Raw genomic sequence first — 120,529 nt, forward strand, 5'->3', positions numbered from 1 at the left:
GACCCCCAGCCATCAGCTGAGAGCTTGCCCAGATTACCTGACCCAAAGACTCGAGGGACAGGGCTGCAAGAGGGATTTACAAATCTTCCAAATAAGCAGGCAAGAGAATCTTACAACAAACACAAAATGACTTGCGGGTAGTAGGAAGTAGTTGCGCCAACTGATGGAGGAGGTTGTCAAACACAAGGAGAGGAAAATCACCATAGATTTCTGTGTTTCTATAGCAAGTGGATAGAACAATCCAGACACACTGATTTCTACCCAGCTAGCCAGACCTCTCATTTTTTAGCTCCTTTTGTCTTATTTTTCTCTTCCTTCTAAGAAGATAGAAAATGAGTAAGGTGTGGAAGGTTTCTTACCCAACCATGATTCAGGAGGAAGCTCAGCCACAGAACAGGCAAGTGTGGCATTGCCTAGAGAAAAAGGACTTGTAGAGACAGGTCCCAGATAGATCCACCCCAGATTTCTGAAAGAAGGCACCTCCTTCATTGTATGTTCTAAGACCTTCCAAGTTCAGAAAGAAACCATCTGCATCAGCATCGACAGCCTGGTATAATGCACCCAGCAGGCCCAGTGTGAGTAAACCAGAGGCTCCTCTACAACATGACCCACAGGGACAATGCAGGTCTTGTTTGCAGCCTGAAGTTTGTGACTCTCCTGATTGCTCTAAGTCCGGAACTCCTACTCCTGGGAGCTGGAGTGCAGCTTCAAAACAATGGGTATGATGGATTACTTGTTGCGATTAATCCTCAGGTACCAGAGAATCAGAACCTCATCTCAAACATTAAGGTAAGTGGCAAATATGAAAGTAATACCATTATCTCATTAGATCAGACCTCTAGCTTTCTTTAAAAAGCTAATAACTCTGCCTGGTTTGTATTTGAGCCATAGAGAGAGCAGCATTTCTTAAAGATAGCATCAAAATTTATGATAATGGCTAACTCCATTTATTTATCTAATTCTGTATAATCTCAGCTTACAGAATGCTGGTCAAGCTCTCTCTTTTGTTGTTGTTTGTTACTACTAATTTTAGCTTTTTGTTTTCCTACATGATCGTTTTGGGGTAGCAACTTAGGAAAATAAGAACCCATTGTGGCAACAAAGACTGGATATTTGACTGTGAATAAGCATGATAGGGCTTGTTAAAATCATGTTATTGGATTCCATCCAGGACTTTCAGACAGAAAGGGTGAGAGTCTATGTGGAGTGCTAAAAAGTAAAATTATTTCTTCTCAGTTGAATATGCTGTAAAGTAATCGACTATTTTCACTTTAATATGACAAATAAAAATCTTAGCTCTATTACTTAAGAGCCTCCTTTTGGTAATGCTGTAGTGAAATGAGTATTGTCATAAGGTGTGGCCTTGAACATGCCCACAGGCACACTAGGGAAAGGATTTGTTCAGTAAAAGCTTAAAAGCCTTTCACAACATTGGGAAAATTATGAAGGCAAGTACAGACACATCATTAATGTTCTAAAATCTCTTCCATATGATCATTTGAAGTTTTTTTTTTTAAAAAACTTTGCTCCTAAGTTTTCCCAAAGTCTGTCTAATATTTTCTCTAAAAAGAAATGGGCTCCTTCAAAATATTTTAAATATTTTTTTATTACTACATAAGTATAACCAGAAAACCAAAACATACAGGATTTACAAGTGATAAAATAAGTTTTTCTTTTGTTTGGCTATAGGAAATGATAACTGACGCTTCATACTATCTATTCAATGCTACCAAGAGAAGAGTGTTTTTCAGAAATATAAAGATTTTAATACCTGCCACATGGAAAGCTAATAATTACAGCAAAGTAAAACAAGAATCATATGAAAAGGTAAGGATTCAGAATTTCACTAAATGATCTTAAGGGGAAAAAGAAAACATCAAAATATACTATGTTTAAACTGTAAAAGTGAGAACTTAAGCAAAATCAAACCATTAATTTTAATATACAAACAATATTACTGGGCAGAATTTTAATCACAAAATATATGTAAATAAAATTAATGAGTGCAAATTATGGAGTAAAAAATAAGTAAAATGCTATTTCCCAAGTAGTGTCTCAGCAGATCTCTTTATTTTATAATTTACAGAGTCCTTTCTGAAATTTTTGGTTGAGGACCAAGAACTAGTTTTATCCTATTGAGAATAAGTTGTGACAGGAACAATTCCAATTATGATGATCTCCATTTAGCATCCTGTTGGGCAGTTAACATGCATGTCCAGACAAAAACAAGCCACCCACATGTGTAAAAATATGACCATCTTCTCATGCCATTTTAAAAATTAGCAGAATTTCACATTAGCCCAAGTCCAGGCTGCTATTTTTCAGGAATAAGGAGAAAATAGGAAGGCAGAAAAGGTGTGGGTGGATAGGGGAGTGGCTACCTTTTCTTTTCCAAGCAAAGATGAACTTAACTTTAAAAGACTTTCATAAGCTGCAAATCATGGTTAAGCACCCATGATGGTGTCTGGTACTTACTGCTATGCACACTGTAAATGAATGTTAAATAGTTTGGCAGATTACTGTTTGAAGTCACTGTGAAAGCCTATCATAGCTACCAGAAGGGCCAGGAGTAGAGGCCTTGAGAACTCAGCTCAGGGCTTCAGTATGGCATAGGTTTGAGAGGGTCACTATAGCTCTAACAGAATGACTCAAATGTGTGGTACAGCTTCCCCTTTTCCTCATCTCTGTCATTCAGTATGAAAGTCCCTAAGTTTTTAAAGTCCCTATCTTTCCTTTCAAGTTACTCTCTCAGAAACTGAGTGGCAGAGCAATCTAGATATGTACTTTAATGTCCTGAAGAAGTTGAAGAGGCTTCTAAAATCATTTGACTTATGACAAGATGAAAGCATCTTACAATGCTTGGGCATGGAGCTAGGTGGGTAGGGGAACCAGAGCAAACTGGGAAGAAAGCCAATGTTTAAGCTTCAACTAAGTACAAGGCATTTTATATATATTATTAATTCTTGCATAGCCTAAAATTAGTTGCTGTTATCACAAATTAGGAAACTGAAGCTCAAATAAGGTATGGACTTTGTTCCAAGTCAAGCAGCTAGTAAATTACACAGGCACAATTTGAATATCTATTTGACTCCAAAACCCATGCTCTTTCACTAAGCTATGTTGTCTCTAGCTATCTATAGTGATTGCATTCATCAATTTGGCCTTCAGTGGGACTAAGAAGTATTGGAAACAACGAACACCAAAACCACATTGCCAAAGGTGGTATTCCTGACCCTAGTGGAGAAGATAGAAATAAATAAGTAAAGCAAAAGTGAGAATATGACTGAATAGAAGGATCAAAGGAAATAATAGGCATTGAATACTGTTCATTTATCTGTTGCATACTAATTCCTTTAACTCCATAATGTCAAGTAGGCACACACTTAATGAGTGATCATTATGTACAGAGGCCATGCTAGGCACTTCAGAGGACACAAGGTAGTTCTTGTCCTTGTGAATCTGTAACATATTGTAGGTAGGGAAAAGGGAAGGATTAGGAAAAGTAGATAAGAGCTGAATTACTATAGTCTTTAAGGTATAATGTAACCCCAAATAGCCTCTGATTATTTCATCCCACACAGAATACTCTTTCCTTATTGCTACAGTACAAATTTCAAGACACAGGAGTGAGATTTTGTCCAAGTGACGACTATCCAAAGGCTTGACCTCTTTAGCCTTTTTTATAGGTATTGCCTTGCAACGCCCTTGGCTCAAATTCTTATCTTTCTGAAAATAAATGTTAATTATTATGGAAGTCATTCAGACTCATTGCAGAAAGTTAAACAATGTATAAATATGGAAAATAAAAATGAAAGTATTATCATCCTCTTCTTAGTGGCATACCCACCCACAACATGTACATGTATAGTACACATAGTGATAATTATATATATTGGTTCATATTAGATCTATTGTTCCCAAATAGGCTTTTGTTTTTCTTTTTCACTTAACAACATAACTTTTTTTTTTTTTTTTGAGACAGAGTCTTACTCTGTTGCCCAGGTCAGAGTGCCATGGCATCAGCCTAGCTCACAGCAACCTCAAACTCCTGGGCTCAAGGAATCTTCTGCCTCAGCCTCCCAAGTAGCTGGGACTACAGGCATGCACCACCATGCCCAGCTAATTTTTTTCTATATATTTTTAGTTGGCCAATTAATTTCTTTTTATTTTTAGTAGAGATGGGGTCTTGCTCTTGCTCAGACTCCTTTCGAACTCCTGACCTTGAGCGATCTCCTGCCCCAGCCTCCCAGAGTACTAGGATTACAGACATGAGCCACCAGGCCAGGCCAACAACATAACTTTTAAGGTCAGGGCCAGGACAACATGTTATCTTTCTTCTTAAAAATAACAGAAACAATGTTGTATATAAAATCATATGGTCTTGATGGTTACTTGAATAAATACTTACATTAGTTTTGGATTTAAAACATTGCATTTTAGCAATAGTAACTGAAAAGAATATGGCATAAGATGAAATATAACTACATTAGAATGATTGTTTGCTGATATAATTGGTTATGGGAATGAAAGGATAAATATTTAAAGAAATATATCCAATTGTCTTTCACTGATGAAATAACCCACAGAAAATTGTTTACAAAAGGCTGTAACATCTTACATTATGGTTCTGAATGTGTAAATGCTCTTATTTTCTTCAATTTCTTTCTTTATATGCTCTAAATTTTTCAAATATTTTACTTATATTTTATAGAGTTTTATAGTATCAGACTTTTACAGTGTTGACTTTTGAGAATATTTTAATCTGGAAAATGAAAGGTCTAATGGAAGTAAAGAAGCCCTATTGAAAATTTGAAGTTAGAAATTTGCTAAGCTTTTAAAATACAGATATTGTAGAAAGTGCCAACTAATTTTGTTGATATTTGGCTGCAGATACATTTTAAACTCCATCTACAAGGCATTTTTTTAATTCTGTTTTTTAATTGGGATATAATTACATACAGTAAAATGTACAGATCTTAAATGTACAGTTCAAAATGCTTTAACAAATATATACATTTATATCACCATCATCACAGTTGAGATAGAGAGTATTACAAGGCATTTCCTTTAATTTAGGCAAATGTCATAGTGACTGACTGGTATGGGGCACATGGAGACGACCCATATACCCTACAATACAAAGGGTGTGGAAAAGAGGGAAAATACATTCATTTCACATCTAATTTTCTACTGAGTGATAACTTAACAGCTGGCTACGGATCACGAGGTAAGTGGGACCAATAAAACAATAACCACTGGACAGTACTATTCATAATACTCCGTCTTTGGTGCTAAAAGGGACTCAGAAAACCTGAAAGCTGTCAAGAACTTGAATAGGATAGGCCACTTGTCCATGCAAAGATGTGGGACAAAGTGAGCCATAAAGAGTTAAAACACAAGATTAGTGGTCCACACAAGAGTGCTAGAAGACTCCAATGAAAGATCATTTTGAGCCAATGGTGGTCAGAAAGGAGCTCACAGAGAAGATCTTCAAGGCTGAACATTGTTTTGGTAAATGGAAAGAAAGGAGAGATTAGTGGGAAGAGTGTGAATAAAACTGTGGCAGCAGAAGAATCCAAGCCATCTTTGAGAGATGGAGAGCAGTAGACCTCACTGATGGTGCAGAGAGAATGTGGGCAAAGGAAGAAAATGCTCAAATGCACATGGGGGTTAGGTGATGGACAGCCTAAAATGCCCAGATTATCAAGTCACCACTGAAAGTTGATTAGCACAGGAGTGACACTACTGAAGCAGTGATTTAAGAAGATCAAGCTGGATGTATGGATAACCTAGCTCCCTCAGATCAATGAGGGAGAAACTGGATATTAGGAGAATAAGGGGGAGACATCCAGGTATGAGACCACAAGACTTGAAAAAGATTGGGCACAGTGAGATGGGAAAGAGAGTAATAAGGACAATGAGGACTTCCTATGTGCCAGATGCTCTTCCTATGTGCCAGATCACTCTGCTACAGAGTGAAAGACAAGAGATGCGTGTAGATGGCATTAAGGAACAAAGAACACACCTAGTTTTTGTCAGAAATAGAAGGCAGCAGTGTAAAGGAATAATCCAGGAGTTTGATTCAGGCCAGTTGATGGTGAGGCACAGTGGACTCTCTTGGGAAATAGGTTCAGCCTGTGGGTGGATATCGGCAGCAGCTGGAGTTTGGGAGAGAAGTCAGGGTCGTAGGCCTGGACACTGGTATTTAGTGGATATGATCTGAAGGAGAAACTAGTGAGAACAGATCAGGTGATCAGGGGCTAACTAGACCAATCTTAAATTTTTATTTTTGAGTTAACTTACAGTAGTGCATTTCAAATTATATTTTAATTTTTTTTACCCTACTTAAACCTAAACAGGTTTTGTTATCCCCTGTCTAGTTAGTAGGAAATGGAACAACACACTCTATAAAATATACTTTACAAAATACTTTATGAAAACATTGTTTTTTTGTTATTGTTGTTCATGGTAACCATGAAATGCTGATAATCTCTGCACAAATGTATGATTTCATCAGCACTTCTAAATTTCATGAGTAGGCACAAGTTTTCAACACTTTCAGCTTGGACTGTTACCCTTCCTTCCTTCATCTCAAGGTCCAAAAATTGCACAATGTGCCATAGTCTCAGTCAACTCAGCAAATACTTTCTGGCTTCCCAGATCTTAAAATAATTCAGAAAAGAAAAATGTGTGCTTTAAGAGGGGAGTTCATCTGGAAAACTTCTATGGGGGAGAAGAAAGTTTTGATCTGAACTTTGAAGGAAATATAAGACATATTACAATATTAGAAATATAGAGATAAAAGTTATAAAGGATTTGCTGCTAAGGATGAGGGTTTCCATGAACTAAGAGTTGGAAATAAACATAAACATGGAGAATAAAGGATAAAATAAAAGAGAAAGAACCATCTAAGCTGGAGAGAAGATTCTATGATTTCCTTTTTTTTTTGCTCCTTCCTCCCTCTCAGGCCCCTAGGTTTCAATCATTGCTCTAGATAGAAATAGAATACCTGCAAAAAAAAAAAAAAAAAAAAGAAAAGAAAAAGAGAGCATTCTTGGATAGCACAGACTGAAGATTAGGAAAGCTTTATTTGCTTGCCTGGATGTGCTTCTTTCCCTTTTCCCAAACGCTGAACTTATAGGCCTCTATGAAGCTAAATAGAAACCTGTTAGGCAGCTTCACTGGGGAAATGAGAGGATGTGGGACTACTCACTGCCTTCAAATATGTGCAACAGGTAAATCACTGGTTTGCATTTATGGGGCCAAACATATTTTCATACTGCCTTTTTTATTATGGTTGGGGGTGAAGTAGGAGGGGATTGGAATGGGATGGGGGAGAGGAAAGTTGGAGAGGGAATTGGATTTCAACTCTTTGGAATGAGCACGTATAGTCGAGTAATGTCACATCTGCACTGATCAGTGAGGACTATTGCTGACATGTTAGAAGCTCAAAAGCAAAAGCTCTCTCTTCCACAGGTAGAGTGTTTGTCCATGAATGGGCCCATCTCCATTGGGGTGTGTTTGATGAATATAACAATGACAAACCTTTCTACATAAATGGTCAAAATCAAATTAAAGTAACAAGGTCAGTACTTTTTCTCATGTTTAAAATTCATTATTTATTTGACTCTAAAATTGTTTATAATTTAAGCAATTAAATTATTGCATAGTTAATTAAGCAATTTCTTAATGTAATTGCAGCTAAAACTTGACAAAAAAGAGATCCTTTCATTTTTCATTTCTTAAATTTTATTGTATTTTCAAAAAAATTAGAAAATATTTATATGATTCAAATATCAAAACAATATAAAAAGTCATAATTTTGGGTGTCTTGTTCCCACCACTGTCTTTATTCTATTCCCTCCCCTCTCATCTCATCTAGGTAACCATTTTGATTGTTTCTTGTTTATTTTTTCAGTATTTCTTCAGGCAAATTCAAATAAATATGAATGTATATTTTGTACTCTTTTTGTTAATAATTGCATAGTTTTCCATTGTGTGGATGTACCATAATTTATTCAAGCAGTCCCCTCTTATTGGTCACATGAGTTGTTCCCTATCTTTTGTTGTCACATGAGTTATTCCTTATCTTTTGTAATTACCAATAATACAGTAGGTCATGATGCTGCGTGTATGTCATTTTTCATGTGTAGGCAGATCTACACATCTGTTGAATTCTTCCAAGAATTACCAGGTCAAAGGGTACCCTCAACTGTAACTTAGGTAGATATTGATCAATTCCTGAGAGTGGCTCTGCTTTTCACTCCCACTGACAACATTTGACATTGCTGATTTGGGAAGAAATCCTTTTTTGTTTGTTTGTTTTTCTGAGACGTGGTCTTGCTTTGTTGTCCCAGCTAGAGTGCAGTGGCATCATCATAGCTCGGTGCAACCTCACACTCCTGGGCTCAAGCAATCCTTCCACCTCAGCTTCTTGAGTAGCTGAGACTACCGGCTTACACCACCATGCTTGGCTAATTTTTCTATTTCTTGTAGAGGCAGGGTCTCCCTGTGTTGCTCAGGCTGGTCTCCAACTCTTGGCCTCAAGCAGTACTCCACCTTTGGCCTCTCAAAGAGCTAGGATTACAGGTGCAATCCACCATACCTGGCTAGAAGGAATCCTTTAAATATCATCATCACATGTTCATTGTCTTCATTCCCTGATGTTCAGTGGAAATGAGCTCAAAGGAGAACTGACTCCAGATATTGCCACTCACGTCTTTCGTTGGGCATCCCAAAGTCCATCTGGATTTCCTGGTATCTTTTGCTTTGACCCTGTTTAGTTGTTAAAGCCCTTGGCAATACAGAACCCCTTCATCAAGACCCAATCCTTTAAAATAAATTGGAGTGCATCTATAAATCAATGAACTTTCTTAATAGAGCAGTTTTTGAAATATTTTGTGGGTATCTAGCAAGCTATAATCCTTGACACAAATGATTATATAAGCTAGTCAAGAATAAACACAAGTATTTCTAAAATAAACTCAATTCTCAGTTTCTCTTTCCATTTTTAGGTGTTCATCTGACATCACTGGCATTTTCGTGTGTGAAAAAGGTCCTTGTCCTCAAGAAAACTGTATTATTAGTAAGCTTTTCAAAGAAGGATGTATGTTTCTCTATAATAACACACAAAATGCAACTGCATCAATAATGTTCATGCAAAGTTTATCTTCTGTAAGTATGGCCTTGAGATGACAAACTCCTGCAAGATTCCTTCTCTTCATGCGATAGATGATATAAGTATTTGAATTATAAAACAATTAAGATTCACTGTACTTTATAGTTTTCATCTAGTTTTTATTCTACAGATTGAAAAAACTAAGGCTCCCAAGATGATCACCAAAAATAGATTCCTTTAGGAAAGTGACAATTTGCTTTCTAAAGAAGGTGATTTAACTAGGGGACTCTGGAGACCACAAAATATATTGCTCATATGGTGGTGTTCCTGTATTCTTTCATCAGAAAATGTATGGGGTTAATGAGTGATATAACAAATGATTGTATTTCTCTCACTTAAGGTAGAAAACCACTCTTTATTTTAATTGCATACCCTAATTTTCTTTCCCTTGTGTGACATAGTCTAGAACTTAAGAGAAATAAGATAGCACCAGGGAAGTCAACTAACCCTCAGCTTTACATGTTTAGAAACCTGACCTTGTCAGTATTCCATGCTAGCTGACAAGAGACAAATCCAAAACACAGTTTTTAAATGATCATAATAAAAGAGTATTCTAACTGTCGTGGGCATCTCATACTTGCAGCTTCTGGCCAGTTCATCTTCTCTCTGAACAAAGCAACATGAAACAGCCAAGGTCTCACCAGAAGCCTGCTCTAAGACTATGGAATCAGAAAGGAGGGAGTTAGGTGATTCAGAGGCTTAGTGGAATCAATATTTGTGACCCGATCTGTCTATCCAAGTTCACAAAAACCTGAAAGTCACGTGTGTGGGTCATCTTTCCACAGGGCTGGGAGCACTGCAGGCTCATGCCTCTGTGGAACTTTCTTTTCATTTCCACGATTGACCAAGGCCCCTTGGTTTGACACAGTCTTTTTTTTTTTTTTAGATAACCTTTTTTTTTTCAGTCTGGCTTTAGTCTAATTTTAGTCAAGGCTAGGGGTCATTGTGTACCCTTAAGGTAATTTTTCATATTTCTTGTCCTAGCTGTCATGTTTTTATTTATTTATTTTTTTTATTTTATTTTTTTTTTTTGAGACAGAGTCTCACTTTGTTGTCCAGGCTAGAGTGAGTGCCGTGGCGTCAGCCTAGCTCACAGCAACCTCAAACTCCTGGGCTCAAGCGATCCTCCTGCCTCAGCCTCCCGAGTAGCTGGGACTACAGGCATGCGCCACCATGCCCGGCTAATTTTTTATATATATATCAGTTGGCCAATTAATTTCTTTCTATTTATAGTAGAGACGGGGTCTCGCTCTTGCTCAGGCTGGTTTTGAACTCCTGACCTTGAGCAATCCGCCCGCCTCGGCCTCCCAAGAGCTAGGATTACAGGCGTGAGCCACAGCGCCCGGCCTGTCATGTTTTTTTTTTTTTTTTTTTTTTTTTTTTTTTTTTTTTTTTTGAGACAGAGTCTCGCTTTCTTGCCTAGGCTAGAGTGAGTGCCGTGGCGTCAGCCTAGCTCACAGCAACCTCAAACTCCTGGGCTCAAGCGATCCTCCTGCCTCAGCCTCCCGAGTAGCTGGGACTACAGGCACAAGCCACCATGCCCGGCTGATTTTTTTATATATATATATATATATTAGTTGGCCAATTAATTTCTTTCTATTTTTATGGTAGAGACGGGGTCTCGCTCAGGCTGGTTTTGAACTCCTGACCTTGAGCAATCCGCCCGCCTCGGCCTCCCAGAGTGCTAGGATTACAGGCGTGAGCCACCGCGCCCGGCCCATGTTTTTAATTTATAGCTTTAATATCTGAAGCCAACCTGATCCCACGTATTTGATCCACATTGTTTGTGACTAGGTACTATCTTCATGATCTTTTGAAAGACCTATTTATAAATATTCAGTCAGAGATGTGTCACAATCCCCTAACCATAATTATGAAATGTAAGAAAAAGAGTTAAACAAAACAAGACAAAGTTAAGTTCTGATCCTGTCTCCCCACACTACTAAGAAACTCATGTCTTTAAGTAGTTCTTATCCTTTCAAAGCTTCATCTTTCTCTTCTATGAATTTAGAGATGAGATTAGAGAGTCTATAAGGCTTCTTCTAGCTCTAAGCTCCCATGGCTCTGTTAGCAGGAAGTATCAACTCTTTGTGCTAATAGGAATAGATGGTGAGGCATTATTTTGCAACACAAATCATATTCTTAAGTGGGGTGCTGACATAGGGTCAGTATCATTAAGTTAATATAAGTTAATATAATCATTAAGTTAATATAATCTATATTTCCAAATTGTGGGAGGGAGTTCAGGAAGTAAGTAGAGTTCAGAAGTTGTTTTCTTTCTTATCTTATTCTTACAGAGATCAATATTTGAGCTAGATTAATATATGTTGACTGATCAACAAATATAGGTGCAGTTGTCATTAAAGCTGATTCCAAGGAATAAGCTGATAAGATAATATCTCTTGGGGTGTTTTCTTAACACCATATCATGTTAAGGAAGGAGGAAAATTGTTTTGTTTTCTCAAGACTGAGGTACGTATAGATATATATGCACATGCACAGTCTGCTCTCTGTTATCCAAGTGCAAGTAAACTTTAATAGCAATAGCTCTCAGTACAACAAAGGTGCAATGTTTCAAGCAAGGATGCCAAGGTTTATTTGTAAATTTTGATGTCATTCTTGAAGGAAAGTACATTACTGTAGCACTTCTGATTTCTTTCGGCTCATCTTTCCTTTTACCTGTAGGTAAATGAGAATGAGAAGTATGTCTGGCATGGGAGGAGTGCTTTTGTTCCTTGATCGACTGTTCTTTTCCAGGTGGTTGAATTCTGTAATGCAAGTACTCACAACCAAGAAGCTCCAAACTTACAGAACCAAATGTGCAGCCTCAGAAGTGCGTGGGACATAATCACAGAATCTGATGACTTTAATCACAGCTTTCCTATGAATGGGACTGAGCTTCCACCTCCTCCCACATTCTCCCTTATACAGGCTGGTGACAAAGTGGTCTGTTTAGTGCTGGATGTGTCTAGCAAGATGGCAGAGGTAACATTTTGAATTTAAATGATTATAAACCATTTATAATTTTTCCCATGAGTTTTTAATTGTTTTTATTTTCAGGGGGTAAAGGGGAATGAGGAAAGGAGGCAAAAGGTTTGTGGTAGTCAAGGACATCTTATCTTCCTGGAGACAGGAGGAACAAATTCAGAATGTGGCCCAAAAATGGAGATAATGCAGATAAATGAAATCCATAGATAATTCCTAACCCTCATTTTTGCTACTAATTGCAACTTTTCCCAACCAAGACCATTTTCCAAAACTCTGACATGTAACAAAAAGCTTCTGCCTGGCCATATTCCACTCACTGGTAAATATTCCTGGTCGAGGTAGTAGACTTGTGAGTTTGAAGTGAACATGCATGTCCTTTATATGTATATTTTCCATGTCACTATGTACAGGAGATGATATCTCAGTATTCTGGTGATTTATCAGCCTCCTGGAAAACCACTCTTAAAAACTCTGGTTCTCAGAGAGTGATTAAAGGCTGAGTCTCTGGAATCAGGCAGATGTGCGTTAATACCTGGCTCCTTCACTTACTGTCTATGTAATAAAGAGCAAGATGACCTCTCTGAAAAACAGTTTTCTCATAGGTAAAATAGTGATAATAACACCTACTTTCATAACAGTCAACTGTTACATTTTTAGGAAATTTGCAAGCCAGTTATTAAACATAGCCATTAATAAAGATTAAGTAAATTTACAATTAGATAAAATATATTAAAACACATGTACTAAATGCTCAAAACTCATCACTTCTAAATTTTTCACTAGTATCTATGCCAAAGTTGCCAAACTATGATCCACTACCTGTTCTTAGGAAGGGAAGAGTATGTGCAGTGGCCAAGAGGCAAAATTAGGACTTGTTCAAGGGAAGGGCATTGATTGGTATGGCTATAACTAACACACAGGAGAGCTGAGAAGTGGCAAATGGGAAAGAGGCATGGTATGGATTTGAGAGAAATTCAAGATGTTGAATTGAAAGGACTGATTTAATGTTATGGGAGCTGGTAACAGAGGAGTGGTAAAAGAGAGTCCCAGGTTTCTGGGACTAGTGGGAGTAGAGACCATGATTGGCAATGATGATTTGATGACCATGATAGTGGCAATAGCTATTATATTCTGTGTGCTTACTCAGTTTCCATTTTGCAGATAAGCAAACTGAAGCTAAAAAAATGGAAGTAATTTTTCCATGGTCACATAATTAGCAAAGGTTGAAGACAGGGTTCAAAGTCCTTATTCTATCCCCTCTGCAAACTTACTTCCCAATATTGTAAGAGAAACTATATTCAAGAAGACTGGTAATGAATTCAAAGTATGTAGAATTTGAGGTACCTGTGGGACGTTAAATTGGTGATGTGTCTTAAGAAGTGTGAAATGCAGGTCCAGATATTAAGGGAGATGTCTGCGTTGGAGATGGAGATCATAGTCATTACTGAACAGGTGATCACTGAAGCTCAGCTGGCTGTTCCTTTCTCTTTTCCCACAACCTTCAAAATAAGTGACTCCAGAGCATTAATCAGTAGCATTCCTTGCCTAAACCTGGTCACTATATTACTTTATATTTGGTTAGTACTTCATGGTATAACTATACCATCATATACATATCTTAGTTAATCCTCATAGCAACTCCCATTTAATAAACAAGAAAGATATTATCCCCACTTCACAGATGCAGTGAACAGGATAGTGCAAGACAGATACTCACTCTTCCCTACCACAAGATCTCCTTGCAATGTTTCCTTTTACCCAGACTGAATTTTAAAAGAAGCAGTTACAAACCTAGTTTCAATTGGTTTCATGGATCTCTGAATTCTAGGTTGGAGAGAAATAGTGGGGGATATGTGTTCTTAGAAGAGAGTAGTAAATTATGAGCAGCTTGTTGGGGGCAGTGTTCCAAACTACTCCCCCTTCCCTGAAAAGCATTGCATTTTGGAGCCTGCAATTAATCACCTAATATTCTAATATTGTGTAAGCCTTTACAACTCAAAAAATTATAATCCAACATCTCTAAAGAAGTAGCAGAGAAGTTTGCTAATAAGTTACTTGATCATACTTTTGTCTACCAACTAAATGTTGTCACCTTCCTTTTTCCTTTTTGGGACATAGGCTGACAGACTCCTTCGACTGCAACAAGCAGCAGAATTTTATTTGATGCAGATTGTTGAAATTCATACCTTTGTGGGTATTGCAAGTTTCAGTAGCAAAGGAGAGATCAGAGCCCAGCTACACCAAATTAACAGTAATGATGACCGAAAGCTGCTGGTTTCATATCTGCCCACCACTGTGTCAGCTGGAGCAGAAGCCAGCATCTGTTCAGGGCTTAAGAAGGGATTTGAGGTATGGTAGAGCTTCCTAATTCTTGGATAACATCACTTTCCTTTCCTTCATTCTACATACAAGGTTTCTTCTGATGAGGGGCAATATGTGACAGTAGGTCATAACAGCCTCAACAATAGAAGAATAGTGATAGATTATATTTAAAGTCAGGAACCATGTCTTGTTCACCGTTGTATTCCCTGTGCCTAGCAAAGCATCTGATTTATAATAATTGCTTGATAAATGCTTGCTGAAGGAATGAATAAATAAATGAATATAATGGCTAAGATCAGAGCACTTAAACATCATCTGGGCACTTTCTAAACTGTCTCTATCCATTCTAGGACTATTCTAGTTGTGGCCATTTTTATCCTTGGGTTTTCAACATGTCTAGGTTTTCAACATGTCAAAATCAACATGTCCAGCTTCTGCCTGTAGTAATACTAGACCCCACATATATGAGAATGAAGTAAGGCCAGAGATATGTTTCAAGGAATGACAGAGTTCATCTAAATCAGCACAAGTTTGGATTCAGCATCTGGGATGCAGCCACACATCAAGCATCTGATAGCAAAACAAGATACTTCAGCTTCTGTTGTTGCTACCTACAGCCAAGTATTTCTCAATCTTGGCTGCCCATTGAAATAGGCTGGGGATTAAAAAAATACTGATGCCTGGGTCTTACCCAAGAGATTCTGACTTAATTGATCTGAGGTGTGCTTAGCCACTAAAAATTTTTAAAGCTCCCCATCTGATTCCAATGTGCAGTGAAGGTTGAGAACCACTGCTCTAGGCCCTCTCATTGGTCACTTACTGGATCTCGGGATCAAGGCTCTCACCCAGTAATGGAACCCACATCTTCTATGATGGACACTATTCTAAACTACCGGCATATCATGAGGATTCAAGCAGGAACGGTCCCTGCCCACAAGCAAACTGGGAATAGCCTTTGGGTGACACGTGCTGTGAGGGATGAGGTGAAGACTGAGATGGGATGGGCATGGAGTCTAGGGAGCTACAGGGAGCATCAATGGGGTGTGTGCCTCATTGGTGGGAATTTGGAATGAGAGGTGAATTCTTCTGCTCAGTAAAACAATATGAACTAGAACTTCTCCCAAATGACTGATACTCTATGTTCAGGTGGTTGAAAAACTGAATGGAAAAGCCTATGGCTCTGTGATGATATTAGTGACCAGTGGAGATGATAAGCATATCAGCAACTGCTTACTCACTGTACTCAGCAGTGGTTCGACCATTCATTCCATTGCCCTAGGTTCATCTGTGGTCCAAAACCTAGAGGAATTATCACAACATACAGGTAATAAATTTCTAAAAACATATCTTTTAAAGCATTTCCTTTTAACTGGAATATTCAAAGCACAACCATGAAACTCAGATTATATGGCTTAATTGAAAAAGTTAAAAGTTTTCTTAAAAACACACAAAATTTATTGCTATTATCTGTCAAAATTTTGTTGATTGTTTTTACCTTTTCTCTAGAAATTCCCAATTAAATACATCCAATGAAAATAACGTTTTTATAATTTATTTGTTAAACCAGCCTGACCATGTATAATCATGCAGCTAAAAAATATATTGAATATTAAGTGCACTAACTTCTATGATAAGGACACACATGGTATTGTAAGATATATATCGTTTTTTGTTCTAAATGAAGCATAAAAAAATTTTATCATATATTCCTTATATTCAGTAAAAAAAAATAGGTTGCTGATTTGACAATGGAAATTTAGGTTTTATTGAATTATTTTTTAACATAATGTTTTCAGAATATAAAGGTAAATAGGGATGTAAATAGATAGCAATTAAACCAAATTATCTAGGAATTACCTTAATTACAAGACTGGTTAATAAATATTGAATTCTTATGTGCTGGGCAGAGTCCTAGACCCTCACAATACAGCTGTGAGTAGAACAGCTGAAACCACATGCTTGGGACCATGTACCAAGTGGTTGTATAGGCTATCATGCAAGGCAAGTCAAGCACAGCTCCTCCTTCCCCAAAACTAACAATCTAATGCAAAGAAGTTTGTTGGAAAAGGCCTAACATTTTATTTTTTGTCTTATTTTATCTATTTAAGAGTTAACATCCCAATCATGTATTTCAGGAGGCTTAAAGTTCTTTGTTCCAGATAAATCAGACTCCAATAGCATGATTGATGCTTTCAGTAGAATTTCCTCTGGAACTGGAGACATTTTTCAGCAACGTGTTCAGGTCAGAATTTTCTCGATGTTATATTTACAGATGGGGGGTGGGGGAGGAGAAGGAAGCAAGGGAAATAGATGAATTGTGCTGACTGTTTCATTAACCTAATTTGAATATGTAATGGCCTGTGTGTAGAAGGCTTCTTGGCATCACCAGAGCCTGGCTTCCTTTTCACCCGGCATCTGTCCTTCTCAGCCCTAGGAGCCATGGTCTGTTATTGCTACCTGAGCTTTTCAAGGTCTGTGAGCAGAGCTTGCTCCTTCCTGTGGCTCAAAATGCAGGTGTGGGCAGGGTGGACGCAAGACCCAGAAGAAAAATAAGAAACTGAGTATTTAGTTTTAGTGCCATAATAATTTTCCATAAATCAGAATCCACCTTACTTTTTTGCTTAACATCTTTGAAACTCCTCCCTTGTATAAGGAGTACCAACTAGTTCATTAAATTCTAAAAATTTTTAAATGTCTCTTCAACTACAACAATTTACTTGATTTTTGTTCACAAAAGCTTCCTCTAGTCAAGTAGTTTTAAAGGGCCAATATTTTTTTCTTTTTAAGTACTTTAAAGATATTTTGGACATATTTGAATAATGTTTTGAAGAAAATCCCATCTGTAATTTCCTCACAGATGGTAAGTGAACCTGCCAAGTTTATGACTTAATGTGAACAATGCAGTTAGTAAATTATTGTTAGGACATGTTTAACATGAATATTATATGTACACAGTAAAGGTAATGACCACAATTCCACAATTGGAAGTAAAAAATGTGAGTTATAAATGACAATATATTATTATAAATTAGACCATAATCAGTTCTTCTGCTGATAATATTCAACAATCTTTATAACCCATGGTATCCTCTTTAGTAATATGGAATAAAGAAAAATGTTTTAAAATGTAAAAACCAGATATAATATAAAATATTATTCATGTGGGTTCAAATTAGCCCTAGCTGTTCCATGCCATTAGTGCTGCCATCAGGAACTATGATCAGGAACTATGTCTATGTCCCCTTTGGCAGCCCTGGACCCAGCACAGAACATGGCATAGTAGTCAACAGTCCACAGCCATTTTAAATTGAACGACTAGTCCAAAATGTCTTTGCTGTCATCCACCAATATAATTTTATATGGTTTCCAGGTTTGAGCAATTTTTACCAAGTGCTAATAATGTATTTACTTAATAAATATAAATTTTGAAAGTTATTTATAGACTTGTCTCCATTGTGACTACATAGTAATTAAATGCAAGGATTCTGATGTCAGCCTGCCTGGGTTTTATCCCAATTCTACCTCCTTGCTATGGGACATTGGGTAAATTACTTCTCTAAGCCTAAAGCTTCTTGTCTGTAAAATGTAGATAACAATAGCACTTTTATCTGAGGGTTTTCATAAGGAGCAAGTGAGATAACATAGGAGAAGCATTTAGCACAGTGCCAGGCATATGTATGTATTCACTCTGTACATGTTACACATGGGTGTACACACATGCGAGCACTGTCTTATTGTGAATGGCTGAATGACTTTTTAAATGTTCCCAAACCCTCCCCAAGCCCATTTTTTTCTTATTAAGATATGGAAAATTATTTGGACAGATTACATACAAATTAATAAAATGTAAGCACATTTGCAAGTAAAAATGTTTAAAACTTTGTTATTATAATTGCTGATCTGAAACCAATGTTGATTTGGATGAGAGGCAATGTGAGAACAATTAAAATCTTTTGGCAAAGCATAATGAAATGACACTTGCTTTAACTATAACAAAACATTTTATACCTACTGAATACTAAACAACATTTTGCTTTGGCAAATTTTATATGAAAAATGATTTATATAACAACAGTACATGTCAGAATTAAATTATTTTTACTTTCACCAATTCATTTTTGTCATAAAAGTAAAGAAAAAGATGAAATGATTATTCATATGCCAGAAACTCTTATATATATTCTCTTTAACAGCTAGAAAGTATGGGTGAAAACGTTAAACCTCATCACCAATTGAAAAACACTGTGATTGTGGATAACAGTGTGGGCAATGACACTAACTTCCTGGTTACATGGCAGAGCAGTGGTCTCCCTGAGATTGTATTATTTGATCCTGATGGAAGAAAATACTACACAAATAATTTTATCACCAATCTAGCTCTTCGGACAGCTAGCCTCTGGATTCCAGGAACTGCTAAGGTAGGTGTTTTGAGCTTGTTCATAATGACATTTAACCAACTATATGACTTTCAATTGAATCATAGGATTAAATGCATTGTGTAAAGAAAAAATTGGTTTGATATATCAAAACTTTAAATTTGAGAGAGTTTTGTTAATATTTTGAGAGAGTTTTGTTAATATATAAAAATTTAAGAGGAAAAACTAAGGGTATGTTTAAAACTTTAAATGTCAGATACCAAATGCTTCTCACTTCAACAGTGTAAATTAGTATTTCCACTAGTAGTACAAAAATTTTTTTCCAGCCTACATCTTTCTTTACATAATCCTTATACACATAGTCATCTATATGCTTAGGAAAAATATTTACCTAGAATTTGTAATATGAATACATGTAATCCATTTGTTTTTCAGCACCTACTATGTGTTTGGTCTTGTTCTAGTTACTTTATAGTAAAATGTCATGATAGGAGTAAGCACAGGGTACTGTCAGAGCATACAGGAGGGTGGGAAAGAGAATTCTTCCTGGAAGTGAAGACATCAAAATGGAAATATAAGGAATAAAGGGGCCAGAAATTGCATATGACATTCTGGGCAGAAGAAACAGCATTTAGAAAGGCTCTGAGAAAAAGAACATGGCTGTTAATACAACTGTGAGTAGTTTAATGTGGACGAACATAGCACATAAGGTGGGGGTATAGGCAAAGGAAGGAGAGGGGAGTGATGAGGCTGGACAAACACAGGAGCGATGTCAGGAAGGGCTTTGCATGACAACGAAAGGAACAGAGGCTTGAGTCCTTAAGGTACAAGGAAACCATTAAAGTTCTAAGCAGGGTTGTAGATTGATCAGATCTGCTCTTGCACCACCTGAATTCAGTGCCTTGTCACAGACCACCCCTGCCCCCACTCCCATCACTGTTGACAGCCTGTTAACCGACCTTCTTGACTCTGAATTTCCATCTCTCTCTTCCTTTCTTCATCTCTATCAGAGTGATCCTTTTGAAGCACAAATCTGATCAACCTCCTGTTCCAGGATGAACTATAAGTGGTTACTTTACATACTAGGCCCTTCGTGTTCTGGCTTCTGCCCAAGCTTATGTCATACCCCTTCTCTCAAACACCCTATGCTCTGCTCCTACTGAACTTTTCTCCAAAGTCATCATGTTTTTTTCACAGCTGTGCACAAGGGCCAGGGGCACATTACCTACTTCTTGTTCCTTTTGCCTTAGTCTGGATTAGGTGCCCATACTGCAGCACTTATTACACCCAAAGAGAACTTTTTGATGTGGAGGGTCTGGCCTCATTCTGGATAGCATACTAATGCTATGAATTCAAGAAAGACTATAGAGAGCTAGATCTTGGTGCTTGAGTCATGACTTCACTGGACAATTCCAGTGAAGGCTGGGTAGGGTGTGGAGCATCTTAGCTCTCCACCTGAGTCACACCTTTCCCACTGCTTTTCTGTTCTTCCTCCTGCTCTGTGTGCTCCTCCTGTTATTTCCAGGGTTTAATAAGGAGTACTAGTTACAAAAAAGCAATATATGTAGAGCTTAGTCAAAAGGATAAGTTTTTGCTAGCCTTTTTCTTTCAGACTTTCTTTTGTAGGTTTCTCCCATTCAGTCTAGATAGGCAAGAGAATGGTGTTTAGCAGTATTTCCATAAATTACTCAACACAGACATTGTATAATCCTGATCTATTAAAAATAGTAGGTCTTTTTTTTAATCCCTATCAATATATGTGGTTTTTATTGCTTGAGATTTCTGGGAGTGGGAGTTTAGGGGAGTGGAGGGAAAGAAGGCTATTCTTGCCTTTTAGTCCAAGGTGTCCACATAAATCATAATGGTCCACTTAGTTTGATGTAATTTTCTCAGTTATGAAAATAAATAAAAACATTTAATCTCCTTTTGGGTAAAGGGGCTCAGATTAATATTTGAAAAGTACTTTGAAACTGCGCACTGTTATTATGCTCTAAAAATGTGAATCAAGATGTATTCTTCCCCACCCCAAATAAATCCGTAAAATTCCCTAAAGAATACCTAAGAATAAAATTGGTGTATGCCATGAAAGCCATGTAAATATGAATTCAGTCATCCCTTAACCAATATTACTTTTCCTGACATCCTTTTGTAATATTTTTAAAAAATGCAACATCAACAAAAGAAGAGCAAAAAAACCCAGGGGCTTAGATGTATGCTTTAAAATTAGGTTTGATTTTTTTTTTTCCTTCACACTTTTCAAAACAAAAAGCTTTTGTTTTACAGCCAGGGCGCTGGACTTACACACTGAACAATACTCACCATTCTCTGCAAGCCCTGAAAGTGACAGTGACCTCTCGTGCCTCCAGCTCAGCTGTACCCCCATTCACTGTGGAAGCCTTTGTGGAAAGAGACAGCACCCATTTTCCCCAGCCCTTCATGATTTATGCCAATGTGAGAAAGGGGTTTTATCCCATTCTTAATGCTACTGTAACTGCCACAGTTGAGCCAGAGACTGGAGATCCTGTCACTCTGAGACTTCTGGATAATGGAGCAGGTAAGAAGAAATGTCATTCTGATTTTCATGTTCTCAAGAGCTGTGGTGATATGATGCTGTAGTATCGATATTAAGCTTATCTGCAAAATTCCTACAATTCAATTATTTTTCTTATTCAATCTTATCAGATTCTCAAATTCTCAGAGACTCACTGACATACTGAGTAGCTGCAGGTTGACTAGAGAAAAGAGTCCCTGTGAGGCTCCACTCAGTGAGGTCCTTATGACATACCCATATTCCTCTAAGATTCATCAGTTTTGCTATCCAAAAGAACAAGATTGCACAGTTAAAATAGTAAATGAAAACTCAAGAAGGGAGATACAGTGACGGTTAACCCATTTTTTCCCCTTTGGACCCAGTTGTGAAGAAAAAATTGGAAATAGAACTTATGACCCATGAGTTGACCCTGGACTATTCTTTGGCTGAGTAGCTGGGTTGACAGGAGGGCACAGCCTATCTGTAGCACAGCCAGTGTCTTTTACATGTGTGATTTGGTCCCAAGAAGACCAGGCCCACAAGCCCGGAGGAAGCAGGATAGAGATTTCCTTACCCCTGGGAAAATAAAATAAAACAAAACAAAACCCTACCTCAAAGCTCTCATTTTGTACAGAGTTCAGAGCCTCATCATTATACATTACAGACAGCACAGCATCTGGCCAGGCAAACGGCAACACTTGGACTATTTCTCATTAATTTTTTTTTACTTTAAAAAACAAACTCCTTTGTTGTTCCATTTTTCCTGTTCTGTTCTTTTCCTAAACTAAATTCTCTGAATGATAATAGACCTTGAGGTCTATGTTGGCAGCCCTAAATGTTTGATCTACTAATAAAATTATATTCTTTCACCCTGTTGTTTCCAAGTTAATCTTTTTCCAAGAGTCTTGGGTTTGGCAGCCCATTAGTATCTTGCCATGGCAATAGCGTATGACATTTATGAAACAAAAGTTCATTCAAAGGATTTTGGTTCAAGTCCACCTCAGAGCGATACCAGAGAAGTCTTCTTGTTTTGCCTATTGGAGTGGATCCAAATGAACTTCTCGTGCTCTCATTGCTTATCCATGTCCTTACCTTTCATTTTTGTTTACAGTCCAAAACTGCACTTTGTAGAATGTTTCTCCCTTGCCCAGACTGTGGGCTGGCCTGGAGAACAGATCCTGCTTCTCTTAGGGAAAACTACCTGATTCAGCTCAATAGGCTTTTATATGTATTCCCTGGAACCATTTTATTTGTTTGATGTCTAAATTTATATGCTAATGAATGAAATAATGAGAAATACTGCTCAAGCCACAAAGTGTAAATTTAGTTTTCCTCCAACAATACTTAACATAATGTACAAAGTAGTCTAATACTTATTAATATTTTTACAATGGAAGCAATATTTATATGCTAAGTAAAATTAGTGAATAATAAAATGTATACCTATAAAATGCTTTATAATTTAAAATGTACTTTCTCATGCATAGTCTCAAGTAATCATCACAACTCTCAACCCTTTGAGATAACTTATCTCCATTTTATAGATTAGAAAACTGAGGCTCAGATACATGAAGCTTCACAGCTACTAAGTGGCAGATCCAGACCTTAAAACCAAGTCCACTGACTCCCAAGCCAATATTCTTTCTCCGTTTCTCTCTGCCTCAGTGATTAAAAGAGATAGCAGTGATGACAGTGATATGCAGAGATTTTCCTTTTGTTATTTCCCAACAAAGATATACCTTATTGATCATTAAACCACTAAATACCAACATTCGATGTCTTTCCAATAGACAAAAAGTTTTTGTAAGTCTACTTTGATAGTAAGATGTTTAACACTTCTATTTTATTTAAATATACTTTTACTTTTCTCATGTTAAATAGCCCTGCCTCTGCAGAGGGAAAAAGGGGGACACTAGGGCACTTTAGCAATGACACAATGCTGGGGTGCAGGGCTGAGTGTGTGGTGTGAGAACTGAATTCACCTCTAGGATGGGACAAGCTACTTGCCTAGTGTGGCCACCTGCATTTGAATGGTGAATGTGATCTGCATTTGGGCTAAGCTGGACCTCCCACTGCCACCCTGGTGTCTAGGCCTTCCTGCCATTCAGCAATGGACTTGGTTTGGAATTGAACTGCTCTCTGAGGATTAATGCCAAAGAAAGGAAATCTAGTACTGGCCAAGCTTTAGGAATACCCCTGCCCCCCCCCCCACGCCCCGAAGCAAGGTACAGTAGATGGAGCCAAATTCTGTCAAAGTCCAGATCATCAAGCCCCTTAGAATCTAGAGCAACAGTCCCATGAATCTTCTAATGAGGAAATTAAATAATTTCATACTATGTTAACAGCTACCAAAGTTTTTATCAGAGGTTCTTAGTGAAATGGCTTCAAAATGTTCATAAATCCTTGAAATTGTAGGAAAATATGTGTGTGCATATATAAATATATATGTAAATAAACATATTTATATGTTTATTTCCTGGGGAAAAAATAGCTTTCATCTCAAAATAGTCTGTGTTTCAGAATGTGCTTCGTTTCTATAAAAAAGCTAGTATTATTTTCAGTGATACAAATGAGAGCTTTAAAGGTGATTATTAAGTGTTTTATTAACATTGAAGCAGATACAACTCATTTGCCTTTAGAAAATAGTTTTTCAGAAGTTAAGAAATCATAGGGAGAAATTATGGAGCCATTGGGTTTTTAATCACCTGAGAATATCAAAAGGATAGGTATGACCATGATAATATATGCTAATGTGGGAAGAATAAGGGAAGTAAATCTTATTTTTAAAGACTTAAATATTAGTAATAAATTATGATAACAAGTATTGACATTGATTTTTTTTATATATACAGGTGCTGATGTTATAAAAAATGATGGAATTTACTCGAGGTATTTTTTCTCCTTTGCTGGAAATGGCAGATATAGCTTGAAAGTGCATGCCAGTCACTCTCCCAGCGTAAGGACCCTAGTCCACTCTATTCCAGGGAGTCATGCTATGTATGTACCAGGTTACATAGCAAATGGTAAGAATCATTGGCAAGGTTATTTGAGTAATATCTTTTCATGTATATATCTCTGATGGGTATATGTGTTTGTGTGTGTGTATGTGTGTGTGCATGTGTGTGTGTGTGTGTGTGTGTGTGTGTGTGTGTATCAGGCAGAAAGAAAGAAGAGAGAGAGAGAGAGGTAAGAAAGAAATGAAATTTTAAAACTCTTTATATTAAAGTCAATATATAGACTGGTCCAAAGGTAGTGAGTTGTCACTTGATTATTCACAGTCAGTTACAGATTAAACTCCTTGTTCTTCTACTCCCCCCGCCCCACTACTGCACTTGACTAGTCTTTCAAAAAAAAAAAAAAAGAATAAAGTCAATATATAATTTGTTGACTGTCTCTTCAATCCTTATTGATTCACGGTAGTGGATAACAGGAAGGCATTAGGTAATTCCCATAGATTATACCTACTTTCATTTCAGTCATTATTTTGACCTCTTTCTTATTTCCTAGGAAGTACTAACAGATAAAGAGATTTATTGAGTTTTCTCAGTTCCTGCTCCTGTGTTTCCTCTACAGAGGTTTAGGCAAGAGAAAGAGGCAAAAATTTGTTAGCAGTTGAAAGAAGGATGCAAATAGCCCAAATAATCCACACAGGGAATGAGTTCCTGAATAAATACGAGCTTGGGTATTATAGACAACTGAGTGATTCCTGAAGATGTCTGTTTCCTTTAAGATAATAGGGCCACATAAATAGAAGATGCATATTTTTAAACACCATTATAATAGTTCCTGATAGGAAGCAGTGGTTAAAATATAACAGACAAACAAAAATATATCATGCTATAGTTTTTAAAAACAGTCTCAGAAAAAATTTTCCAAGTATTTTTATTTCTAAATATGCATATTCTTTATGAATATTATTCATGTATTTTAGAAGTTATAATTAGTCATTTGGACTATTCCATAACATGATCCTATACTTTTTGTTCTATATGTACTTTTCACTAGAAATAATCAAAATGCTACAGAGGATTTTCATCTGCTGATCTTTTTTGTGTTGCCTAGAACACAATTTACTCTCACTTGTATTTAAAATAAGTTGGATTACTTGAACAGTAATGCAAATCAATTTGCATTGTAATATAATACAATTTGCATTGTAACAGTAATGCAAATCAATTTGCAATAACATGGTTTTATTACATAGATATGATTTTGTCTCTAGATGTAATAGTTTGTTTCCAAACAGATATTCTCTCTTTTATTCATATGTACCATTTTTGAAGGCCTAGCAGGTGACAGACTTAGTCCTAGAACTTGGGAAACCATGTAGAATAAGACCTGATTCTTATCAAAGAGCTTGCAGGCTACTGTCTCATCTGAGCATCTTTCTAAAATATATGAGTTTAGGCCAGGCACGGTGGCTCACGCCTGTAATCCTAACACTCTGGGAGGAGGGCGGATTGCTTGAGTTCAGGAGTTCAAAACCAGCCTGAGCAAGAGCGAGACCCCGTCTCTACTATAAATAGAAAGAAATTAATTGGCCAACTAATATATATAGAAAAAATTAGCTGGGCATGGTGACTCATGCCTGTAGTCCCAGCTACTCAGGAGGCTGAGGCAGCAGAATTGCTTGAGCCCAGGAGTTTGAGGTTGCTGTGAGCTAGGCTGACGCCATGGTACTCACTCTAGCCTGTGCAACAAAGCGAGATTCTGTCTCAAAAAAATAAATAAATAAATAAAATAAAATATATGAGTTTAAAGGATGCAGATGTTAGTATCTAGTATACAGTGAGATTGGAAAAGTAATGTTCAACTATGCTTTTATCTGTGTACTTCATATAGGCCCTAAGAACACAGAAAAGAGAAAGTCAGCTTTCCCTAGGCATGCCTACTACATGTAACATTGACTTTTTCAGCTCATTTTCAGGTGATGACCTGGAGCTGAATGCTGAGAGCTGCTCTATTTTCACACCACCAAATCCCCAAATATAGCAGCATCTGCAGCCTTCCTCCCATTTCAGTCCTCACCTTTCCTGACTTCAGCAGTATATGACATAGTCCACGGATCTCTCCTTTGCTATTTCTTGATTTCCGTGATGCCACACTCTCCTGATTTACCTTTTATTCTCAGGAATTTTTTGTCAGGCTCTTTTTCCAGCTCCCCCTTTTCTACCAGACCTCTAAATGTGGACAATTCTCAGAGCTCAGTCCTCACATTCTCACTCTACCTCTGGAGCCACATTGCCTGGGTCTGAAACCCACCTACTCCACTTATTAGCTGTGTGATCTGGGGCAAGTTACCTAGCTTTCGTGTCTCTCCCTTTCATCATCTATAAAAATGGGGTAATAAGTATACCTTTCTCATAGCCTTGCTGGGAAAATTAAATATTTGATACATGTAAGGCACTTAGAATCATGCCTGGCACATAGTAGGCATTCAATAAATACTACTTATCATTATAGTTGAAATTATTAAATGATCTCATTTAACCATATGGCTTTAATAACATCTATAATATATGCCCATAAGCTCCAAATTCATAATTTCAAAATTGTTAAATCTAGCTAAAACCTTTTTTTTTTTTTTTTTTTTTTTTGGAGACAGAGTCTCACTTTGTTGCCTAGGCTACAGTGAGTGCCGTGGCGTCAGCCTAGCTCACAGCAACCTCAAACTCCTGGGCTCAAGCAATCCTCCTGCCTCAGCCTCCCAAGTAGCTGGGACTACAGGCATGCGCCACCATGCCCGGCTAATTTTTTCTATATATATTAGTTGGCCAATTAATTTCTTTCTATTTATAGTAGAGACGGGGTCTCGCTCTTGCTCAGGCTGGTTTCGAACTCCTGACCTCGAGCAATCCTCCCGCCTCGGCCTCCCAGAGAGCTAGGATTACAGGCGTGAGCCACCGCGCCCAGCCCTTTTTTTTTTTTTTTTGAGCTTAAAATCCATATCTAAGGCTGGGCGTTGTGACTCACACCTGTAATCCTAGCCCTCCGGGAGGCCGAGGCGGGAGGATTGCTTGAGCTCAGGAGTTTGAGACCAGCCTGAGCAAGAGCAAGACCCCCGTCTCTACTATAAATAGAAGGAAATTAGCCAAACAACTAAAAGTAGAAAAAACAAAAATTAGCCGGGCACAGTGGCACATGCCTATAGTCCTAGCTACCCGGGAGGCTGAGGCAGAAGGATCGCTTGACCCCAGGAGCTTGAGGTTGCTGTGAGCTAGGCTGATGCCACTGTACTCTAACCCAGGCAAGAGAGCGAGACTCTGTCTCAAGAAAAAAAAAAAAAAAAAAACCTAAAAAAAATCCATGTCTAACTGGCTCATTAACATCTTTAATTAGATGTTTTATAGGAATCACATACCTTATATCTTAATTTTTGGTCCCTTTCTCCTTAGCCTGCTTCTTCTCCCAACTTGCTCATTTTAGAAACCTGGGGCCTTTTTTTTCTTTTTTCTTTTTACCAATTTTCTCTTCTTCATCATTTCATGTTCAAATAATTACCAGTTTTTGTCAATTTTGTCTCCAAAATACATCTTGAACTGCCTCTCTTGCCTCTTCTCCACTGCTATCACCACCCCATGCTGCCATCTTCTCTCACCTGGACTGGTGAATGGCTGCCTGCTCTCGCTGCTGGCTGTGCTTTAGTTCATTCTCCACTGAGCAGCCAGAGTGACCTGTTAGGAAGCAAATGTGAGCATGTTACTCCCCTGCTTCCCTGCAGCATGTAACATTAAAATCTAAAACCACTGCACTGGCCCACGAGGTCCTGCATGAACTTTTCTCTCCTGCCTCATCTCAAACTACTCTCCTTTCTCTAATTTCATTTTTCTAACTTGAAAGCTCTTCTGTACATCAGGCTTTTACACCAGCCTTTCCCTCCGCCTGAATTGTTCTTCCTTCCACTTTTTACCTGTCTGACTCCTTCCTACTCAACCTTTAGGAAACCTTTCAATGTTACTTCTTTGATACCACTCTAAATTATGGACCTGTTATTTTCCTCCATAGCATTCTGCCTTCTTTCCTTCTTAGACTTATCACAATTTGTAAATATGTTTATCAATATGATTAACATGACTATAAATTCCATAAGGGATACCATACTGTCCATGATTACTGGCACAGCATATGCCCTCAACAAATATTTATTGAATGAATGGATGATTGAATGAATTATTGAATAAATAAACCTAGTTACTATTCTAAAGATGTAGTAAAGAAAAAAAATGGTTTAAAATAGTCTCTTAATAATTTGTCAAGAACAAGCTATTCAGGAGATTTGTAATTTGTGCTATTTTTTTCTTTTGTGTCCCAGGTAACATTCAGATGAATGCCCCAAGGAAGTCAGTGGGCAGAAGTGAGGAGGAGCAAAATTGGGGCTTTGGCCGAATAAGCTCAGGGGGTTCCTTTTCAGTGCTGGGAGTGCCAACCAGCCTCCATACTGATGTGTTTCCACCTTGCAAAATTATTGACCTGGAAGCTATAAAAGTGGAAGAAGAGGTGACCCTATCTTGGACAGCACCCGGAGAAGACTTTGATCAGGGACAAGGTAAGTTTGCTCATTTCATTACCTATTTTTCCACAAGATAGCGTTTCTAATAACTATGTCAGGGGTTAGTTGGGTGAAATTAGATTTGGGGTTTAGAACTGAAAAATCTGCATTGGGTTGTTATGAAAAGCTCTGAGTTGCTGATAAAGCCTTAAATCTTAGAGTGCAAGGAGAATGAGTCAGCTGCCCCAGGATTGAAGAAGTCCTGGTTAACTCGCTGATACTAATCATTCAGAAACCTTGACAGGACCATAAATATCACATGTACAGTGGTCTTTTCAGCAGAAATGGGTTCTGTATTACAGAGCATGGGCTTCTCAATACTGGAGGCAATTAGTTTTCTGAAAATTGGATAGTGAATATTTGTTCATATATTTACAAGTCAGGTTCAGGGGAATATTTCCCATAACTCTTGCAAACCTTAGTGCATTTTTCTCTCCCACTTCTGGCCATCATTTTTATTAAGAAGGCTGGGATCAGTACCCTGATTCAGGGCTTTCTTATCCTTGCATGGGTAAACATTGATGGCATACCTTCTTCTACCTTCCTTTTTCTAAGGCTTATGCTAACTTGCAGCCTTCCTCCCACATTATCTTTATTCCAGATTTTTACTCAATTGTCACACATCATTTATTAAGAAATTTTTATTTCCCTCTACTTATTTGAATTCCACCTTAATCATACACTAAATTCCTGAATTTATTTTGGCCTACTTATATATATAAGTCTATTTATGCACCCATACCATAGTGTCTTAGTTATTGAGGCATTATAGTTTTTTTATATCTGGTAGTGTTGGTCCTTCCACATTGCTATTTTTTAGACTTTATATGCCCATTTTTTATTATTTACTTTCCATATGAAGTTTACAATAAGCTTGACTAGTTAAAGCATAAGCTAGAGGCATTTTTAATAGAATCACATAAAATTTACAAAATAACTTAGGGAAAAATAACATCTTTGTTGTATTGAATCTTGCTTTTAAAAAAAACATAAAATTCTCTTGTTCAGGTTTTAATATGAGTCCTTATGTAGTGTTCTAAAGTTTTGCTCATATTCATATTCTTATTATCTTTATTCCTAGATATTTTAACTTTTTGCTGTTATTCTCATTAATAATTTCTAATAAACTAGAAAAATTACTCAGGGGGACTTAACCTTCACATTTATATTTTTTAAATTTCAGCTACAAGCTATGAAATAAGAATGAGTAAAAGTCTGCAGAATATTCAAGATGACTTTAACAATGCTATTTCAGTGAATACGTCAAATCTAAATCCTCAGGAAGCTGGCACCAGAGAGATATTTACATTCTCTCCCAAACTTTTCACAAATGGACCTGAACATCAACCTGATGGAGAGACACAAGAAAGCCACAGAATTTATGTGGCAGTACGAGCAGTGGATAGGAACTCCTTAAAGTCGGCTGTATCTAACATTGCCCAGGCATCTCTGTTTATCCCCCCAAATTCTGCCCCTATACCTGCCAGAGATTATCTAATATTGAAAGGAGTTTTAACAGCAATGGGTTTGATAGGAATCATTTGCCTTATTATAGTTGGAATACACTATACTGTAAATAGGAAGAAGAGAGCAGACAAGAAAGACAATAGAACAAAATTACTATGAACAAATGTATAAAATACTTTCCTCCTTAGATATAAGACCTATGGCCTTTACACTTTGCAAATTAAACCAAGAAAGTCAAAGTAACATCAAACTGTACTAAAATGCATTGAGTATTTTACAATACAGATCAGATTTTGACATAGTAAATAAAAAATTCTTTTATGATACTCATTTTGGGGGGGTGCAGGGTGGGAATTAGAAAATTCCTAGCCTTTGGCTTTGGAAAAATAATAAATTATTCTGCAAAGTAATGTCTTTAAAGGCAAGGCAAGGGCAAAGTTGAATCAGAATCAAGAAAAGCTTATTTTATTGAAGTGGAAAAACAACCCCAAGTAAAGAAAAGAGGGTCAGGTCTGAATTATGCAGTATAACTGTCTGTATGAAGTAATTGAAGCAATCATTTAGTTACTTTGATTAATTTTCCATTTCTCCTTATCTGTACAGAACAGGTTGCTTGTTTATAGCTGAAGATCAAGCTGCACTTTATATATGAAGCCTCTGTTATAAAGTTCTTTACCTCTTGCCATTTGGTTAAATATACTACAGATCAAATCCACCACTAGTGCCCAAAGATCTTTTTCACTGCAAGAGGTAACCTTAAAATGTGGGTATTATCCTTGTCCTTTTAAATTGGTTTTGTAACAAAAGTCTATTGAATTTATTGTTTATAAGTTTCAACTCCCATCAAAACAGCTTTCCAAGTTATTGCCTTGGGTATTATTAGATGAAAATGGTTATAGCTCTCATAAGGGTTTAAGTAAGGAATGAATGACAGTGTTCTGAGCTTATTTTAATACATACATAGACCGAACAGTTTTATTCAATTTCAACCAATGCAGAAGTCAAACGGGAGAGACTGACCTTTGGAAATGATCAGCTGGTTCTGTTCTTTGGTTAATAAGAGTCTAGAATCCTTTCTCCATCAAGAACTATTTGCCAAGGGCAGGGGATGAGGAAAGCACAGATTATAAGGAAATAAAAAGCATCTTTCATCTAATTTTATTTCTTCTTTTTTTAAAAGATTATTGAACAATAGAATCACTTGCTTTTTAAATTAAAGAGCTTAAAATTTTATTGAATACATACAAATAATAATATGCAATAGATCTAAGTTTTACAACCAGAACAAATTGAGAATAAAAATTAGATTATTTTGGGGGGTGGTGGAGAGGTAATTGTGGGGAATTGCTACAGGAAGAAAGAGACAGCATGAAGTTCCAAGTGAGAGATTCAGCAGTGCTGGGCAGAAAAAAAACAATCAAATCTCTCTAACTAGGACATCTCCCTGTACTTTATGCCACAGCCCATGTCTGGTCTGTTACCTTCTAAGTCTCGCAGTGCCTAGATTTTTGCAGTTGGGAGCTTCAAGACCCTTGGAGCCCCGTTCCTGACGTGGCAGTCAGTCCCTCCGTGCTCTATTGCAATTATGTCGTTAGCCTGGAATTTGCTACTCTTTAGTTTCACTCTTGGCTAGTAAAATAGAGAGACAGGGTGTGGTGGGTTTCAAGCTCTCAAGTATTTTCCTCATTTTACAGACAGAAAAATGGAGGGTTCAGTGAGTAATTCAAAGTTCTATGCTGATTAATGGCAGAACTACATAGAAGTAGAGCCAGGTTCTCAGACCACTCCTGTCTATTTAAGAAGGTGCAGACAGATGCCAGGGATTCTACCTAGAAATATTTAACTCTTTCAAGATAGCAGACTTAGATAGCAACTCTTTCAATTAGCAGAAAAGCAGGTATATAGCTTTAAATGGTGGGGTTTCATTGTTGTTGTTTTCCATTTTGTAGATTAAGGAAGGGAATAAATGGACTTAAGTTCAGAAATTAGTAACGCATAGTAGGCAAAACTAAGGATTCTAAAAGCATTGAAGGGCCAGGCACAGTGGCTCACGCCTGTAATCCTAAGACTCTGGGAGGCCTAGGCAGGCGAATCGTTTGAGCTCAGGAGTTTGAGACCAGCCTGAGCAAGAGCAAGACCCCGTCTCTCCCAAAAATAGAAAAAATTAGCCAGGCATGGAAGCACATGCCTGTAGTTTCAGCTACGCAGGAGGCTGACGCAGTAGGATCACTTGAGCCCAGGAGTTTGAGGTTGCTGTGAGCTAGGCTGAAGCCACGGCATTCTAGCTGAGGCAACAGAGTGAGACTCTCTCTGTCTCAAAAAATAAAAAATAAAAAAATAAAGGCATTGAAGTAACAAAAAAGCATAACATGGTAGAAAGGATGATTTTGTGAAGTGGGTAGGGTAAACAATGTTCAGTAGCTGTAAGGAGTGAAAACATTAGACAACAAAAAAGATGTGATAAACGTAGAAAAATAATACATTTAGAGATACCAGCAATAGATAGAACAGAATCATTGTAAAGGCCTTGTTGATCCTGAATAAATGATAAAAAATTAGAAACGAAAGAATTGGGCCAAATAGGATGAGGAACTATGAAGCATTGGTCGCTTCTGGAATACCACATAAATAGTGTTATCATTGAAGTTTTAACCTGAGATTGCATGAGGAGGAAAATTGTGGGCCAGATGCATAGTTATCTGAGAGAGAGAAGAAAAGTCTATGGAATGAAGGCAATATAGGCAGATATTGTTATCTTCAAATGGCAGAACAGTAATTGTTATGCAGTGGATAGAAATTTGTTCTGGAAATTGAAGAGAATGTTACCTCTCTAATTTTTGCCCTATTCTTTTAGGGATAGTAGAGGAAGATTAAATCTTAATAAGAGGGAAAGTAAGGGATGGGGAATTTTTAAAGGCTATTGATAAAGCCTGTGCACTAAACAGGTTGCTGTTTATGTGAGCACTATTGAGTGCCCCCCAAAATATTTTTGTAGTTACATGTTAATACCAGAAAGCCTACAAAAATATTTTATTTTATATGCTTTATCTATTGTTACAGTGTAATTATTTTTAGAAAAATCCACCTCTAGATATATCATTCATTTACAACAATGACAAATCTGATTGTACTGGTGGTTGAGTTGCTCATATCAAACTAATCCTCTTGCTGATAATAATTATAATTCTGGAAATAAAGATAAACCACAATTCTTCGGACACTGACAGAAGCAGACAAACACTGGAGGAGCTATGACCCTTTCAAAGGGGGAAGAAATCTAGGTGATATCCATATTTAACCAGATTTTTCCCTGAAAGCTCTCCCCAGTTTGCTCAGAACATCTGCATAAACTCAAATGGAAAACAGCTGTCTTGGTTGACAATCCAGAAGTAAAAGATTGGCTGTCACGGTAGTTGAAAATTGAGGAAGGAAATCCAAGAAAAGATGCAACCACAAAGAGGAAAGTCCTCAAATGTGCAACCTCATAATCCTTGGGTGAATCCTAAAATGTAAAGGGATCTAGAGCTGAGAGGCTAACCAGAACTGAAGAGAGATTTTAACAACTGCCTACTGCCTTGTTCTGAGGAGAATGAGTTTAGGATTCAACCCCACCTATGTTAGAAGGGCTAGTAAGCAGCTTGGGCTTCCATTAAAACTCTAGAAGAGCCACAGTAGAAATAAGGACTATGTCCCAGACTAAGAGTTATGCTCTAGAACTAAGGGGAGAACCAACATTGACCTACTCTGACAAAGCCTAAAACCAAGTCTCCACAGAATCAAGATGATTCATCAATAATCTAACTACCACTAGAACATAACTCAGAGGAGAATCTCTACAACATATCATCCAATATATAATAAATTACTAGACATGCCAACAAGCAGGAAATCCTCCCCAAAATGGAAGATCCAAAAATAATCCAGATTTGGAATTAGAAAACATAGTTTATCATAATCATTATAAATATGATTAAGAAACTATAGGAAAAGATGGATATAAATTATGAATAGAGGAGGAATTTCTGGAAAGATGTGGAAACTCTTAAGCAGTAGGAATCCTAAAATTGAAAAATACAATATATGAATTTTTTTTGTAATGAGTTAATAATAGATTGGTACTACAGAAGAAAGGGTCAGATGATTTGAAGACAGGAAAATAGAAATCATCCAAACTGAAACAGTTTGTTTCAAATCATGAAAAAGCAAAAATGACCTGTGTGACAATATCAAGAATACTAACATATATGTAAATGGGTCCCAAAATTAAAGAAATGATAAAAGGGAGCATAATATATTAAAAGAAACATTGGCTGACAATATTCCAAATTTGATTTAAACTATCAATCCATAGATCTAAGTTGTTCAAGTAAACCTAAAATAGGATCTATACAAAGAAAACAACTAGGCACATCATTGATAATGGTGAGTGACTCACCAGAAGCAATTGAGGCCACAAGATGATGAAATGACTTCTTAAAGTGATAAAAGAAAAATCTATCAACATCAAACTCTATCAAGCAAAAGTATCTTTTAAAATGAAGACAGATAAGTAAAAACTAATTTTTGCCAGCAAGAAATACCAAAGGAATTTCTCTGGGCTAAAGGAAAATGATGTCTGATGGAAATACGAATCTACAGGATCAAAGAAAGATTACTAGAAATTACAAATAGGTAGGTAAATATGATATGCTGATGGTTTGCCTTACCCAATTCCTTTAAAAAACAATTAACTATAGCAAATATAATAATACATTGTGATATTAATAATATAAAAAAGTAAGATATATGCCAATAAAAGCAGAATGACCAGAAAGGTAACACATGGAATTAAACTGTTGAAAGGTACTTACATTACACATAAAGTGGTACAATATTAAATTAGGATATTTAAGGATAAATTAAGGATGCATGTTGTAACTTGTTTAGTACCCGTAAAAAATAGACAATGGTATGCTTAAAAAACTAATAAGTGTGATAAAATGGAACACTAAAACTACTCAGTTAATTTAAAAGAAGACAGGAGCAATAAAGAAACAAAGGACAGAGGGGAATAACAGAAAGCAAATGCCAAGATGTAAGACTTAAAACCAGCTAAATTGATAATTATATTAAATATAAATAGACTAAACATCACAACTAAAAAGCAGAGATTTTCAGACCTGATTAAAAAAAGCAAGACTGAACTATATGCAATTTACAATAAATGCATTTTAAATATAAAGACGCAGGAGTCGAAAGCAAAAAGATGAAAAATGATATAATATACAAACACTAAGTATAAGAAAACTGGTGTGGCTATAATACTATAAAACAAACTAGACCTTGAGAAAGGAGAAAGCGAGAGGGTCATTTCATAATGATAAAAAAAATCAATTCATAAAGAAGATATAATGACCATAAATGTATATGAACCTAATAACAGAGCTTCAAAATCCCAGAAACAAAAATTCCCAGAACTGAAGGGAGAAACTAACAAATCCACAATTAAACTTCGATATTTTAATGTTTCACTGTCAATAGTTGTAGAACAACTAGACATAAAAACTCAAGAATAGAGAATATTTGAACATCAATCAAACTTCAATAATTGTAGAACAACTAGACATAAAAACTCAAGAATGGAGAATATATGAACATCAATCAACCTGACCTATTGACATTTATAAAACACCACAACCAACTAGAACATTCTTTTTAAGTGCTCATGTAATAGGGCTCACTTTCACCAAATTAGAACACATGGTAGGCCACAAACATATCTCAGTAAATTGCAGTGGAATGAAACCCTACAGGCTATATTCTCTGACCACAATGGAATAGAGTTATAAATTTTAAAAAATCTAAAAAGCCTCCAAATATTTTCAAATTAAGCAACACATTTTTAAATAACCTATAGGTCAAAGAAGAAATCACAAGGGAAATTAGGAGGTATTCCCTACCAAATGGTAATTAAAACACAATGCCCCAAAATTTGTGGGATTCAGTAAAATCAATTAGAAGGAAACTTATTGTTTTAAATGTTTAAACATTTCTTAATTAAAATGTTTTAATTAAGAAAATCTGGCCAGGTGTGGTGGCTCACACCTGTAATCCTAGCACTCTGGGAGGCCAGCGGATTGCTTGAGCTCAGGAGTTCAAGACTGGCCTGAGCAAGAGCAAGACCCCATCTCTACTAAAAATTAGAAAGAAATTAGCTGGACAACTAAAAATATATATATAAAAAATTAGCTGGGCATAGTGGCACATGCCTGTAGTCCCAGCTACTTGGGAGGCTGGGGCGGTAGGATCACTTGAGCCCAGGAGTTTGAGATTGCTGTGAGCTAGACTGATGCCATGGCACTCTAGCCTGGGCAACAGAGTGAGACTCTGTCTCAAAAAAAAAAAATGTTTTAATTAAGAAAATAATAAATTCAAACTTTCACTTGAAGAAGCTAGAAAAATAAGAGCAAACCGAATCCAAATTAGTAGAAAAGAAATTAAAAAGACAAAAGCAGAAATAAATTAAATAGAAAAAAAACAACAAAGCTAAAAATTGGTACATGAAAAGATTAATAAATTGACAAACTTCATAAGACTGATAAGGAAAAAAGAGAGAAAACAAAAATAGCCAATATTAGAAATGAAGAAGAATATAGCACTTTCTATAGATACCGCAGAAAACGAAAGGGTAATAAGGGGATATTATGAACAACTTATACTATTTGACAACTCAAGCAAATGAACAAACTTGAAAAACACAACCTTGCCAAATGCTGCAAAAAGTAATCAATAATCTGAGTAGGCCTGACATCTATTCAAGAAATTGTGTAAATAAAACCTTCTTCATAAATCTCAGGCTACAGTTGGCATCACTCATGAATATTGTCAAATATTTAAAGAAAAATTAATAACCATGTTAAATTTTTGAAAATAGAGAACATTTTCCACCTAATTGTATGTGACTAGCATAATTTTGATTCCATAACTTGACAAGAAAATAATATTCAGAACAATATCCCTCACAAACATAGAAAGTATCAGAAGTTGTATATACAAATATATTAATGTTATTAATCTCACAATACATCATGTGGGATTCAACACAGAAATGCAAGATTAATACAATATTTTCAAAAGTCAACTAATGTAACTCATTACATTAACAGAAGAAAGAAGAAATATACTCTCTCCATCAATGCATAACATGCATTTCACAAAAATTCATTCTCATTAATAAGGAAAAAATATTCCTGTATAACAGATATGAAAAAGAACTCTCAATCTAATAAAGCATATATATAAAAACTATAGTTACCATATTTAATGATGAAATATTATATATATACTTTTCTTGAGATTCAGAACTTCACAAGAGTATTCACTCCCCTCCTAACTAGTATCATAAGGCAAGAAAAATAAATATAAGGTGAATATTGGAAAAGAAGTGGTAAAACTGATGTTATTTGCAGCTTACATGACTGTGCACATACTCCTAAGAAATGTGCATATATATTATATAAATATAATATATATAATATAAATGTAATATATATTTGAACTTATAAGTAAATATAGCAGGTCTTGGAATGCAAAGTCAATATACACAGACCATATTTTTTATACATTAGCAGTAAACATTTCAAAAATGAAATTAGAAAAGTATACTACTTAAAATAGCATCAAAACACAAGGAAAAAAACTACTTAGAGAAAAATTTGACTAAAAATGTACAATACCTCTATACTGAAAACTACAAAATACTACAAAATTAAATTAAAGAAGGCCTAAATAAATGGAGAGATATACCATACCCGTGGATTGGAAAACCCTGAATTCTTAAGATGGGGAGTCATCTCAGATTGATTTATAGAACCAGTGCAATCCCAATTAAAATACCAGCAGAATTTTGTAAAAATGTGCAAGTTTTTTCAAATATATAAAAATACAAAAGATCTAGGATAGACAAAACACTCTTGTAAAAGAAAAGAAAAGTTAGAGAACTTACAATCTGATTTAACAATTTACTATAAACCTATAGTGATTAAGGCAGTGTGTTATTGGTGCAAAGATAGACAAATAGATCAATGGAACAGAATATAGAATCCAGAAATAGATCCACATATATATGGTTAATAGATTTTCTATAAAGGTATGACAAATTGAGCGACGCTGTGAAAAGACACGAGTGAGGAGTCGGGATTTGGTCGAGATCCTCGACGTATTTGTGCAGAATGTCATCAGATAGGGAGAAATACTCACTTCCAGTTATGCAAAATGAGTCTGATCGAGGCAGTTCTCTCTCTTCAGATCTTCAGGAAGATTATGAAGAACTACTTCGTTACGCTATAGTGACTCCAAATATTGAATCCAGTGGTTCCCAGTCATCTCATTCTAAGGGAGAAGTGGCACCAGATGTTAGAATTCCTACTGCAATTGATGATATTCTTCATAGTCAAGGGGATAACCCTTTAAGAGAAACTCCAATGGAAGTTGGAAAAGGATGTGATTTCAATATTTCAAGTCATTCAAAGACAGATGGGTCATCACCAGTGTTATCACCAAAGAAGCCTTCTCACCCAGTCATGGATTTTTTCAGTTCACATCTTTTCCTTAACTCTTCCTCACCAGCAACTAACTCTAGTCATACAGATGGCCATGAAATAATTATGAGCTATTATCTTGTTTCTGATGAAAGCCTTCAGAAGATGGAAAATGTACTTGATCTTTGGAGCTGAGATCTTAAGACAAATATCATATCTAAACTAAGTAAATGGAAACTTAATTTTATTGACTGGCACCGAATGGAAATGAAAAAAGAGGAAGAAAAACATGCAGCACATTCAAAACAACTGTGAAAACAGATCAACAAATTCAAGGAGCTGCAGAAAGCCTTTGAAATCTCCATTGGGAGAAAAGATGAGGTGATTTCTAGCTTGTCTCATGCCATAGGCAAGCAGAAGGAAAAGACAGAGTTGATGAGAACATTCTTCCACTGGCGAATTGGCCATGTCGTATCCAGACAGGATGTTTATGAAGGTAAACTAGCTGACCAGTACTTCCAGAGAACTTTACTGAAGAAAGTCTGGAAAGGCTGGCACTCCATAGTACAAAAGCAGTGGAAAGATGTAGTGGAACCAGCTTGTCAAGCAAGAGCTGAAGAAGTTTGTGTCCAGATTTCCAACGATTATGAAACCAAAGTTGCTAAGTTAACTGGAGCTTTGGAAAATGCAAAAGCTGAAATTCAAAGAATGCAACATAAAAAAGAACACTTTGAAGATTACATGAAAAAAGCTTTCATAGGGGGTGTATGTGCATTAAATCTTGAAGCCATGACTATATTTCAAAACAGAAATGATACAGGAATAGACTCAATAAATAATAAAAAGGAAGAATATGGTCCCAGTGTACAAGGAAAAGAACATCCTGTTCCTTTGGATCCTTCGGCTCCCCAGATACCTGTACCAGTTGCATCTCCACTGCTGCCATCCCCACCTGCAGTGGCCAGTGCGAACACCATTCCCTCTGCTGCTTCCATGGCTTCTGCTGGGGCTGCTTCCGTGTCTTCTGTTCACATTCCCGGTTCTCTTCTTGGTGCAGGATCTGCAGCTAGTGCTGCACCAGAAGAAATGTACGTGCCAAGAGTTGTAACTTCTGCACAACAGAAAGCTGGAAGAACGATTACAGCGCGGATCACAGGGAGATGTGATTTTGCTCCAAAAAACAGAATTATTAGCAGTTTAGCTATTATGGGAGTTTCTCCTCCCATGAGCTCAGTCATTGTGGAAAAACATCATCCAGTCACAATGCAAACCATTCCTCAAGCAACTGTGGCAAAATATCCCCGGACCTTTCATCCTGAAAGTAGTACCTCAGCTTCCAGATCACTTGGAACCAGATCACCTCACAGTCTTTCACGAGTGGTTCATTCCATAAAAGTGGTTGACTAAAGTGAATGTGTTCATAGTGAGGTCTTCTAATTCCTCTGGTTTTACCAAGAGTTAGAAGTCTTTAGTTTTTAACTTTTCCATATTCTTAGAACATCATGTATACATCAAGTTAATCTATTCAAAATTACAAGAGACTTTTCCAAGCTCTACTATCTTTTGTAATTATATGTAGAAATTATTTTAATGTTATTTTTTATTTAAGCAATTAAATAAAACTTTTTTAAATTAAAAAAGGTATGGAAAATCAATGGGGAGAAGCAATTTAATGGGTAAAAAAATAATTATTTTTAATAAATGATGTTGAAACAATTAGACCTATGTGTAGGAAAATAATTTTATTGCTACCTTATAAAAATATGAACTCCTGGTGAATCATAAATATAAGAACTAAGATATATAATTCTAGAAAAAATATATCTTTACAACTATAGTATAGAATGATTTCTTAGAGAAAACACTAAGCATGAAAGTTATGATGGACTTCATCATAACTAAATATTTGAGCTCATCAAAAGACACTATTACTAACTGAAAGAGCAAGCCACAGAGTGGGAGAAAATATTCACAACATATATATCTGACAAAGAAATCATATCTCAAATATATAAAAACTTTGTAAGTTTTCATAAAAATTCTAAGAATCCAATAAAAATGAGCAAAAGACTTGAACAGACACTTGACAAAGATATATAAAATAGCTAAAAATCACATAAAAGGTAATCAACCCTATTGTTCATCAAGAAATTAAAAATTGTAAGCCTTTTATCCCCATGGTGCACAAGCTGATCACTTGCGGATCATATGTTGCCCTTTAAAATGATTGGTTCCCTGCTGTTGCCCTTTAAAATGATTGGTTCCCTGCTGTTGCCCTTTAAAATGATTGGTTCCCCACTGTTGCCCTTTAAAATGATTGGCAGGTTGGTTGCTCGCGGGCAGCAAGCCATTCCTTCCCCTGATTGGGCATTCAAGCCTTGCATTTTATTTCATCCCATGAAGCTCCACGCAGCAGTGTAGAAGCAGAAGTGTGCTGTTAGCTGATTGCCCCACCCTGAGCGCAGTTCCCTGCTATCTTCAACCTCCCGACCAGCAGGAAAGTTCCTCTGCCCCACAGTACTAGACATCCTAGCTCATGCAATAAGAGAGGGAAGCAAAATAAAAAATATAAGATTGAAAAGGAAGAAATAAATATGTTATTATTCAGAGATAAGATATATACATACAAGATACAAAATATTCTGTAAATACTACAAATAAGTAAATTTAGCAAGATCACTAAATTTAAGGTCAATACATAAAAATCTATTACATTTCTATATACCAGTAATAAACAATTAGAAAATGAAATTTTATGCAAATATTATTTATAATGGCACCAAAAAAAACCCTAAGAATAAATCTAATGAAAGATGCACAAGACATCTACCCTGAAAACTATAAATCACAGTTGAGACAAATTAATTAAAACTTAAAAGGAAGAGAGATACTGTCTCCATAGATTGAAAAAGACTCAATATTATAAAGATGTCAAGTCTCCCAAAACTGATTTATAAATTGAATTCATTCCTTTCAAACTCAGTGGATTATTTTTGTCAAATGGATAAGCTGATTCTAAATTTTATACTGAAATGCACCCAAAATAGCCAGAATAATCTTGAATAAAAACAAATCTGGAGTGCTTACACTACAAGATATCAAGAGCAGCAATACAGATATACAGAGCAGATATACAGAGCAGCAATAATAACACAGTAAGTTATTAAGAGGATAGTCACATAGACCATGGAATAGGGAAGAGAGCAGAGAGTTCGGAATCACATTTCCAGTCACCTCATCCACAAGAAAAGCACAACTGCAATTCAGTACACAAAGGGGCAGAAAAATGCTCTTTGCTGTTTGTTTTCTAGTGTCTAAAACCACAGGCGATGGCTCAACAGAATTGTCTGGACAAGGGTCACAAGATCATAGTTACTGGAGATAAGGTCGACTGAAACCACCAGTTACAGTTAAACAATAATAGCCTGAAGCCACAACCTGTGGTACTGGTCAGGTCACACCCAAACCCCACTTTTTAAGAAGCCCTGTATTTCTGCTTGAAGTCAGAAAGGCAGTCTTTGAGATGCTAGGCCACTGCCCTCCTAATTTGCCGGCAAATTGATAAAGCTCTCTTTCATTTTCCTCAAACCACTTGTCCTTGTTCTTCATTCTCACTGATATAGCCTCGGGGACAAGTACTGAACTTTTGGTGCCAAATGGTAGAAATTACGGTCTTTTCGATAAATGGTCTGGGCCTGTTGGCTATCCCATAGAGAAAAAATAAAACAAAACAAGAAACCTGAATCTTACCTCACACCATACACAAAAAATAATTTGAGATAGATTATATACCTAAATGTATATAATTAATTATATACCTAAATGAATGTATATAATTATATACCTAAATGAAATGCCATTTCGGTGACAAAAGTTATCAAGATCTGATAAGATTTTGAAATTGAAAGTCCCATTTTTAGGCCACTGTGATCCATTGTCTAATTTATACGTTGGCCAGGCGGTGTTACAATAGAAAATGAGTCGCTTGAGCTGAATATCAGACTTGAGGCCCAGGGCTGCAAGATTGGCTAAGAGACAGCCCAGAGGCGTGTTAGATTTGATTTTGGAGGGTTGACTGCCCATGGTGTCCTAGTCCAATGAGGGAAGAACAAGATTGGGGAGCCGGCATCCCAGGTCACTGATCAGGCCTAGGAGAGAAGGCTCTGAGCCTTGGAAAGGACCAACTGAGTGGATCAGGCATCCCTGAGGTACTCAGGCCTTAAGAATCCTTAGGGATGGAAGGACTGACTGAGGGGCTCAGGTCCCTGAGACACCTGAGTGTCTTATGGTAGAGGATCTCTGACTTGGGCTATGGACAGAGACCCTAGAATGGACTCATTGGGCTAGGAACACAAGGGCAGAGGGACTTGCCCAGGCCAATTGGTCCACTGGCATCCGGTGGAGGTCCCAGTCTGAGGTCAGGAAGACACCAGAGGGGATGACGCAACCATGGCCCTGTGGCAGACCAGCGCAGCCAAGACTCCCCTCCTGGTTTCCGCACCAAATGTAAGGTTTCTCAGTGGCGGCGAAAATAAAAGACAGAGAGAGAGAAAGGGAGCAAAGGGAGAGTAGGAAACAAAGCACGTGGCTTTATTATACACTCCTGGACAAGGTTCTGGGGCCCCAAGAGAACCTTGGGCGGGGCTAGGGACTCGTGGCTGGAAGAGCTGGGGATTTTCTATTGTGATCTTGGATAGTCATTGAGAAATAGGAGGGGCTGGCGGTATTTGTGGAATCCAGAAGCCCAAACGTTCTCATCCGGGTGGACATCTGGGTGTGGTTCCTCTAAGTGGGGCCTGGCAGTTTTGTCCTTGGTGGGTCTGATCTCATGAGCCTTTTCTTTTTTGATCTAGGGAAGGGAGGCGATTGCCACCAGCCTTACAACCACCACCTGAAGACCAAATGAAGTTAGGGCTGAGTGGATATTTTAAGTAATCTGAGTACAGGAAAGTGGTGGGCCAATTTGAGTTTTTGCCTGAGGTTTGGCAAGTTTAAAAGAATCTATGCAGCATCTGACAGTCCATAATTGATGTTCTGAATGACATTTAGTTTCTATAAACTAATTTAATGTTGTTACTTTGAATTTATTGACTGGTAGGAGCTGTGCAATAGAGAAAGCAGAGGTCTGATGAGGAAATTAGAAGGAGTTTATTTTTCAAAGTGAGATATACATTTTTTTTTCTTGTTTTTTTGAGACAGAGTCTCACTCTTGCCCTGGCTGGAGTGCCGTGTCATTAGCCTAGCTCACAGAAATCTCAAACTCCTGGGCTCAAGCAATCCTTCTGCCTCAGCCTCCCGAGTAGCTGGGACTACAGTCATGTGCCACCATGCCTGGATAATTTTTTCTAAATATTTTTAGTTGTCCAGCTAATTTCTTTCTATTTTTAGTAGAGACGGCATCTTGCTCTTGCTCAGGCTGGTCTCAAACTCCTAAACTCAAACGATCAACCTGCCTCGGCCTCCCAGAGTGCTGAGATTACAGGCGTGAGCCACCGCACCGGGCCAATATATAAATTTTATCTTTCTTCTCCATTATAAAATATTAAATAGTATCTCATTTTCTTGCTCATGCTTTTGGTGCAAGTGGATTGTCTAAGGGGGGAGCACAAAGAGATATGAGTTTATGTCAAGGTGATGAGGATAAAAATAAGGACCATCATGAGGATAACTGGATATTTGGCTTACACTTAAAGAGTGCTTATTGACTATGCAAAATAGTCAGGACTCTGCTGAGCAGCAGGGTGTTGGAGGGTGGCGTTGGGTGAGTCAGTGTCACTGGCTGGGCAAACATTTGTAAGAAGTAAACAAATGTGTTGATGGTCAAGCTGCTTATCACCTGTGAGTGCTTCCAGTGAACCGGATCTGGCTCCCCACCCTTACTCTAGCATCTGGCACAGCTGAAGGCAAGACAAACAAACACTCCTTTTAAATAGAAACATTTAAAAGTACACAATTTGAGACTAGGCTATAGTTATCTTCCTCATATTGAAGACAAAGGCAATAATGAAACAATTTTAGGTCAAGGGGTCAAAGACCTGGGATAAACCACATCTGATAAGTTGGGAATATGTGTGCCTATATTTTCATATATATAGTGGTATAGAAAGACATCTCCACAAGCAACACTTCCCAAAGAGACAACTCTAAGGGAGATGTGCAGCAATGGGCTCGTTTAAGAGTTCTGTTTTCATCTTGATTCTTCACCTTCTCAAAGGGGCCTTGAGCAATTCACTCATTCAGCTGAACAATAACGGCTATGAGGGCATTGTCATTGCAATTGACCCAAGTGTGCCAGAAGATGAAACACTTATTCAACAAATAAAGGTAAGTTCAAAATGGTAATCGTCCATGCTTTTTTTTAATTGAAAATATTGAGATAGAGAGAACACAATTCTCTCATTCCAGCTGCATGACACTGGTAAGTTATTTTTGTGTCCGAGTGTCAATTTCTTCATCTGTCAAATGGAAATAATAATACTTTAATCATTAGGATTCTTGTGAGGGATGAGATAATAAATGCGACATGAGGCCGGGCGCGGTGGCTCACGCCTGTAATCCTAGCTCTTGGGAGGCCGAGGCGGGCGGATTGCTCAAGGTCAGGAGTTCAAAACCAGCCTGAGCAAGAGCGAGACCCCGTCTCTACTATAAATAGAAAGAAATTAATTGGCCAACTGATATATATATAAAAAATTAGCCGGGCATGGTGGCGCATGCCTGTAGTCCCAGCTACTCGGGAGGCTGAGGCAGAAGGATTGTTTGAGCCCAGGAGTTTGAGGTTGCTGTGAGCTAGGCTGACGCCACGGCACTCACTCTAGCCTGGACAACAAAGCGAGACTCTGTCTCAAAAAAAATAAATAAATAAAATAAATAAATAAATAAATGCGACATGCATAACTCAGAGTTTGCTGCTGAGGATTATTTCACTGAAAATTATTCAGTTTTACAGTAAGCCTGAGTCAACTACATTTGGCAGATATTGTGAGATGCACAGATGTCAATTCCTTGCCTGATTTTACTATCGGCACATCTCAGACTCTCTTTTATTCTCCTAATTCTAAGCCCCTTCTTTCCTCATGATCCTTAATAGGAGCCCAGGATGCAAATCTCTGATTTAAGAACAACTCTGACCCTACTGATGGAAGCAAACCCTGCATTTTGTCAGCTCCAATTCAATCCTATTAGGGATCTCTTGTTACCTCTTCTGTGGGAGAAGGGAAGGCAAGAAGACTTCCTGTCCTGGCAGAGGCATCTAAAGTGTAGTCAGGTGGAAGGATTAGAGAAGGTCTTGTACAATAGCAGACAGCTAAAAATAAGAGGAGTGCCTTATAAAAGACGCCCCTGGAATCTGGCTGTAGCACATAGAGAGGCAGTATTGTGTAATGAGTAAGAGTACCAATTTGGAAAATGCGACTAATAAGTATCCCCTTCATAGGAGTTTGTGAAGATCAAATTTAAAAATGCATGAAGATAAGGGGAAGCTGGGTGAGAGTATATAAGATACAATTTTTTACATGTCTTCCCTTAGTCTAAAATGATCTCAAAACTTAAAAAAAATCCTTTAAAAATGCATGCATAATGCCTGGTAGACAGTGAGAGCTCAATAAATGGTGGATATAATCAACAGTCACCAGTCCTCTTTTGATCTCTCTGGATGGAAAGTTAATACTACAAGGGCCCAGAAGTCCTCCCCAAAGATTCTTTGCTTGAAGCAAAGGCAAACGCAGCAAAACCACACGATTAGGAGAAAAAAAACATCTCTCCCTGCCAGGAGTTTGTGGCTAGAGAATTCCAGCAGGAGAGGATGAGGAATGGAGGGGAGGGTGCCACCCACAATAAAGCTTACCTATTTAACTCGACTACCAGACTGTCTTTGGTAAAAGGGAAATTCAGACCTTTTAAAATCTCTCAATAATCAAAAACCTTGAGTGAGTTTTTGATTATCTCTAAATTTGGAAGTGGCATCAGCAAAAATGTGACCAGTGGGTTTCTGTCTCTGGCTAAACAGTGGGGTTCAGCAACATGCTGAAAGAGAACATAGATGCCTTGTGTCTAATGGCAATGGTAATTTCTATCTACAGTATATGATGCTTAGAGCTTTGCAAAGCGCTTTCACCTCATTTGTCTCTGGGAGTTTTCCTCCTGCGATATGTACTTCCCCCTCAATTATTACATCAGCTTTCTAGTATGAGTTGTAAATAAATTGGGTGTGAGATAAGTTGGCTTCCACCACTTTCTTCTCAGCAACGAGAACATTTAAAGAGTTGACTGTAATAGAATGCTCAAATTCCCTGAGTAGTTAATAAAAGTGAATTCCTCCCTATTTGCTGTTTCAGATCTGCAGAGTGGAAGGAATTCACTGTGGTCTTGGCCACCTTTCCTAGTTATCCCTCACTCTGCTCCAACAACCTTCTGTCTGAGAGGAGACTCTCCCACTGGTGCCCCTGTGGGGAAAGAAGCCCCTGAGTCAGCTTTTTAAATATTTATTCTACTTTAGCAGGACAGTTGCCAACATTTCCCCACCTATGAGACTGGTTGAATGGCAGTACAGCAGTTCCATCCACTGCACTCTTGCTGCTATTAGTCATGTAAGCAATGAGAGTACACTTAACAGGAGGAAGGGAGAGTTGGGGAGAAGTGTTCACTCTCTTTCTTCTCTCTCACACACACACACACACATACACACACATACACGCACGCACACAAACTCACGCACGCACATTCACGCACGCACAAGAAGATATACAATGAAAATATTTTAGAGTCTCCTCAATGCACCAATGCACAGGAGCCCAGGCACTGCCTGTCTTGGCACTGCTATACCAGTTTGCCACTTACCCAAATGACTTCATTCATTCATTCATTTGTTCATTCCTTTAACAAATACATACAGAGCACCTACATTATGTCAGGTAGTAGGAGTCCAGTGGTGAACAATATACTATCCCTGTCCTTAAGGAATTTCTAGCCCATCCTATAGGTGGTCAATCTTTCTCAGTCTGAGAGTTTAAATGTCTATTTGGATTTGGATATGAGGTTACCTTCTCAAAATCTGCAACAGATGCCAAAACAATGATATCTTAGTATTGTTTCTATTAGAACATGGAAGATGAGCATTTCATGCTGCTTATTCTTCCTTGGAAACATTGAAAATTCACATTTCACAAATCAAGTTGTAATATAATACTCCAGCATATGAAGTTTTAAACACACTTTTCAACTTTTTGGTGATCTTGACTCACCAAAATGACACAAAGTGTTAAACTCTTCTAGTGATTGTTAAAAATCTAGAGTTTTGGAAGAGAAAAATGCAAATTATTAAGAACATTTTTTTAAAAAAAGCTAGGCTATTTGAAAGGGGGAAATAGAGGCTCAGAGAGATAAAACAAATTCCCCAAGTTCATCCCATTTAGGAAGTGGCAGAGCAGGATTTACTCCTTCACCAGTGTCCAAGTACTTTCCTATAAAATGCTGAAGTTTCTTCTCCTAAGGCCAACCCCACTAGGCACTGGAGTTTAGTCACTCTGGTCTGTTCCACAAGGACTTTGCTTTTGCAATTATCCCTTTTTGCTTTTGCATTATCAGTTTTTTTTTTCCATGAGCATAGAAATATAACAGTTCCCATTAAAATAAACAAGCAAACAAAACTTTCTTGTCCTGAAGTCCTCTTCTAGCTGTTGCCTCATTTCTCCATCCTCCTTTAATTTATAGAGAAACTTCTTGACTTGTTCGTCTGCATTCACAGTTTGCACTTCCTTGCCTCCCACTCCCTTGAATCTACTCTTATGGAGCTATTGTCTCCATTCTGCTAAAATGGCTCACCCATGTTGCCAAATCCTTTGATTAGTTCTTAGCCGTCATATGTAGTGACTGTTCAGCAGTGTTTGACCCCAATGGCCATGCCGTCCTCCCTACAACACTCTCATCCCACCCATGGTTTTTGATTTCCTTCACAGGCACTGACTGTTCTTTCCGAGGCTTTTTCTTTTCCCACATCTAATTTCAGCTCCTCTCCCCCAGGGTCAGTCTTCAACCCTCTTCTTTCCTCTCACATGGGAGGCCAGTGGCTTTCAGTTCTAACAGACTCAATGCCCCTTTTCTAGTAACAATATCTTCTGACACTCTCTCTACTACCTTGTCCTAATGTATCTCAGGGGATCTGCAGAGCCATTTATAATTTATCACTGTAACTCTTTCATTTTAGTTCTGATTCTTAGTTTCTCCTCCCAGGTTTATTGATCCTCAAAGGATCAAATGAAATGAAACTAATAACCAATTATTTTTTTAGCTAACATTGAATAAGCACTTACATTGTTCCTAAGTAAACATTATTCCTAGTGCATCTCATGTTTGACCTTTTTTGTGCTTCACCACAACCCTATCAGTGAATCACTGTAATATTTTCCATTTTATAAATGAGGAAACTGAGGTTCGGAATCAGATTGCCTACTGTCCCACAACAAGTGGTAAAGCCAGGACTAGTGTCTACCTCTAGAGTTTGCATTATTAACCATTACTCTGTGGAGCTGAGTATGTAGTAAATGCTCAAAAAAGTTTAGCTATTATTATTACAAAGTATTTCCACATTGCCTCTTCCCATCTTGATAAATAACTAGTCTTTGAAATGTGAAACACAGATGTAAATTTGAATGGTAATTTAATCTATTTTCAGTCATAATTGTTATACATGTTTTTTCTTCCCAGGACATGGTGACTCAGGCATCTCCATACCTGTTTGAAGCTACAGGAAAACGATTTTATTTCAAAAATGTTGCCATTTTGATTCCTGAAAAGTGGAAGACAGAACCTGACTATGTGAGACCAAAACTTGAGACCTACAAAAATGTGAGCATATCAAGTTCTTTCAAATTCAGGAACCCAGATTTTTTAAATCAAAATACTCTAGCATCAAATGCAATTGCTTTAACATTAATAAGGTTAATTCATTTGCTGAAATTTTGTGATGATAAAAAACTTTTTCTTAAAATTCAGGCTGATGTTGTGGTTGCTGAACCTAATCCTCCAGGTAATGATGAGCCCTACACTGAGCAGATGGGCAAGTGTGGAGAAAAGGGGGAAAGAATTTATTTCACTCCTGACTTCTTAGCAGGAAAAAAGTTGCTTCAATATGGACCACAAGGTATAAAATATTCTAGTATATTTCTCATAAAATTTAACTATTTTATGTTAAAAGTGGATCAACAATAGCATTATCTTTGTGAATTAGTACATATAATCCAAATAAACTATTAGAAATAAACTAATGTAGCATTTTTTACTTAGAATATGCATTTTATTTAGAATTTCTAGATAGAATATCTCAGTTAGAAATTTAACTTCATATCTTACATTCCTGTGTAAATATAGTATTTTCAAATTTTTATGTTACTATAGTACCATGCTATAACTGCAAAATCGTTTAATATATATTAAGTTTCTATGGATTTGTAATGGGACTCAACTGAATGAATTAAAACTCCTGCCTGCAATTCATGTGGTAGCAACCAGATGGCGAATATGTACAGTGTATTCAGATTTGTATGCTCATTATAAACGGATCTTGTTGAAATGCAGGTTCTGATTCAGTAGGTGTGAGATGGGACTCAAGAATCTGCATTCTTCCAGTGTGGAATGACGGACAGTGGTGACTCAAAGGGGCAGTGGGAGGAGAATAGATAATGGTAGGCTGCTTAGTGGGTACAGTGATGTATGGACTGAAGGCTCTGACTTCACCACAATGCAATGTATCAATGTAGCAAATTACACTTGTACCCCATGAATATATACAAATAAAAATAAATGGGGAAAAAAGATTCTGCTTTTTATCAAGCTCCCAGGTGATGTTGATGCCACACTTTGAGTAATGAATATCCTTGCAATTCCACTCTCAAAAACTATGTAACTAAAGAAAAAGGTCTAGTCTTCCTTCACAAAATAAACTCTATCATTTCTATATGAGCTATATATAGGAAGGAAATATTGAAAACAATGGTGCATATATAAAATGTGCTTTCCGAGTATAATCAAATGTGATTAGTTGCTAAATAGTATTAGAATTCTTTTTTTTTTTTTTTTTTTTTTTTTTGAGACAGAGTCTCACTTTGTTACCCAGGCTAGAGTGAGTGCCATGGCGTCAGCCTAGCTCACAGCAACCTCAAACTCCTGGCTCAAGCGATTCTGCTGCCTCAGCCTCCTGAGTAGCTGGGACTACAGGCATGCACCACCATGCCCGGCTAATTTTTTCTATATATATTAGTTGGCCAATTAATTTCTTTCTGTTTATAGTAGAGACGAGGTCTCACTCTTGCTCAGGCTGGTTTGGAACTCCTGACCTTGAGCAATCCGCCCGCCTCGGCCTCCCAGAGAGCTAGGATTACAGGCGTGAGCCACCGCGCCCGGCCGTATTAGAATTCTTTATCTCAGAAAAAGATTTGGATCCTCCAGAACCAGCTTGATTTTCTTTATTTAAACATATAAGACAGAGAAAACAAGCAAACAAAAGAGCTCTATCATCTCCATGCCCCATACCCAAATACAACCAGAGAGCAATTAAAAACCTTATCAGAAAGAGATGTCAAACCTACCTCTTTGTTATTATGTAACACTCCATTTCACCTTCATAATAGAAAGAGAAAATTCCCAATGTTTGGCTCAATAAATATGTGCTGAATTGATTTACCTAACTGCCCTGACTAGAGTGCCATGGCATCAGCCTAGCTCACAGCAACCTCAAACTCCTGAGCTCAAGCAATCCTTCTGCCTCAGCCTCCCAAGTAGCTTGGACTACAGGCATGTGCTACCATGCCTGGCTAATTTTTTCTATATATTTTTAGTTGTCTGGCTTATTTCTTTCTATTTTTTTTAGTAGAGATGGGGGTCTCACTCTTGCTCAGGCTGGTCTCGAACTCCTGACCTTGAGCAATCTGCCCACCCCCTCAGCCTCCCAGAGTGCTAGGATTACAGGCATGAGCCACCGTGCCTGGCCCCTCCTAATCTTTCCTTGGCTTTAAGAGACCATCAGTTGTTTTCTCAGAATCTACAGAATAAAGTCAAATCCCTAGTTTGGGATATTAGAGTTTCTTTAGTAAGCCACCCTTCATATAACCCTCCAAATTCAGCCTATCTTGGAATTCACATTCCAGAAAAACTAAGTACATAGTTACTAAAATGTCATCCTAATTTAACAAATATCACTGAGTGTCTGTTAAGTTCTAGACACTATATGTCCAGATATGACAATGAAGAAGTCATATCATCTGTCCTCATGGACACAAGTGTCTAGTGTGGGATACTGGCAAGTAAGCAGCAATGACAATTTAACATGACAGGTACCTGATGGGAAATAATCAAAGTACAAAGAAGTACCTGGCCTAGTCTGAGCATGACAGGGGAAGCTTCTAGGTGAATAAAAGCTTGATTTTGAAAGACCGAATAGGAGTTATCCAAGCAGAGATAGGGAGAAGGTATTTCAAACAAGGGAAAAATATGTAAAAAGGGCCAGAGATGAGCAAGAATGTGGTGTGGACTAGAAAGTAAAGGATTTCAGGAATTCATCACGATTATAGGGTTTTGGAAGTGGGTAGAGAACAGCAAGAAATAAGGCTGCAGGAAGGAGCAGAGCCTGAATCATCAGGGACCTTGTACATCAGGTTGAGGAGTTGGACTTAACCCTGAGCACCACACGGGAGCCCTTGAGGCTGGAGGCATGGAGGCCAGTCAGGTGGCTAGTGCAGCAAGTCAGGAGTAAGCGGCAATGAGACCGGAAAGACAAGAATGGATGAAAGCAAAAAGTCAGAGGCGCAGTTGGCAGGCCTTGAGTTTGATCAGATGTGAGCCATGAGGGAGAAGGAGGACCTATAGGGATGCTGGCCTGGCTGCTCTGTGAATGCCTCTGCTCGCACGGCGGCCTATGCTGACCTCCGTCGTTACACTCGCACCGCTGTGCATTTTGGTTACCCGATCGTGCATGTTCTACGCTAGACCGTGGGCTATTGAGGGCAGAGCAGTTGTTTCATCTTCATATGAATAACTGCCTGTCACTTACAAGGTGCGCGATTAACATTTGATGAGCCAAAATAAGTATTTATATTTTACAGAAATGTACAGTTGTCATATTAGATCTTTCTATAGGAACTTAAGTCTTTTACTTTTCTAGAAGTTAACATAACAAAGCATATTAACTATCCTGAAGAATTGCTCTCTCCCAATGTGAGAAGGTAATTTTGCCATTCTTATTGTAATTAGATGTTTAAAATATTTTCTCACAGGTAGGGCATTTGTCCATGAATGGGCTCATCTACGATGGGGAGTATATAATGAATACAATAACGACCAGAAATTCTACTTATCCAATGGAAAAAACAAAGCAGTGAAGTATGTATATTTTGATTGAACTGTTCCTCAATTATTTTAAATTGAACTAATTTTTTTCTTGATTACTTTAAAAATATCAGTCTCCTGTCTTATTTTCTATCTCTAATTCATTTTCTCTTAGTGCCTTTTTTCAGATTTTCACAAAACTACTGCTTTTGCTGACAAGTACTTCAATTAATTGAACTCTTCACTCTGCAGCTAGAAATCATTTGCCTCTTTTTTTTTTTTAAGCGTACCAACTATAATGAATCTAGAGGTGCTATGTTCAGTGTTTCCATCATCTATGCCAGAATCAGTGACATAGCAGACCTAATGGGGCTCTTCAGTGCCCTGAGGACAGAATGATATCTGTAGACTTTGTCAGTATAGATGGCCCGGGAGAGACTGTGGAACTTATCTGAAAAACAATACACATATTAAAACAAAACAAAAACTCCTGCCAGTTTGAATTAAACCCTGTGTGGTGTCAGTAGAAATCCAACCAAACACTTGGAAAGTACTCCTGGCTGCTATGGTCTTATGAGCACATTCTTGCAACCAACAGTTTCAGTGTGTGTAAACTGCCTTAGCACAAACATAAGCGATGGGGAACTTTCCAGTTTATTTTAAAGAGTTAGTGTAATTCAAACACTTTAAAGACTGACAGGTGGAATGAAAAATATTCTGTAGATTCAGCTCTCTAAAAAGATAGAGGCAAATATTTTAAATAAAAGGATAATAAACTACATCTGGCAGAATTAAGGGAACAGCAAACACACTAAGGCCAAGTAAGATGTCTTCCAGAAATCTAAAAATGTTGTAATATTAAGTAAGTAGTTAATATAGTACACCAAGCGAAGAAGAAAAAAAAATGATTATTCCAATAGATTCTCAAAAGAAACTTGATAAAATTGTACATTTATTTCTGAGTTAAAAGACAACAGCATCTTTTTAAAGAACAGAAGTTAGTACAACACCGTCTCCATTTCTGGTTCCACTCTTGCTTGCCTGATGGCCCTTTAAGGAGATGCACTCAGCTTTGGTTCATTTATTGTCTTGACTTGATACAACTGTTTCAAAAGGGGCTGCACTTGGCCTTGGCTTCCCATTTCTCCCAAAGAGCATTACTGTTCTCCACTTTTCCCTTTCTTTATTATATTCAAATTCTGTTTGCTTGGTCCATTGCCATTATATTATCCCTTGTTGGATATCCTCAGGCATAAATAGACACTGAGTGCATTACTGCCTCTTAGAACCACGCGCAGTCTACCAGATTCCTTCAGCCTGTACACTCTGCACTGCATAGACCACAGCCCAGGGCCACTTCTCTGACATGATCATATGTCGGTTTGCCCTTTCAAATCTCAGCCAAAGAGTATCATTCTAAATTTGACATATGCCTTTCCCATTCTCTTTTCTAAGCTCCTGCACAGTTAGACACTGTATATTCCCTTGAGAGAAAGACTGATTAGTACATATTCCTATCTAGAGATATTCTAGAAATATATACATTTATAGCATGTTCTTCCTTCCACAGATAAGACAGGATGTCCTCTTTAAAAAGTTTATTATAATATATTATTATGTATTGCTCCTTATCTTCCAAACTTTTTAATTGTTTTCAGGGCTGAAAAGCAATCATGCTTTTCAAAAATGACAGCACTGCCCACAACAGATTACTTCCTTAATATGATACAGAACATCTATTGAAAGCCAATGGTCTAGTCATATTTAATAAGGAAACACTAGAGACATTCCCAGGAATAAGATGATGGCCACTATTGCCATAGTTGTAGAACCTTGTTTAGGGTGTTACAGCCAAGGCAAGAACACATGATACCGGGGAGGTAAAAAGAAGAGCTACTATTTGAAAGGAAGAGAGAAAATGGCTTTTACACAAATAATAAGGGGTCCACTTAGAAAATCCAAAGGAATAAATTGAAATTAAAATTAACAAGGGAAGTCAATAAGGTGACCAGATATAAAATAAAGGTTCAAATTGCTTTTCCACACAGTAGCCAGTTAAAAAATATAATGGAAAAAAATGTTTCCTTCAAGATAGCAATTAAAGGTATGACAAAAGTAGGGAAAACTCTACAAAATGTGGAAGACATATTTGAAGAAAACTATAAAATCCTTCTAAAGGATTTAATAAAAAAAAAAACCCAAGATAAATTGAGAGACTTTCAATTCATGAAAGATGTAAATTCAACCAAAATTAATTATATAGGTTGTATGAAATTCTAGTTCAAAACTACATCCATTTTTGCCTCATTTAAAAAATCTTACAGTTCATTCAGTAGACAGCAGCTACAATCATTTTTGAAAAAATAGTAATAAAAGGGCTTTTACTTATCAAATTTAAATATACTATAAAACTCCATTAATTAAAATAATATGGACTAACATTTACATGTATAATTAATTTGCTATTTAGTGTAGATAGAGTTATAAATCTGTGAAGAAAGATAGGATTTCTTAAGATATCAGACAATTTTTAACTGTATGGGGAAAAAAATTAACAGACCCTTTTCCAACTGGATTGAATCATTAAAAATAAACAAAATCATAATGAAAATTAGATGAATATTTAAGAATGTCAAATCTCTATATAGCAAAGATCTTTCTACACATTCATGAATTGGAAAAAAAACTAAAAGAATGATAAATGTGGCCATATATAAATTAAAAGTTTTTTGACACACAAACCAAAATAAATGATATAAAAAGGTAAAAACCAGAAAAAGATATTTGCAAAAACTTTTTTAAAAAGGCTTCTAGAAGCTTAGTATTGTAACACAAAAAGCTTTTGAAAATAAATAAAATAATACCCTAATAGAAAAATGAGAATAAATAATTCACAAAAGAAGAAATAAAAATGGCCAATAATATATAAAAGTATTCTTACTAGTAACCAAAGAGATGCAAATTTGACAAAGGTTCATTTATTACCTAGTTAAGTCACTGGGATAAAAGCTCTCAAAGCTGGTTGTTAGAGGCATAAATTGGTGCAACTTTTCTGGAAAGCAATTTAGGTGACACATATCAAATCTCTAAAAAAATTTTTATTTTTTGACCCAGTGGTTTCATGTTTCAAAATCCATTTTAAGAAAATGATGAAACAGCTGTATTAATAGACTTTAAAATGTTCAAGCTTTTGGATCTGATCATTTACTCTGAGAATCAATCATGTGGCAAACTTGAAAATGTATTCAAAATTGTATGTAAAATTTTGTTTATTCATTGATGTTTTATTTGTAGTACTGACAAGTTGGAAGGGAAAACTAAAATAATTAGGCTAAATTCATATTATAGTATCAAAAGGTATAAAATTATTAAAACCACATTTTGAAAAACTAGTAATATATTAGATTTTTTAATAGATTAAGTAGACTGATATTTTTTAAAGCAAGAAACAAAACTATATGTGCAATGTTATGTTGATACATAGAAAGAGAAGGAAATGCTTCAACATGCTGACAGCAGTTCATTTCTAATGTGAGACATGTTTTTTTTTTCTTTTTTATACCTTTGGTTATTTTCCAAATTTTCTATAGTGTTCATATATTGTTTATATATTCATATATATAATTAAACAATAAGATATAGGGGGAAAGCATTTGATTTATAATAGCAACAAAACACATAATATAACGAAAAATTTTAAATACTTATGAGCATAAAAGAACTATACAAAACCATATGAAATAAACTAATTAGGAAAAACCCAAACAAACAGGAAATCTCAGTAAATCTTTTGGGGGAAACAAATGAGGGCTCCTGATTTTCTAGGAGTGAGGGGAATAGATCAGGAGGGACCTGAAGACTTTGGTCCGTATTAAAGCTAACAGCAGCCATAAACCAGACTTAGCTTTTCTACTGCATAAAAATAAATTCTGATATCATTTTGGAAGCTCCTTGGATACTTTCTGGCAAGTAGAAATGACTCCAATGAAAATTTAATAATTTTTCTATATCAGGGGATGTATTTGTTTCTTGGATTATGAGAGGAAATCATAGAAAGGCAATCTGTCAGAAACTGAGCATGGAGTCTGACCCTTTGGAATGATTACATCACCTAAACATCTAACCTTCATATATTTTCAGATGTTCAGCAGATATTGTTGGTAAGAATGTAGTAAATAAGTGTCAGGGAGGCAGCTGTGTCACCAAACCATGCAGACCCAACAAAGTAACAGGACTGTACGAGAAGGAATGTGAATTCTTACCCGAAAGCCAGCAGAGTGAGAAGGCTTCCATAATGTTTTCACAGAGTATTAATTCTGTAAGTACTTCGTTATTTTTTTTTTCCCTAGACTCATGAATTTAGTGAAGTTTTACCCCACGTGCTCCAAGGGAGAATCAAATGTTAGAGAAACCATCAGTGAGCAGTAGATTCTCTGTGAGACAAGCTGGGAGTATGAAATCAAGGATAGAGTCCTATCTTTTTCCCCTTCCCCTCCTCATGTCCATTCTTTCTTCTCCAACATCTTCTTCCTGCTACATTTTAGTTTAAGTGCTTAGAAGGACTGCAAATACCCTTAAAGGCATACAAACACACAAATTCTTACTTATATAACTTGGCTAATTATCCATATTAATGCTAAATATGTAGGACATTAATTTGACTGCTTTTAATGGGGAGTCCCTCTTATCTTTCAGTCTCTTGCATAAAATTATGTTTTTCTTTTAAAATGGAGGGTGAAACGACTTTCAAGATCCTGTCAATAATAATTTGGCATACATTTTTTAAATATGATGCACCATGCTTCACCAGACCCATCCTTCAGTTTGGCTTTGCATAGCCAGGTTTGGGAACCTCTGCCTGGAGTTTACATAAAAGTTTTTCAGGTTCCTTTCCTAAAAAGTAGCCATAACTGATAATGGAAACACTACCAAAGATGACCTAAAAATGCAAATAAATGGAAGAATAAGTGTTAAACACCTAGTGATTACTTTCTAAATTACTAGAATTCCACATATTTAAGATTTTTAATTGAATGATAATACTGTAGAGTCACTAAGAGGAGGAACTAGGTTATTCCTCCTGTGTATACTGTGCCTTTTTCTAATCCTTCCAAATGTTAGGCACATAAACTCTAGCAAATGTTGTAGCTATAAGATATAAGAAAGGGGTAAAACCAGCATTTACTGGCTGTGTTAGTATTGACCTTATTGCATATATGTAATTCTTATATAAGATTAATAACTATCGCCATTTTGTAGATTAAAAAACCCAAAGTGCAAAGAGGTTAGGGTTACTCAAAAAACAACAAACTTGTATTGAGTTTTTATTATGTGTCAGACACTGGGATAAATTTTAAGAAAGCAAAATTTAATAAGACAGGTTTCTGTCATAGGCACTTACAACAGTGCATCACAGTGTTAAAGGGACCTTATTAAAGTCTCTACAAGGGTACTGTGAAGCCACAAATGGTCGAGTGGGAATTCTTTGGGAGAAGAGTAGAAAATGAGAAAATATTTTGGAAGTGATCTTCTGGTTGAAACATGAAGGTAGAATTTACAATGCAGAAGACAGGGGAGGAGAGACTTCTTGATCAAGTGGGTATCATGAGCAAAGGCACAGAGATATAAAAGCCTGGCAAGTTTGGGAATTTATATGCTATAGTGGGAAAAATCAAACACTTGGAATGTACAGGCAGAATGAGGTTGGAGAGTGGAGCAAAAATCCAAATCATGGAGATTGCCATTTGCTGAGTGAAGGAGTCTGGACTGTAGTGAGTGAGCAATCAAGAGCCATGAAACGATCTTAAGTAGAGGAGTAAGAGGGGATACTCCTCAGGCAGCTGTGAAGGGGATCAACTGGAGGGGAAGCAAGATAGAAAAGTCAGATAAAAAACTGTAATTGTTTGAGGGAGAGACCATGAGGGCTTGGATGATGGAGATTCCATTGGAGATAGAGAAAAGATAATGAACTGAAGAGGTAGTGAAATGTATTGATCCCAGTTATTTTGTAGGAGGAAAAAAATGAGAAAACTCCCAGTTTCCTGATTTGGGCGACTGGGTGTATAGTGGTGACATAAAGTTAGGAAATACATGAGGAAGAAGAGCAGATTAGATAAAGGTGATGAGGTCATTGATGGACACTTGGAATCTGAGGAGCCTGTGGGACATACAGGTGGATTTTGGAGAAAGCTGGAATGTTGGTGCTTGGAAGGTTGGAATGCAGTGTTGATAAGTGAGTGGGAAGTAAAGAAGTAGGGTTTGTTGATACAAGGAAGGAGAGATAAAGTTGTACCTGGAGAGGAAGGCTGAGGAGGCTTGAAGAGAGCAGTATGGCTTAATATGGCAAATTCAAGGAGTAGGAAAAAAGGTACCTAGAACAGGTAAATAGATTGCTGAAGAGCACTAAGAGTGCTCCAATGAGACTGAATACATGGCTTCAGATAGGCACTCTGAATTATGACACTGTGATTTTTCCCCAGCAGTGTTCTGCAGTGACTGTAGGATTGAGCCAAGGTTATGGGTTAGCAGAGCAGACTGGGGAGAAGGGCAGGGGATTAAAATATTTTAAATGTGGATTTAAAATGTTGCAATCAAATTATTAGAGATTGTTAACAAGTAGTTTACCTTTATCATATCATTTTATTGACAATTTCAGGTGGTTGAATTCTGTACAGAACAAAACCACAATAAAGAAGCCCCAAATCTGCAAAACCAAAGATGCAATCTCCGAAGCACATGGGAAGTGATCCAAGATTCTGAGGACTTTAAGAAAACCACTCCTATGACAACACAGCCACCCAACCCCACCTTCTCATTACTGCAGATTGGACAAAGGATTGTGTGTTTAGTCCTTGATAAGTCTGGAAGCATGGCGGTATGTTCAATGAGCCTTAGTCTTCTGGAAGCTTGTCATTTTTATTTTCTTTTTGGGAGAGATATACATATGATATAATCTGGACCATGACTTGAAACTGGTTGGGAAAAAACACAACCTGAGAGTCAGAACAGTTATAACAATAACATTGCCTTCAGAAACACCCACCTCAACTTTATTCAACAAAGATTCTGAATCAACCGTCTCATTTGCCAAATTAAATTAATTTTCAATTTATGAGCAAAACTCTGATGAATTATATAAACTTAATATTTTTTATGTTTCACTAAAAATATGTAAGACCTATAAAAATATATAGGTCTATAGTCCTACAAAGGACCTATCTAGAACTATTACTAACACATTAAACTTTAATGATTGTATAATCTTTTTATATTTTTTTTTTTTTTTAGAGATGGGGGTCTCACTTTTTTTTTTTTTTTTTTTGCAATCACACAAGAGGAGGTTTATTTTCTGGCTAGCCAGGGTCCAAGCCCCAGAGCACCAGCGCAGTGGGGGGGTCTCACTTTTGCTCAGGCTGGTCTTGAACTCCTGAGCTCAAGCAATCCTCCCACCTCGGCCTCCCAGAGTACTAGGATTACAGGTGTGAGCCACCGCACCCAGCCCTAGTTTTATCTTTTGATATTTATACAAAGGCCCTAAAATTCAACCCGAAGATGCTGCTAAATATAAGACATTTCCCCCCACAGAAGGCTGTCTCAAATAAGCTTGTTGTCATTCATTGTACACTGAGGCAGCCACTTCCAAATTGCCTCTAGCCTGTTATTCGTTATCTGTTCTTTGTCCATCCAAACCCAACCTGACTGCTTTTCTTCTGCTTCTCCATTTAGACTGGTGACCGCCTTAATCGACTGAATCAAGCTGGCAAACTTTTCCTGCTGCAGACGGTTGAGCAGGGGTCCTGGGTTGGGATGGTAACATTTGACAGTGCTGCCCATGTACAAAGTGAACTCATACAGATAAATGATGGCACTGACAGAGAGAAGCTCGTCAAAACCTTACCCACAGTGGCTGCAGGAGGAACGTCTATCTGCTCCGGGCTTCGATCAGCATTTACTGTGAGACATGTTCTTCTGTTGTAGTTGACCAGTGTTTGAAATTTATGTTTCCTAAGAAATTTCCGTTTCCAGTGTTTCCATACATGTCTAATGTCTAACTGAATTAGATAACCGAGAGCAGAGCCATGGTCCAAATGATGTAAAGACACAGGCCTCCAAATCTACTAATTAATTCATTCATGTTTTTGTGCTTTTCTGCATCTGTGCATCCACACTTTTCTGCATTCAAAATATTCATGGTGTGTGTTCTACATGCCAGGCACTGTGCTAAACACTAAGAATATCATAAAGGCCAAACAGGCACCACCTCTCCTGTCATGGAGCTTATAGTCTTATTGGAGGAGACACAGTAACCACATAATACACAGACAAGTGTATATTCATAAATTGTTATGAGTGCTGTGAAGGAATGGTACACAAGGATAGAAGAGAGTATCTTCTATGAGAATAAAAAGACCTATGAGTATGGCTAAGCTTTGAGGTAAATGAGCAATCCGACTTCTAGGTGTACTGAACCTCCTTTGGGGAAGGCAAATGGATTATTCACAGAAGCAGGAGGACTTAGGAATTGTAACTATGAGTGTATTGGAGTCATACCTAAAGATCTTATCTGACCATCCAATCACATCACCCCTTTACTTAGATATCATGTCTCCCCATTTTCAACAAATGGGGAGGAAGTAAAAATTCCTCTATCTAATATTTAAGATCTATCATGATACAGCCCCTACCTACCATTCCAGGCTTAAGCACCAAGGACTCTCTTCTAGGTATCTTGTATTTAAGCAAATTGTATCACCTGTCCTTCTGAGCTTCCGTACCTTCGCCAGACTGGTTCCTAACAGAGAGCACTTTCTCCTCCCTTCTTTGCACCTCAAATCACACTCATTCTTCAAAGACTCATCACAGACACCACCTACTTCTTGACATCTTTCCTGATCCTTTTGACTATATAAAATCTCTTTCCAAAACTTATGACCCTTTAGAAACAAAACTATCTCTTATGACTTCTAGGCTCTTCTGTCTTAGATTCTAATCATGTGTTTCAATTGACCAAATTTTTTTTTGGGATAGGACTTGTCTTTATACCTCCCAGGCTGCTAGAACAATATCATTCATATAGGAGGTTCTTAGTAAATAAAATTGAATCAAGAATTTGATTGCACTAGTAACACCTAATGTTTATTGCTCCAAATATAGAATGCAAAATTCTGTATTTATTTAGAGGCTATTTAGCTGCATTAAACAAAGAATAGGAGATTGAAAGGGGTTGGTTGGCCTAAGATCTCAGAACCTCTCAGTGTCTTGGCCAGGTTTGCCTTCAGCCTGCTTTTTGAGCACAACACACATCAATGGGGCTGTTCCAGCTTCCCAAGTGGCAGCAGGAACATATAGCTTCCTGCTCACACTCTTTGACATGACATTGGAGACCTATTTCCTTAAACACTGTCTGTCCTTCTAGCCCTTTTATTCCACCTTAAATGTAGTTTCCTAAAAAAACCTAAAAATGGTTTCTTTTGTGTATAGTCAGCTGCAAAACCCTTCTCCAGACATCTGCATGCATCTGGGTTCTATTGCTTCTGCCACCCACCCAAGCTTTGATTAAAGCAGCAAATGAGGAAGGAAAATTGACAATGAAATCACTGATATGCTGTACCAAACTCCTGCTATGCAAAACCCTAGGGGAGATGACTAATGCTAGATGATGTGGTGGTGAAGAGAGAACTTCTAGTTTGGCATTTTCCATTCAGATGGGTGAGGGACACAGTTGGAATTTAGAATGGCCCTCCTCCCCAGTGGAGCCTGGGTGTGGGGTAGGAGGAACATGTGTGACTTCAGGGCAATGAGGCAAAGGGCCTTGGATCCTACACTGTCCTCAAGACCCTTGCTGGTCTCTGCTGCAGGACTCAGGTCAGGCCTGACCTGGGCTGTTGCAGTGCTGTCTGCCGTGGCCACAGAGGTTTGGCTTGTTCTCTTGGCTTGGTCAGGGTCCAGTGGTCCTCCCCGCTGGCTCAGCCCCACCCTGACTCTCATTGTTGGAGCAGAGCCCTGAGCGCCCCCACGTCCTCCAGCCAGCCTCCAGCCAGGTCATCGTTCCTTAGCCTCTGTGACAGGATTACCTGTTCTCTGACCTTCTAACTCTCAACCCAGCTGCCTTCTGTCTCCCCTATGGGATATGTGGGAACTTCTGCCTGTTTTGCACAACACACAGCAGTTATGGGGAGTGAGACAAGGGAATCCAAATTGGGCCTCTCTAGCCCTGTAGCTTTGTCAGACCATGGCCACAACCACAGCTGATAGGCTCCTGGGCTCTGGGCTCCTTGACGCAGCAAGAGCAATGGTCACGGTTGCCCTTCCCATGTCATTAATGACTGCCTGTGTGGCAGCCTCCCTTCAGCTCAAACAGGGAGGGGACCAGAAGCTTCCTCTGCCCCCAGCTCTCCTTTCAATCTACTTAAGATGCCTTCCCTCTCTGCAATTCTGGTCCAGAGAACTGGCTTGATTGCTTATCTTCTCTGCTTCTGGATCACTCCTTTCACTCTTTTTAGGGGAGGAGTGAACTCTTACTTTCTCTTCTTAAATAGATAACACTGTTCTTTTATCTAATTTCCCTTCCATCATAATCTTACTCAACATTGGCCAAAGGAGTATCCTCACTACACCATGTAAAACATATATATAAACTGAGTTTACCAGGACTAGTTGAGACATAGGTGTCACAGGACAACTAGGAAGTGGGGATTAATAGGAACAAAATGGTTCACTTTAATCAGAAGGGTTACTAAACATTTTAACAATGCATGTGACCTGGGTAATGGCTGATTAGAACCAATGCCAGCCATGAACAGCTGGTAAATATCATACAAGCTAAAATCTGCCCTGGGTCTAATATCTCCCAGATGTAATCCCCATTAAGTAAGGATGGTTTCTGAAAGCATCTTGGAACCTCTGAAAGCCTGTCAAGGAGGGATCATGTAAAGGAAACTGGAAAAACCTTCTTTGCAGCTTCCCCAGTGCTCTCTATACCTGGAGCTATGCTGCAAGCTACAACATCCCTCTCTGGAGCAGGCTAGCCAAGGGAAAAGATGATTGTCAAGTGTCATGGATGTTGCTGGGTTAAGATTGTATCACTTCAAGACAGATATTTAACTATTCCCAGAATTTATTCCCTCTAGAATTTCTCTTCTCCTTCCCTGTAAGTGGTTTTCACACAAACACCTTGGCCACACTGAGTCTGATAATTCATGCTCTGAATTATGTCCTTAGGTGATTAGGAAGAAATACTCAACAGATGGATCTGAAATTGTGCTGCTGACTGATGGGGAGGACAACACCATAAGCGGGTGCTTTAACGAGGTGAAACAAAGTGGAGCCATTATCCACACAGTCGCCCTCGGGCCCTCTGCCGCTAAAGAGCTAGAGGAGCTGTCCAAAATGACAGGTGAGGGATGACCTGCTGAGACCCAGTGTACTGCTTCTCCCAGTGAACCTAGGAGTGGGGGAAAGGTGGGATGGGGAGAGATGGGGGAAAGGTGGGATGGGGAGAGATGGGGGAAAGGTGGGATGGGGAGAGATGGGGGTAATCTTATTAGCCAACTAGCTGCTCTTACTCTCAAATGGCCATTAGAACTGACTCCACCCATTTGTTTTAAGGCTTTGGAGCTAGTACCAGGCCAGTCTGGAGAAGATGGAACTAGCACAGCACCTTAGTGAGGACTTCAGGTCCTCTTCACAGGCACCCTATAAGGACTATTCAACTAATAAATTAACCAGAAACCACTCATTTCTACTTGGCAGCTGGCCAAGAGATCCAGGGGTGACAGATAAGCCACTAAGTATGTAATATCATGATACAAATGCTATATTAGTAATAGAAAGGACAACGAGGCACAAAGAAGGATGACTTTAACTTTACCTGGGGAAGAAGCACCCAAGAAGGAGGGAAGGAGTAGCATGGCGGGCAAAGGGCCTGGTGAACAATGAAGAAGATCATTCCAAAAATGGAATACAATACCATTTCTCCATAAAACATTAAGGTATTGTAGGTTTATTTCCTATACACAGACAGATGGTTAAAGTAGATCCCATATTTCCCTGGCTTCTTTAGCAGAGTGGATGACCACACTTTTTTCTTTTTCTTTTTTTTTTTTTACTTAGTGGCAATGTTATGAGTATCAATTATTTATACTCAGTTGCTTTCTGATGCAACTACAAATACAGGACTGTTTGACCCTAATACTACCTGCTGGGTTTCCTAGAAGCAGAGCCTGAGACAGGAATTTGGATGCCTGTGATTGATGGAGGGGGAGCTCTCAAGAGAAAAGGAAGGAGGCAAAAACAGGGGAAGGGAAGGAGCTAAGCACACATGTGGACCTAGTAAGACTCTAGCTGAATCCAGAAGGGGACTCTGGAGTAGGATATGCATCACAGACTTGGTCCCACCTTGAAGCAGGAGGGCTGGTCTTTTGTACCATCGATCATTGGCTCTGGACTGTCAGGACAAGGCAGAGGTGAGGGGCATGTTATTTCTCTAGGTAGGGTGGCCCTTTTTGGTAAGATCATTCTCTAGAAAAGGAGACAGCTAGAAGCCATTAGCAGCCAATACTTAGAGCAGCTGGGGAGAGATGTACTTGCCTAGATAAGGGGCTGTGGATGGGGCATTGACTACGTTACTGAAATCTTTCCTTAATTTTGGATGGCATTTTAATAGTTTAAAAGTGCTTTCACATCAACTATCTTAGTTACACCTATTCTAATAGCCCAAGACTGCCATGCCTGGCGTATAACCTTATTGTTACTACATATTATACCATGCCATAACTGTCCCTTTGTTCATTGTTATTTCTTGCTGTTTTCACGTATGCATCTTTCCTGATTTGGAAGAAAACTCTAAAGCCAAGTTTATTAGAATTATGTTTCAAATAACAGTAAATCAATAGACTTGGCATAAGGCTTAATAGACTCTCTCATATAAAACTGCATGACTTTTAAAATGTAGATTTTATGGTATCAGTTATGTCTTGTCAGAGATTCATGGCTGCTTTGCAGATAGTTGAAGTAGCCAGATGACTGAGATGTTACTGAAACTATTATTTACTAGGATTAGAAAATCAGCATCAACTTCTGAGTTAATCTGGGCACCTATTTGATGTTGATCTATTTATGCTTTAATAACTCAATGGGACTACATGGGGCTCACACCCGTAATCCTAGCACTTTGGGAGGCTGAGGCAGGAGGATCCCTTGAGGCTAGGAGTTCAAGGTTGCTGTGAGCTATGATTGTGCTACTGTACTCCAGCCTGGGTGACAGAGGGAGACCTTGTCTCTAAAATATTAATAATAATAATAATAAAATAGAATATTTATTTTGTATATTCTCCTATTTTAACAACAGCTAAAATGTTGCAAATACTTGCTTTCTAGGAAATAATTTCTGATAATGTAATTGCATTTTAGGAGGTTTACAGACATATGCTTCAGATCAAGTTCAGAACAATGGTCTCATTGATGCTTTCGGGGCCCTTGCATCAGGAAATGGAGCTCCCTCTCAGCGCTCCATCCAGGTTGGAGTTCTTACTCTTTGGGTTTTCATGTTTATACATAATCATAGCCAAGATGGAGACTCTAATGGTTAAAAATGTTAAGTTTTACATTTTTCTAGTAGTGAATTAAAATAGAAGGTTCAGCTTGATATTAGACATTATTTCTGAAATGCAACAACACTACTCATTTAAACAAGGCAATTAGTGTTTGCATGTTTGGAAACAATACTGAGTGGTTTCCTTATAGAAGCCAGCAACGTAAATGATAATGGGTCCAAGAATTCTTTTTCAGCATCTGTTAAGAAGCACCCATAGCAACATAATTGGCTCAGAATTTTCTTCAGAGTAGATCATCTCAATTATAAATTTTCTGGAACAAGTGTTCTGGGATTACTTGCTCTATTTTTCCATTATCTCAAATCCCTGATATTTGCCAAGATTTTCAAATAATGGATAAGAAGTGCTTTATACTGTGGAAAGCTGGTGGTGTCAGTCCAGACCCCTCGACCTTGGTCCTGAGTCTGCCATTAACTCTGTGACCATGGGCAAAAAAAACTTCACCTCTTAGTTTCCCCATCAGGTATGAACCAGAAAACTTCCATGGGCCCATTTGAAGAAAACCAAATTGCCTTTCAACTGGGACTATTGAAAAATAAAAAAGGACAAATGTATTTTTAAATGCTCTTTTCTAGTAGTTGCAAAAATTACATGAAATTTTAAACTAGAATAAATAATCAGCATTCACACCAGTGTGAATTATAACTTTTATTATGACAGTTTGGATAAAGGTAAAATAATACTGTAAATGTCAAAACCCTAACAATGACAGACTTCAAAAAAATAGCTTTATGGTCTACTGGCGTAGCATTTATTCAATCAGAGAAAACAGCAGTTCTATCCATCTGGGTTATCCTAGTTCAGATTTAGAAAACTAAACTCAAGGACCTGGCTTGGAAAAGAGAGGAATGTGTCTTAGAAAAGTAATTAAACTGGTAAAAGAACAAGTTCACAGTCAGGCAATTTCTGCTCATTATTTTTATATTTAAGAACCTAACAGGGAGAGAGATGGAGAAATTAACAGGACTCGTTTACCAACCTGCCACAAGAACCAGATTTAATAGCCCTTCGCTTTCTCCGCACCCAAGATTATAATCTACCTGTGAAACTAGAAAATCTGGCTCCATGATCAGGCCACTCTATCTTCTAATAGGTGCCAATTTAGAGACAATAACTATCTAAGAGATAATCCTCAAACTCACGTTTTTCACAAAAGCCTTGTTAATCCTTCCCCACCTCAGTCCCTGCTTGACAGCTCCTTTTTTCTACTCCAGACAACACACCAGCCTTATTATTGGCTTATTTCATTTATCTACACAGGGATTGCAATAATACTTGACCTAGCAATTAGGTCATTCAAACCACCCACATGTGGGTGAAAACTAAATCACAGTCAGTCCCTTTAAGGGTGTATAGTCTGGTAAATGAGATAAGCTGTGTACACCAGTAAGCGTAAGGTGAAGCACAATGTGGTGAACATCAAAGGGCTGACAGAAATGAAATTCTACAGGAGTTTACAAGAGGGAGAGATTATTTACAACTGATGAGGGAGATGATCTTCAGAGAAAGCTTTATGGAGAAATCGATATTTGAACTGAATTTTGAAGGATGAGTAGGGCTTAGACAAATGGAGAAGACTTATTAATAGAAAGCTTAGATAAACAGAGGAAATAAATGTAAAGACTTCCAGGAAAAGCAGAGAATTATAAAGTCATGAAGTCAGGAATTCAGAAGGATAGTTTGGGGAAGTGGTCTTATTTGGGTGGAGGAAGGGAAATTGTGGAAGCCAAGGCTAGAAAGGTAATTTGGAACTGGACCATAATGGGTCCTAAACACCAAATCAAGGATGCAGGCATCACAGTAAACTTCTTAATGGGGCACTTGAGAGTCAGGGGCAGAATGGAAAAGACCATGTGCTGGGAGCTGTGTTCTCCAGAAAGTAAAGAGTTGTTTTTTCTTTACAGCTTGAGAGTAAGGGATCAACCCTTAAGAACAGTCAGTGGATGAACGGCACAGTGATTGTGGACAGCACAGTGGGAAACGACACTTTGTTTCTTGTCACCTGGACAACACAATCACCCCAAATCCTTCTCTTAGATCCCAGTGGAAAGAAACAAGATGGCTTTTTAGTGGATACAAAAACCAAAATGTCCTACCTCCAAATCCCAGGCACTGCCAAGGTATGAAGTCAGCTTTTTTCCTTCTCACAATTTGTTAATAAATAAAGTTTTTACAGAGTAATTGTAGCTTTTAAAATGTTGGTAGTTGCTAAAAGGAGAATCAAAGAGAGAACAAGGAAAAATCTCCATCCAATCAAAACCACTCAGTAGGCCAGCAAGTCCAGAGGAAGGAAATAGGTGATACTTTGTCCAGGTACTAAAGGAAGAACCTTCAAACTGCATCACAGTCAAGATGCAAAATGATCCTTGAAGCTTCAGAATCATGAAAACTATTTCTTCTACCTCAGGAATCCATCTCTTGAAAAATCAAGGCTTTTTAGAAAGAATATGTCTGCTTACTGTGATGTAAGTAACCTTATTAGAATGAATTGTGTAAATGACTTACCTAAATCTACCCTGAGGAGAAGTCATACGTTTTATTAAATAATCATATAATATTTTTTTCTTTATAGTCACATACAACAGTTCAATTCAGTTCAATAGATACATATTGAGTAGTTACCCTGTACTATGTTGGGTGTAACAGAGATCCAATATGATCTCAGATTTCAAAAAGAAAGACAACAATTCCAGAAGACAAGATATACACATAAAACTATACACATACACAGACACATATACATACATACATAGTGGTAAAAGAAGTAGGCCTCATGCTTAACATATTCAAATGTTAAAATTTCTTGAAGATAAGGACACAGCTTTCAGAAATCATTTTCCCCCTGAGTAGGATTTTCTTGACAACAGGAACCTTATAGTTAGTCCAAACACACTGCAGGTCTCCTTGGCTGACAGAGTATCAAAAATGCCAAATCTTCTTATATATGCTTGCAACACACTTGTATCAGATAAGCTTTTCCTATATGTGCCATTGAAGTCAGGTGTGTGTCACCTAATATTATTAATTGGAAATGTCTCCACTTCTTTTGATCAGGTTGGTACTTGGAAATACAGTCTGCAAGCAAGCTCACAAACCCTGACTCTGACTGTCACCTCCCGTGCATCAAGTGCCACCCTGCCTCCAATTACAGTGACCTCCAAAATGAACAAGGACACAGGCAAATTCCCCAGCCCCATGATAGTTTATGCAAATATTCGCCAAGGAACCTCACCAATTCTCAGGGCCAGTGTCACAGCCCTGATAGAATCTGCGGATGGAAATACAGTTACCTTGGAATTACTGGACAATGGAGCAGGTAGTCATCCAAGAAATTGGAACATGTATCTTTCTTTTTCTAAGAAGCAACCAGAGAACAGCAAAAGGGCATGGTCGGGTGAGGGCAGTTAGAAGCAGGGATCCCAACACTGGGCGGCTGGTTGGGAGTATTCTCCATTTCCTCACAACTTGTATATTTCAAAATGTTGGTAAAGAAGGCTTCTGCAAAGCTCAAAATGCATTAGCGGCTCAACCTCAATCAGCACAGAGCCTCTAGGGAATGTCAGAAGGTATTCCACACCCCTCAAAAAGAGAAGGAGAAAAATTAATAGCTATTTTGTGTTAGGTGGTTATATATACATATATGTACACATATGTGTGTATATATACACAAAGATATACACAAAGACATATATACAAAGATATATATATGTATATATATATCTTTGTTTTTATCTTCACCACACACTTTCAAGATATTATTATCCCTATATTACAGGTGAAGAAACTGAGGCTTTCAGATTTAGAAAGCAGCAGAGATGGATTTGTGTACAATTTTATATGATTTCTATATCTATATAGACTCTATATTAACTTGCCTCTGAAGTGAAAATATGTCCATTATTCTTGTATTTAAGAAGTCTATCAGGAGAGAGGAAAGAGACTCTGCATTTATTTTTAGAAAGAACATGTCTGTGATGCAAATAATCTTATTAGAATGAATTCTATAAATGAATTTCCTACCTAAATCTACCCTGAGAAGTCATAACTTTTATTAAATAATCATATTTTTTTCCTCCTTAGTCACATACAACAATTCAATTCAGTTTAATAGATACATATTGAGTAGTTACCTTATGCTATGTTGGGTGTAACAAAACCCCGACATGATCTCAGATTTCAAAAAGAAAGACAATTCAAGAAGACAAGATGTACACATAAAACTACACACATACACACACACACACACACACACACACACACAGTGGTAAAAGAATAAACAGGCTCATCCTTAACATACTCAAATCTTAAGATCTCCTGAAGATATTGATGGATTTCTCTTTGCTTTGAAAATTTTTAACCCATATATGAGTTATAAGTATACAAATGCCCAGTTTTAGGATATTCATTAATTCCTTCATTTCCTTATCAAGGTGCTGATGCTACTAAGCATGATGGTATCTACTCAAGGTATTTTACAGCTTACGATACAAATGGTAGATACAGTGTAAAAGTGTGGGCTCTGGGAGGAATTGGTGCCACCAGACAGACAGTGATACCCCAGCAGAGTGGAGCCTTGTACATACCTGGCTGGATTGAGAATGGTGAGTAACCTGTAATAACACACCTGGCTTGAGTAAAAGGCTTGTGATCAAGAGGAAACCATTAAGCCAGTGGGGCAAAATGGTGCATGATTAAATCAGAGTTTCTCAATCATAGTATTATTAACATTTTAAGCCAGACAATCCTTTGTTGTAGATGACTATCCTCTGCATTTGTGGGATGCTTAGCAGCATCCCTGTCCTCTACCCACTAGATGTCAATAGCAGCCCTCCCAACCCCCGTCATGACAATCAAAAATGTCTCTATACATCATCCACTGTCCCCTGGGTGGGCAAAATAGCTCCCAGTTGAAAACCACTAGATAGAACACAGCTTTTGACTACCTCAGTTCAAAGCCCAGCTCTCTACCAATTAATGTATTTGGGGTAATCTCTTTGTGCTTCATTTTCCTCAATTGTAAAATAAGGATAATAATGGTGACTACCTCATAGGACGGCCATGAGGAATAAACAAGTAACTACATCTAATAAGCTGTTGCTGGTAAATAGTGTGCAGTAAAGTTTTATTATTCTTTTTAAAAAGTTTTTTTAATGAAGATCTTTCCATGGAAGCATTTCTAATTCATTCTAATGAAGACTTTCCACTGAATAAAAAAAAAAATAACAATTTGGGGCTTGTTATCTACATCATTATCACTGTTATAAGTCCATTGTCTTTCTTTCCTCTTGTCTCCTCCTGCTCAGACCAGGGAGAATAGTAGATGAACCTATTCTGGTCAGTACACTGAGCCCACATCCTTTATTTGGTAGAAAGCTGGGCTTTGAACTGAGGTAATTAAAAGCTGTGTTCTATCTAGTGATTTTCAACTGCAAACAGGTGGGAACATTATATCTATGAAACAGTCCCACGCCACTCTTGGTTACAAATACTTGCCCTGGACTACAGCAGGAATTGAGACCAAGTCTGAATCCTGATGGGGGCCAGCGTTTGTTTTCTATCAATGTCCACTCTGTTCTGGGCAGGACTTTTCCTGATGTTGGTGTGTAGTAAGGAGAGGAGCTCCTTTAAGAAGCTTCCTAACATCTTCTTTAGTTGAGTGTGTGCTTAGTGAAGGGAGGATTCTGAGACATATGCTGTCCTCTCATGCAAAGGTGACCACAGGGAAAAAAATGCTTTAAGAGACACTATTGGCAGGGGCGGTGGCTCACGCCTGCAATCCTAGCACTCTGGGAGGCCAAGGCAGGAGGGTCGCTCAAGGTCAGGAGTTTGAAACCAGCCTGAGCAAGAGTGAGACCCCATCTCTACTTAAAAAATAGAAACAAACCTAATTGGCCAACTAAAAATATACAGAAAAAAATTAGCCGGGCATGGTGGCGCACGCCTGTAGTCCCAGCTACTGGGGAAGCTGAGGCAGAAGGATTGCTTGAGTCCAGGAGTTTGGGGTTGCTGCGAGCTAGGCTGATGCCATGGCACTCTAGCCTGGGCAACAGAGTGAGACTCTGTCTCAAAAAAAAAAAAAGAGAGAGCAAGCGAGAGAGAGAGAGAGAGAGAGAGAGAGAGAGAGAGAGAGAGAGAGAGAGAGAGAGAGAGAGAGACTATTATTGCTTTTTGAGTTAGAGGAAGAAGGCAGGAGGGGATTGGTTTAGTAGCTATGTGTACCTTTATCACAATGCTTTACTTACAGTAGTACACTTCATTCTCCTAAATATCCCTTTTTACAGATGGGGAAACAGAGGCTATAGAGGTTATTGGTCCATATAACTAATAGTGATAGTGCCTAGCCTAGCACTAAAAAACCATGTTCTTCTCTCTATCACTTGATGAGCCATAATACCAAGAGAGGCGGTCTCTGTTGGGGAATTCAATACTAACCCTGAACCTTCCAAAGCACTTATGTCATCCTTGCCCAAGACCAGATTAATGGCTATGAAGATTAATCTGTCTTTACAGATAAAAATTTTGTGGGTTACAGATGTAGAGTTTATGAGAAAGCAAATTCTAAGTAATGCCAAGTTAGATTATTATGGGATGAATATTTTTATTAAAAAGAGAGCTGAGAACCCAACAGATTGAGCAAGCCAGAGTATTTTTTGAATTCCAGGATTACTTTCCTACAAGCTTTCAATAAGAACATGAAGGAAATTGAGATTGCTACAAGAACTAGGTTGTCATGCTTATATTGAGAAAATCAGGAGTTTTTCAAAAGCATAAAATTTTGGAACCCCCAACATAAAACAATTTCATGAAAAATTGCAATCTAATTTTAAGAAACACCAATAAGGAGAAAGTGAAAGAAATATGCATAGAATAACAATTGAGGCAATCCTTGAAAGTCCAGATGATTAATTACCAAATACATAGGAAAGATGTATTTGGTAAAATGAAACACCTGGTATAGCAAAGATTTCTTAAGGCAGTCTGAGTTGAAAACAGAGGTAGTATTTAAATGGACCTTATGGAATGTTAAGATCAGCATAGGCAAAAAGATGGGAAAAGAAACAATTTCAGAACAAATGTTAGGAAAATAAATTCCAAAAGGTTATTCCACTAAATATCCAGGAATTATCTGTGAGATAAAGAACCGTGATTCTCTCTTAGCTTTTTTTCCCTCTGATGCAAACTGATTTGGTGTCCTGTCACCAAATATTTAAAATGAATTTTGTGTGTGGGAGGAAAGAAGGAGGAGGGGAGAGTAGGAAGAAGGTTATTCGACAGGAAAACAGAGGGAGGAAGTAACTTTTGGTGATGTTGCTTACCATATCTTGAGTAATTGTTTAATGCAGGTGAAATAAAATGGAATCCACCAAGACCTGAAATTACTAACAATAATCCTAAAGACAAACAAGTATGTTTTAGCAGAACAACCTCGGGAGGTTCATTTGTGGCCTCTGATATCCCAAAGGCCCCCATACCTGATCTCTTCCCACCTTGCCAAATCACCGACCTGAAGGCGAAAATCCTGGGGAGCAATCTCATTAACCTGGCTTGGACAGCTCCTGGGGATGACTATGATCATGGGACAGGTAAGCTGACCGTGGTGTGGACGCTGTAAAGGAGTTTACCAGCCAAGCAGAGGAGCAGAAGAGGGTGAGGCAGGCAGGCGTGTTACGATGTGTGAGGGGGCAGCTAAGTGAGAGAGGCTTAAAATCTGAAAAACGGCCTGCTTTGGGAGTGAGAGATTTCAGTCAGGAAAGGTAAACTTTACTTTTTTCTGAAATCTTGCCAAACTGTCCTTTAATAAACCTAATTTTCAGTAATGACTCCTGGGAAGAACAGGCACTAGAGCATAGATACCTAGGGAACAGAGCTGTACCTTGGAAGAAACCTCAAAGTGCTTTCTCTCTCAAAGTGTGGCCTGTGGGCTGCTGCATGGGCATCTCTTGAACCCCTGTTAGGAATACAGAGCCGTGGGCCCCACCCCAGACCTACTGAACCCGAGTCTGCATTTTAAAATCCCTGGGTGATTTGTATCCACATTATCCTTTGAGAAGTACTACTACAAAAATCCCTCTCTAAAGAATAAAATAATATACAGTAATTAAACAATTTTTCCCCTTAGCCAGGTGCTATGGCCAGAAATACTGACCAAGGCTTTAAGTCATTCCCGATCCAGTTTTATATTTATCACTTTGTCAGGATATGCAAACAAGAATGAAAAAGATACTAATCCCTTATAAATATGGACCGTTGATTTCATTTATTCAGGGATTTTATGGGATGGTGATATAGTTTCTAGTAGATGTTTTAAGATTAAGGGTTTTTTTTAGCTCTTTAAGATTTGAGAATTACAAGTCACTTCCTCTTTTTCTTTTTTTAGCTCAAAAGTATATCATTCGAATAAGTACAAGTATTCTTGATCTCAGAGACAATTTCAATGATTCTCTTCAAGTGAATACTGATGATCTCATCCCTAAGGAGGCCAACTCTGAGGAAGTCTTTGTGTTTGAACCAGAAAACATCACTTTTGAAAATGGCACAGATCTCTTCATTGCTATTCAGGCTGTTGATAAGGTTGATCTGAAATCAGAAATATCCAACATTGCACAAGTGTCTTTGTTTATTCCTCCAGAGCCTTCTCCAGAGACACCTCGTCCTGATGACACTTCCGTTCCTTGTCCTAATATTAATATCAACAGCACCATTCCTGGAATTCACATTTTAAAAGTTATGTGGAAATGGCTAGGAGAACTGCAGGTGTCAGTAGGCTTGGGCTGAGTTTTCATGAGATAAATAAAACAAACCATATGTCCTTCTTTGGATCATAAAATTTTCTAAAATGTATTTCATATTTCCTGAAGGGGGCAGTATAATGAAATAAAATGCTAAACAACTGGGTTATTCAATCTTTTATTCTGAATGATTTTGAATACTAGAAAGAAGGGGCATTTGTATCAATAAATGGAGGTATGTTTTTATTCATTTCAAGGATCTTTTCCAGTTAAAAAGGTCTTGCAATTGTAACAAATCTAATAGAGTTGCTAAAAGCTGTTGGTTTCTTTTGGTCAATGATACTAGAAATGGCCAAACCAAATTATTTAAATATAAAAGGCGTGACTTGTTATGTAGGAGCTTTGGACCAATATGACCAACATCTTCTCTCTATATTTGAGCAAGGAGGATGCATTTAAGGAAGACATTGCATTGTAGAAAAAAATTACAGCGTGATGAAGGGTCCCTGGGCACAGAAATGATGTTATGTGCATGAAATTTCAAGAATCATGATGCTTGAAGCCACACTGGTGGGGAATGAGGTGGGAATGGTAGCTTCAATCCAGGAGTGAAGGAAAAGTGATTGAGAAATAAACATTTATTGTGTACTTTGTACCAAGTGCTCTAATTATTTGATGTAATTCAGTTCATTCAACAAATGTTAATCAGCTGCCTACTATATTCCAGGCCTCTGCCAGGTCCTAAGGATACAAAGATAAATAAGACTTGTTGGTCTTTTTCCTGTAGGCACTAAAGAGTATTTGAGCATTAAGTTTTGAAATCAGGAAGCCAATATGATCAGAGCTATTCTTGAGAAGGGGGGATTTGAGGATCACATGAAGGGTTGATTAAGGGTAAGAGAGGCTAGCAGCATGATAAACAAAAGGGGAAGGAGAAGAAAAGGAAAAAGGGATGTAAATATAGACCTAGCAGTATGGTAGTCCCCATCAAGGACTAATCACAGAGTCCAGTGCTTCCAAGTGTAGATATTATTGTAAAAAGTGTTTCAAGTTCTCAGTTCATTAGCATAATTAGTTCAAGACATGGGTGGGTCTCTTTATGATTGAAAACAAAATATATAGGATTTTGTTTCCATGTATACCCAAAATTTATCTCTTTATTTATAAGACCTTCCTTATTCCAAAACACGATTTGAGGCATCTCAGAGACACATACAATAAATATACTAAAAAATAAATGGAATGAAGTAAATATATAATAAAAACCAAGGGAAGGATCAGCACATCCAATGCATACTATAATTTTCTATACAATTGCTACAGCTAGGTCACACATTTCATTTTGTGACAGGTAGTTAAGACAAAGGTGACATATACAGTAACAAGATAACAGTCTTCAGTTTAAAGCAAATCAGAGGCTCAGGAGAAGCATGGCTTTTCCTAGTCCTGAGAACCACCAGAAGTTTCATCTATGGATACTCAATAAATTAGGGTGCTGTGATGGTAAGGGTGCAGACTTAGCAACATCTATATAATAAACAGCAAGTTTAATACAGTGCTAATCACAACAGCCTTCACTTCAAGCCAATGGAATAACACCACAACATTGTTTAGGAAAGGCAATTATGTAGGGACCCAAATGATGCAGACCCACCAAGTAGCTCTTGACCTTGCCTCAAAAATAAAACTTGGAGTGAATGGATTGCATGTCCTTCAGGCAGCTTTCTGTGACTAGTGTTTTTTACAAATATAATAATAGAACAGTAAGTTCTATTGGAACCAGTAAGTTCCAAGGCTAGAAGACACTGATGTACAAAAAGTCAGTATTGTTTGTTGAGGACATATCCGGGTGTTTTGCCAACCAAATGGGCAGAAGGTCAGTTTGGAGTTCTCTTCTGAAAGTTACAAAACCAAACCAGGGCACATATCTGAGGAGAAGGCCACTCACCTGCTCCAAGTGGACAAATAAGTCTGAGGTCCTAACTCAACTCCATAGAACATTGGCTGCCATAGGTTTAGCCTTGAAAATTTTGAACGTCACTCATTGAAATTTTAATTTCCTGTTTGGGTGAACTCAGAAGAATGTACCATGAGATACAGTAGCAAACTGCATAGGGGGGTATGATGTGACTTCAGAGGAGAAAAGAGGTAAATGGAGAAAAGAGGAGAAAAGAGGTCAACAAGTAGATAAGACAAAAAGTAGAGAACAGTAAAAAAAAAAAAAAAATCCTATGCCCTCTGGTTATAAGGCAGTTTTTTGCAAAATGGATCTGAATTGTCATAAATAATAAGCCAAAATTACTTTATGCCATCATTGCCCCACAATGACCTTAGTTTTTTTAGTTTCTGATAGGCCAATTAAGTGAGTGGGTAAATCTAGTAAATCTATTCTAGACATTGGTACTTCTCCCAATACCTGAATAACAAGTACCAAGAAAGGATACTGAGCTCCCCTTTGCAACTTCCAAACAAAAAAAAAAAAAAAATGATCTAATGTTGTTGTTTTTTAAAGGCCTCCAACCTATGCCATTGATCTATGCCTTCCTTCAACCCTTCTCTTCGCTGTCATCTACCATCCTCACCCAAGATAGGCACCTGAGTCACAACACTCTTCCCCCTCATTTCCTAAAATTGTCCTGAGTGGTATCAGAATCTATATGAATGAGTCAATCAATATCTTAACCTCAAAATTTCTTGATTTTTACCCCACCTCCACTAAACTTGAGCAAACTATTGGATTGGACCTTGAAAGTGTTTTTTTATAAGTAAAAAATGGGCATATTGGCAATTCCATATGGTTTGACTTAATACTTCTAAGAGCACAATTTGGACCTAGTAATGACCTGGAACAGATTAACCTGAGAAATCTTAAAATCCAGTATCTTATTTTGGCCACGACCTCCTAACCCTCTGAGTTGCTCACATCCTACCCCAACAAACTGTCTTTGTAATTTCATGATGACTATAAATATCACAGTTTCTTTATCCATTCTTGCTCTGTTGAGTGTCTGTTGATAGACACTTAAGTTGATTCTATAACTTGGCTATTGCAAATAATGATGCAATGACCACAGGAGTGTAGATATCTCTTCAACATACTGATTTCAAATCCTCTGGATATATACCTGGGAGTGGGATTGCTAGATCATATGGTAAGGCTAGTTTTAATTTTTTAAGGAACCTCCATAGTGTTTTCTATAATGGCTATACTAATTTACATTTCCACTAACAGTGTGTTAGCGTTCCCTTTTTTCTATATCCTTGCCAAAACATTCAATATTTCATCTTTTAGATAATAGTCATTCTGACAGGTAGGAGGTGATATCTCATTGTGGTTTTAACTTGCATTTCCCTAATGATTAGTGATGTTGAAATCTTTTTCATATGCCTATTGGCCATTTGTATGTCTTCTTTTGAGAAATACCTACTCAGGCCCATTGCCTATATTTTAATTTGTTTTGTTTTCTTGGTATTGAATTGTTTGACTTCCTTATATTGAGTTCCTTATATATTAACTCCTTATCAGATATATGGCTTACAAATATTTTCTCTCATTCCGTAGGTTGCCTCTTCACTCTGTTAATTGTTTCCTTTATAGGAGACTTTTAGTTTTACGTAATCCATTTGTCTATTCTTGGTTGTGTTGCCTGAGCTGTTGGAGTCAAATCCAAAAATTCATTGCCCAGACCAATATCATAAAGTTTTCCCCTTATATGTTTTCTATGTTTCCGGTCTTATCTTTAAGCCTTTAATCTATTTTGGATTGATTTTTTTGTATATGGCATGAGATAAGGATCCAATTTCATTTTTCTGCACATGGACATAGAGATCTAATTCTTTTCATTCACTTGATAATAATCTGGTGATATCAACAGCAACAAAAGAATAAGGGTGTAGGAGGGGGAGAGAGAGACAGAGACAAAGAGAGAGAGAGATAATATAAGCACTATAATTTTTAAATTGTACTTAAGAAAAAACTACCTGATATGTGGCCTCAGTGGATTTTAATTGGAATAATTCTACATGGTTTTAGACTTTTAAAAAATGCCAAAATCTTTCCAAAATTTTTTTGTTGGAGTGATTCATTAAAACAAGGAAAGAGAAAACAAATCAACAAAACACTGTTCAAGGAGTCTTACAGTAAAATTTCACACAGATAATCAAATTTAGCAATCCAGGTAAGAATTAAATATTGAGGACATAAAAGCCATTGAATTAGAAAGACCAAGTAATGCATAGTTATTGTAATTGAGAAAAACTATTTAACCTAGTTCCTGAAACCTAAATGTCAAAAGAGAAACATGTCAAATGGTTCTTCCTAATCTATTTTAACTGTCACTAGAGAGAAATATTTTCCTAAATTCTAAAAGCAATTCAGAATTCATAAGGAGTCAGGGGACTAAAAAAAGCGATGAGCTGTAGAATGGACAGCACAATTCAAACTCTAGAGGGCATACTATTTATACTGAGTTCATGCATGATTCTGGCAGGCAAAAGAATGCAGCTACTTCTACTGTTAGGGTGTGGCAGTGGGACCGAGGACAGCACTCTAAGGATCTGGGCAACTAGTCCATTTAGAACAAGGACTCGGTATCTGAGAGTTGGAACACAGAGTACTAACACTACCACCATCTGGATGGAAGGAGATGTTGGGGAGGCAGAAGTGAGCAGAGTTTCAGGGCCTTAGCCAAGAAGAGAATGGTGTGACGTTATCATCATCATTCATTATTTTATCTGATAATGATAACAGCCACAGTTTACTGTTTGTTTTTGTTTGTTTGTTTTTATTTACAAAGTGACAGGCATTAAGTACTTCACATACTCACATCCAGGCTCTCCACTAATATTAGAGGGTCTTGAGCCAAGGGTACAAATGTAGATTCAGAAACCATGTGTCTAAGTATGCAAACATTATAAACCAAGCTAACAAGCTGTGAAAATGAATTTATATCCTGTCTTGACAAATATACCGTAATCATGAGTCCAGATTCAAATTTAAGATTCTTGGAAACCTCTCAGTGTCATGTCAGAACACAGCAGCTGAGGGACAGATGGACCATGGTGCACCCTCTTTTCTTCCTACCCTCCTCCACTCTGCAGTCCAAACCCTGAAGGGCCTCATGCATATGGGTGTGGCCCTGTCAGCCGACACACCACATCAAGAGCTGCCATTTGGCCATCTTTCTAACCTGGCAGTATACACCCCTCTGTTGCAATCTGCCCTAGGGACAACCGACCCCAGTACCCAGAATGCTGAACCCAGGTGGTTCTGCTACTTTGAATCCTCTCTGTATATACATGGATCCACCTCTATGTTAATGAGCTGTACTTGCAAGCAGGTGGAACTAAAGTAACTGATACAGATAAAATAATCAGTAAAAATTTCTAGAATAATAGTACGGGTATGGGGAACTTTAATTCCAGTTTAGTTTACCTGATAAACTAACAAAAATCTCACATTAACAGCCTTTCTTCCATTTTACTTTTCAAAAAAAGAATTTTTAAATGCTCTCATGATAGAACTAATTTTTTATCATGTATTCGAGGTCCAATATGCAGAAAACATTTTATATTTAATTCAGTGTCCTGCATATGTTCCTTATCTATACTCAATGACATTGCCAGGAACCAGGAAGTAAGAGAAATAAGGGAGAAACTCCACTGACTCACAGAACTATTACAACAGACTGGTTTCAACATAACTATTAACTTTGGAATCTTTAGAATCATATGCCAATCAAATTCGATAAAATACAAATATTTTGTTTGTTTTTGCTATTTTACTGCTGGATAATGTGTCAATCAAATTTGCTACTTTAACATAACACAGTTGCCTAGTTAGTTTGTTTTGTTGCTCTGTTTTACTGCTGAATAGAATTACATTTATGTAGAAACTCATGTATCAAATATGCATACCTGGTAGTGAATCAGCAGCCCTGAATAACAGTGACAGCTATAACCAAGAATAATAAATGGAAGATCCTAAACACTAGGATTAATTGGATCATTCAATTTCTTCGTCTGTAAATGAGAGTATCTTCCAAGCCCTGATTTTCTTTGTGCTATGAGCACATAATCATTGTAACAACAAAAGTCCCCATTTTTAAAAAAGTCCACTAAATTAAAAATATATAGAGAACACAATTTTTAACTTTCAAACTAACAAAGGTATCTTAAATATTAATACTCATAAAGGGGAGTGAGGTGTATGCTCTCATGTACTCACATGGACTATAAATGGGCACTGTCCTTCTAGAAAGCAATTGGCAATATCAAGGTCCAAATATTTACCCCTTGACACATTGGTTTATATCACAAAGTAATAACTAAAATTGCCAGCAAAGATGTTCACAGAAACATTGCTTGAAAGATCCCCAAATTGAAAACAATCTCAATATTTAACAGTAACAGTAAATTATAATGTGCTGATGTAATGAAATTCTACTCAATCATTTAAAATGAGATTTATGAAATATTTTTACTGTCATAATAAAATGTTTTAAATATATATCTCCACCCACTAGTTATGTAACATTAGGAAAATTAACTTTTTTTCTATATAACTTATTTCTGTGTGTTTGTCCCACAGGAAGCACTAAGTTAATATGGGTTATCGCCTCCATCATCATCTTTACCTTCATTTCAAAACTGTCTTTTGGTGGAATGCTTATAATATAATGTACAGTTTTTAAATGTTTGAATATACAGTATGGTCTTAATGATTTAAGAAAAGTGTATGTGTGTGTGTGTGGTGTGTCTGTATATATGTATACAAATATATAAATAGGTAACTAAAATTTCTTTAAATATTGTATAATATTTTCCAAATTTTTTACAATAAATATGTATTATTTATAATAAGGACAAAGATTTTTACATATCAAAAAGAAATAGTCTACTTAGTACAAAAGCCAAAACACGTAGAGAAACAGAAAACAGTCATATTCTAGCCAGTATATCCTTTTTTAGAAAAATAGCCATGAAAATACTTAAAATTAAGTTTTTAAACTAAATAAGTTAGACTTCACTTATATGGACATTTCAGGGACATTCCCTATTCCTGATACCAGATAATGAGGCTACCACATACCCATATGAATAGTAAGGAGGAATATCAGATTGGCTGAGACTTGTTCTCCCAGGATGGCCTGTAAGGGCAGATTAATGCACTTGATAATCAGGATGTTTTCATATGGGACCATCTCAGACTTTAGGAAATCATTCCTCTGGTAGTTTCAGAATTTGGCCTAGATTTTCAAAGTTCCCAGCAAAACTGACTCTTTATTGGTTCCTGGATAAACTGCAGTCTGGCTGGCTGGCTGGTTCTGAGTTCTTTCAGGGATTTACTTCCTGAAGGAAAAACAATTCAGCTGCCTTCCAGTAAATCTTTAGACAAATAGGAAGGATCTTTGGCCACTCTAGTTTCATAGCCTTGAAATGGATAGTTGATGCTTTGGAAACTGTCTAACCAGGTGTTCAGAAAATGAAAAGGAAATGCTTCAACATAGGCACAACAAGCTATATTCCTTTAAATTACTGTACCCCTAGAAGAATCCAGGTCAGTGAGATTTTAAGTCATGGTAATTCAACCAAGCTCAACAGCTATTTCTTCAGTCTTTCTATTGCAATATGGTTTCTTTCTTTCACTTCCTGCTTTCTATTAAATGTCCTGTAAATGTTACATTCGATAACACACAAATAGGAAGAAAAGAATCAGTTGAAATTCAACCAATAGGAGTGACTGACCTTCCACAGGTTTTAGCAATGTCTACTTAAAGGTGTGGCATAAAATGTTTGGTAGTTGTATGGACATTTCAATATGGCAGAAAAACTAGGGAAGTCAGATGCACAATCTCTCATTTGCCACAGTGCAGAAGCCATTTTGTTATCCAGAATAACTCTCAATTTCTTCTTTTTCTTTGCATAGAAATGAATCCTCTGAAAAGACTTCTGCAGTTAGAACTAATTAGCCTAATTAGCCCTCTTCTCCCTTGCCCCCTGCCATAAAAAGATGTTAAAGTTATCTTAAATGATTCTTAAATCAGGAGACCAGTCATCTTGCTAAATCCTTGTCACTATGGGCTAGCTGGTTTGAGAACCTAATGGGACTTTGAATCAGAATTCTTAAAGTAGTTTTAGATACTTTAAATTCTTGCCCCTGCTGTCTTAAAAGGAAAAAAAAAAAAAACATCTAAAATGATTTAAACCATCAACCAAGAAGCAGCTCTAATAGAAAAATAAAATATCCTATTTTGATTTATCAACAATAAGTGACATAAAAAATTTAATGTAAAAAGTCTATGTTCTGGCCAGGCATGGTGGTTCACACCTGTAATCCTAGCACTCTGGGAAGCCGAGGTGGGAGGATAGCTCAAGGTCAAGAATTCAAGACCAGCCTGAGCAAGAGTGAGACCACATCTCTACTAAAATTAGAAAGAAATTAGCTGGACAACTAAAAATATATAGAAAAATTAGCCGGGCATGGTGGCACATGCCTGTAGTCCCAACTACTCGGGAGGCTGAGGCAGGAGGATCGCTTGAGCCCAGGAGTTTGAGGTTGCTGTGAGCTAGGCTGACGCCATCGCACTCTAGCCCAGGGAACAGAGTGAGATCCTGTCTCAAAAAAAAAAAAAAAAAAAAAAAGAAGTCTATGTTCCTTTGGAGCTGTCCTTTAACCTTTTGGAAATCTATAATCAACCTTTATTTTGACTAGTAGCAAAGACATAATCTGATTTTTAAGAAGTCCTGATATACACAGAAGATAAAGAGAATGGTTGATTCTTGGAAATGTTCTTTGCTCCATTCAATTAAATAACAATCTCTTTGCTGTCAAAAAAGCATTTTCCATACCATACCTGGAATGAGCTGGAAGAGAAGATTGGTAGATTTAAGAAACCTGTTACTATTAATAACTTGATATGTCAGTGAATTTTTCCCTTTTATTCTTTCCAGTAGGAGCTTCCACATCAATGGGCACAGCCCTTAGTACAGAGGACCCAGAGTCTCTCACATTTGTTGACTGGTTGACACAGGTCACTCTTAAGCAAATCCAGAAAGTATATTGATATCACCACAGGACCACCTGGGAGTTCTCATGATCAATATCCAACTGTTTAATTAAGACCATGTGGGGAAAACATAATGAGAGCAGGGCCCAAGAGGAAACAAGTCAGTGGTATAGAAATGAGGATTTCCAGGAGCCAGAACTTAGTCTCTGGGGTGTGAGACAAGTGGAGGTGAATTTGTTATAAAAATGATGAGACAGTAAAGGAAGTTTAAATGTCTATTCCTTTGCATATGTGTCAAACTATCTCAGAGAAAAATAGTGAATAATATTTCTGTGTAAAATTTCCTCCAAAAGAAATTTCTAAGACTTTTCAAGATATTGTATTCTATGTTTCAAACTCAAGATAATCTTGCAAGTATTTCCTTGAAAGACTTGCTACAAACTAAAACCAGTGCTAATTTTCCCAGCCAGCCTCAGAAGAAATCGAGAACAGCTGTTACTAGTTCATGTGTTCTGCGCTTCTTAGTGTGTACACAAATCACGTGGGGAGCAAGTTAAAGTACAGAGTTGGGTTCATTAAGTTCAGGGGCCCAAGATTCTTCATTTCTATAAAGCTCCAGATGGTGCTGGAGGAACTCACTTTGAGTGGCAAGTATTGAGACTGTGTCCACTTCTCATATCTTTGGCTGTCTGACGCTGCCCTCTTTGCTGTCCTTGTTCACCCAGGATGGGTACCTGACTCAGGCAGATCAGAGTCTTTTTCCGGTTACAGTTGATTCATTTATTAAGAGGGGGTATCTGACTCAGAACAGGCTTATCAGAGCTCTTCTCCAAGACTTTTTGAACAGGAACCAGGGAAGATCAGTGTCTCTCTGGAAGCAAAGCTATGTGTTAGAAGGCTAAGAACTAGTCTCTGTCTGTCTTTCCTACTGAAAGGGTGAATCTGGTAGGAGAGGTGAGGTCAGTGGGCCAAGAGATGTGCAGAAAATTAGCTAAATTCATATCCCTAGTTTCCTCAGTTCACATTGAACCTGAGCCCTAGGGGCTGCTCGCCTTTGCAGTGCTATTGAGATATGCCCAATATCCTTTATATATTCTGTATATCTAACTTATTTGAGTTGATTTTCTGTCACATGGAACCATAAGGGTGGTACCTAAATATAATACTCATACAATACAATTAATACTTCAGTAAATAACTTATTTATCTTAATTCCCATTTTTGAGCTAAATAAACCACTCATTGTAACCTTTATACACAGAAACTGTTTCCTAAATTTTAGTTTCTTACCTCTTAATCTAAGTCTAGCTCTATCTATCATCTGGAAATTAATATTGGTTGAATTGAATTCATCTACTCATTGAGCACAATTTGTACTATATGATCCCTGCTCTTCCAGTTGTTATAATTTTCCAGAGGAGACAATTTAATGTAATGTAATATAATGTCATATAAATATAAGAAAGTATCATGGAAGAGGTGGCATTTAAGTCTTAAAGGACAAATAGAAAGGGAAAAAGAAAATTCCATGCAGAAAGAGCCAAATAGGCAAAGGTATAGAAATGAGAAAATGTTCTGTTTTAAAAAGTGTAGATGTTTTATCCCAAAGCATTAAGAGGGGAGGACAGGACCGTAGTTGATAGACAGGCAATGGGGAAGTAGCCACAACACAAAATCAAGGATGGCTTTCAGTATTGTGTCAATGATCTTGGACTTTATCCTGTAGGTAATGGGTAATGACTGTAAAAGGCAACTACAGAACAAGATCATGTTTGTATTTAGAGAGATTGTGTTGCAGAATATATTGGAAGGAATCAGGACAGGAACAAAGAGTTCTGTAAGGACAGAGGCTGCAATCTTTGAGCTATTGTGCAAATTTATAATGAGGAATAATAAAATCTTTTATGATCAATTAACTCATCTTTTTCATTAGCTGTTACAAATATCCCACCTTTCTTACATCTTCATTTACATGTGGATAATTTTGGAATTGCTATAAATTATAATTTTAAATGTTTCTGTATGAATAATATATTATTGCATCTTCTAAAATTCTAAGCTGAGAGTCTTTGTCTTACTAAAAGTGAGTTTAACCAATCCACATAGCTTTATTTGTTAGGAATTGTTTCTGTCATCTTCTTCACATTTTGGATTTCATGTATTTCCTTTTTGTTTCTTTTGTTCCCCTCCTTTCCTGACTTCTATTGGATAGACTGAATTTTGCTTTCCTGTTTTGAAAATCACACATTAGGATTTTAGTCTTTTGGTGTTTTTCTCAACTTAAGATCTATTCTTATATTTACTATTCATTTATTTATTTTCTATAGTAATGGAATTCTAAAGCTTATCAATATCAATATTTCCTTTATCCCCTTCACTTCCAACAGAAATGCCTTAACATTCTCTTGTCTCCATCTGGACTCTAGTATCAACCTGCCTCATGTTGGTGTTTGCTGGAGTTTAAACTAAGCATTAATATAATTTTTTTATTGTTTATTACTTGTTTAGACAATACATTTTACTAAATTATTTACTGAAATTTATTTCCCATATCTTGTTTTGCTTCTTACTGGAGAATTTCCTGCAAAAGTGATTTTAACACTTGTGTTAGGTGGTCTGAGGCCTAGTATTTCTGACATTGTTTCTAATTCACTGTAATACTTAAGTGATAATTAAAAATACTAGGTTTAATTTTCTTCTTTCAACACCTTGAAAATGATATTCCATTATTTCTTGTACCCAGGGCTGCTGCTGAGAGGTCTAGGCTGGTTATGGAGTTGGCCGTCATCAGCATCCTGAGGGTAACTGAAGCTGCGTGTGAGAGTGAGGTCACCAACTGGAACACAGAGTGTAGGAGGAGAAGGGAGCCAGGAATGAACTCCTGAGAAGAGCCAATGTTTAAGGAGGGGATACAGAAAAAGGCATTGTGAACTAGACCGAGAAGGAACAAATATAACCAAGAGTGCCTCATGAAAACCAAGAAAGAGGAAATGATCAACAACATCAAATGTTACAGAGAGTTCAAGCAATATAATACTCTAAGTTGTTTTTTGTGGGAAATAATATATCCAAGTTACTAGATATATTATTCTTTTTTTAAGATAAGAAAAGTTTGTATCATTCTCACCTAATGATGAGAGGGAGTAGAAAGTAGGAAGCCAGTAGAGAAGAAGATATATATATAAAAAAGAGAGGGGACAAATGATATATGTCAAGGTACTGAAAGAGAATAGAGGATAAAGATTACAAGCTCAAGGTTAAGAGATTAATCTTTAAAAAGACAATGATCAGTGTCCTCTGAGGCTTGAGGAAAGGGACAGTCCAGATAAAGATCTATTTGTAGATGTGAAGGCAAGCATTTGAGGGAATTCATGTCTAGGAGTCCCTATTTTCTTTGTGAAATGGAAATCAAAAACTTATGCTGATAAAGAGTGAGGTGAGTTAATAATATCAGTAGTATCAGAACTATCAATAATACCAATAAAGAATACCCGTAGTCTTGGTCCACTTGTACTAGTAGTATTATATATCCCTTCAGATTAGACCAAAGAAAAAAAACATTTGCCTAGAGTAAATAACTGGATTGTAAATATTAATAATAACTCATTGATTCCCCAGAAGTATAAACCAAAATAGAGAAGAAATTTTGTTTCTATGCCCTTCACCAGTTGTGAAAAAGAAATATAATATTTGACTGCATTATAAGCACATATTACATTATCCTTTTAATATTATAAGAAGGAGGTTGTTTAATGAGACTCTGTTCTTTCAGAGTCTTTGGTCCCAACTTGGATTTTTGTAATTCTAAGCACTATAATTAAGGCAAAGACACAGCTAATGAAGTTGGGGGGTGGGGAGTTAAAGAATGATCAGGGAACAAAATTTTGGTCCTTGTATTAGTTTCCTAGGGCTGCATTAACAAAGTACAACAAACCGGACAACAGAAATTTAATGTCTCACAGTTCTGGGTACTAGGAGTTCAAGATTAAGGTGTCAGCTGGGATGATTCCTTCTGAGGGCTCTGAGAGAGAATCTGCTCTATACCTCTCTCTCTCTCCTAACCTCTGGTGGTTTGTTGGTAATCTTTGGCATTCTTTGGCTTTGTAGACATATCACCTGATCCCTTGCCTTCGTGTTTACATGCTGTTCTCCCTGGTTAAAGGTGTGTGTCTAAATTGCTCCTTTTTATAAGGACATCAGTCATATTGGAATAGGGGCCCACCCTATACCAGTATGATCTCATCTTAACTAATTACATCTCCAGTGATCCTATTTCCAAATAAGGTCATATTCTGAGATACCAGGGGTCAATACTGCAACATATGAATTTGGCAGAGGAACGTGATTCAACCCATAACAGTCCCTTTCCAAACTTCCAAAAGAGTTTCCAAAAACCTCTTCCAAACAGTCCCTTTCAAAACTTTTCAGATAGTGAAAAATGACCTATGAGATTAGGTCTTAATCCAAAATTATTATCTTTGTTTTTATTTTTGTTGGGTTTTTGTTGTTGTCTGTTTCTTTCTTTCTTTCTTTCTTTTGCTTATGGGAAGAAAAGCAAAGGCGAAAAGGAGGAAGCCATGCATATGAGCAACCTAGGAGAAAGGTGCTGGCAGCCAAAAGGAATAGATAGGGATGAAATTCTGGTCTATACAAGAAGATGTCTGACTGCAATTTAAGAATTCTGAATTTAGAAAAATAATTTTGTTTAACTAGGGGGTGAAATTATCAGTTTCGATTTGGTGAATGGCATCCTGATAAAATTAGTAGAATTTTAGAGCTGAAAAGAATCTTAGGGATCATCTACTACAACACCTTAATTTGTTACATTGTACTACAGAAGCCCAGAGAGGTGGCAAAGTTAGACCCAGAAGCCATTTCTTTAGATTTCTAACCTAATGGTCTCTCTTCTGTCTCTAATGGCACCCAGGGTCTTCTACGTGACAATAAATCAATCAGTAAATACCTGCTAAAAATCCTTAACTATAAAATAGGGGAAGTATAAGGCACAACTGGTGCTTCAAAGGTTATAATTTTTTTGGAGGGGATAAGACATGTACATTATATATAGATGAGGGTAGGTAATGTTAGGTTGTAGTCTCTCTGTATGAGAACTGCATCCCACATCCAGATCTCTACTACCTTGGAAGCTATCTTTTTCCTTCATGACCCCACATGCTGGCCATAATTGATCGGTTTAGAGACTGCATCTGATCTCCCACCCAGTTGATTGACTAGAAGATGGCTACACAATTGAAACCAGGCCAAAGTTTTTGCCTAATGAACTGAATGAGTCAATTCCTTTCCGGTAAGAGAGGCTTTGAAGTATAAAATCAGTTTCTGTTCTTAGCTCTGTTTCTTGTCATGTTAGCAAGGTCAGCCTTCATAAAAGAGAATTGAAGTAATCAAGATAAGTAAGAAACAAAGGAAGGAGAGAGAATGCTTAAGTTCCTGGTTTGGGCTGCTGCTGAAACTAGCTGCATAGACCACTTCCTTGTTCAGTCCTTATTTGGATTTAATAAGTATTTATCATATGCTAAGAACTATTCTAAACACTTCACAGTATGAACTCATTTAATCCTCACTAAAGCTCTATGAGGTAAGAATCATTATTACCCCCCTTTTACAGAAACTGAAGCACAGATTTAGCAGCTTGCTTAAGATCACACCACGGGTAAGAGTAATTGAGCCAGGATTCAAATTCAAATCTGGTTCCAGAACCTGCTCTCTCAATCACAATGTCATATGTATTTCTGTTATATTGTTGCACTGCACTAATTTGCAATCAGTCATGTCTGTCTGCCATGCTAATCTGTGACCTCACTAAAGTCAGGGGGTTATATTTAATATCTTTTTGTATCCCTAAGGCCTACCATAGTGCCTGGCAAACAATAGGAGCTCCACAAATGTTTATTGAACTATTGAAACCTGGGAAGCGGGTACCTACCACCTAAGCTACCTAATTGTACCAAGCTACCTAATAAGGGAAATAATGCTATGGTAAATGCTAAACTCATAAACTGAAACATTAGATAATAGAAAAATGTTAAACTTTCATCCTCTTAAGTTCCTGATTTTTTTCCTTATGGTAAAATATACATAACATAAGATTTGCCTTTTTAACCATTATTAAGTGTACAATTCAGTGGCATTAGGTACATTTGTACTGTTGTGCAACCATCATTTCCGTCTATCTCTAGAACTTTTTCATCTTCCCAAACTGAAACTCTACCCGTTAAACAGTAACTCCCCAGCCCCCGTCTCCCCAGCCCCTGCAACCACCATTCTACTTTCTGTCTGTATGACTCCTCTGGGTACTTCATATAAATGGGCTTATATAATATTTGTTCTTTTATGACTGGCTTGTTTCACTTAGCAAAGTGTCTTTAAGGTTCATCTACGTTTGAGCATGTGTCAAAATTACTTTTCTTTTTAAGGCTGAATAATATTCCATTGTATGTATATATATCATACTTTGCTTACTCAGTCATCCATTAACAGATATTTTAGTTATTGTGAATAATGCTGCTATTAACATGGGTACACGAATATCTATTCAAGTTCCTTCTTTATTATTTTGGGTTTCCAGAAGTGAAATTTCTGGATTGTATGGTTATTCTATATTTAATTTTTTGAGAAATCACCATACTATTTTCTAAATTGGCTGCACCACTTTACATTCCCATCAGCAATGTATGAGGATTCCAATTTCTCCACATCTTTGACAACACTTGTTATTTTGTTTTTTGTTTTGTTCGTTTGTTGGTAATAACTATCCTAATGGGTATGAAGCAGTATCTCATTGTGAAGTTTCTAACTTTTTTGACCAGTAATTATTTTTCTGGCAACTCTGAATTCTCTCTAAATCCCATACTACTCTTGAGTCCTAAACTGAAAGAGAACTTCTCTAAAGTCATATGAATAAAGGATACTTCCTACAAGATAATATTCTTTTTATTTATGTATACTGGTATGGGGGTGCTGAAATATTTGACATTTTGTGTTTACTACACAGAATTAACACTTTTTCCTTGTTAACCTGAAATCAATCTTTTTCTTCTCTTTAATTATGCAGTTCATTTTCACCCTGTTTCATTCTTTTTATGCCAGCTTTCCAATTTTTCAATTTTTCATTCAAAATTTTTATCCAGCTCTATGCAAGAGTCACCAGCATGTAAATGAAGAACCACATTACTTATCAACTGCATTTTTTTTAAATCTAGGAGCACATTTTAAAACATTTTGTATTGTGCTGTTGTCATTATTACTTTATTAGGTTTTCTCCCTTAAAGATATATTCCCTTAAATAACTTAGCTCTAAGGAAATGTACTTTTTTTTTTTTTTGAGACAGAGTCTCACTCTGTTGCCCAGGCTAGAGTGATTGCCATGGCATCAGCCTAGCTCACAGCAACCTCAAACTCCTGGGCTCAAGCAATCCTACTGCCTCAGCCTCCCAAGTAGCTGGGACTACAGGCATGCACCACCATGCCCGGCTAATTTTTTCTATATATATTAGTTGGCCAATTAATTTCTTTCTATTTATAGTAGAGACAGGGTCTTGCTCTTGCTCAGGCTGGTTTCAAACTCCTGACCTTGAGCAATCCACCCACCTCGGCCTCCCAGAGTGCTAGGATTACAGGTGTGAGCCACCGCACCCAGCTGGGAAATGTACTTTTTAAAAAGAAATGTAGGAGATATTTTATTGACTTATGTATGAAAGGCACTTTGTCTAAAAGAAAATTAACATTCATTCTCTCTTTTACAATATTCTGAATAAAAGTATACAGAAGCAGATTAAACTTTTGCACTCTATCTAGAGGGAAAACCTATTGCATAAATAATATATTTTGGTAAATAAGGAGCTCAATAATACTTTGAACTTGATTACTTTGAAGGATGTACATGTAGAAAGAAGAAAAACAAGAAGCTTAACCAATACTTAGTTAGGCAAGTATTTCACTGAAAGAGGAACCTCTCTTCCCTCCTCCAGGTAGCAAGGATCAGTCAGGAAAAAAAAGTGTCTTAGCAGGTATTATAAGAATAAGAAAACAGGAAGACATGAATGGCACAGGTGTATCTGCACCAAGAATGAAGGCCATGCCTCTCAGGGAAATGCAAAGATGTAAACGCATAGCAGAGAAAGTAGGTCAAGCATAAAGGATTATGTGCATGGCAGGGCTGCCATCATAAGCCTATTTGACCTTATCAGAGAGATGATTCATAATAATGCATTTACATCCAAGTCAAACTAACAAAGGCCAAGTGTGCCAATTATGGTCAATATGGTGATAAGAGTGCTTCTCATAATTTAATATGTATATGAATCATTTGGGAATCTTGTTCAAAGGCAGATTCTTATTTAGTAGATCTTAGATAGTGGCTGAGATTGTATATTTCTAAGAAGCTCCCAGGTGATGCCCATGCCATTAATCCATGTACCATATTTTTAATAGCATAATGTACACAATCAAAAGATTCTGGCAGATTAGACGGAAATTGAAACCTTCTGGAGATTTTAGTAAAACTTTCACTTTTCTGATGAAAGATCAGACATTGTTGGAGCTACCACATTCCTCTGTAGCTGCAGCAGCAGCCATCTTGTGATTGGGAGTAAAAAGCCACCAATCCACAGTTGCTGAATAAATATAGAAAGAACCTGTGTTCTTGATGCCATCATTAAACCACTGTATCAGCCCTTGACTGCCTTGTAAAGAAAATAAATCCATATTTGGTTCAGCCTATTTGGTTCAACTATTAATTAGGTTTTATAACTGAAAACACTCCTAATGAATATATAGGGCTGTCCAGCAAATATCCAGCCATGTAACCATTCTCATTATATTAACAATGGCTGGATACTTTCTAGGCAACCCTTGTATGTAGGCTAGAGGTACTAAATGTATAAAGTATGGACAAAAAAAGTTGGCAGAACAGGGAGTGGGAGGAGGAGTAAATGACCTAAGTAATCTGAACTGAGATAAGCTTCTTTGAAGAAGCAAGAACCTACAGTAGACTAGCGATTCCCAGTTTTTAAAAAAGGCTTTGTTTTTTAGAGCAATTTTAGGTTCACAGCAAAATTGAGAGGAAGACACAGAGATTTCCCATATACTCCCTGCTGCCACACAGGTATAGCTTCTCCCATTTTTAATATCCCACCACAGTGGTACATTTGTTACAACGGATAAACCTACATTGACAAATCATGATCACCCAAATTCATCATTTACATTAGGATTCACTCTGGTGTTGTACATTCGATGAGTTTGACAAATGTAATATATATAATTACATGCCCACCACTATAGTATCATACAGAGTATTTTCACTGTCCTGAAAATCCTCTGTGCTCTGACTTTTCATCCCTCCCCACTGCCCAACCCCTGGCAACAACTGATCTTTTTATTGTCTTTAGTTTTGCCTTTTCCAGAATGTCATATAGTTCAAATAATACACTATGTACCCTTTTCAGATTGGCTTCTTCGACTCAGTATCATCTTATTCAATGTAGAGATCTTTTGCCCCCTTAGTTTAATATATTCTGAGGTATTTTACTTTCTTTGTTGCTATTGTGAAAGGTATCGAGTCTTTGATTTGATTCTAAGTTTGACTGTTGTTGGTGTATATAAATGCTACTAATCTGCATACATTGATTTTGTAACCTGAGACTTTGCTGAACTTATTTATCAATTCCAGTAGTCTCTTGGCAGAATCTTTGGGGTTTTCTGGATATAAGATCATATCGCCAGGAAAGAGCAATCGTTTGACCTCTTCTGCCTCCATATGGATGCCCTTGATTTCCTTCTCTTGTCTGATTGCTCTGGCTAGGACTTCCAGCACTGTGTTGAAAAGAAGTGATGATAGAGGGCAACTTTGTCTGGTTCCAGTTCTAAGCAGAAATGCTTTCAATTTTCCTTGTTCAGTATGATATTGGCTGTGGGTTTGTTGCATATGGTTTTTATCATTTTGAGCTAAGTCTCATCTACAAACTATTTTGTTAAGTGTTCTTATCATAAAATGGTGCTGAATTTTGTCAAAAGCTTTTTCTGTGTCTATTGAGAGGATCTTATGGTCTTTATTTTTATTTCTATTTATATGGTGAATTACATTTATAGATTTGCATATGTTGAACCATCCCTGCATCTCTAAAATGAAGCCCACTTGGTTGTGAGGAATGATTTTTTTGAGGAGCAGCTGAATGCTTTTTGCTAGGATTTTATTGAGAATTTTTGCATCTATATTCATAAGGCATATTGACCTATAATTTTTTGTTTTATTTATTTATTTATTTTTTGGTGCATCCTTTCCTGGTTTTGGTATCAGTGTGATGTTGGCTTCATAAAACATGTTGGGGAGGACTCCTTCCTTCTCAATGTTGTGGAATAGTTACTGCAGGATAGCACAAGTTCTTTGTAGGTCTGGTAAAATTTCCATGTGAAACCATCTGGTCTGGGACATTTTTTTCAAGGAAGATTTTTTATTGCTGCTTCAATTTCGGTACTTGATATTGGTCTATTCAGGAATTCTATTTCTTCCTGATTGAGCCTAGGGAGGCTGTGTGTTTCTAAGAATGTATCCATTTCCTCCACATTTTCAAGTTTATGTGCATATAGATTTTTATAGTATTCAGAGATTATATTTTGTATTTCTATGGTAACAGTTGTAATTTCTCCTTTTTCATTCATTATTGAGGTTATTAGAGTCCTTTATTTTCTACTTCTGGTTAATCTAATAAGAGGTGTGTCGATTTTATTTACCTTTTCAAAGAACCAGATTTTTGTTTTATTAAGCATTCATATAGTTCTTTTGTTATCAATTTCATTTAGTTCTGCTCTGACATTGCTTATTTCTTTTCTTCTGCTGTGTTTGGATTAGCTTACTCTTCTTTTTCCAGTTCTTTTAATTGATTCATTAGATTGTTGATTTGTGATCTTTCTATCTTTTGGATGTAGGCATTTAAAGCTATAAATTTTCCTCTCAGGACTGCTTTAGCTGTGCCCCACAGATTTTGATAAATTGTGTCTCCTTTATCATTTAGTTCAAAGAATCTTTTGATTTCCGTCTTAATTGCCTCTTTGACCCAATAATCATTCAGCAGTAGATTGTTTAGTTTTCATGATTTTGTGTAGAAATTAGTGTTTCTGTTGGAGTTGATTTCTAATATTATTCTCCTGTAGTCTGAGAAGATGCATGGTATAATTTCTATTTTTTAAAATTTTTAGACATGTTTTATGGCCTAGGATGTGGTCAATCTTAGGGAATGTCCCATGAACTGATGAGAAGAATATATATTCAGTGGTTTGGGGGTAGAAAGTTCTATAAATGTCTGTCAGGCCCATTTGTTCTAGAGTTCTGTTTAAGTCCATTATTTCTTTATTTTCTGTTTGGGAGATCTGTCCTGTTCTGTCAGTGGGGTGTTGAAGTCTCCAGCAATTACAGTCCCATTGTTTATCATTTTGTTTAGATCAAGTAGGATTTGCTTTATGAATCTGGGTGCACCTGCATTGGCTGCATAAATATTTAGAATTGTTACGTCTTCCTGTTGAATTGTTCCCTTTACCATTATATAATGACCATATTTATCTTTCATTACTTTTGTTGATTTGAAGACTAAGTTATCAGAAATCATAACTGTTATACCAGCTTTCTTTTGGTTTCCATTTGCATGGAATGTTGTTTTCCAACCCTTCACATTGAATCTGAATGAGTTCTTATGAGTTAGATATGTTTCCTGAAGACAGCAGATACTTGGCTTGTGTGTATTTATTTATCCATTCATCCAGCCTATGTCTCTTCAGTGTGCAGTTCAAGCCATTCACATTTATTGAATGAATTGATAAGTGGGGAGGATTTCTGTTCATCCTGTTGAGTTGAACATTGTTCCTTTGTTTCCTCTCTTGAGCTATTGTTGTATATGGCCTTTGAACTTTAGCTCTTGGATGATTTTACACTGGTGAGGGCCTAGTGTGCTGATCCGTGTGTAACACAGTTCTGAGTACTTCCTATAGGGCAGGTCTTATTTTGATAAAGACCCTCAGTGTTTGCTTGTCTGAGAAAGACTTTATTTCCCCCTCATATATAGAAGTTAGTTTGGCAGGATACAAAATTCTAGGCTGGCCATTTTTATGTTTGCAAAGACTGAGAATGGGGCTCCAGTTCCTTCTAGCTTATAAGGTCTCAGTTGAGAAGTCCGCAGTTAGTCTGATGGGTTTTCCTTTGTAAGTTACCTATTGCTTTCATGTCAGGGCTCGTAGGAGGCCCTGTTTCAGGATTATTTTGGCCAGTCTGATGATATGTGTCATGGTGTTTTTCTCTTTGCAATGAATCTCCCAGGAGTCCTTTGAGCTTCTTGTACCTGGATACCTAGATTTCTAGGAAGGCCAGGAAAATTTTCTTTAATTATTCCCTCAAATAGATTATCCAACCCTTGTGTATTTTATTCTTCACCCTCATAGATGCCTATGATTCTTATGTTAGGCCTCTTCACATAATCTCATATTTCTTGTAGGCTTTGCTATATTCTCTTATTTCTGTGCTCTATCTCTGCAACTGATTTGTTGAATTGAAAGGTGTTGTCATCAAGCTCTGAGATTATTTCTTCTGCTTGATCTAACCTATTATTAAGACTTTCCACTGTTTTTTGTATTTCTTTGAATGAATTTTTCATTTCCAGAAGTTCATTTGATTTTTCTTTAATATTTCAATTTCTTTAATGAATTTTTCATTTATTTTCTGCATACTTTTTATGGTTTTGTGGTTTCTTTTTATTGAGTTTCCATTTTATCTTGCATTTCATTGAGCTTCCTTACAATCTACATTTGAAATGCTTTATCTGTCATTTCAATGTTCTGATTTTGGTTGGTATCCATTGCCAGAAAGCTGGTGCTCTCTTTTGGGGGGGTCCTTTTGCTTTGATTCTTTATACTTCTGGAGTTTTTTCACTGATTCCTTCTCATCTGGAGCAGGTGTTGCTTCTTAGTTTTGGATTTTCTTTTGTTTAGATAATGCCACACCAAGTTTAATATCTGATCCAGAAGGTGGTGCTTGTGGGTGAGAATCAGGCACACCCTGTATGATGAGGCAGTAAATGCAGTAAAAGGGCATGCAAACTAACCTTCCTGTCAGTAGGTGGTGCTTGCTAGGAAGGACAAGCTGCAATGTTGTTTTTGGTCCAGTGACCAAAGTTCTTCCTCAGGAGAAGAACTCTAATGCCCCAGGTGGTGGGTGGGGCCCTGGAAATTCCAGCGGTGTCCTTATTCTCCACATCAGCTGTGGAAGGTGGGGGAGTGAAGCTGGATGTGGTTGGGTTTGGTAGGTCAGCCCTCAAGCTTCACAAATGTTTTCGGTAGTGGTCAAAGGTCTGTTTTCTGCCTCTGGGCAAAGCTGCCGGGGAGGGGCTAAAATGGCCCCACTTAACCAAAAAGTCTGTGTATGGAGTCAGGGCTGTCTGAGGTCCTCAATCAGGCAGTTTGGAGCAGGCTTCCATCCTTTCCATCACCCTACCTCCCATTCCATAGTTTCTTCCAGGCCTCTGCCAGCAGACAGGACCTCAAGCCAGTTTAGCTCCCTGGCAACTATGATGCAGGCTGGAGATTCCCTGCCCAGGATGATGGCCTGATCTGGAAGCTTGGCCCTCCCACAGGAGGAGGGGTGCCCCATGAGCATGCTGCAGTTAGGACCCACTCTGCATGCCTTGATCTGCCCCTGCTGGTACCCACACTTCGAGAGACTAATTCACAAATATCTCCTCTGTGATCCCAGGTGACAGGATTGAGACCTGGGTATACAGGATTTGGCCTGCAGGTCCATCCCCTAGGTCCTGGAGATCAAACCCTGACCATACCAGGAAGAAGGATACTGGTCCCAAGTGTCTCTCACTGGTCACCCAAGCTGATTCAATGTCCCCCCCCCATTCATACATACCTCAGGGTGTATACCACTCTGCTGGAGTCACTGGGCAAGCAGCACCAGGGAGGGCCAGCAGGCAGGAAGCCTATAATCCTGAGCACCCCTCAGTCTGCTGCAGGACCCCAAAAGAAAAGGTCTTAGCCCCATTCTCTGTGGAAGCCTCCAGGCGGTGGTTCAATTGTTTCTCTCCACAGACACAGGTAAAGGGGAATGGGGTGGAAAAGAGTCTAGGTAGAGGAAAGTCCATTCTCTGTTTGTCTCCAACCCTCTCTCTGGGAAGCAGTCTGCCCAGAATGATGGGGCTCTGGAATTACACAGATCACCCAGGACCCACCGCCTGTAGCTCCTACAGTCTGGGCCAGACTTGGGAAATGTCTATGTGAAGATAAATAAGACAGAACTTGAGGAGTTGAGGTCTCCTGAGGAGGGCAGAGGTGCCAGGTGGGTAGAGAAACAAATATGGCACCTGCCATCTCACTTAGGTCTGTGGGGCAGGAGGCGCCCCCTGGGAGAGGAGTGGCGAGAGCCTGGTGCCCTGTCTGCAAGAAGCTCTCTGCTCACTGGTGGCAGCAGTCTCTGGGTTTGCTTTGGCAGGAGGTCTCTCCAGCAGCTCAGGAGTTCACCAATAGTCTGAGATGCAAGGGAAGGGAATGTTAGCCAATTCACCGTCCCTTCTCACTGATCTCCAAGCCTCTCTGGACTTATTCCCCACCGACGCCTTTTCTCCTTCCAGTTCTGCTCCACAACTTCTTCCGGTGGAGTCCACTATAGGTTCTGGTACGCTTTCTTCAGACCATCATCTGATCTGTGTTTGTCTGTTTGTTTTTTCTCTTTCCTCTAAAATGTCTCCTTCTTACAGAGAAATTCTGGCTGGTGGTATCTGATCCACCATCTTGTCCTCTTCCACTGTAATTTTTAATCTTGGGGACAGCAGTTTGCCCTTTGTCCTCATCTCTCTTACAGATCCAAGAAGAGTTATTGATTTTTTCAGTTTTTTCAGCATTTTATTAGTTGTTAGAATGGAATAGGAACTTCTAAGCTCTTTACATGCAAAATAGAAAACCAGAAATTGATCTCCAGCTTTTTCATAAATAATCCAATAAATTTTTTTAACATCCAAAGAATGTCAGGGATCCACTCCCTCAACTTATAAATAATAATAACAGCTGATATTTGTGGAGCACTTACCATGTGTCAGGAAATGTTCTAAGCACCCAGTATGTATATAGATTTAACTCATTTAAGTTTTTTATAACCACTCTTTGAGGCAGGTTTTATTATTACCCCCACTCTACTATTGAGGAAACTGAAACATAGAGAGGTTAAGTAGCTTAACCAAGTCCACCCACTTAGTAAGTGATGATGGGTCTTGAACTCAGCACAACTTCAAGCACTTGTATTTTCAATTACTTTGTTTTATTGCTGTCCTACAAGGCAAGAGTTCTAGTAACTGTAGCTTTAAAAAGGTATGGGCATATGCATACTGATTTGAATACCCATCTCAACACGTTTGGGTCTCCCTGAGGCTTTTTAATCCACAGGTTGGAAATCACTCTCCTTTACCCAGCATTGCCATTAATATCTCCAGGTTCTCATCTCCATATTAGAGACATTTGGAAATTTGAAACTGCAGTTTCAGAGTCATACATTTAATATAGCTATAAATAGCTATGAATATATGCAATTGCTGCTTAGAAGCAAACATTCTAATTGTAAAATAATTCTGAGTTATTTTAAAGACAACAGTGACTCAGCCCATTTTATTAGTTGATCAGAGAAAGAAGCACTGCTATTGTGCCAATCAGAGCAAGTACATTGGGATCTAAGTCATCGTGTTAGAATTTTAATAAGTATAGATATAGGCCATTTTCTATCTCTGTGATTTTTGACCTCTATTTCAATCACAATTCTGGTACATGTTCTTCCTTCATAAAATACAAAATAGGGTAGAATAAAATAGAATTAATAATAAAATTAAAATAATAAAATAAAATATTAAACTCCTATCCATTCTTTAAGAAGCAGCTTAAATCAATTCTTTAACACCCAAAACTAGCCCTCACTCACCCAACAAATCCCCAGGGCTATGATTGTTTGTTCCTTCCTCTTTGCTATTATATACTTTTATTATGGCATTATGGCATCACATTATATCATAAGTCTTCATAGGGAAGTCTCCTTTACTAAACTGTGGATTCCTTGAGGACAAGCAACTTCTTATTTTCTCAGCAGTATTTCAAAACAAATACTCCATAAATATTCAAGAAATTAGTCTAGAGACTACATAGCCTATTTGTATTTCTCAGACAATATTTCTACTTTTCCCCAGTTAAAAAATCTAGATCTTCTCAATTAGGAAAAGGAAATTGCAAAATATGTGAGAATTTGGTTATTGCACTGAAATTCTAATCATTTGGTTTTAATATTCTTCCTCAGATAGAAGGCTTCACTGATCATGGGTTGGCCTCCTTTCTAGTGAAAATAATATCCTCAAGAAATGAAGCATAAAGGTTATAAATATGACTTGGAGACAAACCAGGGTTTCTGTTTTGTTCTAACACTTGTGTAACTTTGAGCAAGCTATTAAGGTTTAGTTTTCAGATCTGTAAAATGAGAAGCAGTATTTACACGTGGGGAAGTTGCGAGGATTAAATGAGTTAATACATGTAAACAATGTCACATGAGCCTGGCATAAAATTAACTGCTTAATAAATATTATTTGAACAGTTAAGACATGGTACTCTATCTTAGGCTGGGTTTGCCAAAAGCAGGCCCTGAGATAAGGATTTGTGTATAAGCAACTCACTAAGGAAGTTCTCAAGGAAAAAGTGGTATGGGAGTAGGGGAAGCTGGACAACAGAAGCCAGGCAGGGGTGTGATTATGGGCAATGTCCCATGGAGGTAGCATCAGCCTGATCCCCAGGGATCTCTAGTGTACAAATACAGTCAAAATTTATCCCAACCTAAGGTAAAGGCGCTAAGATTTCATATCCCTGCATTGTCAATCATTGCCTAAGGACTGCCTTGCAGGATGTACGCTATCTTCTGGTTCTCTACATAAATGGGTAAAGTAGCCTAGTAGACTGAGGGTCATTCTCAAAGAAGAGTTATAGGTATGGGCCTTTAGAAGCAAAGACATGTTTATACATGGAGAAGGAGCATACAGGAACAGTAAAAGGAAAATGAGGTGATTTGGACAGAGCATCACACCCGCAAGGTATAAACAACCAGGAAAAATGTAACTACTCAGAGCATGGTGTAGAGACAGATAAACATAGGATCAAATCACATCTCCTCCCCCTTTCTTGGTTTTATAAACTTGGACAATTTACTTCACATCTCTGAGTCTCTGTTTCACCATTTTATAGAAGAGGGTGATAACACCTGTCTCAAAGAGTGATTATGAAAACTAAATGAGGTTAATGTAGAATAACTATCAGAGTATCTGAAATACTCAGATAGGCTCAGTAAATATTAATTCTCTCTGGTCCTTGAAGGATCTCTTGCATATACAAAGAATGGATTATAGCGATAATTGAATAGATGAAGTAAGTACTCTGTAAGTACTTAAACCTAGCATAAAATTCTTTAGAGAAATTGTTTAAAGCAACTTTGTTCAAAGAATATTTCTTCTTCTTATGGCTTTTTCAATTCTTCTGATTATATGAAGAGAACTTTTATAGAGAAATCATAATTTAAGAGTCACATGTTATAATATTTCTGTAGCATCCACTAAGCTTACAGCTTCTTAAAAGAAATGGGTGCCTTGAGCTCAGGGTACAGGGAGTGTAACAAACAGCAGCAGCAGCAGGAGCAGCTGCCACCAGGGAGAGTAAAGAGGGCTGGAGCAGCCTGGACAAGGAGGAAGCCAAGAGAAGAGCTCACATGGGCTACAAGTCAAATGTCTCCAGTTTAAGTTTTGCCATTAAGTCAGTTACTTTCCTCAAACATCAGCCTTCTCATCTATAATGTTGGTGGTCAAGCTAGTCAGGGGTCCTCAAACTTTTTAAACAGGGGGCCAGTTCACTGTCCCTCAGACCATTGGAGGGCCGGACTATAGTTTAAAAAAAAACTATGAACAAATTCCTATGCACACTGCACATATCTTACATTGAAGTAAAAAAAACAAACGAGCAAAAACACCCGCATGTGGCCAGTGGACCATAGTTTGAGGATGCCTGAGCTAGATGGTCTCTAAGGTACTTTCTAGTACTAAAATTCTATTGTGTGGATATTCAAAACCTCAACTCCTAAATCATTGATCTGGAGGATTTCCTGTTATGGTACAAAGGGTACAAAAGTTCAGGGAAGGGAAATGATAGGCTGGATTGCTCAGGGAAGTTTTCATAGGGAAGTAGAATTTAAGCTGGATATCGAAAAATAAGCAGAATGAGGAAAATGAGTGTGATCAAGGACAAAATAGTGGAAAATAGAAATCATTTTTCACAAAATATGAATAGTTTTAATTAGAGATTTATTATAGATAGTATTGGGAGATAAAGCTAAAAATTATAATTTGAAACCAGATTGTGATGAATTCTGAATAGCAAGTAAAGGATTGTGCCAGCATAAAGGGAATGATAAATGTTGAAGAATTTGAGAAAGGAAAGGTGGTATTATGCATGAAATAACTTGGTTTTATGTAACATAAATTAAAACTGGAAGACAGTCTTGGCTAAGAAATCTTTTAAAAGACTGACAAATTGCCCAGTTATGAGATGAAAATTCTTGAAAATTGAGGTTTTTATACCATTCATTTAACACTATAAAAACAATAATTGAATAAAGCACAGACCTCTAACAGTGAGAGAAAATGAAATCATCTCCTACAGTCCATCCCTGTGAGAAGGTAGATTCCCTTTCATTTGTGTGAGACTATTTAGCTCTTTATACATAATCACCTCCCCTTGATGGGTTTGAAAGTGCAACTTTGGGAGTAGGAGCAGGCAAGAGATGAAATATTATTGCGTAGAATGGAAAGTATTTTGAGTTCCAGGAATGTAACAATCCCAAAAGGAAGAAGTAAGAAGCAGAGAATGGGGAAAGGATAGGGGGAAACTGGGTACTAAGTAAAAGAAGGGCCATTGAGAAATCCTTAATGTCCCAAGAATGTACAAAAATATGTGATTTTGGCCGGGCGCGGTGGCTCACGCCTGTAATCCTAGCACTCTGGGAGGCCGAGGCGGGCGGATTGCTCAAGGTCAGGAGTTCAAAACTAACCTGAGCGAGACCCCGTCTCTACCATAAAAATAGAAAGAAATTAATTGGCCAACTAATATATATATATATAAAAAATCAGCCGGGCATGGTGGCTTGTGCCTGTAGTCCCAGCTACTCGGGAGGCTGAGGCAGGAGGATCACTTGAGCCCAGGAGTTTGAGGTTGCTGTGAGCTAGGCTGACGCCACGGCACTCACTCTAGCCTAGGCAAGAAAGCGAGACTCTGTCTCAAAAAAAAAAAAAAAAAAAAAATATGTGATTTCACATTGTTTCCTGTTTAGTGTATTTCGTGTATTAAAGTGGCAATAACAGAAACAAAACACAGCCAATTTACCCTTCAGAGACTAGAAGTGATTCGGAAATAAACATTGGAGTCAGACAGATGATCAAAATATTAGAGCTCTATACATGGTAAAGCTAACCTAACAATATGGCTTCACCAAAAGCACAGTTGGGGTTTCTAATGCTTCTCCATATGTCTAGAACTCAGACACTCCCTTTGCCACCTCAAAAACATTTGCTGCAAAGCAGTTGCTTATCTGACTAGCTACGAAGGGACTCACAGCTTCACATAAATTGGACACTAGGAATAGGGAAAGAGAGACTGGTTTCCAGATTTGCCTCTAGAAGGTAGGACAGGGCCCCAGGCCGTCTGCTTCGCAGAAGGAATCCACAGTAGAGCATACATTCTGAAGACAGAGAGATCCAAAGAGCAGGCAGAAGAAACTAAGGCTCACAGGATAAATTCCACCCTATTTCTATCCCAGGTTCTGTGTTAATGGTGACTAACTTATAATAATTAAAATCCAGGTTTTGCATCGACAAGATGGTCACCCTAAGTCTCTTGCTGAGTGGGCGCGTTCGCACTGCAGTCAAGCGCTGAGGGGTCGCAGCCCAGGTTGGGGGGTGGGGAGTGGCTGGCATGCGCCCTGTCCCCAAGGGCCGGACCCGGATTCCGACTGGGAGCCGGAGGAGCGGGAGCTACAAGAGGTGGAGAGGTACCGGTTCCTCCCCGGTCCCTCAGCCTGAAGCAGGGCTGTGCACCGCAGCGCTCCAGGCAGCGCCCCCCTGGCGCCAGGCGTCCTGCCACTGCCTGCACTCCCAGCTCTTGTTTCTTCTTACCCGTTGTCCGGGGCATGGGGGCAGATGTTCAGCTCCCTTGGGACCACGAGTCCCTTCACCAGTGACGTATTTCATCACCAGGTTAGAGAATTCGGCATGCATATGGGCAGTTATTGCTCTGTTAGATTTCTGGGGTGGTGTACAGAGCAGCTCTGAGCCTGCAGACATGGCTCGGTTGCCCTTTTGAACAAAGAGAAGAGGGTTGCCTCTGTGATTTAACCTGAGGCTCTTCAGACACCCATCTTGCTTCTACGCATGGCTTCTGCCATCGCTTCTCTCCCCCAGCACCCTGAAAAAATCAATCCGATTCCAGAAAATTCGTAGGCAAATGGAGGCTCCAGGTGCCCTGCCCAGAACCCTGACGTGGGACGTCATGGAGCAGATCCGGTATTTACATAAGGAATTTGCAAAGTCCTGGTCAGTTCCCAGGTTGGCTGAAGGCTTTGATGTCAGCACTGAAGTGATCTGAAGAGTTTTAAAAAGCAAGTTTGTACCCACCTTGGAGCAGAAATTGAAGCAAGATCAAAAAGTGGGCTTGCCCACTTAAGAGAGCTGGGCTTGCCCACTCGCTACAGCAGATCCAGGGTTCTGGAGGTAACTGGAAGCTGCTCTGTGCAGGCCACTTTGTATCAGGCTCTTTGCTGATAACAGAGGATGAAGCTTCATCCAAAGGCCAGAGCCACGGCACAGCTTTGAAAGTGATAGAGTCGAATGCTCACAGTACAAATACACCAAGGAGACAGAAAGGAAGGGATAAATAAAGGAATTCAGAGCTTGGAGAAAGAGAGTTTTGTTCCTGTCCCTGCAAAAGTACTGGTCATCGGAGAGAGCTGCAGAAGTACTCTACCAGTGATTGTGATGGCACCGGGAGAACTGACAGTGATGGATTGCCAAGTGATGAGAAGCTGGAGAAGTTGAAGGCAGGGGCACCAGGTGACCAGAACTTCAGCAACAAAGTAGTGCAGAGGGGGCTGGAGGTTTTTGACAGCAATGGTAACTTCCTGCACAAAATATGAGCTGGGGCTTGGCTTGTGGAGGTGCCTCATGAAACACAACTGGACAAGTATATTTGTAGCTGCCTGGATTTCTGTGTATGGATTAGCCACCTTAGAATGGGAGGGAGTGATGAGCCTGGAACATGGGAGGAAATTGCTGCTTGGATAGAGTCAAACTTCCTGGAGCACTGCTCCCAGTCTGACCCCTATAGGTCTTTAGTACTCATCATTCGTGTTTGGGCTCTGTGTATATTGAAAACCAGCCCATGTTACATGTGTTGTTAGGAGTTTCTATGACACTTGCAATATATATTTGGGAAGAAATGAAAACTTTGCCTTCTGACCTAATTTCCTTCTTGATCAATGAATACTAACAGTTCTGGAACTGTGTCAATGGTTTTCCTTACATGCAAAATAAAGTAAAATGTAGCAGTCAAAAAAAAATTAAAATCCAGGTTTGCCTTCAAAAAATTGTATAAGGATAACTCAGGTTTTCAGTTGAAAAAGGTCTTTTCATTTTTTTAAATAAAAATTTTACAAATATTATTTCTTCCAAGAAATAAAAAAAATGAAATCATGACCACACACCTACCTCAATAAGAATCCAAATCTTCTCACAGAAAATGAAAATAGCCATTACTCTCTTACTCTCTTAGCATGTAACTGACCCATGATTTAAAAGTCTGGTGAGGGGAGACTTCTCTATTACCATAGAAATCAGAAGTTCTGACTCTCCCTGGAGAATTCAGTGTTGTTGAATTAATTTCCCAGAGAAAAGGAGACTCTGGAATGGGATGTTAAAAAGAAATAAAGAACATAAAACTCATATCCCATTTTCTGTATTTGGCATATTCATTCTCCCTGTAAAGAATATAAGGAAGGGATTTATGAAAAATGGCGGAGTAGGGGTGCCCTCCTGGCTCTCTGATCCCAGAGCGAAAAGTGAAGAAAGCAGATAACCACACGCGAGCGATCTGCACTTCCACGGGACCAGCTTCACAAGCCTGCAGACATCCACCGGGAAACGGAGGGATAGGACAATCTACAGCCTAAAGCAAAGGTGAATCGATTATTCTTCCGCAAAACTCGGGGATTCGGAGACACATGACAGGGAGGGAGCGATGCGTGGTTTGGGTCACAGCCGGCTGGCAGTGGCTCCAGCCCTACCTGGTGCTGAGAGACACCCCCTCCTACACCGAGCTCCACTTCCACGTAGGCTGGGAGGTGCCTGAAGTTGATGAGAAGTGGTAGCGCTGGACAAAGCCGTGTGGAGAGGAGACTAGAGCAGGGAACACTCTGAGTTCTCCAGAGCACACAGCTGAGGCAGTTTAAGGTGGGGGAGGGTCCGAACCTAGCAACCACTCTCCGCACAGCAGGAACCAGAGCCCACTCAGGCATCTCCCTGCAGAACACTGTCAGGTCAGGTTAAGGGGAGTTTACACAGAAGGAGGCTTTGACATTGGATATAGATGAGGTTTTGTGGTTTTTTGTTGTTGTTCTTTTTTTTTTTTTTTTTGAGACAGAGTCTCGCTTTCTTGCCTAGGTTAGAGTGAGTGCCGTGGTGTCAGCCTAGCTCACAGCAACCTCAAACTCCTGGGCTCAAGCAATCCTCCTGCCCCAGCCTCCCGAGTAGCTGGGACTACAGGCACGAGCCACCATGCCCGGCTGATTTTTATATTATATATTAGTTGGCCAATTAATTTCTTTCTATTTTTATGGTAGAGATGGGGTCTCGCTCAGGCTGGTTTTGAACTCCTGACCTTGAGCGATCCGTCCGCCTCGGCCTCCCAGAGTGCTAGGATTACAGGCGTGAGCCACCTCGCCCGGCCTAGATGAGGTTTTAGATAGCGCTGAGAGGTCAGAGTGCACAAAGTTAGACTCCTTGATCCATCGGACCCCCTCCCTCTGCCCCTCCAGCACTGCTCCTGCCTCCCCATTCCAGTGCTGACTTGGGCTTGGGGTTTGGAGGGGAGGTCTGCAGAGAGTGCTGGTACATGCCCCTGCCCCACCAATTTGATATTGGACTATCTCTCGCTGCACAAGTGGCACTGACTCTGTGCTCAGAGAGTGGAGCCCGCCTGGGGAGGGCAGTACTGCAGGGGAGGCTGCCTTTGGTGGATATAAGGCAGAGAAACATTAGGTTCCACACACTCCTGTGACCCGGAGCCCCGCCCTGGGCTTCAAAGTTTCTGTCCCTGCCTTGGGGGCAGAGCTGAGATAGGAACTATTCCCGTTCCTGCCGCTTATCTCTGCCTGTGTAATTAAGGAGGCAGAAGACAGGGATTGGTGGGTCCTGATGCCTGCCTGCCGGCTTCTGGACGTTCTGTCTCTGCACAGGTCTCCCGTGCTCTGTGTCCAGAGTGCGGAGCCCGCCTGGGCAGGACCTAACCTAATAGGAGGCTACCTTTGGTGGTTATAAGGCAGAGAGATTTTATGGCCACCACACTCCAGCAACTTAGGGCTGTACCTTTGGCTCCAAAGTTTCTGTCCCCCGCCTTGGGGGTGGAGCTGAGATAGAAACTGTCAGCGTTCCTGCTGCTTATCTCCACCTGTGTAATTAAAGAGGCAGAAGATGGGGATTGGTGGATCCGGCTGCCTGCCTGCCAGCTTCTGGACAGTCTGTCCCTGCACAGGTCTCCCACGCTCTGTGCCCAGAGTACGGAGCCCATTTGGGCAGGGCCTAACCTTGAAGGAGGCTACCTTAGGTGGATATAAGGCAGAGAGACTTTACGACCCACACTCTCCTGTGACCTGGGACTGCACCCTTGGCTCCAAAGTTTCTGTCCCTACCTTGGGGCAGAGCTGAGATAGAAACTGTTCCCGTTCCTGCCGCTTATCCCCACCTGTGTAATCAAAGAGTCAGAAGACAGGGATTGGTATGTCCGTCTGCCCGCCTGTCGGTTTCTGGACAGTCTCTCCCTGCACAGGTATCCTGTGCACTGTGTACAGAGTGAGGATCCTGCCTGATCAGGGCCAAGCCTAGTAGGAGGCTGCCTTTGGTGGTTATAAGGAAGAGAGACTTTACGACTCCCACACTCCTGTGACTTGGGGCTGTGCCTTTGGTTCAAAAGTTTCTGTCCCCACTTTAGGGGCGGAGCTGATATAGAAACTGTCCTGGTTCCTGCCGTTTATCTCCATTTGTGGAATTAAAGAGGCAGAAGACGGGGATTGGTGGATCCAGCTGTCCCGCCTGTCGGTTTCTGGACAGAGTAATCTCAAACCGTATCATAGTTCCTCCCTCTTCAATCTAGGGGTTAAGAGCGATCTCCCACTCACAAGAATTATCCAACCCCCAAATCTCTGAGCAAGGGGCCTACACCTATTAATCTCAATAGACATAAGGTGAAGACATTAGACCAAAATCTACCCAACAGAATCAAAATCCTCTAAGTCACTACAGGACCAGTCCATATACGCCCAGCCCTGCCAGAGATCAATCCTTAGAAACACCAGACCTTAGCCTGTAATCCAACCCCAACACCTCTGGTCCTCAGCAAAACATCCAGATGAGAAAGAACCAGTGGAAGATCACAGGAAACACAAAGGAGCAGAGAGAAAAGTCACCTCGAAAAGATAATGGTCAATCCCCATCAAACACCAACTTACATGATACAATTAAACTGACGGAAGAAGAATTTCGAATATGGATTGTCAGCTCAGTGGAATTGAAGAGAAAATAGAATCACAACACGGAGAAACCTCAAGAACAATACAGGAAATGAGTGAAAGATTCTCCAAGGAAATTGGAATTATTCAGAAGAACCAAGCAGAAATCTTGGCAATGAAGGAAACAATCAAGGACCTCCATAATACAGTAGAAAGCATCAAAAAGATGATGGACCATGCAAAGGAAAGAATCTGAGCTTGAAGATTATGCCTATGCACTAAACAAATCAGAGGTAGAAAGGGAACACAGAAACAAGAAACAAGACCAGAGCTTACAAGAAGTATGGGATTATGTAAATAAACCAAACCTCAGGGTGATCGGGTTACCGGAAGGGGAAGAGGAACAATCACAAGGCCTGGAAAACTTATTTCATGGAATACTCAAGGAAAGCATGCCGGGCCTGGTCAGAAATCTTGACATACAAATACAAGAAGCACACAGAACGCCAGGGAGACTCAACATGAAAAGGAAATCACCTCATCACATGGTCATTAGGTTGACCAAAGTAAATGTGAAAGAAGCAATACTCCGTTCAGCCAGCCGAAAGCAATTAACCTATAAAGGAAAACCTATCAGACTAACAGCAGACTTCCCATCTGAAACCTTACAAGCTAGAAGGGATTGGGTGCCTATCCTTAACTTTCTAAAACAGAATAATGCCCAACCTAGAATTCTTTATCTGGCAAAATTAAGTTCATCTATGAAGGAGAAATAAAGTCCTTCTCAGACAAGCAATCACTAAAGGAATATGCAAAGTCCAGACCAGCCCTACAGGAAATTCTCAGACCTGCATTTCTAACCGAACAGGGCAATAGACACTTCTCAAAGTAAAATCTTCAAAGAATTAAAGTTTAGATCCTGATTTACATGTTGGCACAAAAAGTAAGACAAAGCAATAAGTCTTCACTCAACAATATGAATGGTAATCTTCCTCCAATTTCAATCCTTTCAATAAATGTAAATGGTTTAAACTGTCCTCTGAAGAGGCATAGATTGGCAGAGTGGATAAAACTCCACAAGCCTAGCATCTGCTGTCTACAGGAAACACATCTAACCTAAAAAGATGCCTTCTGGCTAAAGATCAAGGGATGTAAAGCTATCATCCAGTCAAACGGAAGTCAAAAGAAAGCTGGGGTAGCTATACTATTTGCAGATAACATAAGCTTTAAAATAACAAAAGTAAAAAAGGATAAAGAAGGCCATTTTATAATGGTGAAAGGGAAGATCCTACAAGAAGATTTAACAATTCTGAATATTTACGCACTCAATGCAGGAGTACCCAATTACATAAAACAAACCTTGTCTAATCTAAACACCATGTTACACAACACTGCCATAGTAACAGGGGACTTCAACACTCCATTGAATGATCTGGATAGATCCTCCAAACAGAAAATAAGCAAAGAAATAATGGACCTGAACAGAGCCCTTGATCAAAAAGGTCTGACAGATCCCTATAGAACATTTCACCCAAATAAAACTGAATTTACATTCTTCTCAGCAGCTCATGGATCCTTCTCCAAAATTGATCACATCCTAGGCTGCAAATCAGATCTGAAAAAATTCAAGAAAATAGAAATTATACCTTGTATCTTCTCCGACCATAATAGTATAAAATTACAGTTCAATTCCAACAGAAACAGTTGACACCTCAAAAAATCATGGAAACTAAACAATCTATTATTGAAAAATTATTGGGTCAAGGAAGAAATTCAAAGGGAAATCAAGAATTTCTTTGAACAAAATAATAATGGTGATACTTGTTACCAAAACCTGTGGGATACAGCAAAAGCTTACCCGAGAGGAAAACTAATAGCAATTAATGCTCACATTCAAAAACCACAAAGCTTAGATACTGACAACCTAATTAATAAGCTCAAGGAACTGGAAAAAGAAGAGCAAACAACTTCCAATCCTAGTAGAAGAAAAGAAATAATGAAGATCAAAGCGGAACTGAATGAAATGGAGAACAAGAGAACTATCCTAAAGATCAACAAAACCAGAAGCTGGTTTTTTGAAAAGATAAACAAAATTGATAGCCCTCTTGCTAGATTGACAAGGACTCAAAGGGAAAAGACTCTAATAAACTCAATAAGAAATGAAAGAGGAGAGATCACAACAGACACCACAGAAATACAAAACATTATATTTGATTACTATAAAAATCTATATGTCCAAAAACTACAGAACGAAGATGAAATGGACAAATTCCTAGATACATACAACCTCCCTATGTTCACCCAGGAGGTAACAAATCTCCTGAATAGACCAAGTTCAAGCTCAGAAATTGAAGCAGTAATTAAAAACCTCCCCAAACAGAAAAGTCCCGGACCTGATGGCTACACTTTAGAGTTATACCAAACATACAAAGATGAACTCATACCTATACTACAGAAACTATTCAACACGATTGAGAAAGATGGCATCCTTCCTAACTCATTCTATGAAGCCAGTATCACCTTGATACCAAAGCCAGGAAAGGATGTAACAAAAAAAGAAAATTATAGACCAATATCCCTCATGAATACAGAAGCAAAAATCCTAAATAAAATTCTAGCAAATAGAATTCAGCAGCACATCAAAAAAATAATTCACCATGACCAGGCGGGCTTTATTCCAGGGATGCAAGTTTGGTTCAACATACACAAGTCTATAAATGCAATTCACTTCATAAATAAAATCAAGAACAAAGACCATATGATTCTGTCAATAGATGCAGAAAAAGCATTTGATAAAGTCCAACACAACTTTATAATAAAAACTCTTAACAAAATAGGCATAGACCGTTCATACCTTAAACTTATCAAATCCATTTATGACAAACCCACTGCTTATATCATCCTAAATGGGGAAAAATTGAAATCATTCCCTCTTCGATCCAGAACCAGACAAGGATGCCGACTGTCTCCTCTCCTATTCAACATAGTACTTGAAGTCCTAGCTATAGCAGTCAGACAAGAGAGGGGTATTAAGGGCATCCAAGTGGGGGCAGATGGGATCAAACTCTCGCTCTTCACTGATGATATGATATTATACCTAGAAAACCCCATGGGGTCATCCAAGAGACTCCTAGACTTAATAAATAAATTTGGTAAAGTTTCAGGCTATAAAATCAATATACACAAATCAGAATCATTCATATATGCCAAGAACCATCAAACAGAAATTCAAATCAAAAACACAATACCCTTTACTATAGCCTCAAGGAAAATTAAATATCTAGGAGTATACTTAACAAAAGATACGAAAGATTTATACAAGGAGAACTACGAAACACTAACAAAAGAAATTGCGGATGATTTGAACAGATGGAAACATCTACCTTGTTCATGGATTGGTAGAATCAATATCGTTAAAATGTCAATATTACCTAAAGTCATCTACAGAATTAATGCAATCCCCATCAAAATATCACCAGCATTCTTTACAGATCTAGAAAAAATAATTCTGCACTTTGTATGGAACCAGAAACAACCTCGTATAGCCAAAGCAATCTTAAGTAAGAAGCACAAACTGGGTGGCATCAATCTTCCTAATTTCAAACTTTACTATAAAGCAATAATATTTAAATCAGCCTGGTACTAGCACAAGAACAGAAGCATCGATATCTGGAATAGATCTGGGATACCAGAGATGAAACCATCAGTATACGGCAACCTAATATTTGATGAAGAAGACAAAAATATACAATGGGGAAAAGAATCCCTCTTCAATAAATGGTGCTGGGAAAACTGATTAGCTACATACAGAAGATTGAAACAGGATCCAGATCTCTCACCTCTCACAAAAATTCACTCAAGATGGATAACAGACTTAAACCTAAGGCATGAAACCTTAAGAATCCTAGAAGAAGACATTGGGAAAACCCTATCAGATATTGGTCTAGGCAAAGAATTTTTGAGGAAGAGCCCCAAGACAAACACCGCTGCATCAAAAATAAACAAATGGGGTCTCATCAAATTAAAAAGTTTCTGCACAGCTAAGGAAACCATCATTAGAGCAAATAGACATCCCACAGAGTGGGAGAAAATATTTGCTCTCTACACTTCTGATAAAGGCCTAATAACAAGAATCTATCTAGAACTTAAAAGAATAAACAAGAAAAAATCAAACAATCCCATCAAGAAATGGGCAATGAAAATGAACAGAAATTTCACCATAGAAGACAGAATAATGGCCTGCAAACATATAAAAAAAATGCTCAACATCTCTAATCATTAGAGAAATGCAAATCAAAACCACAATGAGATACCATCTAACACCAGTGAGAATGGCTTGTATCAAGAAATCCCAAAACAACAAATGCTGGCGAGGATGTGGAGAGACAGGAACACTCCTACACTGCTGGTGGGATTGCAAATTAGTGCAACCTCTGTGGAAAAGAATATGGAGATACCTCAAACAGCTAGATATAGAAATACCATTCAACCCAGCAATAGCATTGTTGGGCATCTACCCAAAAGAGCATAAGACATTCTACTATAAAGACATCTGCACCCGAATGTTTATGGCAGCACAATTCACTATTGCAAGATCATGGAAACAACTCAAGTGTCCATCAATTCACGAGTGGATAACTAAAATTTGGTATATGCTCACAATGGAATACTATTCAATTCTAAGAAATGACAGTGAGCTAGCACCATTTATGCTATCCTGCATTAAGCTTAAACTCGTTATCCAAAGTGAGATGACACAAGATCAAGAAAATGGGCTCCACATCTACTCGCCATCTAATTGGTACTGACTGATTAAAACTATGGTGCTCAAAGGGGGATATTGCCCACTAGGGTTTGGGGGAGGGGGAGATACACATCTTAGGGTTGTGGCGAGCATAGTGGTGGGGGAGGGAATACCTTTAACCCTTCCAAGGGAAAGGCAAAGATATACGATGTAACCCAAAGGTCAAAAAAAAAAAGGGGGGGGGCCCTTATATCGGGTGGTGGGCAAATGGGAGGGGGGAGGAGAAGAAGTATTTACACTTACAAAATAGGTGCGATGCGTAGGACATGCTTGACGTTTTGGTAAGGCGGGGCGGGGGGGGGGGGTTTGCAGGGGAGGAATGGCAGGGGCAACATATGTAACCCTAACAATATTTGTACCCCCATAATATGATAAAAAAAAGAATATAAGGAAATTCTTTTATTAATAAATTTATCAAGCAGGGAGTGGTGGCTCACACCTTTAATCCTAGCACTCTGGCAGGCCGAGGCAAGAGGATTGCTTGAGGTCAGTAGTTCGAGACCAGCCTGAGCAAGAGTGAGACCCCATCTCTACCAAAAATAGAAAGAAATTAGCTGGACAACTAAAAATATATAGAAAAATTAGCTGGGCATGGTGGCACATGCCTGTAGTCCCAGCTACTCGGGAGGCTGAGGCAGGAGGATTGCTTGAGCCCAGGAGTTTGAGGTTGCTGTGAGCTAGGCTGACACTATGGCACTCTAGCCCGGGCAACAGAGTGAGACTCTGTCTCAAAAAATAAATACATAAATTTATCATGGAGAATACAAATCTGTTTCTTTTATGGCTCTTGAAAAAACAGTGTTTTTCATTCAAATGTGAATACACTTTGGCTTATTGCAGGTAATAAAATGTCTGTCTGAGCCAGAAAGAGAGTAGAAGAGGGAATTATTAACCCAGTAAAGACAAGTTCTCCTAAGATCTTAAACATTCACCCAAACTGTCAATGCTATATCATAGAATGTGTTACCCACTGGAATCAGTAATTAATTTAACTTTAGAAACTATTTTCCTTTTTGAGTTATGATCTGATAACTAAACCTAACAAAAACTGTACTTTGAAGTTGAATATAAAGGTTTTGTAAAGAAACAATGCATAGTAATTACATTTGCAAAAATAAAATATTTACCAATTTTGTAGTATTTCACATATCAACCTAGAGATCTAGAGATCGTATAAAAAAGTGACACAAAAATCAGCATAATCAAATTTGAATTAGTATATGATATTCAAGGACACTGGAAGCATTTTAGCAAAGTAGCCTCAGCATTAAATGTATTAAATATCTCTAACCTTGTATACAATTAGAGAGAAAAATCAAAATTAAAATTATAAACTATGTAGAAACAAATGTCAAATACATCAGGGGAACAAAATAAACCATCTAGACTGTAACACCATATATTAAAACTTGTAGAATATGGCCAAAATAGTACTGAATGTACTCATTTTAGTATTTATTTATAAACAATAATGAAAATAAGTTAGCTGATCAACTTGAGAACCTAGAAAAAGAATTAAATTATAAACCTAAAAGTAATAAAAGCAATGACTAATGATGAAAGAAGAAATTAATGAAATATAAGCACCACCAACAATAACAACCAAAAGCAGCAAAAAATCATTTTTAAATATATAATTTCTGGCACTAGAGTAGGTATGGGGGAAAACTTTCTGTTACATTTTATAATACCAAATACTGGAAACCTAAATACATATCAATGCTCATTAATAAGGAATTCTTAAATTGTGGTTAATCTATATTATAAAATTATATTCAATGTTTAAAAAGAATGAAATAATTCTATATGTACTACTATGGACTAGGTTTCCTAACCTCATGTGTGCACAAACCAACTTCAGGATTGTTGCTATGTTCACATACTCATTCTACTATTTTCCTAATATTTTTATTTAAATCAATTCACTTTAAAAGAAAAAAAATAAAAAATAGAACTACCATACAATCCAGCAATCCCACTACTGGGTATGTATCCAAAGGAAAAGAAATCAGGATATGAAGGGATATCTGCACCTTATGTTTATCGCAGCACTATTCACAATAGCCAAAATAAAGAATAAACATAAGTTCCATCAAAGGACGCATGAATAAAGAAAATGTTATATATATACGAAATCTATCCAGAAAGTATCCAGCCATGTAATATGAAAAATAGGAACATATACTGTAGAAGGGACAAGATACATGAAATATTGTACATAAGGCAATGAGGCCTCAAAGCAGGCACCTTGGGACCTCACACAGTTCTTGCAGAGTCTCTTAACCTAACTGGTACACATTCAGTATTCTCAGGTGTTCTTCTTGTTGCAGGCCTTCCAGAATATGGATCACTTTCAACAGATTATCAACCTTCTTTGAAGCATTTGTGCCACACTTTTATTTGTGCTGCACTCATTGCATCATCCCCGAAAGCCTTCTGAATCATCCAAATAGTTTCCGCAGAGGACCATTCAAGCTTAACACAAAATCTGATGCAAATTCATTGCTCTACTCAGTCATTTTGAATGCGACAGCCACACACTACACATACTCACTCAATGGCATCTAACGCCCTACTGACTTGTACAGTGAAATTGTCATTGTTCACGCATGCACATCCCAGTACATTTTCCTTAGCTGCCAGGTTACATGGTTGTCACGCAAACCGTTCCTGTTATATTAACAATGGCTGGATACTTTCTGGACAGGCTTTGTATACACAATTGAGCACTATATGACCATAAAAAAGAATGAAGTCATATCATCTGCAGCAACATGGATGGAACTGGAGGTCATTATGTTAAGTGAAACAAACCAGGCCCAGAAATACAAATATTACATGTTCTCACTCATATCTGGGACCTAAAAATGTTGACTTCATGGAGATAGAGAGTAGAATGATTGATACCAGAGGCTAGATGGGCTGTGTGTTGGGAGAGGGAATGAAGAGAGGTTGGTTAATGGTATAAATGTACAAATAGACAGAAGGAATAAGTTCTAGTGTTCAATAACAATACTTTATTGTATATTTCAAAAGAGCTAGAAGAGAAGATTTGAAATGTTCCTAGCACAAAGAAATGATAAATATTTGAGGTGACAAGATATGCTAATTACCCTGATTTGATCATTACACATTGTATGCATGTATCAAAATATCCCATGTACCCCATAAATATATATAATTATGTATCAATAAAAAAACTTGGTATCATTCTCACAATAATATCTGTGAAAATGCAAGTTCGATATGTTGGATACATTTTTGTATTACGTACTAAAATTCAACACATAACAACTGACTTTTTTCAAAGCTCTTCTTTGACCCAATAATAGACAAGGCAACCCAACCTTTTTGAATGACCCATAGGAGCCTGTTTCCCTGAGTTGGAACTGGTTTAGTCTCTCCTTAACACAGTTCTTTCTGGTTTGTGACAAGCAATCCTCTGCTAGAATGCTTATCTGAGGCTGGGTTGATGGTGACAGTGGCTCTTCTAGCTGGACCAGCAGACCAGGAATTTCTAAGAAGTGGACGAGTTTTGGATGGGGATGGCTCTGAGGGCACCAGGGTACCTGCCCACTTCCCTCTTTTCCAAAAATATTAGAAACTCAGCTCAGCAGACAGATGGAAAATAAGTCAAGGACATACATTTGCCTCCAATTCTAAGGTTCCTGTGATGCCAGTAACAAATAGAGAGGCACTATTATAAATATTTACTTATTTCCACCAGGCTGCATGTGCTCATTGCCTGAAGGGAGCTTTTCCTAACTCCTTAGGCAAAGAGGAAATCCCTCCTTTCCAATCTTATAACCAAGACTTTCCTGGTTTTATTTAGGGAGTAATATGACCTCCTCAAAATAAAGTAGGTACTCCCCCGAACAATAGAGGGGATCTGAGTCCCCCAGGCTTCCTCAACATTTCAAAGACCTTGGATACGCTTCTGTTCGGGCATTGTGACAGGCTGTTATTTTTGTTTAAAATTATAATCATTCATTCATGCAGTAGGTCCATCAGTCAAAAACAATTTTCTGAGCACAAACTCTATGGGATGGGAGCATGCTTGGTTTGCTTGAAGCCACCAAGCTAGAGTTCAGAGAGAAGTAGGGTACAATAGGAGGGGAGGTCAATAAGGGAACCAGGGCAAGACTGCATAGGATGTATTTGTTAATACCTAGATCTCTATCCACAGTATAACAGCTCCATCCCATATCTTGCGCAACATATTAATTCTGTGAATGTACAAATATTAGGTTATTAAGTATGAAATATCCGATTTTCTTATATACTAAGTTTGACAGTTAATATCTCTGACATTTCATTTTGACACTTGTTTTATTTTTATTGTGAAGGTACATCCTCAGTCTTTCAAACGCACATTTTGGTTTGTGATTATCTTTCAAAAAAATTTTAGAGCAATTTTTGTGAAACCATGGATAAGTCAAAAATTTATGTTATTTTTGAATATGAGTTCCATTGTGGAACCAATGCAGCACAAACAGCTCGAAATATTAACATGTGTTTGGGGAGGATGTGCCTAATGAACATACAGTACATCGATGGTTTGAGAAGTTCCATTCTGGTGATTTTAATCTTGAAAATGAGGCATGTGGGTGACCTGAGACCAAGGTGGATAATGATGAGCTGAAAGCTGTAGTGGACGCGAATCCATCTGAACCTGTGCATTAATTAGCAGCAGGGTTTGACGTTACTATTCCAACAATATTGGATCATTTGAAACAAATTAGCAAGATAAAGAAGCTGGACAGATGGGTCCCACATGAATTAAATGTGCGTCAAAAGAGAAATCATCTTGAAGCTTGCCTGTCTCTGCTATCATGACATAAAGACAAACCATGTCTACACTGTATTGTTATGTTGATGAAAAATGGATTCTTTTTGACAATTGTAAGCATTCTGCACAATGGGTGGATAAAGACGAAGTGCTGTAAATAGTCCAAAACTGAATATTCATCAACAAAAACTAATGGTGCCTGTTTGGTACAGTGCTGGTATTATCCACTATAGCTTCATGAAACCTGGTCAATCCATTACAGCAGATGTATACCTCAACCAGCTGGACTAAATGATGAGGATTCTTGAGATTAAGCAGCCGAGACTGGTCAATAGAGACAGGCCAATCCTCTTGCAAGACAACACTCGACCTCATGTTGCACAAACAATGCTGCTCAGACTACAGAGGCTGAACTTGGAAACTCTCTGTCATCCACTATATTCACCAGACCTTGCACCAACTGACTACCACTTCTTCCAGGCTTTGGACCACTTCTTGCAAGGAAAAATATTCAATTCTCAACAAGCTGTGGAAAATGCCTTTTGCAATTTCATTGCCACTCACTCTCTAAGCTTCTTTGTTTCTGGCATAAGCAAGCTACCATTAAGATGGCAAAACTGTGTTGACAGTTTAGACGCACACTTGAATTAATTGTACTGCTTCTTGTAAACTTTTGACTCAAAATTAGACATTTCATATTTAATTATCTAGTATCTTATAATACTCCTGAGGAAATGAAAGTAGGGTGTGATATGCTGAGAGGACAGAGTTTGGTCAAGTATAATACAACCTCTATCTTGGGGATGTTGCCAAGATTTCAACATTGTGTCCTCTCACCTGAACTCTAAAGACATTTTCTGCTAATCTATTTTCATAAGTCCTGCTTTCTTTTGCTTTAGGATAAAACATTCTTAATTCACTACCACGACCCCTAACCTGACCCCTTTACTCTCTTTTTAAATTTTTTTATTATTTTAATTTATTTATTTGTAGAGATGGGGTCTCACTATATTGCCCAGGCTAGTCTCAAACTCTTGACCTCAAGTGATCTTCCTGCCCCAGCTTCCCAAAGTGCTGGGATTACAAGCATGAGCCACCATGCCCAGCCTCTGTCTCCTTCTTTCTCTCTCTTAACTTATTACATTACTTGCCTAATAAAGCAACATTGCCTCATTAAGGAGTGATTAAATCCATGGGCTCTTGGGTAAGAATGCTGGCTCCAGATTCAGACTGCCTAAGTGCCTTAGTTCCTCCATACATAAAATTAAAATTATATCCATGCTTACCTTTGAGAATTGCAGTGAGGATTAAGTGAGAGAATCTGTGCCCTGGTAAGCACTGAATAAATACTATTAATATTATTCATTCTGCTTCAACAGTAACCAGTAAACTATTAGATGTTTTTGATATGCTTGTATAACAACAAATTTTATGCATTTTTCACTGGGAAGGATTTTTTTTATTAGTTTACTCTAATAACTTGACTTTATCAAATCT

At 38.0% G+C, this 120,529-nt stretch overlaps 2 protein-coding genes and 2 pseudogenes across 2 annotated transcripts; all 4 read left to right on the forward strand.

Moving 5' to 3' along the window:
* The first annotated feature begins 517 nt into the window (after positions 1–517).
* Positions 518–31,566, forward strand: CLCA2 (chloride channel accessory 2). Its single transcript, XM_012747534.3, has 14 exons — positions 518–789; positions 1,690–1,827; positions 5,077–5,227; positions 7,477–7,585; positions 9,015–9,174; positions 11,936–12,163; positions 14,285–14,515; positions 15,635–15,812; positions 16,624–16,730; positions 18,682–18,906; positions 21,148–21,418; positions 24,247–24,417; positions 28,707–28,940; positions 30,127–31,566. The coding sequence occupies exons 1-14, from the start codon at positions 604–606 to the stop codon at positions 30,567–30,569; spliced, it is 2,832 nt and encodes a 943-aa protein (XP_012602988.2). The 5' UTR covers positions 518–603; the 3' UTR covers positions 30,570–31,566.
* A 6,848-nt stretch (positions 31,567–38,414) lies between these two features.
* LOC105861772 (centrosomal protein POC5 pseudogene) lies at positions 38,415–40,505 on the forward strand (annotated as a pseudogene).
* A 4,586-nt stretch (positions 40,506–45,091) lies between these two features.
* On the forward strand, positions 45,092–75,745 carry CLCA1 (chloride channel accessory 1). The gene is made up of 14 exons (XM_012747536.2): positions 45,092–45,253; positions 49,631–49,771; positions 49,919–50,066; positions 53,194–53,299; positions 57,386–57,563; positions 59,901–60,119; positions 60,971–61,198; positions 64,466–64,640; positions 66,656–66,762; positions 68,763–68,978; positions 69,913–70,174; positions 71,289–71,459; positions 74,202–74,441; positions 75,236–75,745. The coding sequence occupies exons 1-14, from the start codon at positions 45,092–45,094 to the stop codon at positions 75,631–75,633; spliced, it is 2,751 nt and encodes a 916-aa protein (XP_012602990.2). The 3' UTR covers positions 75,634–75,745.
* Positions 75,746–104,542: 28,797 nt separating this feature from the next.
* On the forward strand, positions 104,543–105,854 carry LOC105861761 (neugrin-like; annotated as a pseudogene).
* Positions 105,855–120,529: the final 14,675 nt, after the last annotated feature.

The sequence above is a fragment of the Microcebus murinus genome, chromosome 2, assembly GCF_040939455.1.
Source record: "Microcebus murinus isolate Inina chromosome 2, M.murinus_Inina_mat1.0, whole genome shotgun sequence".
Classification (NCBI taxonomy): Eukaryota; Metazoa; Chordata; class Mammalia; order Primates; family Cheirogaleidae; genus Microcebus; species Microcebus murinus.

Coding starts and splice junctions, on each gene's coding strand:
- CLCA2 (XM_012747534.3), top strand. CDS start 604: ATGACCCACAGGGACAATGCAGGTCTTGTTTGCAGCCTGAAGTTTGTG. Junction 5,228..7,476: donor AGCTGGCTACGGATCACGAG/GTAAGTGGGACC, acceptor TCTCTTCCACAG/GTAGAGTGTTTGTCCATGAA. Junction 14,516..15,634: donor GGCTTAAGAAGGGATTTGAG/GTATGGTAGAGC, acceptor CTCTATGTTCAG/GTGGTTGAAAAACTGAATGG.
- CLCA1 (XM_012747536.2), top strand. CDS start 45,092: ATGGGCTCGTTTAAGAGTTCTGTTTTCATCTTGATTCTTCACCTTCTC. Junction 66,763..68,762: donor CCTCTCAGCGCTCCATCCAG/GTTGGAGTTCTT, acceptor TTTTCTTTACAG/CTTGAGAGTAAGGGATCAAC. Junction 70,175..71,288: donor ATTACTGGACAATGGAGCAG/GTAGTCATCCAA, acceptor TTCCTTATCAAG/GTGCTGATGCTACTAAGCAT.